Raw genomic sequence first — 144,179 nt, 5'->3', positions numbered from 1 at the left:
CGAGTCCCGGCGAGGTCATAGCTCATTTTTTTATCTCTCCTGCTTTAAAAAAATACCTAATGTCTTTATAGTGGCGCCTGAACTAAAAGGTGGTGAATGATGATTCTTCACTACCAGGATTTGGCGATGGGGGTGCCAAAAACCTCAGTCGCCCTTTAAAAGGAGGAATATATAAGGTATTTCTCCCGCTTTCTTAGCAAGCCTTCGCGATGTAGTGGTCAGCACGCTGGACGCGAAGTCCGTGGTTCGAGTCCCGGCGAAGGCATTGCTCCTTTTTCACATAACTCCTGCATTAAAGAAAAAAAATAAAAAAAAAAAACCTAATGACTCTACAATCTTCAACTCATTTACCGCAATTTCATTTATACGATCAGCACAAACTGATGGCTGTATGCAAAACAGGGATGATGCAGTCTTTTCTAAACTTCAAAATTGAGATTTTAAATGGAAATTGATATAGTCAAGTAAAGGTATTGCTAAAATAGTTTTATAATAATTAAACACAGAATCACAATGAGCATTATATCGATAGATTTGCTTTCGAATGATGCGTGGAAGGTAATTAAAAATTGAAAAATTTTACCACTTATCAAAACTTTCAGTTTCGATAGGTACATTTAAATACATAATAGCACACACTGCATGCAATTTTGAATGTATTAAAAATTTATTTTATCGTTATAATTATATCTATTATTATAATAGTTATAATTACATAATAGTCAGGATTTTCAAATGGGGGGAGGGTATTGCATAATATTTTCCACAACAGAAATGCTTCCGGTAGAAAATGTACAACTGTTTGGAGAAAAGAAACCGAATTTTTTTGCACTTTTTTCTAATTTATGCTTTCTTTTTTCAGGGCGTCCCATATTGATTTGTATTAACTCAATAGACGTTAAAGCATTATTTCTAATAACACAAACACATACCGAAATTTGCAGGAAAAATATAGATTTTAGATCTGATGCGTTACTTTTCACTTTCTCATGAACAAATTGGCCGGATCCCTCATAGGTTATTCCCAAGGGCTTATTGGACCTCGTAAATAGTGATTCCCGCAATTTAGTAAAATGCCTCGGTTCTATTCGTCGACACGCCTAGCTTGTAGGAATCCTCACTGTGTAATTCTAAGTTGCTGTTGGAAAAGAAGAACCTTAAGAACTGATAAGCGAATAATCGCTTGAGTTCGTGTGACAGGAAACAACAAGATAGAACGGTAAAATAACCCTTTATTATTCCAACTAAAGAGTTTAACAAAACTCCGTCTTGGAGTAGTACAATAAAGCCGACACTTGGGCTTGAACTTAAGAGACTAAGAATTAAACTAAACTAATCTTAACTAAATAGATATAGCCGAAGCTATCAAGATTCGAACAGAGTTGGCCGTTAATAGACTGCGAAGCTATCAAGGGCCTAAAGTACGGCCGAGCGTGATAATAGCTTACGAGAGAATAGCCTAAAAAGGCGTACGCGTGCTATCCAGAATACCTGGTGTCTCTCTAAGACCGAAGAACTTCGCGGTTAAATACCGCTTTTCCTCATTATGTGTTCAGACGTGATTCTAAAACTACGTTCTGGCCGGAAGTGGTAAGTTGAAGTTAAGAATTGTAGGAAGTTTAACTCAAAATTTAACTGTTAATAAAATTAACATAATCCTTACAAGCTTTAAAACTGGGGGGGAAAAAAAAAGTTTTAAGAGTTTTGCAAAAATCGATGTTCTACACTATAGAATTTTAAAATGAATAACTACCGTTTTAAAATTTTAGGCCATGAATCTAATTATGTGATGTAAATGAACCATACTTTCGCATACTGTGATACTCTTTACTGTGATACTCTTTAATATTAATATTTAATTATTTATGTTATTTTTCTGTTTTGCATTATGATTAAAAAGTAAAATGGATTTGTTTTTGATAAATACAAGGTGTTTATAAAGTCCCGGACCCATTTTGATGTTTAATAACTCATAAAATAATAAAGATAGATTAAAATAAATAACATAAATGGTTAGATACACTCAAAAAGTTTCATGACCCTTGTCAATGAACTTCCACGTGTGCCCCCTTCGTCGCACGGAGAATATCAAGTCGATATTCAATTTCAGGCTAGAAACCGGCAAGCATGTCGGCATCCACAGAGGCTATTGCAGTTGTAATTCCGGCTTTTAGCAGTGGCGTAAATAAGGGTATGCAAGGAATGCCGTTGCATAGGAGCCTGTAGGGGGCCCTTAAATGTCCTGGTGAACTACATTTACATGTTTAAAGTTAAAAGTATCTTTTTCCCTTTCGCTTTTCATTTTTATTTTTAGAGTTTGTACTATTATAAATTCTTATTTTAATATAACAGAATTCGTCTTCTCTTAAGTTTTTAAGGGCTCTCTTCCTATATGGAGCAGTGACGCAGTTCCGTATAAGACGCAGAAAAGGGGTCCTTGGAAGCACATGAAACAGTTAAATTCAGTGTTTGCAAAAGTTAATATTCCATCATTCGACTATGAAATAGTAACGTCGTGACCTACCTCAGTTCAGGCATAGGAGCCAGCAGAAAATAGGAAAAGTTCCTTTGTATTTCTTAGTTTCTTACCGGAAAATTTTTAAAGGCGACCCCCTGAAGGAAAGGTTTCTCCCTTTGCAATCCCAATTCAACAGGGGGTGGAAGTGAAAATTAATTGTAACTATTTATTATAATGTAATTATTTTGTATATTAATTTATTTCTATATACTTTGTTATTATGATCGAATAATTAATAGACACATTTTCTAAGTATAAATAAAGAAGTAAATAAACAGGATTCTGGTACTTAATTTCGAATGACCTTTGCAAATTAGGGGAAATGTGGTATATTATGCAGTTCGAAATTTTCATAATATGTCATTTCGAAGCGTTTAATTTTGTTCATATATTGAATCTGTTACTAGCACTTCCATTAAACCCAAGTCCAAAAATCAGGACTAATATTAAGCTTGAAATTGAATTTATTAATGTGAATGATTTTTACAATTTAATATAACATGTACTGCGTTGGTTCACTATAAACGGCGTATCACTATTCGAATTGTTGCCACCAAATAATTTCACCCTGTACTATTTTTTAAAAAATTAAATAAGGAAGAATCTGCATAAATGTATGTATGTTTCTCGGTGTGCGGAAAAAATGTCACCCGGAAAAAAGGGAAACGGAAAGAATGTCCCTGGAAAATAAGGAACGGAAAAAACGTCACTCGGAAAATAAGGAACGGAAAAAAAGGAACTCTAAAATCTCGCCAAATAATGTCGCCGATTGGAGATGGGGAAACCTGCCAAACGGGCAGGGTTATAGCGGGCTCTCTTGAGAGAGGTTTTAAGGGTAAGACGTTGAGCTGGCTGCAGCTGAGCAAGGTCATTTCGATAGCAGGTTTTTCCAACTTGCCTGCGGGAAAATCGTATGTTCTCCCCCGTGGTTTGCTTCACCCGTTTCCTTAAAGAAACCGACCCACCTCACCCGGAAGGAAAGAATTCACGGGGAGCAAATGTTTCTCCTCTGTTAAATAATGATTGCTGGTCTTTAAACTAAATTTCATCCTTGCCTAACTGGAAGCTAACAGCTTGTTCACATTAAAGTGTTGATAAATGACGAATTTTCAGTAAAGACGGCACACGAAAGCTGCTAAACAGAACTATTGGCGTAGTATAGTTTGTTATTTTTTATTACGGTTTAATGAATCTAGCAATAATATTATATTATGCATTCCGTTATTATTTAATCTATCCGTAATATGAAATATAATTTTCTAAACACTAACGGTTTATCATCAGTTAATTTATAAAACGACAGATATTTTATAGTGTCATTTTTTTCCCCACTTTAACGGCTTATCATTAGGTGTAAGAGACTTTGATCCTGGAGGACCATTCTTTTCGTTTTGCGATTTTGCGTTGAATCGCTATAAACGGCGAATCACTTTTCAAACTGTTGCCACCAAATGTTAGAGTTCTGCATTATATTCGAAGAAATTAAATAATGAAAAATGTGCATAAATATATGCATATTTCTCGCATTGTGATAAAACAACGGTACATAGAGCCATCGAATTTTGAATGACGTAATCCTCCTGCGAATATGGGCATCTGGAAGCCCAAATTTAAAATTTGTTTCATTATCTATTTCATATTTTGTAAAACTTTAACGAATTTTTGATTAACAAACTCAACGATTTAAAAGCGAGGAATGGCAACACTATACGAAAAAAAAAAAAAAAAAATATCTCCAGCGCGCGGAACTGTGTATCGGAAATTCTTCTAAAGATATGCTTTTTTAAAATTCTTTTGCGACATTGCTATTTAAATGAATTTTATGGTTTAAGTGCAAAGAATATGATATTTAATAAATAAAGGTAGCACACAAAACGTTAAAAAAAAACGCCCTCTTTGGACGTAGTTTAAAACCTGAAACCTTTAAGATTTTTTGTTTGTTATTAAGTTTTCTTTCTTTTTTTTTTTTTTTTAAATATGACCGATGGTCCCTCAGCCGACTTCGACTTGACCAGAAGCAGTTGTCACTTTATTATGCAGTCACCTAATAGGTGGGCCACCTTTGCCTCCTATGAAGAGACGGACCATTAGAACTATGCATTCCCCTGGATTCGAACCCAAGCCGTTAGGTATCGAATTTGGCTCCCCTAACCACTACACCGTCTGAGCGGCATTTATCATTGGTTAGTTTATAGAATATTATATTCTATACTAATTAATATAGTTATTTTAAAATAATTAGCTAAACCGGTTTGGCTAGTTTCCCCCGCCCCTGCCAAATACTTACTTATTCGAGGAAATAACTTAATTATACGCTTTAACGGTAACATATATTTTACACTATATTTATTTTATATTAAAATTTTTCCTATATGTAAATAGATACGGCCATACACGCAATCGAATCGGCTTAATGTACTTTCATTTATAGAATAATGCACTTCCGAATGTGAACAGTGAACTTTCTTCTGGTGATTATCTTCCTATGATGATCAGTATTTCTGAGAACTTGGACATCGGTGCTGAGAGCTATTTCTCTAATTCGCAAAAGCCCAAAATCTTATGAATCTGTGGTCGTCTTAGAAAGGGTTTACTGTACTTTCTGTCTCTAACTGTGGCAATTTATTGGTATGAAAAAATTTCTTATAGTAGAATATAATTCATTCATGCAAGCCCTGTTATAAGAATAATTTAATAAAGAAGCAAAATTATCATTTTATTCAAAATTGCATTTTTCGAGCGAGGTAGTAAAGAGTTCTGACTTTCTTATCGGTTAAATGTTGCTATTTCTGACTTTTAACTTGCTAATCTAACATTTATTTATTTTTTTTTTAAGCCCAAAGGGGCCTTAGACCCAAAGGGCTATTAGTCTCAAAACGACATTTTGCGTGGTTTCACTTTCTGCGTTGATTCACTGTTCACATTTTCAAACTGTTGCTACAAAATATTATTGCCATGCATTATATTTAAAGAAACTAAATAATGAAGATTCTGCATGAATGCATGAATGTTTCCGCATTTTCAAAAAACAACAGTACCTAGAGCCATCCAATTTTGAATAACGCAGTACTCCAACCAAACATGTGCACTTGAAATTCCGAACTTGGAATTTGTTTTATTAGCTATTCCCAATTTTGCAACACATTAACGAATTTTTTAATTAACAAACTCATCGATTTAAAAGCGTGCAACGGGAACACTGTACGAAAAAAGAAATGTATCTCCAGCGCCCGAAACTGTGTATTGGAAATTCTTAAATTTTGCGCTTTTTAAATATTTTGTGATATTGTTGTGGAATTGAATTTTATGGTAAAGTGCGAAGAACATTATATTTAATAAATAAAGGTACCACAAAACGTTAAAAAAATCCTTTTGGGCGCAATATGAAATATGAAAGCTTTCAGATTTTCCTTTAAATAATGAAAAATCTGCATAAATGTATGTATATTTCTCGCATTGTGATAAAACAACGGTACATAGAGCCATCGAATTTTGAATGACGTAATCCTCCTACGAATATGGGCATGTGGAAGACCAAATTTGATATTTGGAATTTGATTTATTATCGATTTTATATTTTGCAAAACTTTAACGAATTTCTGAGTAACAAACTCAGCGATTTAAAAGGGAGCAATGGCAACACTCTACGGCTGGGAAAAACCTTTTTGTCTCCAGGGCGCGGAAGTGTGTATGGGGAATTCTAAAGATATGCTGCGGCATTGCTATTGAATTGAATTTTATGGTTTAAGTGCAAAGAACATGATATTTAATAAATAAAGGTAACACACAAAATGTTAAAAAAATACGCCCTTTGGACGTAATTGAAAATCTGAAAACTCAGATATTTTTTTTTTCCCCAGTGGCGTGGTAAAATGAATCATTAAAAACGAAGCTGAGCTTCTTAATTACATTTTGCAGCTTTAGAATGATACCGCTAATTTGATTATCCAGAACTCGAAATATTGAATAAGTTAGAGTTAAATAAAATTCAAAATTAATGCGAAAGAATTTGTTTTAGCAAATTTCGTGAGATAGAAGATTATGTTCTGCTGTTCTGTAATTTTTAATTAGGACCGTAAAAGAAATGCATCTTGACGAAGAGGTGAAAACTGTTGAAAACAGTCAATTTCCTATTTATGAGAAAACTTTATTATGACTTTGGGGATTAAAAAGTACATATAAATATTATAGTTCTCATTTTTCATGTTTAAATAATTAGTAAGAAATATGGATTCTAATGCAGCAATTGTAGTGTAATTCTAAATGAACTATTTATAACATTGTTATCAATGAAGCAACAATCGTATAATTAAAAAAATTAATGCAAAATTCTATTCTTATTGTTTTGAGCTCAAGTTCTATGTTTCAAGAGCTTTCAAGTCTGAATTAATTACTTTTCAGACTTAAAATTGCAGTATAACTTTTGTATTTAAAATTTTGTTAGCAGTTTCTTAGCAGTTCTAAAACAAATATCATGCAGAATTTTAGCAGTATCAGAAAAGGACTCAAAAAGAGCTGACAAGGAAACTTCCTATCTTTTGGCTTTTTTAATTGTTGAAGTGTATGGAGTCAAAATTAAAGCTACTAACAACCAGTTTTTAAGGTTGTTATTAATTAAAACATCTGCAATTTTTAATAAGCATCATGTTTATGAGGAAATGACATATTATCTGAATTATCGTTTCCTAGTCATTCCTAGTATCATCAGGGCCGGCGGCCGGCAGAATTGAGAGAACGCAAAATTTTTAGAACTTTGGAAAGAGCTGGGCGGCAGAATTTTGAAGTTGTAAAGCAGGCACCGTGCGGCAAAACGTCTAGCGCCGGCCTTGAGCATCATTCCAAGTCTTAGTAAATCAGCTTAGAATAATTAGAACTGATTTATAGGAATTTAGCAAAACTGCGCTACAGTAACATATCATTGATAAAAGTATATCCCAGGAGAAAATATTCTTATTATTATACTATAATGTTCCCTTAAAAAGAATGTAATATTTAGCAATCATACTTAGTATTGCCGATTTTTCAAAAAAAAAAAAAAAAAAAAAAAAAAACAATATTCACAAGGTTTTGCAAGCGAGTACACCATTCAATACTTTACAAATGAGTCGCACTTGATCAAACAAACCATAGGTTTATGCACAACCGTCCAGGAGTAATTTAGTCAGGTATTTTTAAAATGTTAATATGCAAAATATAGAATTAATACTAAATATGCATAAATCTTAGACTTCAGCCTTCTTGACGTGCTTTCGTGGTGTAGTGGTCTGCACGCTGGGCGCGTATTCCAGAGATCCGCAGTTCGATTCCCGGAGAGGAGGTTGCTCATTTTTCAAGTCTCCTGCTTCCATAAAATATCGAATGTCTCTGCAATCTAAGTGAAGAAATATTCGACATAACAGACATTTAACTTTTTCTTATAATATAAATTTTGCGTGGGAACAGTTTTACATTGAGCTGAAAATAAGTTTATGTATTCTGCAGTAAAAATTTACATTCATTCAATTAATTATTTATATGTACTGAAAATTGTTTTTTCATTTTATGTAAAATTTATCTGGCGAAATTGAATTTAGAAATTTCCTGCATTGGCTATAATTTTCTTCCTTCTGCAAAGAATATATACGTAAACGAGACATATTTTGTCGAATGCCGTAACAGCATTGCCGTATCCTTTTGTGTTAATATATTCAAAAATTTTAAATGCTATTACGTAAACTACAGCATTATATGTTACATGAAGGGGATTAAATTGAAAATCCAAATTCAAAATATTTACATGTCTTTTCACTCATATTTCTAACAATTTTATTTTCATAGAGAAAGTTACCAAACACTGATGATATAATAAAATTGACAGTCATTTGTGTTCTATATTCTTAAGCAGAATACATAATGCAGCTCATCAGCTCTCCAGCGGTCGCCAGGGCCATAGCTCATGGAGGTAGGAAAGGGAGGAGGGGCCATTCCGCGCTAGAAGTGAAGCACTGCTTTGAAGCTTGGGTCACCAGACAGGGTGTTTTTTGTTTACATTCAGAAGCTCGCTTGACAAGATTCTGATAGTATTTCGACATACGACAGTTCCATAGAAATCGAAAAAGGGACACTCTCGCATGAAAGAAACATTCATAGTGTAATGGATAATAGCAATTTGTATAGTTTACTGACATTTACGCAAAAATCACATCTTGGTTATTTTTCGATAACTAACAACAGCGATTTTGATTATGAATTTGTTTTATAAAATTCTAAGCTGTTGCACTACAAAAATATAGATTTTAAGAAAATTGCTAAAAGAGATCTGCCAAAATTTATTTTCTAGAAGATTTGAAAAGTTTGAAACTTGATGGCTAAATGTAAATATAAAATTATGTATGTTAAAATATTTGTAATTAGGCACACAGGTCAGATTAAGTTTTTATTAAATAGAGTAACCCATGCAAGGGCTATCTGCCTAAAGAGAGAGATGCCATCGTGGAGGAATTTTGAAGAAAAACTGACCTTTGAGTGGGTATTAAAAATAATACTTATAATTTTCATTCAAATTATATTCATATATATTATGTAAAACTTTCGGGTGTATGCTAAATTAATGTAAATTACTTTACACGAAAAATATAGTGAATGCACAGAAATTAAAGATTTGCACATGCCGGAAATGATAAATAGGAAATATGTATGGGTATTTATGTATGTGCTTGCAAAAAGCATGTATCTGCCTTTGACAAAATACTTAAATATTCATTAAATTCTTTATAAATGTATTTGAAATGAAGAATTTATTCACTTATAAACAACTGTGAAAGTACTGTGAAGAAATCTAATGATTAGATGTATCTAATTTATAATGTTTATAAATGTTATCTAAATATATAATAACCTTAATATTGAATTGTAAACATAAATTGAAATCTTGTTGACAAATGCGTTATAAAACTATTTAAGCAAGAATTGTTCGTATTGGAAAACGATCTGTTAAAAGGTATTGTAAAGCAAATGCTATGAGATGCGCACTTAAGAACGTAATAAAGAGTTTTGGAATATGTATTGTTGAAATGAAGGGTAAAAAAAAAAAAAATCTGATAAGTATAATTAAAAGAATTATTTCCTTTACATTTTATAATAACTCGGTTACAAGTTTTAAACAATACTTAAAAAAAAAAAAAAAAAAAAAAAAACTTATTTTATTCTCTTTCAGAAATGTTCAGAGAAAGTCAAATACTATTTAATACCTATTTAATTATTAGGAATTAGCGAAATACTTATTTAAAGTATTTCGTTAATTCCTAATAATTCTCTAATTTAAAATGAACCGAATAGAGCATTAATTATAAATTGACTTACATTTTTCGATTTAAAAGAAGCCAAAAAGTCATGTCATATTTAAGAAAGTATTTTAGGAAGAAGCTCTATAAATAGAAAAGAAATAATGCATAATTTTAATATTAATAATACAATAAACTTTGATCTTAATTTTTGTACCTTAACCGAATAAAATCGAATTACCTTAATTTTTTTTCCAAATGTAATTAACGAAAACTTGTGAAAATATTTCATTCAAATTAAACCATTTTGAGAAAACTGTCCTGTGAAAAGTATAGCTTTTAATTCCGTTCAGAATGAAATGTTGTTTAAAAATATGTTGTTTTCACATACTTAGGACTCTGAAGTGTTGTAGAAAAAGAAAATATATACATTTATATGTATATTTGCGACGTAATTACAAAATATTTACACCCGAACGCGTCAAATCCCATAGAACTCAATGGTAAATGACCCAATGTTTTGGTCACCACGTAGGGATCGCCGGTGCTTCAGAGCAGGGTACGGAGAAACTTGTTTAGGGCGACTCCATCTTACTTCCTACCTCCATGCCGTAGCTAGAAGGGGGCAAAGGGGGCATCTGTCCCCGGGCGCAGAATCCAAAGGGCGCCAAACTGATATGACGACATTGCAGAATTAATCTTCAGTTGTCCCTGGGCGCTGAAAACCCTAGCTACGACTCTGACAGTTCGCTTAACACTGACAGTTCGACAGGGGCTCAAATTCCAGCAAACAAGCTGGTTGCAAGATAATTTAGTTATTTCTTCCTGTGTAAGGTAAATACAATCAAGTTTCCCATTCTCATACTTCGTTAAGTCCTCCACGAAGGCATCCCTTCTCTTAGACAGACAGACCCGTGCTTCTCTTAGACCGTGCTTTGCCATGATTCAAATAACCACCAAAGAAGAAATGAGGAGAAAATGCAGTAGATACTAGCTATTCAAGGGATAGAACAATTATTAATAGATGTAGAAGAGCATTTTTGAAATCATTTCTTGAGTACCAATTCCAGGGAGTTCTAAATCACCGAGAGTTCTTAAATGTTAAATAACTTCAGTGCCTTTAATTGAGTCTGAAAATTGGATTGATGGAGTTAAATTTTTTGAATTTTAAAATTTGCAATTTGCTAGAAAAGACGAATTTTCTGCTCAAGTGCTTGCAACAATATTGAAAATTCAAAATTTGCAAATCTATGGGCGACGTACGTCATTAATTACATCAAATGCTTCTAATAATTCTTCTAATAACTATTTTAGAGTTTAACATAAAAACTCTAAAATTGCAGGGACTGTAAATAATCTAAAGATATTTAGAAATACAACAAGATTTAACAGTTGAGGAAAATTGAAAAATACACTAATTATCATAAAAGATGAACTGAAAATAATTATAATGTAAGAAAGAAAAATTTTCTCCTTTCTTTTTGTTCATTTTCACAATTTAAAAAAAAAATGATATAAATCTAAAATTTGGTTACTTAAGGAAATTGCTATAAATTAAGCATAAAACAAATCAGTGCGAGAATGGTTTTGCATACGAACTGCGACTGCAACACATTTCAACCAGTTTTAACCAGCTTCAGATGTTAAAATGTTCCAGAATTAAGACTTTCTTATTGTAAATGCACAAAGTTTAAATCTTGGCATAAAATTAAATAACTTGGGCATTTAAAGCCCGAATATTGGAAAATATCATATTTAAGAATTTTTTAATTTTTGCATTAGCATACGTACAAAATAATGATCAACAATTGATTCAAGGCTTTCGTACGAATACAATAATCCGAATGGAATGTAAAAGATTATTACTATTCTAATTTATATTGAAAGTTGTTACACGACCTTGAAAAATCACTGAATTATAGTAACTGAAATTATTAAATGCCACAAAAATGCAAATATAATGAGACTTTTCTAATGCGACCACTAACGGCGGCTTCAAGCGATTTTTAGGCCACTTATATAGATGGTTGCATTAGAGAGGCAAATGTATAAAAGCCTGTTTATTTATGTTGTAAGAAACACTTTTAGAGTTCGCCGTCATGAGATTCTCTGTACTTATACGTAAAACAGTTACAAATAATACGTCTTACTAAAACGATCTGACATATTTAGGCTTCTAAAATGATGTGAAAAATTTCAAAAAGGAAATCTAACAGAAAAAAATCCTGATTTGGTTAATTTAAAGCAGTTAACACAGTTTATGATAAATAAAACATTAATTAAAGCATCACAGGATTCAGTATGAGAAAAGATTAGCATAATCATCAAATCAGATTATTTAGGTTATGGCAAAGTACCATAAGATTATCTGCCGAAGTGAATATGGATGCCTTCATGGAGGACTGTTTATAGCGAGTAGTTGACAAAAATTATTTCATACGTCTGATAGAAACTGCCTCGTATTTATGTTACACATGGAGAAAAACACGAAAATTTCCTGGTAAGCAGCACATCCGCCATGGTTCAAACCATGGCGGATGTGCTGCTTACCAGGAAATTATCGTGGCGTGCCAGTCGAACTACCAATATTCAACTAATTTTACCTCTCGGCTGCTAGTGGTCAAAGGTCATTTAAGTTATTCTCTGAATTTCAAAGTTATATGTCTATGCTTTATTACACATTTATTCATGCTCAGATTTTTGGAAACAAGAGATAAATTAAAAACTGGAATTCTAGATAACCAAGTTAAATAACTAAATTTATTTAATTTTCCGTTTTGATACGTTTTACGTTATGAATACGAAAAGCTCCCACGTATGACTTATTTGGAGCTCAATTTGGAGAGTAGAAGGAATAAGCTTCTTTAATTTGGTTTGATTTACTTGACTATAACAAAGCGCACGAAAGGTATCTGCCTAAGAGAATGGTTGCCTTCGTGGAGGACTTCCTAAGGAAAACTAGCTCGTAACCACGTTATATCGGGGAAAAACCACGAAAAGCTGCTTTGCTAGGAATCGAACCCAGATCTAACAACCAGGGTATTCAGCAACTTAACCGCTCGGCCGCTTTTAAGTTTCCATAAGCTTTACACGTAATTGTAATTAATATAACTACTATAAGTAAAAATACTTTCTAAGATATCCATCAGCCATCCATCAGATTTCAGCCTATCAGCGGCCGAGCGGTAAAGACGCTGAACTCTGGTAGTTCGGTCCGAGATTCCAATACCGCGAATGGGCTGGCTGCATGGGCACTTTCGTGGTTTTCCCCATGTGTAGTATGTATACAAGCCAATTTCCCTTAGAAAGTTCACCACGAAGGCATCCCTCCCTTTAGGTAGATAGCCCTCGTGCGCTTTGCCATAATTGAATAATCCTAATCCATCCATGTTTCTAGTTGATTTTTGGTATTCTGTGAAGATCACCACCCTAGAAAGATGATATTCAGTGCAAGCGTTTGTTTATACCTATAGAAATGCCTGTCACTTTTGGAAGTGATCGTCTTAAGGAAATGGTTGTAATAACTTACTTACATCTTATTTATCGGTGGTTCTTATGTTCTATTGGCCAAACAAAGACACTTTCCTTTAACTAAATCTATTTAATGAAGAGAAGACTATGTACAAATATTATATACAGATTACAGAGTATCTAGTTTATGTCACTCTCAACCACTCTCATCAACCTCTCAACCCTCTCTGCCGAAACTCTTAATTAGCTAAACATACGGGCGGCGCAGCGCCCTCTATATCTTTTTTTCCTACATCACTCCCCACCTGTACTCTTTAACAAGAGTACACAAACTTACTTACATAACAATATCAACATTAATTAATAATGGATTAATACTAAATGGTATGACATATATAAATGAATAATATAAAAGAATAATCTATACTAGTATATATCAAAACCACAAATGAACATAATAATTAATAATATAATAAAACTCAATAATATCAAAAGTTCTAAATTAAATCTCGAAAGGATATAACATCTGGATCGATCTTCTGAATTGTCCTTTGGGCGTGCGAACAAGGCACGCTCGAACATGTCCATCTCTTCCTATAATCACGTTTTCAATTACACCCATGTCCCAAAGTAGTTTGGATTGTTTTGGTCCTTCTACCAACACAACGTCTCCAGTCTTAAGGTTCCGCTCAGTTTTAGGATTAGCAAGTTATGCGCATTTCTAAGATGGAGTAAATATTGCTCTTTCCACTTGATCCATGTTAATTTTAAGAGCTTAGATTGGTAAAGCTTCCTTCTGGTTAAAGTCTCTTTGTCGGATACCTTGTTAAAAATTTCCAAGAAATGCTCGGGAAAGTTAAATGTACCACGTCCTGGCAATAAAAACTGTAAAGGTGTGAGCGGGCGAGGTTCACCCAGCTCGTTGCTCTCGTATGTTAGAGGTCTATTATTTAGCACACACTCGAGTTCAGTTAATATTGTAGAGAGCTCTTCGAAAGTCAGTAATGCTCTCCCTAAGATTTTCTTCAGAGGTTCCTTGATGCTTCTCATCAAACGCTCCCAGAACCCTCCCCACCATGGGGAACGCTCAGGTATGAATTTCCATGTTACCTCTTTGGATGTCAAGAAATCACTCACACTTGGATCTGCTTTGATTCTTTTAAACCCTTTAATTATTTCACATGTGCTGCGGAAATTCTTGGCATTATCTGAATAAATCACTTTGCAGCTCCCTCTTCTTGCTAAAAAACGTCGTAATGAAAAAATGAAACTTTTTGCTGACATATCTGAAACCACTTCAATGTGTACAGCACGAGTGACGGCGCATGTAAATAAGGCTGTGTACACCTTTTTGTGGTTACCCGCCTTTTCTCTAATAGTAACTGCTCCCGTTAAGTCGATGCCTACAACTGTGAAAGGATTACTTTGGACTACACGATCTCTGGGTAACTGACCCGTTAACTGTTTGGCGGGCTTCACTGCAAACTTTTTACACACCAGGCAAGCGTTAATAACTTTCTTTACTACTTGTCTTCCTTTAGGTATCCAAAATTTATTCCTGACTTTGGACAATGTTGCCATGACTCCTGAATGGAATACTTTTATGTGTTCACTAAATATCACTAGTTCGGTGAACTTCGTTTTGGGCAGAATAATGGGATGTTTTTCGTCATCTATTAATTCTGATTGTTCCAAACGACCTCTGACACGCAAAATACCTCTACTGTCCAGATATGGTGCTAAACTGTAAAGCTTAGAATCTGGTGTTATTAGATTATTCCTCTCTAGTTGTTGAATATCCGAAAAGTAATTCGCTCTCTGTACTTGTTTTATCCAGTACTCCTCAGCTTCTTGGATCTCCAATACAGTAAGAGGACCATCTTCACAGGCACGTTTTCTTAGCTTGGCGACAAACCGCTTTACCCGAGCTGTAACTCTCAACAATTTTTCGAGACTGCTGAATTTGGTAATGTCTAACGCATTTTCTTCTTCTGGAATAGTCACCTGAACATAAGTGCTTAAACGTTCCAAATTTTGAGTATCAGTTTCTACTTTAAACTTCTGCTCAGGCCATTGATCTTCAGAATCTTTCAACCATGATGGACCATGCCACCAGTTATTATCTTTCACCAATGCATTTGCTGTTTCACCACGAGTTAATTTATCTGCTGGGTTTTCCGACCCTGGACAATATTTCCACTTATAAGGCGAGGTACAGTCTTGTATTTCTGCAACTCTATTTGACACGAACTGTTTCCACTCACGCGCTGACCCCTTTATCCACCACAAGCAAATTTCGGAGTCCGTCCACAGAACTAACCTACCTACCAAATCCTGAAATAGTATTTTCAATAAATATTTTCCTAACCTAGCTGCAACTACAGCCCCCATCAATTCCAACCTAGGGAGGGACAACTTTTTTAACGGAGCTATCCTACTCTTCGACATTATAAACGACGCACATACCTCTCCTCTCTCATTCTTATATCTAAAATATGCCACCGCTCCATATGCCACTACTGACGCATCACTGAAAATATGAATTTCAACCGACTGACCTTTACTTAGAACTTCTGTAAAGTAGTACCTCTCTATTTTCAACGCGTTTAATTCCTCAATTTCAGCGCACCACTTTATCCATTTGCACCGTAACTCCTTTGGCAACTCTGCATCCCACTCCAAACCTCTCTCCCATATTTCCTGCATCAGTCTCTTAACTCGCACCACAAATGGAGAAATAAATCCGACTGGGTCAAACACCTTAACTGCTGTGCTTAACACCGATCTTTTACTATTTCTCAACGATTCTAAACTACTCAACAATGATGTAACGTCTACTTTCAAACCATCCTCTTCTAAGTTCCACACCAAGCCTAACACTTTCAACTTACTATCTGTCTCAGACCTACTTTCTTCACACAACCCTTCCTGAACCCACAAGTCATACAGCTCTTTAGAATTAGTGTTTAGCTTTCTCAAATTAAAACTCGCGTCTCTCAAAATAGATACCGCCTCTGATGAAAGACTGAAAGCTGATTCTACACTTTCCCCTCCATAACACAAATCGTCTGCATACAGTGAGCTATTTAGCATCTTGACACAGTTTTTGTTTGTTTCCGCATATTTCTTTAAATGATGTTTGATCGTTGCACTCAATAAAAACGGTGAACAATTACATCCAAATAATACTCTGTTCATTTGCATAATTTTAAAGTCCTCACTGTCATTATCAGGATACCAGAGAAATTTTAAATATTGCCTATCTTCCCTTGCTATCCCAATCATCAAAAACGCCTTTTCTATGTCACCGCAGAATCCAATTTTAAATTTTCGAAAGGAAAGACTGATATCCAAAATATTCGGATTTAGGTTTGGGCCCTTTTCTAAGCAATCGTTTAACGATAGCTTTCCTCTTTCGCAACTGCTGCAATTAAATACCATTCGAACTTGAGTGCTTTTTTTATCTTTACGGACCACTGCTCGGAATGGCATAAAGTATCCCTCTCTCGTATCCTCACACTCTTGAATAATGTTGTTTTGTGTCTGAAATTTAATTATTTCCATAAACTGTTCCCTCACAAAGCTGTTACCTTTTAACTCTCGCTGCACCCTTTCGAACTGCCTTTTCGCTAAACCAAAATTATTTTCCAAATGCTCTGGACTCCTATTCCACAACAAGCGAGCCTCATACCTCCCGTCTACATATTTCAAATCCTCTTCAAATTGTTTAATTATTCGCTCATCGCCAGAACCCCTTTCCGACGCGCACTCAGAGATTCCTAGACTTTCAGTCTCCCAAAGCTGACGAATCTGATCCGATATTTTTAATTCCTCTTCCGAATCGATGTGTATAAACAAGCCGGTGGAGTCTGACCCTGAACTTAACTTCTTACTCTCTCCCCCCACTCTACCACTCAATGTCCAACCGAATATGCTTTCATGTAGTACTAAATAGTCTGTTAACCGATGTGTTTTCCCCGTTAAGATGCAGTTCAAGTAATCATTCCCAATTAAAATCTGTACCTCTGCCACTTCACTATCAAAGCTGTCAGATAAGTGAAATCCTTGTTGGCGAAGATTGTTTATAATTTCTGCAGATGGCCTGGGTAATGCATTGGAACATAAGGTTTTTACTTCGAGTGCTTCGATGATTAGAGTGAACCCTGTCTTATTTTTTAGAGAAAGTCTTTTTCTTTTAAATTCTCGCACTGGAGGATTCGAAGATGCAAATGTATGAATTCTTAATCTTTCTTTACCAATAGTTGGTAAACTTGCTTTTCTGGAAATAGACTGACAAACATAAGATCTTTCGGAAGCTGAATCGCATAACAACCTAACGTTAAATGTGGAATTATTTCCTACCAGTTGACCTCTCAATGTCTGATAATAAATCACGTCATTAGGAATTTGCTTGCTCAGTGTTTCGAGGAATAGTGAACTAACGTTTGTCTCTTTAACGTTTTAACGTTTGTCTTTTATCCATTAAAAATACTGCGCTCGCAGTATTTTTAATGGATTTATTTTCTTGCCCTTCTGCATCACACAGGCTCTCTAAATGCGACAAAGATTTGCAAATATTACATTTAACCCACTTTGCCTTACAAAATGGTTTTTTGTGACCCTTTTTTAAACAGCGCTTGCACTTAAATTGATCGTATAGTGCTTTGTGTTTCTCTGAAATACTTAAGTCGCAGTCTTTTGAGAGGTGAGATTTAAGACAAAAGTCGCACATATAATTTTCGACTGATGTATTAAGCGTCGCCGCTGATACCATTTTCTTTTTAATTGGAGCAACACTCTTACGATAGTTGTCGGTATTTCTTTCACTGGTTATCGAAAGTGTTTGTTGTTTAAGACCCAGAGTTAGTGACTTTTCGCGCGCTTCTACTTCTCTCTTTAGAAACAACAATAAATCTGACACTGTTGACTCTGTGTCGACCTTTTGCTCCCTACTAAACTGTAACACTAAATCTTGCGGTATACACTTATATAAAATAGGAAGTAATAGATTGCCATAAGAATTAAAATTAATATCTAATGTCTCTAAACTTCTTGTTTGAACTGTTATTTCATCATATAGTTTTCTTAAACTGGATACATCACTTGAACGGCGTACTGGCTCTAAAGCTTAGGAGAACGTTCATATGCGCGCTAACTAATATTTCTTTTTTCCCAAATCTGTCAGTTAAGATTTCGATGGCCTTTATATAGTTTTCTCCTATTAATGGCAATCCGCTTATAGCTTTTGCAGCTGAACCGGTGAGTAAAGATCTTAAATAGTTAAACTTCTCAACATCTTGAAGCGTATTGTTTTCGTGAATGGCAGCTTTATACTGAGCCCAAAATTCAGTAAATTTACATAAATCGCCGCTGAAAGTTTCTAAGGTAATGCGAGGCAATTTAGTATTATAATTAGTTTTGATTTCCGAAACTTGTGAAGTTGTTCCGGTTTTACCCACATTCTGAATATATCTATTGACTTTAGATTTACATCTAATGATGGATTCGCTGTATTCTAAACAATGTTCTACTTCTGTCTCTAATTCCTGAACAGTGCTTTGAGCATTAATAACTTCATCATATTTTAACAAGCTAGTTTCTCTCTCGATTAACACTGAAAGTGATTCCTGCAACACTTCTAGGTTCGGATTCTCGCTTTGCAATTCCTCATCTAATTTCCTTATTAATTTTGTTACACTGGTACGAACCGAACCTCTAATTTTTCTATTTCTCTCGACGGTTTCTTCAAAACTCATTATCAAAGATAAATTGCATGCAGATAAAATGAAATGACTCACCTTCCCGGCCGATGCACCAAAAACTTGATGTATGTAATAACTTACTTACATCTTCTTTATCGGTGGTTCTTATGTTCTATTGGCCAAACAAAGACACTTTCCTTTAACTAAATCTATTTAATGAAGAGAAGACTATGTACAAATATTATATACAGATTACAGAGTATCTAGTTTATGTCACTCTCAACCACTCTCATCAACCTCTCAACCCTCTCTGCCGAAACTCTTAATTAGCTAAACATACGGGCGGCGCAGCGCCCTCTATATCTTTTTTTTCTACAATGGTCGCCAATCGTTTATGAGCTACTAGATGGTCAGGCTCTGAGTAGGTTACGCATTGGTGCATTGTAAAATGCATTAAATCCTCTCTAATACGATCATCCGCGTTTCTAATTATTTTGGCCTTTGGTGAAAGTGGTCGTCTTAAAGAGATAATGCTCGGTACAAGTGTTAATTTCTACTCTGAGAAATTATTTTGGAAGAGGTCGCCATAAGAGGGTTCATTGCATATTAAATGTTTAAATCCAGATCGCGTGGTTATAGGATCCATTTTAATTAGATTTTAAAATTTTAGTCAAATAAAAAATCTGAAAGGTTTCAGATTTTAAATTACGTCCAAATGGGCCTTTTTTTTAACATTTTGTGTATTACCTTTATTTATTAAATATCATATTCTTCGCACTTAAACCATAAAATTCAGTTCAAGAGCAGTATCGCAAAATAATTTTAAATTGAGCACATTTTTAGAATTTCCGATTCACAGTCTCACGCGCTGGAGATAAAAATGTTTTTTCTGTACAACGTTGCCATGGCTCGCTTTGAAATTCTTGAGTTTGTTAATCAAAAATTCGTTGCAAAATATAAAATCGATAATAAAACAAATTCCAAATTTCAAATTTGGGCTTCCAGCAGTAGGATTACGTCATTCGAAACTCGATGGCTCTAGGTACCGTTGTTTTATCACAATATTTGGTGGCAACAGTTTGAAAAGTGAAACGGACATTCAGAGTGATTCGACGCAAAATCACAAAATGAAAACATTAGTCTCTCAGGGACTAATAATTTTGAAATAAACCTCTTAATTTTAATAACTGTGGTATTCTTGTTTTCAAACTTAAGTGCAAAATTAAACAATTGTTTCCTGTGCAGATGCGTTACTTTTAATTAAAATCAAATGAGAAAAAAAAATTATGCGAAAATTAATTAGGTAAAAAATTTAGTCCTGTTCTTATCGCAAACCGTAACTTGAAATTGCATCTACAACTGTTTCTTATACCAAAGCTCAGGATGAATTAGTTTTCTGTTGTGCGTCAATAAATGTTTCACTAAACCGCAGCTTAAGGCTATAACTACATGGGGTGCGAGGAGAGTAATTACTAAAGACCTGACAATTACCGACGCTGGACAACCCGCCTTCCCCCCTGGCTTCCATCGCGAAAGCTTTCTTCTCTAAACAACCCTCTATTTATAACCTTAGCGAAGAAACCATGGAGGTAGGCTCCATGGAAGAAACAAGCAGCCAACACATCTGCTTGCTTCTACTCGCACATGTTTCCTGTCATCCGAAGTTACGGTTGTTGAGATAAAACTTTTATCACCCAGCTTGGCGATCTTTCTAAACATGCCTTATATTTCTCATTGCAAACGAAGGGTGACATTTTTTCCTTTCCTTATTTTCCGGGGACATTCTTTCCGTTTCCCTTTTTTCCGGGTGACATTTTTTCCTACAACCATGTTTCTCGCACTATGACGAAACAACGTTACCTAGAATGTTTGAATGTATGGTTTTCACAATGTAAAAAACGACGGTGCAGTCGCACCAGAAAGCAGGGTATAGGGACGGGAAAATTTTTCTTTGAATGAATTCAAGGTCAAAGAAAATAGGGGCATGTTTTATGCGACAAAGCGAACTCCCTTTGCAATCCCAATTCAACGGGTTTTGTTGTGTTTCAACAAAGAACTCAAAGTTTCATTCTGGTTGCTTAAACATTAAGCGGCAAATATTCCAGTTAATTTTTTTTCCTTAAATTTATCGAAATTCATGACTTCTTCTTCACTTATGGGGAGAAGAAATGGAATCGATGAATATTTTTACTTGAAATAATGAGTAAATTAATATTTATCGTATTTTTCATATCAAAATTTACAAAATATTCTCACATTGCAGATAAAGTGCAGGTTAAGAATTCTTTAAAATTCCTAAACGAGAATTAAATCTGAAGGCATAGAACTCGTAAATTGATTTGCTTTAGGAAAGAGAATAGCTGTGGTGTTTCTTAGTCTCTAAATTACTCATCTACCAAAAATTCACACTAATCTGTAAAAGATAATTCTGAAGATATTAAATTTGTTTTGAAAGAAATATTTTAATATCCCTTCGTTCGAAAAAATATAATAAATTACAATTCATTTTAACAACGTGAGACATTTAAGCTTAGAATTCAGTAATGCGCAATAATTTGTATGTTATTTAAACGGAACTGAATTGAATTATTATATAATAATAAAGCACTCGAGGAATATTTGCCCAAGGGGAAGAACGCCTTCGTGGAGTACTTTCTAATCGTTATTTGAAATGAAAAAGTGTGTGTGTGTCTGATTGTAGCAAAGTCTCGAGGGCTATCTGCCTAAGGAATGGACTGCCTTCGTGGAGGACTTTCTAAGGTAAACTGGCTCGTATACACATTACACATGGGGAAAACCATGAAAACGCCATGCAGCCAGTCCGTTCGCGGGATTCGAACCTCGGACCGAACTACCAGTGTTCAGCGACTTTACCGCTCGGTCGCTAGTGGGCCGTTATTTGAAATGAAACTTTAAAATTTACACTTTTGCTTTTAATTTATTTTAATTTTTATTCTACTTTTACTTTGCACAGAGCATTCAGTACGTGAAATCATCAATAATAACATAATAATGATAATAAAATGACATCATACAACTAAAAGTATATACTACTTCGTAAATTTCGATAAATTAATTACTGAAAATATTAAGCATATCAATGGCAGCGTTGGACCTAATAGTTTTAAGTTGCATTTCAACATCTGGAAAGAACACGAATTACAATACAATGTTCACTACACAGACGAATGGAAAAGAATTCTCCCACTTTTACTGCAATATTTCAATAATTTTCGCAATTAAAAAAAAATTAGTTAAAACGTTTTAGTGGAAAATGATGCGATTTTCACTCATAAAATCTCTTTTCGCATTATTCTCTTTCATTTTGGCACCACTACGTAGCTTTTCTAAGACATAAATAGTTTCCGTTAATATATGTTCCCATACATTATATGTATTTTTCATATTTTTGTCATTAATAAAGATGTTTAAGATAAAAATGATACGGCTTAATTTATAAGCAATGTAAAAACTGGAAATCTGACGTAATTAATTTTGGAGCCAGAAATAGTTGTTTTAAGACGTAAATAAAAAATATAACAATAATCAAAAATATTTATGCTCCTAAAATATATCGTGATTTTTGTTTTCCTAACTGATTTTTGCTTTTTGATCCACCTGGGGTAAAAAAAAAAAATCTATATTCATTAAATGATGATTTTTGCATTTCTCTAAGAAGTGCGCAAAACTTGTTTCATACAACTTTATTTTTAGTAATTATGAAGAAACTTTATACTTGTTTCCTAAACAAGTATTTATTTATGCTAATTTTAGAATCTATGCGACAGAGTACTCATCTTCAAATACGTTAGTGTCAATAAGTTTAACTACAAATTATTAAACATTTCTGGAAACTTGAAATTTGGAAGGTTTAATTTTAAAATTTCCATTTCACATATTACACAGTCACCTTCAAAGCTCTTTGGATACAGGTCAATAAAATTTGTTTATTATTTCATATTAAACTTGTGAAAGAATTTCCTAAAATTATTCGAATATCCATAATTTTTACTGTTAAATATTTAATAATTATACATTAACTGAAATACATTTATAGTACAGAGGAAATGCTAAAAGAGATATTGCAGGTCATGTATTATGTGTCATTGGAATATGACAATAATAACAGTAGAATTTGACTGAAAAAAAAATGTTTCAGCTTTTTAGAAAGGAAAGTGGACATCTTTACAGTAAAATCTTAGATGAAAGTTTTACTGTGATTGATATTAAACCGAAAAATCGAATCTGAAATGTACGAGAATTTTTTCTACACGCTTTCGAAACACTTGGAAAAAAGAATAAAACATAACATTGTGCCAAATTGACTACTCAAAAAAATCATAAAACTTTTCATTATGCAAATTGACTTGAAAAAAAAAATGGTTTAAAGCCATCATATGCAAATCCGAAATTCAAAAGCAATTACAAATAAAGAGCAAAGCAAATGTACTTTAAACCAAATTGTCATTTAAACAACACTCAAAAATTGGGTGATCCCTGAAATAGTTCACATATTCTGAGCGTTTTGTCTAAGAGATGATGCAAACATATTTTTTTTTTTTTTTAAGTTCTTGATATGTAATTCTAATGTGTAATGTCTATGTGATTCTAATGTGTAATGTCTTCGAACTGCAAATTCATCGGCAAATCTGAACTCCAATAATTCAAAACATAAACAATTCGTTTAACTAACGAAATAAGTGTCTGAAATTATTGAAAACTTTTTTTATATTAATGCTTTTCGTGTTTTATTGCATACATTTAAAATATTTTTGAAACATTCTTATTTGAGAATTTAATTATACGGCTTAGAAACAATGAAAACTATACTGCAGCTTAAATTGTAATTGACAGGAAAGTAATGCAATACATTAATATTAAGATTATTATATAAAAGTTTTAATTGTCAATTTTTGTGCTTATGTATGTTTAAATATCTGAAATTCTCTTATCTTCGGTTTTTATAGCTGTAATACTGCCTAAAATACAAATTTTTCTTATGTCCTTTCATTCTTTTATTGCCCACCAACGGCCGAGCGGTAAAGACGCTGAACACTGGTAGTTCGGTCCGAGGTTCTAATCCTCGGACAAACGGGCTGGCTGCATGGGCGTTATCGTGGTTTTCCCCATATGTAAATGTATACGAGCCAGTTTCCCTTAAAAGGTTCTCCACGAAGGCATCCCTCTCCCTTTAGGCAGATAGCCCTCGTGCGCTTTGCCATAATTAAATAATCCAATCCATTCTTTTATCATTAAATTAAAGTGTTTATTTCTGTATACTCTTTGCATTATCTTTGATTTTTAAAATGATGCGAAAAACTAAACTAAAGCAATATTAAATTCGATAACAGGCATAAAAGTCAACAAAATATAAATTCCAAACTGCCCGAGATATGTTTTTGCTTGTATATGTGTGTATATTATGCAAATGTGTGTATTTGCATGTATATGTGTGTATTCAATATCTTCCTTTCTTTTGTCTTTCGTATCCTATCTTACTAATTTTCTTACTTTTCATTTGTTTCAATATAAGTTTTACGATTTGCTTATTATTTCTTTATATACCATTAGTTTTAAAATTAAAACATACCTTTACATTTTATTTGATTTGAATTATTCCTTGTTTTATTTGATTAATTTATAATCATTTTTCATTCACTGTTCTTGAGGGCTTACAGTAGGACCTTTAGTTCCTAAACTAAGCCCAGGTTTAATAAATATCAATGTGCAATAATTTTAACCTCTAAGGACTTGTATGCTTTTTCGGATTATCCCGGCAAAGATTAATCACACAGAAACTACATACATTACAGAAGCTAGTTAATCAGAAACTTATTGTAATGAATTTTTACATTAATCCTTCCAGATTTTAGTTCATCAAATTAATATAATAAAAACATTTAAAAATTAAAATGAGTTAAAAATTTAATATAGCATTAAATCAGAAAAAAATCTGAAAAAAGTTTCAGATTTTAAATTATGTTTAAAGGGAGCGTTTTTTTAACGTTTTGTGTGTTACCTTTATTTATTAAATATCATGTTTTTTACACTTAAACCATAAAATTTAGTTTAACAGTAATGTCGCAAAATAATTTTAAAATCAGCATATCTTTAGAATTTCCGATACACAGTTCCGCGCAATTTTTTTTCCTCGTAGAGTGTTGTCACTGCTCACTTTTAAATCGGTGAGTTTGTTAATCAAAAATTCGTTAAAGTTTTACACAATATGAAATAGATAATAAAACAAATTCCATATTTGGGCTTCCAGATGCCCATATTCGGGTGGAAAAGTACGGTATTCAAAATTGGATGGCTCTAGGTACCGTTGTTTTATCCCAATGCAAGAAATATAGATACGTTTATGCAGATCCTTCCTTATTTAATTTCATTAAATATAACACAGGGCGATAATATTGGGTGGCAACAATTTGAAAAGTGAATCGGATATTTATAGTGAGCCAACGCAAAATGCCAAAACGAAAATAATAGTCCGACAGAGCAAATTGCACCTTTTTTGGACTAAAAAATTAATTTATTTTGTTTAATTTTTATTCGTTAAATATTTATACTGGTTGAAATAATCTTTTTTACAAGCATATTACTCTCTCCTGATAGTATAATCAATAAATTTAAAAAATTTAAATTTGATCAATCTTAGCTGCATTTGCGCTAGATTTTTCACACTAAAAGTTCTAAATTTTTAGCCCAAAAAGGCTATTAATTTCGTTTTGGCATTTTGTGTTGGTTCACTATAAATATCGTTTCAGTTTTCAAATAGTTGCCACCAAATATTACAGCCCTGTGTTATATTTAAAGAAATTAAATAATGAAAAATCTACATAAACGTATCTATATTTCTCGCATTGGAATAAAGCAACGGTACCTAGAGCCATCCAATTTTGAATCATGTAATCTTCCACCAAATATGGGCATCTGGAAGCCCGAATTTGGAATTTGAAATTTGTTTTATTATCGATTCCCTATTTTATAACTCTTTAAACGTGTTTTGATTAAGAAACTCAACGATTTCAAAGCGAACAATGGAAATTTTGTACGGAAAAAAAAAAAAAAAAAAAAAAAAAATTATCGCTAGTGCGCGAGACTGTGTATCGGAAATTCTAAAGATATGCTCATGCGATATTGGTGTTGAATTTAATTTAATGATTTAAGCGGGAAGAGCATGGTATTTAATAAATAAAAGTAGCACACGAAACTTTAAAAAAAATGTCCCTTTGGGCGTAACGTAAAGCCTGAAAGCTTTCAGATTTTTTTGTAAATTTCGTATGAACTAATTTTGCCCCTCTAGCCGTTTACTTACAGTAAGTTTCTCACTGGCTTTACCCTTGTCTCGTTTCTGGCTTGATTATTAATTTCCTTTTCATTATTTATTTATTTCATGGATAACTTATATGGCGCTCCCTCCCCCGAATCACAGCACAGAAGCAGAATCTGTTTGGTTAATTAAGTGAAAATTTTTAAAGTTAATTGCTCTTATTTTTTTTATTTTTTTATTTTCATCTTATTCAGTGTTTTATTGTCAATGAAATAACGCTACAGAAAGAGCTATTTTTTTACAAATTTTGCAATATTTTTTAAAGGTTTAAACAAAAAGTAAATAAAAATTAATACAAATCATTGTTTACATTTTAATTTTTTTCATTTGGGGAGGAAATTTATTCTGTACTATTATAGCTTGTTAAAAATATTTATTCTAGTTTCTTATGGCATTCGGCGTCATCCTTGGCAGAAAAATATAAAATTTAAAATTTCTCGTCTCAGTTGCTATTTGGCATGATATACTCATTCATGTAAACCACGCGAGTAAATTCTGCAAAGTATAAAGACGAATTTGCAGTCAGCTGTCGGAGCTCTGCAGAAGGAGAAAACATATTTAGAAATTTGTAGAAGTGATAATAATAATTTAAATAATAATTTAATGTATCTCAGAAGAAATGTAAATGGCAAAAACGTTAGAAATCTACCCTTCCTTTAGCCAGTCCATCATACCCTAAGGCGACGTAGATTGTTTGGGTACGAGGCTTCATATGAAAACATACAAAAAGTGTTGGAAGAGGAATTTAAAGTAGAACTGTATTTCTACACGTTAAACATTGCTATTCGTTCTGTAGAAGAAAGATTTGAACTTACTCGGGAATACGGAGCATAACTACGGTACAGTTTCCTGTACGTAGGAACCCTCAAACATATTTCAGAGAACTTTTGAATAGACGCAAAGACTAGAAATTGAAACTCACAAATAAACATTCGAGTAATCTGAATGCTTCGGAACTTTGTGATGAACTGGAAGATCTGTCAAAATACATCGTTCCTGGAGCGGAGCCCCTTGTCAGTTTAGAATATGTATAAAATCTTGAATGTTTTCCAAATATACTGGAGTGGAACTTCGAATTTTGCTGTCCTTTCCTATAACAGTTGCAAGTGGAGAAATTAAAATACATAGAGAAATTAAATACTTTTTCGAAATTAAAATACATACAAACTTGTTTAAGATCTTCTATGACGGAGACTAGGCTGACAAATCTTGCTCTAATTTCTGTAGAGCAAGATACACCTAAAGAAATTGATCTTTCTGGCATGTTCGAGAGTTTTCGGAAATGAAGGCAAGGAGCTTTTATAAAATTATAGCTAATATTATAAAATAAAAGTTGTTACCCTGGTAAAAAAAAAAAAAAAAAAAAAAAAAAAAAAAAAAAAAATCATTCAAAAATAAATATTTACACATATTTTGGCGCAATTGAAAAATATGACTATTCTTCAGTCTTGTAGATTTCTTTACTTCTGACGAAGAGGGACCTAAACCTGCTTGCCCTAGAAATTGTTTACCTTAACATAAATCTACACCAAATTTGAGGTTATTGTGTTACTAATTTTGTTTCACTCGGCGTTTTTCTCTTCTATTTTCACAGAATATATTGTTTTCAATGTTTTATAATATAACCAGTTATTTAAGTTTGCTAAATTAAGCGAAAAATAACTTAGATTGGTGCAGATTTTATATAAAAATTCAAAACATATTTGTATGTAAAACCTCTTGGATTTTATATAAAAATCTCCGTAAAACTAAGCTTTCTTACTTTTCTTAATGCTATACTTTACGTGACATGTTCCTTTTTTTTATATAGACTTATTCAATTATTATCAGTATGTATCTCAGTGAAAGGAGAGAAAAGTCTGTCTCTCGCACGCACACAAAAAGTCTTAAATAACTGATTAAAATCATCTGATATCAAATACCCAGACTAAAGCAAATTTCACAGTTGATCAAGGGAAAATATTTTCCTTTTTATTCTTTCTTCATGTTACGTACCTTTCAACTGGTTCCCTAAGGATGTGCTTTTATTTTTTAACAAATAATCCAGATGTAATAAAATTCATCATAAAAACACTGGCTCGTGAAATCCTTGATTTTTTTTAACTTTTTAAAAATTTTAATTTTAATTTTTATTTTTAAGCACATTAAATTTATTGAGAGGGGGCCCAGGAAAAATTTTTGCATAGGGGTCCAAGTGTTCTAGTTACGCTACTGGCTTTTAGATCATCAATGTTCGACACTCTCCTCCTGTAAACGTTGCCCTTTACAAATCCCCAAAGGAAAAAGTCCAGCCGCGTTATATCAGATGATCTGGGTGGCCAAGGAATTGGAATATGTAATAAAATCTTGAATGTTTTCCAAATATACTGGAGTGGAACTTCGAATTTTGCTGTCCTTTCCTATAACAGTTGCAAGTGGAGAAATTAAAATACATAGAGAAATTAAATACTTTTTCGAAATTAAAATACATACAAACTTGGCTAGAAGAGAAACACGCTAATGTGACAATCAAAATCGTAAAAAACAACCTTATATGTATAATTCAATTTTCAAGTCGGTTTCTCCCCTATTAATAAAATTCACCCTTCGATTCTAAAAGATTGCGTTTCTGTCTTGAATTCTTGGGGAATTTATAGTATATCATGTCAGTGTGGTTTAAGATATATTGGCCAAACAAAAAGAGCGTTGAAGTTTCGTATCAAGGAACATGAATCTTATGTCAAAAAAGGCGAAATTAACAAGTCTTCAATAGCGTATCATAGCTGGACTTTTAACCATAATTTTGATTTTGGGTCTGCAAAAATCATCCAAAAGGCTTCTTCCATAGGCGAATTGGATTTTCTTGAGGCTTTTCACATTCACAAAGATTTAGAAAGTTTAGTTAATGATTTGAAGTCCAATCCAGTCCTTCCTAATGCCTTTAAAATTCTACTATCTTAATTCAATTATTTTTGCCGATAGATGGCGTTACCTCCTCGCGCTTGGTACTACCAGAGGGTATAAAAATCCGTTCAGTGGTTGCTTTCCATTATTTGAAGTTCAGATTTTGAGCGTAATGTGCATTTGCCCCTCGCTCCCTATTTTAACTTCGCTAATATTTCTTTATGCTTGATCAGACAGCCTGGCTCAGTAAAAGTAGGCGGCCAGTGCAACTCTGATTAAAATCTAGTTATAACCACGTGCAGTGCTGATAAGCACTACGTGTTTCTGTGACTCCTTCTCCTATTTTCTTCTTTCTATGTATTTCTTTCTCCTGATGAGGAGGGACCTTTAGCTGCCCTCGAAATCGATTGAGTGTTTCATTATACCTACGCTAAATATACGGTTGTTTTTTACGATTTTGACATACAAACTTGTTTAAGATCTTCTATGACGGAGACTAGGCTGACAAATCTTGCTCTAATTTCTGTAGAGCAAGATACACCTAAAGAAATTGATCTTTCTGGCATGTTCGAGAGTTTTCGGAAATGAAGGCAAGGAGCTTTTATAAAATTATAGCTAATATTATAAAATAAAAGTTGTTACCCTGGTAAAAAAAAAAAAAAAAAAAAAAAAAAAAAAAAAAATCATTCAAAAATAAATATTTACACATATTTTGGCGCAATTGAAAAATATGACTATTCTTCAGTCTTGTAGATTTCTTTACTTCTGACGAAGAGGGACCTAAACCTGCTTGCCCTAGAAATTGTTTACCTTAACATAAATCTACACCAAATTTGAGGTTATTGTGTTACTAATTTTGTTTCACTCGGCGTTTTTCTCTTCTATTTTCACAGAATATATTGTTTTCAATGTTTTATAATATAACCAGTTATTTAAGTTTGCTAAATTAAGCGAAAAATAACTTAGATTGGTGCAGATTTTATATAAAAATTCAAAACATATTTGTATGTAAAACCTCTTGGATTTTATATAAAAATCTCCGTAAAACTAAGCTTTCTTACTTTTCTTAATGCTATACTTTACGTGACATGTTCCTTTTTTTTATATAGACTTATTCAATTATTATCAGTATGTATCTCAGTGAAAGGAGAGAAAAGTCTGTCTCTCGCACGCACACAAAAAGTCTTAAATAACTGATTAAAATCATCTGATATCAAATACCCAGACTAAAGCAAATTTCACAGTTGATCAAGGGAAAATATTTTCCTTTTTATTCTTTCTTCATGTTACGTACCTTTCAACTGGTTCCCTAAGGATGTGCTTTTATTTTTTAACAAATAATCCAGATGTAATAAAATTCATCATAAAAACACTGGCTCGTGAAATCCTTGATTTTTTTAACTTTTTAAAAATTTTAATTTTAATTTTTATTTTTAAGCACATTAAATTTATTGAGAGGGGCCCCAGGAAAAATTTTTGCCTAGGGGTCCAAGTGTTCTAGTTACGCTACTGGCTTTTAGATCATCAATGTTCGACACTCTCCTCCTGTAAACGTTGCCCTTTACAAATCCCCAAAGGAAAAAGTCCAGCCGCGTTATATCAGATGATCTGGGTGGCCAAGGAATTGGACCTACTCGCCCAATCCATCTTCCTGTAAAATGTTCATTCAAAGAACTATGAATAGAGCCGTAGCTAGGGTTTTCAGCGCCCAGGGACAACTGAAGATTTTGCGCCCCTACTGCTTGCCAAGTATGAAAAACATTTAATTCTAAAATGTCGTAACATCAGTTTGGCGCTCCTTGGATTCTGAGCCCGGGGACAGATGCCCCGCTTGCCCCCCTCTAGCTACGCGCCTGACTACGAACGATGGTACCCCAATGAGGTGGTGCACCATCTTGTTGCAAAAAGAAATGTGGCTGAAGCTCTTCTTAGTTGTGGAAATACGAAGTTTCCAGCATGTCTAAGTATACGACTGATGAGACCGTCTTTTCTGTAAAAAAAAAAAAAAAAGAAAGGCCCAGTGACTTGGTCGTGCATTAGTCCACACCACAAATTAACCATGGAGGTAGGAAGTAAGATGGAGTCGCCCTAAACAAGTTTCTCCGTACCCTGCTCTGAAGCACCGGCGATCCCTACGTGGGGACCAAAACATTGAATCATTTACCATTGAGTTCTATGGGATTTGACGCGTTCGGGTGTAAATATTTTGTAATTACGTCGCAAATATACATATAAATGTATATATTTTCTTTTTCTACAACACTTCAGAGTCCTAAGTATGTGAAAACAACATATTTTTAAACAACATTTCATTCTGAACGGAATTAAATGCTATACTTTTCACAGGACAGTTTTCTCAGAATGGTTTAATTTGAATAAAATATTTTCACAAGTTTTCGTTAATTACATTAGAAAAAAAAATTAAGGTAATTCGATTTTATTCGGTTAAGGTACAAAAATTAAGATCAAAGTTTATTGTATTATTAATATTAAAATTATGCATTATTTCTTTTCTATTTATAGAGCTTCTTCCTAAAATACTTTCTTAAATATGACATGATTTTTTGGCTTCTTTTAAATCGAAAAATGTAAGTCAATTTATAATTAATGCTCTATTCGGTTCATTTTAAATTAGAGAATTATTAAGAATTAGCGAAATACTTTAAATAAGTATTTCGCTGATTCCTAATAATTAAATAGGTATTAAATAGTATTTGACTTTCTCTGAACATTTCTGAAAGGGAATAAAATAAGTTTTTTTTTTTTTTTTTTTAAGTATTATTTAAAACTTGTAACTGAGTTATTATTAAATGTAAAGGGAATAATTCTTTTAATTATACTTATCAGATTTTTTTTTACCCTTCATTTCAACAATACATATTCCAAAACTCTTTATTACGTTCTTAAGTGTGCATCTCATAGCATTTGCTTTACAATACCTTTTAACAGATTGCTTTCCAATACGAACAATTCTTGCTTAAATAGTTTTATAACGTATTTGTCAACAGGATTTCAATTTATGTTTACAATTCAATATTAAGGTTATTATATATTTAGATAACATTTATAATCATTATAAATTAGATATATTTAATCATTAGATTTCTTCACAGTACTTTCCCAGTTGTTTATAAGTGAATAAATTCTTCATTTCAAATACATTTATAAATAATTTAATGAATATTTAAGTATTTTGTCAAAAGCAGATACATGCTTTTTGCAAGCACATGCATAAATACCCATACATATTTCCTATTTATCATTTCCAGCATGTGCAAATCTTTAATTTCTGTGCATTCACTATATTTTTCGTGTAAAGTAATTTACACTAATTTAGCATACACCCGAAAGTTTTACATAAAAAATATATATGAATATAATTTGAATGAAAGTTATAAGTATTATTTTTAATACCCACTCAAAGGTCAGTTTTTCTTCAAAATTCCTCCACGATGGCATCTCTCTCTTTAGGCAGATAGCCCTTGCATGCGTTACTCTATTTAATAAAATCTTAATCTGACCTATGTGCCTAATTACAAATATTTTAACATACATAATTTTATATTTACATTTAGCCATCAAGTTTCAAACTTTTCAAGTCTTCTAGAAAATAAATTTTGGCAGATCTCTTTTAGCAATTTTCTTAAAATCTATATTTTTGTAGTGCAACAGCTTAGAATTTTATAAAACAAATTCATAATCAAAATCGCTGTTGTTAGTTATCGAAAAATAACCAAGATGTGATTTTTGCGTAAATGTCAGTAAACTATACAAATTGCTATTATCCATCACACTATGAATGTTTCTTTCATGCGAGAGTGTCCCTTTTTCGATTTCTATTTAACTGTCGTGTGTCGAAATACTATCAGAATCTTGTCAAGCGAGCTTCTGAATGTAAACAAAGAACACCCCGTCTGGTGACCCAAGCTTCAAAGCAGTGCTTCACTTCTAGCGCGGAATGGCCCCTCCTCCCTTTCCTACCTCCATGAAATTAACCTTTGGGGAATCCCTTTGTTCCTCACTGTATTCATGGGGTTTTTCAGATCCCCATATGCGCACATTATAGCGATTAACAATGCCAGAAAGATGAAAGGATGCTTCGTCGGAGAACATTATGCGCTTCAGAAATTTAGCATCATCTTCTATCCTCCTTAGCATATCTGTTGCAAAGGCCATCCTCCTAGGCCTATCGTCCGGTTCCAAAACTTGAACAATTTGAACTTTGCATGCATGCAATCTTAATTTTTTCTTAATAACCGTCGAAATTGGCATATCCAATTCTTTTGCCACTGATCTTACAGATCTTCTAGGATTGTGTAAAAATGTCTCTCTGACACGCTCAACATTAAAATCACTTGTGCAGGGTCGTCCGGATCGTTTCTTATCTGCGATACTTCCAGTTTCTAGAAAATTCTTTTTTCACCGCAAGATGCTGCTTTTGGATGGAAGATCTTTTTGGTAAATTCTTCTGCAATTTCTCTGTGTTTGCATTATGGATTTGGCTTTTTTGAACCACCATAAAATCTGTGGTGGTTCATAGAATAAATAAAATCTTTCTCTTGTGGTGTATGCATTCTCCTTAATATCCGGTCGAATAAAACATCACATACAAAAGTACTAGAACAAACACATCAAAAGTAAACATAACATTGCAATAGTTGCCAAAAACAAAAGAGAGAAAAATAAAATTAATAAGCAGACGATATTTAGACTGGAAAATGAAATTATCTGAAATTAACCACACGTGCAGACGATATTTACAAAAGTAAAGATATTCAAACCTAAAAAGGAAAATATATAATTTATTCCGTCAATAAATGACATAAGTTTGTTTATATCTTCATTATTTTATGAGTTATTAAACATCAAAATGGATCCGGGACTTTATAAACACCCTGTATGTTAGAACTATAGTGTAGAACATCGATTTTTGCAAAATAAAGCCCATGCCAATAAAATTATTTCCCTCGAAAAGGGATGTTGTTGATTCGTGGTTTCGCCTTGATGTATATGATCTTACAATTACATCAAATTTTATAATTATAATTAGTATTTCATATATGCTTGCTACTCTTTGTTGAAATCAGTACGGAAAAGCATACAAAGGTTATCTGTCTATGGGAAAGGATGCCATCCCATTTGTGCAGGACTTTCTAAGAGAAACAGGATTGTATTTACCTTATATCTACTGTACTGATTGTATTTACCTTATATCTACTGTACTGATTGTATTTACCTTATACTACCTGTTTCTAGGAGAAACAGGATTGTATATACCTTATACACAAGAAAAACAATAAAAGCTCGTTCAGCTCGTTCCCTGTTATTCTAACTTATGTCGAACTAGCACTGTTCGGCAATCTTATACGTTTTGCACACTAATGGGCTATGCACATTTTTCATTCTATTTCAATTCTCTTGTTTTATACTTCCTTTTAATCGGTAATTATCTGATTATTTGTTCCAAACGCAGCTGCACACAAAATAAATCTGAAAGCTTTCAAATTATTTTTATATATATATATATATATATATGTTGTAAGGATCTTAAGTTTTACTAACGTTTATTTTATTTTAAATCTTTACTATCATTTCTTATTTTCTACTTCCGGCCAGAATTATAAGCGTTAAAGTATTTATGCAAAGTTTGTCTGGCGAACGCCAAGTATTTAAGTTGTGGCTTTTTGCCAAGCGAGAGAGAGGAAGCAGTGAGTCGAAGCAGGCCGCTTACCTTAGAAGTTTTACTCAGTTGCTGGTTGCCTTCCAGGCCAGAGGTTTTAATCCTCTTGATAAATTTTAAACGTATTGTAGTGTTCACAGTTCTCTGTACTACATTCCGTCACTTCCTGTTAATATAAGGCCAATCTTCCACGTTTATTATTTTAAAGTTAAATTAGAGTTTAGTTCTATTTTTATATTTTTACGTTAGACCCCAAGTAGCGGGTCTGTGTATTCCGAAGTACGGAAGTATTGTAAATAGAGAAAAATAAAGGGTTTTGTATACCCTTCTTGTGTATCCTGTCTACTTCCCACAGTTTTGAACATAGCTTTAGTAAGCTCTCTGTTCCGAGTCAGGTCCTTGCATGTTCCCGAAGAAGGTAAGACGGAACATTGAACCTGATAATGTAATGATATTTTAAAATCAATTGATTAAATTAAATTCTAATAATATTGCTTAATAATGTGTTGGCGATTCTCTAGCTAAATTGCATCCCTGTTCCTAAATTTTGGCGAAATCCTTTCTTTAGTATAAAATATATTAACCTGTTGGCGCCCGCCAAATCGCCAAATTCATAAATCTGTCATATTACATAAAGTACTTAAGAACACTCCTCATGAGAAGATAGCGTCACCTCGTGATTTCAATTAATATCGCTGATTGGAGGAGCCTCGTGACGCACACATATGTATAAGTAGGGCTTCTGCGCAAGGTACGACAGAAACGCTTGTGAGATGAATGCTGAAATAAACCTACCACTTTATATTCGAAAATTTGTCTCATTCCTGTTGCCCCGGCTGCACAAAACAAATAATGTATGAGAAATTACATTTCATACATATATGTCATAATAAAAGCACAAGGAAAAGACGGAACACTGTAGATGCGTGATTAGACCCATACTGAAGAAGAATTTTGATTGCGTAGTATTTAAAGAACTTGGCAGTCGAAGCAGTTTTAATTCCATTTTTATTTCCAATTGATATTTGTGGCCACAATCACTTGGCACTCTAGCCGTGCCTTTCCACAGAAGATTTACATTTTTGATATTGTTGGGATAGAAAGCAAGCCAGCGAAATTACATCTTAGCAGAGTAGAGGGCAAAAGCTGAAGTGCGTAGTTATGAAAGATGGAAGTACGTGAAGAGAAAAGTTTTGGTTTACAAGGTCAGTTTCAATTCTTAATTATTACGTCATCAGAGTTGCGCGGGCCATAGAGTGATCTAGAAATGACGCAATGCAGAGAAGTTATTACGATTTTAGAATAGAGAGGACGAATTAATGTTTATAGTTATATTATAATTCTGATTCATATATTTGTATCTTACATATATATTTATGTTTTGTATGTTACCTTTATTTATTAAATGTCATGTTCTTCGCAACTTAAACCATAAAATTCAATTCAAGAGCAATACTCCAAATAAACTAAAAAGATCATATCTTTCGAATTTCCGATGCACAGTCTCTCGCGCTGGAGATAATTTCCCCCCATACAGTGTTGCCATTGCTCGCTTTGTTTGTTAATCGAAAATTCGTTAAAGTTTTACAAAACAGGAAATCGATAATAAAACAAATTCCAAATTTGGGCTTCCAGATGTTCATATTCGAGTGAAGGACTATGTTATTCAAAATATGATGCCTCCAGGTACCGTTGTTTTTTCACAATGCGGCAAACATGCATACATTAATTCAGATTCTTCATTATTTGATTTCTTTAAATATAATGCGGGGCTCTAATATTTGCTGACAACAGCTTGAAAGTGAAACGACGTTTATACTAAACAAACGCAAAATACCAAAACGAAATTAATAACCCTTCTGGGAAATTTGCCCCTTTGGGCTAATAATAAAATAAAATAAATTACTTGGCAGTGAATTGACCTATCTGCATATTTAACAGATACCCTAAATGTTGGAGACAGCGGCTGCAGACAGACGATTACATAACGGCTCGGCGTAGGTCAACAGAAGGAGCGCCGCATCTGATTGGACTATTTTTTATTATTCTTACTTTTTCTTTAACTGCGAACTAAGCGGGAAAATTCCCTTTTCACTCAGTTATATGTATGTACTAGTTAAAGTAATGTAACGTTTTCAGCTTGTGTGAAATATCCATATTAAATCTTTATATTAATAATCCCTGCTGTGATTATTTAATTTGTAACCTGCACGTTGTAGCCCTGTGAGTTGCAACATAGTAAATTTGGCGTCCGCTACTTTATATTTTTGATAAAATATGGATATAAAAGTTTTGAAAGCAAAACGAAAGTCGCTGAGAACAGCTTTTACGGTATGCTGCAACGATATAGCTCAGAAATCGAAAACAAAAGTATAGGAAGTGACGAAGTCAGTACGTTGTTTCGGCAGACTCAAGACAAATTCTCACGTTTGGAAACAACTCAAGAAGAAGTTTCGAATTTGTTGCTACGTGATGACGCCCTTCAAGATGAATATTCTGAAGATTTTTTGAAAGCAGAAGAGTACCGTGACAAGTTCTGCTTGATGTGTTCGCTGTTAGAAAATGCAAAGAAGGGAAATTCGGTTACGGAAGGAACAACAACCGAGCAAAAAAGGAAATTCCAGCTTCCGAAACTTGAATTGAGGAAATTTAGCGGAGAACCGAAAGACTTTCTTGCTTTTTGGTCCCAGTTTGAAAACATTCACAACGACCTCTCCATTGTCGATGAAGATAAATTTCAATATCTTTTACAATGTGTGGTAGCAGATTCTAAAGCGTCAAGACTCGTAACAAGTTTTCCGCCAACTAAAGAAAACTATTCAAAGGTGATCGCACAACTTAAAAAACGCTTCGGGAGAGATGAACTTTTGGTTCAGATTTATGTACGGGATCTACTTTCCATAGTAATGAAAAATGCTGCTAGTAGAAATAAAGTAGATTTAGCTGAACTTTATGATTTACTTGAGAGCAAGCTTATGGCACTGGACAGCTTCGGTAGAACTAAGGAAAAACCATTGTTGGAACCACTTGTTGAGTCCTGTTTACCAGAGACTGCTCTTCGTGCGTGAGAAAGAAGCCGCTCGATGGAAGATACTGCGTCACAGCAAGATACTGCGCGTTCGTTGGATAAACTTTTGTGCTTTCTTCGAAATGAAGTGCAAAGTGAGGAAATGATTAAGCTCGCTCGTACCGGGTTGGGAGCTTCACGTTCTGCACATTCGCGTCCCCATTGTGATGATCCGGGTTTTTCTACAGCTGATGCCTTGGTAAATGTTCAAGACAATCCAGGTAGGCGAAATTTACGTTGTATTTTTTTGTGAGAAATCCCACAATTCTGCCGAATGTTTTTCTGCTCGCAAAATGTCCTTAGACGATAAACGAAAACTTTTGGTGCAAAAGCGCGCCTGTTTTCGCTGCTTACGAGTTGGACATAGTTCACGGGCATGCAAAACTAAAGTAAAATGTTTAACATGTGATAGATTTCACTATACCATTATGTGCTCAAATGGCGAACCTGTAAAGCCAAATGAAACTGACAGTACTGTTATTTCAAGTAATGTGTTGTCTAATCAGTCAACTTGTTAATGAAAATGTGTATTTGCAAACACTTGTTTTAAAAATAGGTTTTGAGGGTAGACAACTTACAGTTCGTACGATTTTGGACAGTGGTTCTCAGAAATCTTATCTTTCAGAAAGGCTTATCGCGTTTTTGCAACTGCGTCCTAAATCGAAACAAACCATTATACACGATTTGTTTGGGGGGAGAGAGACAAGTCCTCATTCCCATTTAGTGTTTGATGTTAATTTAAGAAATTTTGAGGGCACTTATGACCATAACTTTGAAGTACTTTCTCAAAACAAAATATGTGAATGTGTTCCAAAAGTAGTTGATCCCAATACCCTAAAAGAATTAAAAGAAAGAAATATTACCTTTTCTGATTTGCAAGCTAAAGAATATGACATTGAATTGCTTTTAGGAGCAGATGCCATCGGGGACATTATTACTGGCATTTCTCTGAAACTAAACTCTGGTGTAACTGTAGTTGAGACTAAATTCGGATACACTGTGATTGGTAAAGTAAATAGCTTATCTAAAGAACCTACTTCAGCTGTTATTCCAGCATTACTACAAAATAATTTGTTCAATAATGTAGTTTCGTTGCATTATGGTAATCTTAGCGTAACCGAACTCTGGAATTTAGACTTTTAAAAGGCATCAAAGAATGTGTCACCGAATTAATGAGGAAAATCAGTTAGATGACTATAAGGTAGTTTTTAAGGAATGGGAAGACCTTAAAGTAATAGAAAAGGTTCCTGAAACTGAAATTGATAATATGAGTTATTATTTGCCCCACAGACCTGTTATAAAGCATACTAGCCAGACAATGAAGGTGAGGCCGGTGTTCGACGCTTCAGCCCGAGAGAGAAATCAACCGTCCCTAAATGACTGTTTAGATAATGGGCCGAACTTAATTGAACTCATACCTGATATAATTGACAGGTTTAGATTGTATTCTGTTGGTTTATCATCGGACATAGAAAAAGCATTTCTTCAGCTGAGTATTATCCCAGAACACAGAGATTATTTGAGGTTTTTTCTTCCAACTCTTGAAGAACCTATGATTTACAGACACTGCAGAGTGGTGTTCGGCATTTGTTCATCTCCGTTCCAACTCTCTGCAACGATAGAGTATCTCTTGGATAATTCCCCTGCTGAGTTTGACGATGTGACCCAAAAATTAAAGCATTCGTTTTATGTTGACAATTGTGTCACTGGAGTTCACGATATCAAACAGCAAGAAAATTTTATAGTTAAGGCTACAGAAGTAATGGCTCGGGGATGTTTTAACCTACGGGGTTGGGAAAGTAATGTTCCAGGTCATTGTATTTCCCGTAGTTCAGGTATAACTTCTCTTCTTGGAATCTTATGGGATTTGGATAACGATACATTAAAATGCAATCTTAATTATTCAATGGATAATGAGATAAGTAAACGTAATATTTTGGCTATGGTACATAAAATTTTTGATCTGCAGGGCTTTTTGAGTCCAACTACCTTGTTACCTAAGATACTATTACAGGAGGCTTGGACTATGAAATTAAAATGGAATGACCCCTTGCCAGAAAACATTCAGAAAACTTTTCAGAAGTGGCGAGATGAAATTAAATATCTTGAGAAAATTAGTATTCCACGATATGTAGAGATAAATGAGAATTCAGAGCTGCATCTATTCGTTGATGCATGTAAGAGCTCCTATGGTGTATGTGTTTACATTAGAGCTGTAACGCCCGTGGGAGTCAAAATTCGATTGATCAGAGCCAAATCCAGGGTAGCGCCGTTAAAATCTCTGACAATACCCCGGTTAGAATTGATGGCTTGTTGCATTGGCGCGAGACTGGTTCACTCAGTATACGCCGCCTTAGACTTGCCTGATTTGAAAATTATTGCATGGAGTGATTCTATGGTAGCACTTTGGTGGATTAAGAACCGTGGGGATTGGTCAGTTTTCGTTGCGAATAGGGTAAAAGAAATAAACAGTCTGATTCCTTCTCAGTGTTGGCGCCATGTTCCAGGTGATTTAAACCCGGCAATTATGCTTTCAAGAGGCTGGTGGGAGAGGTTAGTTCGTGTAGTAAAGGAACAGTTGAGAAGGACACTGGTAACGTGGTTCTTACGACCGAAGAGTTGTACACAGTATTGTGCGACTGCGAGTCAATAATTAACTCTAGACCTCTTACCTATGTGTCGGAAAATTCGGATGATTTAATCCCTCTTTCCCCAGCCATGTTTCTAATCGAGAATCGTAGTTTAGGTGTTCTTGATGTTGATTTGTGCGATTCGAAAGGTCTTCGAAAAAGGGCTAGACATCGCCAAAAACTACTTAATGATTTAAGGCATAGATTTAGAAAAGAATATTTAGGCCTTCTGGTCCAAAATAAGAAGGATCCATCGTCAGAGTTACGGTTGGGTGAGATATTTCTAATAGGAGATGTCATCAAAAAACGGATGCATTGGCCTTTAGCTAAGGTCATTCGACTAATTCCTGGGAAAGATGGCAAGGTGAGAACTGTAGAACTAAAGACTCAAGCTGGTACGCTGCTTCGTCCCATTCAGCGAGTCGTTCCATTGGAAGTGCAGTTAACGGACAAACCCACTGATCCTATAAACGATAACTCTTTTACTAATCCTATTTCTTCTATTTCTAGTGATGATCATTCAGATTTTAATGACTCTTCAAATGACTCTAGTAACATCCTGCAAGGTGCTAAAGTGTCAAGATTTGGACGTGTGATCAAGGTGCTTCAGAAATTGGATCTCTTCGACCAGGTACTGTATGTCTTTGAGCCAACCTGAAGTCGACTCAAAGAGGGGGAGAATGTTGGAGACGGCGGCTGCAGACAGACGATTACATAACGGCTCGGCGTAGGTCAACAGAAGGAGCGCCGCATCTGATTGGACTATTTTTTATTATTCTTACTTTTTCTTTAACTGCGAACTAAGCGGGAAAATTCCCTTTTCACTCAGTTATATGTATGCACTAGTTAAAGTAATGTAACGTTTTCAGCTTGTGTGAGATATCCATATTAAATCTTTATATTAATAATCCCTGCTGTGATTATTTAATTTGTAACCTGCACGTTGTAGCCCTGTGAGTTGCAACATAGTAAATTTGGCGTCCGCTACTTTATATTTTTGATAAAATATGGATATAAAAGTTTTGAAAGCAAAACGAAAGTCGCTGAGAACAGCTTTTACGGTATGCTGCAACGATATAGCTCAGAAATCGAAAACAAAAGTTTAGGAAGTGACGAAGTCAGTACGTTGTTTCGGCAGACTCAAGACAAATTCTCACGTTTGGAAACAACTCAAGAAGAAGTTTCGAATTTGTTGCTACGTGATGACGCCCTTCAAGATGAATATTCTGAAGATTTTTTGAAAGCAGAAGAGTACCGTGACAAGTTCTGCTTGATGTGTTCGCTGTTAGAAAATGCAAAGAAGGGAAATTCGGTTACGGAAGGAACAACAACCGAGCAAAAAAGGAAATTCCAGCTTCCGAAACTTGAATTGAGGAAATTTAGCGGAGAACCGAAAGACTTTCTTGCTTTTTGGTCCCAGTTTGAAAACATTCACAACGACCTCTCCATTGTCGATGAAGATAAATTTCAATATCTTTTACAATGTGTGGTAGCAGATTCTAAAGCGTCAAGACTCGTAACAAGTTTTCCGCCAACTAAAGAAAACTATTCAAAGGTGATCGCACAACTTAAAAAACGCTTCGGGAGAGATGAACTTTTGGTTCAGATTTATGTACGGGATCTACTTTCCATAGTAATGAAAAATGCTGCTAGTAGAAATAAAGTAGATTTAGCTGAACTTTATGATTTACTTGAGAGCAAGCTTATGGCACTGGACAGCTTCGGTAGAACTAAGGAAAAACCATTGTTGGAACCACTTGTTGAGTCCTGTTTACCAGAGACTGCTCTTCGTGCGTGAGAAAGAAGCCGCTCGATGGAAGATACTGCGTCACAGCAAGATACTGCGCGTTCGTTGGATAAACTTTTGTGCTTTCTTCGAAATGAAGTGCAAAGTGAGGAAATGATTAAGCTCGCTCGTACCGGGTTGGGAGCTTCACGTTCTGCACATTCGCGTCCCCATTGTGATGATCCGGGTTTTTCTACAGCTGATGCCTTGGTAAATGTTCAAGACAATCCAGGTAGGCGAAATTTACGTTGTATTTTTTTGTGAGAAATCCCACAATTCTGCCGAATGTTTTTCTGCTCGCAAAATGTCCTTAGACGATAAACGAAAACTTTTGGTGCAAAAGCGCGCCTGTTTTCGCTGCTTACGAGTTGGACATAGTTCACGGGCATGCAAAACTAAAGTAAAATGTTTAACATGTGATAGATTTCACTATACCATTATGTGCTCAAATGGCGAACCTGTAAAGCCAAATGAAACTGACAGTACTGTTATTTCAAGTAATGTGTTGTCTAATCAGTCAACTTGTTAATGAAAATGTGTATTTGCAAACACTTGTTTTAAAAATAGGTTTTGAGGGTAGACAACTTACAGTTCGTACGATTTTGGACAGTGGTTCTCAGAAATCTTATCTTTCAGAAAGGCTTATCGCGTTTTTGCAACTGCGTCCTAAATCGAAACAAACCATTATACACGGTTTGTTTGGGGGGAGAGAGACAAGTCCTCATTCCCATTTAGTGTTTGATGTTAATTTAAGAAATTTTGAGGGCACTTATGACCATAACTTTGAAGTACTTTCTCAAAACAAAATATGTGAATGTGTTCCAAAAGTAGTTGATCCCAATACCCTAAAAGAATTAAAAGAAAGAAATATTACCTTTTCTGATTTGCAAGCTAAAGAATATGACATTGAATTGCTTTTAGGAGCAGATGCCATCGGGGACATTATTACTGGCATTTCTCTGAAACTAAACTCTGGTGTAACTGTAGTTGAGACTAAATTCGGATACACTGTGATTGGTAAAGTAAATAGCTTATCTAAAGAACCTACTTCAGCTGTTATTCCAGCATTACTACAAAATAATTTGTTCAATAATGTAGTTTCGTTGCATTATGGTAATCTTAGCGTAACCGAACTCTGGAATTTAGACTTTTAAAAGGCATCAAAGAATGTGTCACCGAATTAATGAGGAAAATCAGTTAGATGACTATAAGGTAGTTTTTAAGGAATGGGAAGACCTTAAAGTAATAGAAAAGGTTCCTGAAACTGAAATTGATAATATGAGTTATTATTTGCCCCACAGACCTGTTATAAAGCATACTAGCCAGACAATGAAGGTGAGGCCGGTGTTCGACGCTTCAGCCCGAGAGAGAAATCAACCGTCCCTAAATGACTGTTTAGATAATGGGCCGAACTTAATTGAACTCATACCTGATATAATTGACAGGTTTAGATTGTATTCTGTTGGTTTATCATCGGACATAGAAAAAGCATTTCTTCAGCTGAGTATTATCCCAGAACACAGAGATTATTTGAGGTTTTTTCTTCCAACTCTTGAAGAACCTATGATTTACAGACACTGCAGAGTGGTGTTCGGCATTTGTTCATCTCCGTTCCAACTCTCTGCAACGATAGAGTATCTCTTGGATAATTCCCCTGCTGAGTTTGACGATGTGACCCAAAAATTAAAGCATTCGTTTTATGTTGACAATTGTGTCACTGGAGTTCACGATATCAAACAGCAAGAAAATTTTATAGTTAAGGCTACAGAAGTAATGGCTCGGGGATGTTTTAACCTACGGGGTTGGGAAAGTAATGTTCCACGTCATTGTATTTCCCGTAGTTCAGGTATAACTTCTCTTCTTGGAATCTTATGGGATTTGGATAACGATACATTAAAATGCAATCTTAATTATTCAATGGATAATGAGATAAGTAAACGTAATATTTTGGCTATGGTACATAAAATTTTTGATCTGCAGGGCTTTTTGAGTCCAACTACCTTGTTACCTAAGATACTATTACAGGAGGCTTGGACTATGAAATTAAAATGGAATGACCCCTTGCCAGAAAACATTCAGAAAACTTTTCAGAAGTGGCGAGATGAAATTAAATATCTTGAGAAAATTAGTATTCCACGATATGTAGAGATAAATGAGAATTCAGAGCTGCATCTATTCGTTGATGCATGTAAGAGCTCCTATGGTGTATGTGTTTACATTAGAGCTGTAACGCCCGTGGGAGTCAAAATTCGATTGATCAGAGCCAAATCCAGGGTAGCGCCGTTAAAATCTCTGACAATACCCCGGTTAGAATTGATGGCTTGTTGCATTGGCGCGAGACTGGTTCACTCAGTATACGCCGCCTTAGACTTGCCTGATTTGAAAATTATTGCATGGAGTGATTCTATGGTAGCACTTTGGTGGATTAAGAACCGTGGGGATTGGTCAGTTTTCGTTGCGAATAGGGTAAAAGAAATAAACAGTCTGATTCCTTCTCAGTGTTGGCGCCATGTTCCAGGTGATTTAAACCCGGCAATTATGCTTTCAAGAGGCTGGTGGGAGAGGTTAGTTCGTGTAGTAAAGGAACAGTTGAGAAGGACACTGGTAACGTGGTTCTTACGACCGAAGAGTTGTACACAGTATTGTGCGACTGCGAGTCAATAATTAACTCTAGACCTCTTACCTATGTGTCGGAAAATTCGGATGATTTAATCCCTCTTTCCCCAGCCATGTTTCTAATCGAGAATCGTAGTTTAGGTGTTCTTGATGTTGATTTGTGCGATTCGAAAGGTCTTCGAAAAAGGGCTAGACATCGCCAAAAACTACTTAATGATTTAAGGCATAGATTTAGAAAAGAATATTTAGGCCTTCTGGTCCAAAATAAGAAGGATCCATCGTCAGAGTTACGGTTGGGTGAGATATTTCTAATAGGAGATGTCATCAAAAAACGGATGCATTGGCCTTTAGCTAAGGTCATTCGACTAATTCCTGGGAAAGATGGCAAGGTGAGAACTGTAGAACTAAAGACTCAAGCTGGTACGCTGCTTCGTCCCATTCAGCGAGTCGTTCCATTGGAAGTGCAGTTAACGGACAAACCCACTGATCCTATAAACGATAACTCTTTTACTAATCCTATTTCTTCTATTTCTAGTGATGATCATTCAGATTTTAATGACTCTTCAAATGACTCTAGTAACATCCTGCAAGGTGCTAAAGTGTCAAGATTTGGACGTGTGATCAAGGTGCTTCAGAAATTGGATCTCTTCGACCAGGTACTGTATGTCTTTGAGCCAACCTGAAGTCGACTCAAAGAGGGGGAGAATGTTGGAGACGGCGGCTGCAGACAGACGATTACATAACGGCTCGGCGTAGGTCAACAGAAGGAGCGCCGCATCTGATTGGACTATTTTTTATTATTCTTACTTTTTCTTTAACTGCGAACTAAGCGGGAAAATTCCCTTTTCACTCAGTTATATGTATGCACTAGTTAAAGTAATGTAACGTTTTCAGCTTGTGTGAGATATCCATATTAAATCTTTATATTAATAATCCCTGCTGTGATTATTTAATTTGTAACCTGCACGTTGTAGCCCTGTGAGTTGCAACATAGTAAATTTGGCGTCCGCTACTTTATATTTTTGATAAAATATGGATATAAAAGTTTTGAAAGCAAAACGAAAGTCGCTGAGAACAGCTTTTACGGTATGCTGCAACGATATAGCTCAGAAATCGAAAACAAAAGTATAGGAAGTGACGAAGTCAGTACGTTGTTTCGGCAGACTCAAGACAAATTCTCACGTTTGGAAACAACTCAAGAAGAAGTTTCGAATTTGTTGCTACGTGATGACGCCCTTCAAGATGAATATTCTGAAGATTTTTTGAAAGCAGAAGAGTACCGTGACAAGTTCTGCTTGATGTGTTCGCTGTTAGAAAATGCAAAGAAGGGAAATTCGGTTACGGAAGGAACAACAACCGAGCAAAAAAGGAAATTCCAGCTTCCGAAACTTGAATTGAGGAAATTTAGCGGAGAACCGAAAGACTTTCTTGCTTTTTGGTCCCAGTTTGAAAACATTCACAACGACCTCTCCATTGTCGATGAAGATAAATTTCAATATCTTTTACAATGTGTGGTAGCAGATTCTAAAGCGTCAAGACTCGTAACAAGTTTTCCGCCAACTAAAGAAAACTATTCAAAGGTGATCGCACAACTTAAAAAACGCTTCGGGAGAGATGAACTTTTGGTTCAGATTTATGTACGGGATCTACTTTCCATAGTAATGAAAAATGCTGCTAGTAGAAATAAAGTAGATTTAGCTGAACTTTATGATTTACTTGAGAGCAAGCTTATGGCACTGGACAGCTTCGGTAGAACTAAGGAAAAACCATTGTTGGAACCACTTGTTGAGTCCTGTTTACCAGAGACTGCTCTTCGTGCGTGAGAAAGAAGCCGCTCGATGGAAGATACTGCGTCACAGCAAGATACTGCGCGTTCGTTGGATAAACTTTTGTGCTTTCTTCGAAATGAAGTGCAAAGTGAGGAAATGATTAAGCTCGCTCGTACCGGGTTGGGAGCTTCACGTTCTGCACATTCGCGTCCCCATTGTGATGATCCGGGTTTTTCTACAGCTGATGCCTTGGTAAATGTTCAAGACAATCCAGGTAGGCGAAATTTACGTTGTATTTTTTTGTGAGAAATCCCACAATTCTGCCGAATGTTTTTCTGCTCGCAAAATGTCCTTAGACGATAAACGAAAACTTTTGGTGCAAAAGCGCGCCTGTTTTCGCTGCTTACGAGTTGGACATAGTTCACGGGCATGCAAAACTAAAGTAAAATGTTTAACATGTGATAGATTTCACTATACCATTATGTGCTCAAATGGCGAACCTGTAAAGCCAAATGAAACTGACAGTACTGTTATTTCAAGTAATGTGTTGTCTAATCAGTCAACTTGTTAATGAAAATGTGTATTTGCAAACACTTGTTTTAAAAATAGGTTTTGAGGGTAGACAACTTACAGTTCGTACGATTTTGGACAGTGGTTCTCAGAAATCTTATCTTTCAGAAAGGCTTATCGCGTTTTTGCAACTGCGTCCTAAATCGAAACAAACCATTATACACGATTTGTTTGGGGGGAGAGAGACAAGTCCTCATTCCTATTTAGTGTTTGATGTTAATTTAAGAAATTTTGAGGGCACTTATGACCATAACTTTGAAGTACTTTCTCAAAACAAAATATGTGAATGTGTTCCAAAAGTAGTTGATCCCAATACCCTAAAAGAATTAAAAGAAAGAAATATTACCTTTTCTGATTTGCAAGCTAAAGAATATGACATTGAATTGCTTTTAGGAGCAGATGCCATCGGGGACATTATTACTGGCATTTCTCTGAAACTAAACTCTGGTGTAACTGTAGTTGAGACTAAATTCGGATACACTGTGATTGGTAAAGTAAATAGCTTATCTAAAGAACCTACTTCAGCTGTTATTCCAGCATTACTACAAAATAATTTGTTCAATAATGTAGTTTCGTTGCATTATGGTAATCTTAGCGTAACCGAACTCTGGAATTTAGACTTTTAAAAGGCATCAAAGAATGTGTCACCGAATTAATGAGGAAAATCAGTTAGATGACTATAAGGTAGTTTTTAAGGAATGGGAAGACCTTAAAGTAATAGAAAAGGTTCCTGAAACTGAAATTGATAATATGAGTTATTATTTGCCCCACAGACCTGTTATAAAGCATACTAGCCAGACAATGAAGGTGAGGCCGGTGTTCGACGCTTCAGCCCGAGAGAGAAATCAACCGTCCCTAAATGACTGTTTAGATAATGGGCCGAACTTAATTGAACTCATACCTGATATAATTGACAGGTTTAGATTGTATTCTGTTGGTTTATCATCGGACATAGAAAAAGCATTTCTTCAGCTGAGTATTATCCCAGAACACAGAGATTATTTGAGGTTTTTTCTTCCAACTCTTGAAGAACCTATGATTTACAGACACTGCAGAGTGGTGTTCGGCATTTGTTCATCTCCGTTCCAACTCTCTGCAACGATAGAGTATCTCTTGGATAATTCCCCTGCTGAGTTTGACGATGTGACCCAAAAATTAAAGCATTCGTTTTATGTTGACAATTGTGTCACTGGAGTTCACGATATCAAACAGCAAGAAAATTTTATAGTTAAGGCTACAGAAGTAATGGCTCGGGGATGTTTTAACCTACGGGGTTGGGAAAGTAATGTTCCAGGTCATTGTATTTCCCGTAGTTCAGGTATAACTTCTCTTCTTGGAATCTTATGGGATTTGGATAACGATACATTAAAATGCAATCTTAATTATTCAATGGATAATGAGATAAGTAAACGTAATATTTTGGCTATGGTACATAAAATTTTTGATCTGCAGGGCTTTTTGAGTCCAACTACCTTGTTACCTAAGATACTATTACAGGAGGCTTGGACTATGAAATTAAAATGGAATGACCCCTTGCCAGAAAACATTCAGAAAACTTTTCAGAAGTGGCGAGATGAAATTAAATTTCTTGAGAAAATTAGTATTCCACGATATGTAGAGATAAATGAGAATTCAGAGCTGCATCTATTCGTTGATGCATGTAAGAGCTCCTATGGTGTATGTGTTTACATTAGAGCTGTAACGCCCGTGGGAGTCAAAATTCGATTGATCAGAGCCAAATCCAGGGTAGCGCCGTTAAAATCTCTGACAATACCCCGGTTAGAATTGATGGCTTGTTGCATTGGCGCGAGACTGGTTCACTCAGTATACGCCGCCTTAGACTTGCCTGATTTGAAAATTATTGCATGGAGTGATTCTATGGTAGCACTTTGGTGGATTAAGAACCGTGGGGATTGGTCAGTTTTCGTTGCGAATAGGGTAAAAGAAATAAACAGTCTGATTCCTTCTCAGTGTTGGCGCCATGTTCCAGGTGATTTAAACCCGGCAATTATGCTTTCAAGAGGCTGGTGGGAGAGGTTAGTTCGTGTAGTAAAGGAACAGTTGAGAAGGACACTGGTAACGTGGTTCTTACGACCGAAGAGTTGTACACAGTATTGTGCGACTGCGAGTCAATAATTAACTCTAGACCTCTTACCTATGTGTCGGAAAATTCGGATGATTTAATCCCTCTTTCCCCAGCCATGTTTCTAATCGAGAATCGTAGTTTAGGTGTTCTTGATGTTGATTTGTGCGATTCGAAAGGTCTTCGAAAAAGGGCTAGACATCGCCAAAAACTACTTAATGATTTAAGGCATAGATTTAGAAAAGAATATTTAGGCCTTCTGGTCCAAAATAAGAAGGATCCATCGTCAGAGTTACGGTTGGGTGAGATATTTCTAATAGGAGATGTCATCAAAAAACGGATGCATTGGCCTTTAGCTAAGGTCATTCGACTAATTCCTGGGAAAGATGGCAAGGTGAGAACTGTAGAACTAAAGACTCAAGCTGGTACGCTGCTTCGTCCCATTCAGCGAGTCGTTCCATTGGAAGTGCAGTTAACGGACAAACCCACTGATCCTATAAACGATAACTCTTTTACTAATCCTATTTCTTCTATTTCTAGTGATGATCATTCAGATTTTAATGACTCTTCAAATGACTCTAGTAACATCCTGCAAGGTGCTAAAGTGTCAAGATTTGGACGTGTGATCAAGGTGCTTCAGAAATTGGATCTCTTCGACCAGGTACTGTATGTCTTTGAGCCAACCTGAAGTCGACTCAAAGAGGGGGAGAATGTTGGAGACGGCGGCTGCAGACAGACGATTACATAACGGCTCGGCGTAGGTCAACAGAAGGAGCGCCGCATCTGATTGGACTATTTTTTATTATTCTTACTTTTTCTTTAACTGCGAACTAAGCGGGAAAATTCCCTTTTCACTCAGTTATATGTATGCACTAGTTAAAGTAATGTAACGTTTTCAGCTTGTGTGAGATATCCATATTAAATCTTTATATTAATAATCCCTGCTGTGATTATTTAATTTGTAACCTGCACGTTGTAGCCCTGTGAGTTGCAACATAGTAAATTTGGCGTCCGCTACTTTATATTTTTGATAAAATATGGATATAAAAGTTTTGAAAGCAAAACGAAAGTCGCTGAGAACAGCTTTTACGGTATGCTGCAACGATATAGCTCAGAAATCGAAAACAAAAGTATAGGAAGTGACGAAGTCAGTACGTTGTTTCGGCAGACTCAAGACAAATTCTCACGTTTGGAAACAACTCAAGAAGAAGTTTCGAATTTGTTGCTACGTGATGACGCCCTTCAAGATGAATATTCTGAAGATTTTTTGAAAGCAGAAGAGTACCGTGACAAGTTCTGCTTGATGTGTTCGCTGTTAGAAAATGCAAAGAAGGGAAATTCGGTTACGGAAGGAACAACAACCGAGCAAAAAAGGAAATTCCAGCTTCCGAAACTTGAATTGAGGAAATTTAGCGGAGAACCGAAAGACTTTCTTGCTTTTTGGTCCCAGTTTGAAAACATTCACAACGACCTCTCCATTGTCGATGAAGATAAATTTCAATATCTTTTACAATGTGTGGTAGCAGATTCTAAAGCGTCAAGACTCGTAACAAGTTTTCCGCCAACTAAAGAAAACTATTCAAAGGTGATCGCACAACTTAAAAAACGCTTCGGGAGAGATGAACTTTTGGTTCAGATTTATGTACGGGATCTACTTTCCATAGTAATGAAAAATGCTGCTAGTAGAAATAAAGTAGATTTAGCTGAACTTTATGATTTACTTGAGAGCAAGCTTATGGCACTGGACAGCTTCGGTAGAACTAAGGAAAAACCATTGTTGGAACCACTTGTTGAGTCCTGTTTACCAGAGACTGCTCTTCGTGCGTGAGAAAGAAGCCGCTCGATGGAAGATACTGCGTCACAGCAAGATACTGCGCGTTCGTTGGATAAACTTTTGTGCTTTCTTCGAAATGAAGTGCAAAGTGAGGAAATGATTAAGCTCGCTCGTACCGGGTTGGGAGCTTCACGTTCTGCACATTCGCGTCCCCATTGTGATGATCCGGGTTTTTCTACAGCTGATGCCTTGGTAAATGTTCAAGACAATCCAGGTAGGCGAAATTTACGTTGTATTTTTTTGTGAGAAATCCCACAATTCTGCCGAATGTTTTTCTGCTCGCAAAATGTCCTTAGACGATAAACGAAAACTTTTGGTGCAAAAGCGCGCCTGTTTTCGCTGCTTACGAGTTGGACATAGTTCACGGGCATGCAAAACTAAAGTAAAATGTTTAACATGTGATAGATTTCACTATACCATTATGTGCTCAAATGGCGAACCTGTAAAGCCAAATGAAACTGACAGTACTGTTATTTCAAGTAATGTGTTGTCTAATCAGTCAACTTGTTAATGAAAATGTGTATTTGCAAACACTTGTTTTAAAAATAGGTTTTGAGGGTAGACAACTTACAGTTCGTACGATTTTGGACAGTGGTTCTCAGAAATCTTATCTTTCAGAAAGGCTTATCGCGTTTTTGCAACTGCGTCCTAAATCGAAACAAACCATTATACACGGTTTGTTTGGGGGGAGAGAGACAAGTCCTCATTCCCATTTAGTGTTTGATGTTAATTTAAGAAATTTTGAGGGCACTTATGACCATAACTTTGAAGTACTTTCTCAAAACAAAATATGTGAATGTGTTCCAAAAGTAGTTGATCCCAATACCCTAAAAGAATTAAAAGAAAGAAATATTACCTTTTCTGATTTGCAAGCTAAAGAATATGACATTGAATTGCTTTTAGGAGCAGATGCCATCGGGGACATTATTACTGGCATTTCTCTGAAACTAAACTCTGGTGTAACTGTAGTTGAGACTAAATTCGGATACACTGTGATTGGTAAAGTAAATAGCTTATCTAAAGAACCTACTTCAGCTGTTATTCCAGCATTACTACAAAATAATTTGTTCAATAATGTAGTTTCGTTGCATTATGGTAATCTTAGCGTAACCGAACTCTGGAATTTAGACTTTTAAAAGGCATCAAAGAATGTGTCACCGAATTAATGAGGAAAATCAGTTAGATGACTATAAGGTAGTTTTTAAGGAATGGGAAGACCTTAAAGTAATAGAAAAGGTTCCTGAAACTGAAATTGATAATATGAGTTATTATTTGCCCCACAGACCTGTTATAAAGCATACTAGCCAGACAATGAAGGTGAGGCCGGTGTTCGACGCTTCAGCCCGAGAGAGAAATCAACCGTCCCTAAATGACTGTTTAGATAATGGGCCGAACTTAATTGAACTCATACCTGATATAATTGACAGGTTTAGATTGTATTCTGTTGGTTTATCATCGGACATAGAAAAAGCATTTCTTCAGCTGAGTATTATCCCAGAACACAGAGATTATTTGAGGTTTTTTCTTCCAACTCTTGAAGAACCTATGATTTACAGACACTGCAGAGTGGTGTTCGGCATTTGTTCATCTCCGTTCCAACTCTCTGCAACGATAGAGTATCTCTTGGATAATTCCCCTGCTGAGTTTGACGATGTGACCCAAAAATTAAAGCATTCGTTTTATGTTGACAATTGTGTCACTGGAGTTCACGATATCAAACAGCAAGAAAATTTTATAGTTAAGGCTACAGAAGTAATGGCTCGGGGATGTTTTAACCTACGGGGTTGGGAAAGTAATGTTCCAGGTCATTGTATTTCCCGTAGTTCAGGTATAACTTCTCTTCTTGGAATCTTATGGGATTTGGATAACGATACATTAAAATGCAATCTTAATTATTCAATGGATAATGAGATAAGTAAACGTAATATTTTGGCTATGGTACATAAAATTTTTGATCTGCAGGGCTTTTTGAGTCCAACTACCTTGTTACCTAAGATACTATTACAGGAGGCTTGGACTATGAAATTAAAATGGAATGACCCCTTGCCAGAAAACATTCAGAAAACTTTTCAGAAGTGGCGAGATGAAATTAAATTTCTTGAGAAAATTAGTATTCCACGATATGTAGAGATAAATGAGAATTCAGAGCTGCATCTATTCGTTGATGCATGTAAGAGCTCCTATGGTGTATGTGTTTACATTAGAGCTGTAACGCCCGTGGGAGTCAAAATTCGATTGATCAGAGCCAAATCCAGGGTAGCGCCGTTAAAATCTCTGACAATACCCCGGTTAGAATTGATGGCTTGTTGCATTGGCGCGAGACTGGTTCACTCAGTATACGCCGCCTTAGACTTGCCTGATTTGAAAATTATTGCATGGAGTGATTCTATGGTAGCACTTTGGTGGATTAAGAACCGTGGGGATTGGTCAGTTTTCGTTGCGAATAGGGTAAAAGAAATAAACAGTCTGATTCCTTCTCAGTGTTGGCGCCATGTTCCAGGTGATTTAAACCCGGCAATTATGCTTTCAAGAGGCTGGTGGGAGAGGTTAGTTCGTGTAGTAAAGGAACAGTTGAGAAGGACACTGGTAACGTGGTTCTTACGACCGAAGAGTTGTACACAGTATTGTGCGACTGCGAGTCAATAATTAACTCTAGACCTCTTACCTATGTGTCGGAAAATTCGGATGATTTAATCCCTCTTTCCCCAGCCATGTTTCTAATCGAGAATCGTAGTTTAGGTGTTCTTGATGTTGATTTGTGCGATTCGAAAGGTCTTCGAAAAAGGGCTAGACATCGCCAAAAACTACTTAATGATTTAAGGCATAGATTTAGAAAAGAATATTTAGGCCTTCTGGTCCAAAATAAGAAGGATCTATCGTCAGAGTTACGGTTGGGTGAGATATTTCTAATAGGAGATGTCATCAAAAAACGGATGCATTGGCCTTTAGCTAAGGTCATTCGACTAATTCCTGGGAAAGATGGCAAGGTGAGAACTGTAGAACTAAAGACTCAAGCTGGTACGCTGCTTCGTCCCATTCAGCGAGTCGTTCCATTGGAAGTGCAGTTAACGGACAAACCCACTGATCCTATAAACGATAACTCTTTTACTAATCCTATTTCTTCTATTTCTAGTGATGATCATTCAGATTTTAATGACTCTTCAAATGACTCTAGTAACATCCTGCAAGGTGCTAAAGTGTCAAGATTTGGACGTGTGATCAAGGTGCTTCAGAAATTGGATCTCTTCGACCAGGTACTGTATGTCTTTGAGCCAACCTGAAGTCGACTCAAAGAGGGGGAGAATGTTGGAGACGGCGGCTGCAGACAGACGATTACATAACGGCTCGGCGTAGGTCAACAGAAGGAGCGCCGCATCTGATTGGACTATATTTTATTATTCTTATTTTTTCTTTAACTGCGAACTAAGCGGGAAAATTCCCTTTTCACTCAGTTATATGTATGCACTAGTTAAAGTAATGTAACGTTTTCAGCTTGTGTGAGATATCCATATTAAATCTTTATATTAATAATCCCTGCTGTGATTATTTAATTTGTAACCTGCACGTTGTAGCCCTGTGAGTTGCAACACTATTAAATCATTTTAAATAACAATAATTTAAATTGCTAGATGACTGATAAAATAAAATTCATTGCCCTGAATTCAACGAAGTTGACATGCTCTCTACATTATTCCAAAAAAAAGTTTAATATTTATGCTATACTTATTGACTTAACTAAATTTCGAAATTAATGTAAAAAACAATCACTCGAAATAATTTTACTATCTTTCCTTCCCTGTTTTGTGCAATATTTAGATATTATTATATTATATTTAGATAATAAGTAGCAAATCTCAAAATGAAATACTCCAACTTACTTTTTTTTTTGTTTTTGTTTTTGTAAATACTTATTTTCTTTTGATTCGAAACGAAAAGGCTTTTGGTTCTTTAGTGACATAAGCTTAATAGCTAGCGGGAGAGTGGGACCGGATACGGAGGGCTATTTCTTTCAAAACTGTAAAAGAGCAAAAGCTTTATGACTTGAAAGTGTCACCTAACCTTCGAAGCATTTTCCCGCCACTTGTTTGGTGAGGAATGTTGACTTTTCCAGATCTTACTCTTCTAATTTGAAAATCAGAGACTTTCCGTTCATTCTTTGTTAACCACATAAATGTTTTTGGAAAGCTGGAAAGAAATATTTCAAAAGTTTAAGTCTTATCTATTGAAAATTAATTAGTACTTTTTTTTTAAGTATAGGTAGTGATGATGCGGGAGAGTGCTCGGGCGCCCAGGGCACCCCCGTGGCTACGCGCCTGTATACAGAATGGAAGCTCGCTAGTATGTACCTGATTTTATGGAATACTTCTAGGCATTTTAATAGCTTTATGTTTGTTTTTCTGAACATGCATGACCACTTTTCGGACAACTTATACATGAACTTAACCAGAGGTTTAATCTTGATGATAATGTTTCATTAATTTAAAGAACTTTTGCATGAGCATTAGCAAATTTGCTAATTGTGGAATTGAATTTAAATTTCACTTTAAATGTTACAGCAATTTTTGAATGATATTTTATGTTTCATTAAGTTTAAATTCCCGATGCGAAGGATAATACAATTTTTATTAAATAAACACGGAAAAAAATTGAAATGAAATTCGTAAAACCAAAATTTATAGAACTCAGCACTTTTAGAGTATAGATCTTATTGTTGTTTCATTTTCTGTTTTAACGTGGTTTATTTATTCATATAAAGGCAACGCCTTACCCTGCGTATAGCAAGAGAAAAGGGATTTCAGAGCAAACTTTTTCTTTGCTAGTATGAAAAAGCACATAATTGCTTAAGCACTGTATATAAATTCTTAAACTGAAAACTTATATATCGAGCTTACCTACAGAACAAGTTTCAGGCACAAAGTATTTGTGGGGGTATAGCTCAGTGGTAGAGCATTCGACTGCAGATCGAGAGGTCCCCGGTTCAAACCCGGGTGCCCCCTGTAAATTTGTTTTTTCGTACTGAAATGGGGAGATTCTACGGTAATTCACAACTCACTGCGTGATTAAAATAGTTTTTAAATAAACTGTTAAGGTAAAGGCGTTTTCTGCTTGACACGTTTGAAGTAAATTATTTCATTATATAATAATTTCATTTTCAATATAGAATTTCATTTCTGACATTTAAAATTAAATTTTTTTAAAAAATAATTCTGTAAAATTCTAAAATTTGAATATTATTTCACATAGAAACTGTTGAAATTTAACATAACAATAATCCATATAATTCTAATTTAATTGAAGTTTTTCATCATCTTAAGATAAAACTAAACAACGAAAAACAACCCAGGTTGAAAGTAATAATGGTTAGATAAATAAAAAAATGATGATTAACTTTGTTCTGTTAGAATTATTATTATTATTTTTTAAATTCATACTTTTAATATGCTCATGTGTTTATGCAGTTTGTGAATTCAATCGCAGTACTTCTGACACCTGTAGATCTTTTCCGCCTAATACATGCAATCATTTTTTAAATCAGAGCCGTACTTAATAGGATCGTGGTATCTTTACCTGCAGGTAATTTTCTCAGAAATTTGTAAAATATTTGCCCAGATATTCCTGCTTCTTGGATTGTACCTATACGTTAAGATAGCAACGTAAAAAATGTAATTAACTCATAAAATAGAACACGACATTTATTTCTAGTTTCAACTTTTCTACTAGATGGCACCACCGACAAGAATGCGAAAATTACGTGGCCATTTTATTCGAATCCCGCTGCCATAAATTTCTTACTCGGAACTTCACATACTAAGGTATTAATTACGTTTGGAATCGATACCCATTAGTAAGTTATAAGTTTATTTGGAAGCACTTGCACAGAAAACCCGGTAAATGTAAACATTGCCAACTTTGGCGATAATAGTTCAAACCTGGTAACCTAGCTAATTCATCCTATTCGCTTATGCGAAGGTTGTCGTTGTTCGCATTTGGAAATTTATATTATTCTTCTCTTATTTATTATTTTTTTTTCTGAATTTTTTAACAACGAATAGAAATATTTTCGCATAATTAAAGATGTTTTCGTCGAAAGATGCCGGTTCTCGGCTCGTCAGTTCGGTATCAAAGGAAGAAAATATGGCGGGAGGGGTGAATGCTAATTTGTAACATGGCTGTTCACGTTATGTTCTTAATTATTAACAGCTGTAAGCACGCAGAACCATGAGGTTTCCAACCCCTATAATAATTTTAAAATGTATAAAGTTCTAGTTTTATTAACAATGCTTTTGAAGAAAATTTGATTACTGTTGAATGTTATTTGTATTGTGAAATATATTATGAAAAAGGATAGGTATTTGTTTCAACGTAAAATGCTTTAAGCTATATGCAAGAAACTTGAAAAAAAAAAAAAAAAAAAAAAAAAAAAAATTACTGAAAACTATTTAAAATGGATGTATTAAAGGTCATAAAATTTGAATATTATTTCACATAGAAACTGTTGAAATTTAACATAACAATAATCCATATAATTCTAATTTAATTGAAGTTTTTCATCATCTTAAGATAAAACTAAACAATGAAAAACAACCCAGGTTGAAAGTAATAATGGTTAGATAAATAAAAAAATGATGATTAACTTTGTTCTTCCATACATTAATTAATTTATTACTTGGGCATGGCTCTTACCGAAATACATCAATCAACAGGCAAAGTACTTAATAATGAAAAAAGACATTTCTAATATAACTATTAGTATTCTAGGTATATGAATTAGAGAAAATAGAAATTGTAGTAAGCTCGCCTAAAGACCTCCATCTAGACCAAATTAGTCATACAGTATTGTACTAACTACCTTGCTTGTTGAATTAGAGAAAATACATATAAGTATAATGTAAACCTAAGTATAACATTACTAATTGTTATTTTTAAATGAATTTTTACTTCCCGTTATGTTTAATACATTGTTTTCTGTGCTAACTTGAATTTAATACAAATTTATTTTCGTATATCACGTTTAACGTGTTAGTTTTACATCTAACATACTTATTATCTGTGAATTTTTACTACCATTGCCTGCTAACTTGAATTTACATACACTAAAAACGACGTTTACAAAACATCACGCTTAGGGTTCGGCTCATCCTGGATGAGCCGTGAGCTTGGTGAGTAAAAATGCAACGCCGCCAACGGGTTCTCTGCAGATGAAAACCCGTTTATTTTATTAAAAAATGAATGAAAACGTAGGCTTTATTTTCTTCCATACAAGTTTTGTCCTGATGTCTGTTCAAGAATTTAAGAGCCTGGGTTCTAAGATCTGATATAGAGCAAACTTTTTTTTTTTTTTTTAATATTGGCAGTCACGGAGTACGAAGTGGCGCCTTTTCCGCTGAAATGGTCCACTTTTTTCCGCTTAAATTATAGAGAATATTACTGCAGTGTGGGATATAGTTTATGTTCAGTCTTAATGTATGGTATTACAATTGTATTGTGTCGCTCAACAGTCATCAAAAACAAAAGTTTAAAAAATTCAAGTCTGTTTAACTCATATGATCCAAAAGTGACCCAAAGGGTCTGCTCTGACCTGCAAGGGCTGTTGTTGTTTACACCAGTCTCACCTATCTCATAATGGTCAGCACAAGCCAGTGAGATTCATCGTGCCAAGCAGTCAAATGCGCCTGTTGTTGGCAAGAGCCTTGAGCATCATATAGGTGACAACCCAACTTTAGCTCAGTTCCGCTCTCAGCTTCGAGACAGCTCCCCGGGGAGGGACAGGTCCGAGGGTCTTTAGCCTCTCTTTCCGTACCACCAACTTCTCGAGAGGACTTTCGGCTCGCTGCATATTTAGGGTGCCTCCTTGCCGCACAGACACTATAAATTTACAAACATCGATGCCTTTCCCAGGCCCTTCGGTGTCACACTTAGAGTGAACGCCAGAACTTTAAATCTTAATGTAATTCACTGCATCATTCGTAGACACCAGAGAGGAATACTCTCAGAGATGGGCCTTTTTCAAGGTTATTGTGCCTCCTCTACTGGAGGAGACCCAATAGGGGCTCAACCTCCCTGGTCAACGCCGGGCGACAATTGTGCACATAGCCAAAGTAAGTCAGAAACCAGATTTAACTGATTTGCTTACTAAATTTAGTAAAGTTAGTTTGCAGTAACAAGGTAACAATCTACATTAAGTAAAAATCACATCCACTGCAGCTTTTCTTGCCAGAATTAACCTAATGAAGTCAAACATTGGATGATGGGAGTTTTCGCAGTTTCCCAGTGTGTCATAGACAAGCTGACAGAATAGAGACGTTTCAGCCTACGTTCAAACACTTAAATGCCCTTCACACACACTTTTAAAACCAAGTCTGAGGATGTTTTGTCTATGGAAACACTACATTAATCCATACGGTGACACAGAAAAATTGGATGTCACGTTACAAGAAAAACTTATTCCAATAAGCAACAAAGAACTTAAGGTGCAGTTTAAAATGGGATATAAGCAATATTGCTTCAGAGAGACATACTATCTGTTGCTTATATTGCATTATGGACTATTGCAAGAAAATTTTTGACAGATTTTCCATCATGAACAGGGGTTTCAGAGCACCTACCAATCTTCTTAAAAATAATAAAAGAAACAGATTAGAAATCACTGGCTGAGAGATTTAAGGTTAAGCCTGACTGATTTGAAGCCAAATTTTATAAAATTGCTAATAAATCATCAGGTTCATCACTCCCATTAAAAGCATTGATTTTTCGTGGACTTATGTGAAAAATATTCCTAGATTTGCATTTTGTGAAATTTTAATTAATAAAGGTACATGAATGAAAACTTCATGTATATGTTTTTTATTTAAAAATTTTTCACTCTTCAGTAAACCTTATCAAAGTGAGTTGCCCCGTGTCAGCTGAATCGGTTCCTTGAATCAAAGATCTACATAAAGACAACTCTTCTGCTAGGCTCATAGTTTTCATGTGCCCTGCAATTAATCAAAACCCAATCTTCGTCAAAGGTAGATAGCACGATCAAAAATATATTTTAATTAAAATTCTGAATCAGATATGCATTAGTCTTCTAAATTATTATGGTATTAATTCTTTATTCCAGAAATAAATTTAATAAAAATTTGTCTGTTCAGGCTATGTTAAATAATATCTAAGCGTACGTCACCACAACGTTCTTGCTAGCTCACGTAAAAATATTTTTTTAGCTAATATTTAAAAGCAATATAATAAATTCAAATCATAATTCGCAAGTTATGTCATGAACACCGCTGTAGCAATATATAGCCTTAAAACTGAAATTATTTAGCTGTATCCTGAGGCGTAGCTAAGGTTTTAAGCGCCCGGGGACACCTAAGGATTTTGCGCCCCTTTCTGAGTTCCAAGAATGGAAAACATTTCATCCTGAAATGTGTATCATCAATTTGGCGCCCCTTGGATGCTGCGCCCAGGGACGGATGTCCCCCCTTGCTACGCCACTGGCTGTATCAGGAATTATTCTGAACTGAACTGAATTAAAAAGATAAAAGACTGTTTGTTGACAAATGTCTGCCTACTATATCAACATAAGCAAATTTATTAAAAATAAAAATAAAAATTTAAAAAAATGCAGTGAAATACTGAAACATCTAAAAATTCTGCTGAATTACAAAAAAAAAAAGGGTTATTATTAATAAATATTGCCGTATATCACTTTTCTTTTTTTTATCGTTTCTTCGATTAATATAAATGTTGAAAAATAGATGGCGGCACAACTCCATTTAGGCTGTTAGTAAATTTTCATTTTGGGGAACATTTAATTTTTCTACATTAACCCTCTGAGAGTTATGTCCGGCTTTATATGGTCATGAGATTTTTTGTCATTTTTTATATATTAGCTAATTTATGATATTTTGCTTTCTTACTTTCTTTAATAATATAAATATCATCTTAATAAATGTAAGTTTATGACAATACAGCCTAAATATACAACTTTAGCTAATAAAGTGTCTTTGAATGAGGTTTTCATGACAGATCCAAAAACCCATGCCGCTCAGAGGGTTAAATTGGTTATTTTTTTACTTCTGGAAATGAAAAACAAGCTTGTACCTGTGCTATACACGTGGAAAACACCCATGCAATCAGACTATTTGCCGTTATTTGAACCCGGTCCAATTACCAGTGTTCAATTGATAGCAGATATCCCACTGGCACAGCACGACCGTCGTTGGGCTTATCTGCTATCATGTATTGTGGTTTAAATTCGAAAATGGATTGTTCAAGATGTCGGCAAATATTGAAAGCATTTTAATATGGGAAACCATCTCGAAATTTCAATGGAAGTCAGAAACATTCGTGAATTTTTTTTTTAATGTTCCAAAATTACGAAAAATCTCTTCAAATTTGCGATGTAATGAAGTAAAGTCTTGAGGGAGAAGTCAAAATAACAAGTAGTTACTTTGTTGGTATTTTGTCTGCTTTGCCAGCTCTTTGATTGTAAATTATCAAATGGTAAAGCAGATGCAAAGTCTTTACCTAAGTAAATACATAAAAGCAATTTACATGTTATGCACTTGTTTTTATGAAGTTTCATCCCAAAATTAGTTTCTTAAATAAAAGAAAATGAATCTATAATTTTTACACTAATTGGGCAGAATCGTATTTTTTCATTACATGTACAGTCAAAAGTTGTTAATTCGGACACCCATAATCTGGAATGATCTATAATCCGGACCTCAAAGCTACAAACTTTCTGCGCATGGTGTCGCGTTGAAGCATGCGCATAGGCGTTTACGCATGCCCGTAAGATCTTTACGGCTGCGCATAATACGTTTACGAATGCGCGTTTAATGTATAACGGGCGGTATAAGCTAAAATTATCTATTTCAGTTAATGTTGTAGATTGTGTTGTTCCTTAATCTTCGAATTGGATCCAGCTTATTATTTTTTGCAGACTGTTAGAGCAGTTTTATAAAGGTAAGCTTGAACTTTCGATTATCTCAAATAGAATTTCCGATGCTGGAGCTCCCAAAGGATCTACAAAGTGAAAGTATGTTTCGATGTCCATCAAACAAAAAGTGGAATTCCTGCAAAAAATGGATAAAGGCATATCCTTTGTTTCTCTAACCATTTCGAAATCTGTTTATCACTTTCACGCTGCACGGCGGGGGGAACGACGCGGCGCGCAATGAATTGGAAGTTGATCTGGCATCACTATACTTATCTTCAAGGCAGATATTTTTATTTTATTTGGCTTATAATTCCTTACTAAATGTAGTATTTCATCTCGATGTACTCCGTCTTTGATATGATTTAAATCAAATTCCTCGTCATTATAATTCGTTTCCGATATTGAAGAAAGTGACACGGAGGTTATTGAAAACAAAAAAATTTCGAATGACAAATTAGTCGGTATTCTCGACACAGCAATTATAGGACTTGAACAGCGGAACTTTATAACTGAACAAGAAATTATGTCTGTTTATAGAATTAAATTAGTGTTATTATCACATAAAACGAAGCAACTTACAATGAAAGAAATGTTTAATAAAGTAAACAATTATTAAGGTTTTTTTTTTGTAAATTTTGATACCCTTTAGATCATAATTGCTCTTTATTTCATAAATTACGGTTTCATATTTTTAATTTTATAATTTCTGCATGCCATCTTACCAGATTTAAACTTATGGTCTATAATCCGGAAAAATCGATAATCCAGAATCGCCGAAGTTCCGACAAGTCCGGATTAACGACTTTTGACTGTATTTGTTTTTTGAGCGACAATAGTTGCAGTACTGAAAAAAAAACAATGTTAACGTCATGAATTCATGCCACTTCTAATACGAAATATTCATTTAAATCTTAAGAAAGAGGACAATAAATCAGCTAAAGCCTGTGTGTCCCACACTCGGTTTTCACTAAATTTATAGTAAAACCTAAAAAAAGACCATTATCATTAATCCAAAGGGCTATTTGCCCAGGACTATTAATTTCGTTTTAGCATTTTGCGTTGAAATGTCGGTCCTTTTTCAAACTGTTGCCACCAAAAATTAGAGCCTGTATTATATTTATTTACAGAAATTAAATAATGAAGAATATGCATAAATGCATGTATGTTTCTCGCATTGTGATAAAACAACAGTACCTAGTACCATCCAATTTTGAATAATGTACTTTTCCACCCAATTATGGGGATCTGGAAGCCCAAATTTGGAATTTGTTTTATTATTTATTTCATATTTTGTAAAACTTTAAAGAATTTTCAATTAACAAAACTCAAAGATTTTAAAGCGGGCAATGGCAACGTTGGACAGAAAAAGAAAATTTTTATCTTCAGCGCCCGAGACTGTATATCGAGAATTCTAAAGATATGCTCATTTTAAAATTATTTTGCGATATTGCTCTTGAAGTGAATGTTACGGTTAAAGTGCAAAGAACATGATATTTAATAAATAAAGATAACACACAAAATGTTAAAAAAAACGCCCCTTTGGGCATAATTTATTCATAAATTCATTGCACTTCCTGGAGAATAAGCCTTTGACAGATGGGTGGGGATTTTTCTGCCATCTTAGCTTTCATCAAAATGCTTGTTCCCCCCCAAAAAAAGACAGCTATACATTCAGGAGTTGGAAGTGATTTTCAAAGCTTTTTACTGTTAAAATAAATTTTCAAAATCCAAGGAATTTTCTGCTGAAATTGTGGTTTCCCAATTACATAAAAGAATTACATACCAGAGCCCTCTCATGTAAAGGCTCTGGTGCACTGAAGCTACAGTTAAAATATATCTAAAAAACTGAGAAATATCGGAGGCAGGATGAGGCACAATTTAAGCTCTAATCTCATCTCTTAAAATGAAGTTTTGACAAGCTTCATACAGATTTACATCATGCTAAAACATCAATAAATTTTATAACTTTCTTGATTTATACATTAAATCTAAACTAAAAAATACATAAAGAAAATAAAATAAGAGTAACAAAAAATGAACACTAAATGCAAAATCTGTGCATAATACACTGGTTATCATAAATTAAGGAAAAATCACGATTACTAAAATAGTTACATGTAGAATTTTATGAAACTTACCTACAATATACAACACATAGTAAGGTATCAAATAACATAAAAAGAAATTACCAGACAATTATGGTAGTATAAAAATTAGCACACGTATAAAATGATCAAATCTAAGATGTCAGTTTGCTATAGTAAAAGTACCTTCAATATGGAATATAATCGCCTCTAGAAGCAATGCAGCACATTCAGCGATGTGTGATGCTTTCAATTATGCAGTCTATCAGTTCCATAGGAAGCGAGAGCCACTGCTCTTGCAAAGCAGTTGCAAATGCGGCAAGGGTCTAAGAGGGCGGATTGAGAACAGCTAGACGTCTCCCTAAAGCATCTCAAACGTGCTCGATAGGATTCAAGGCCTGGGATCGAACTGGCCACTCCATGCGCATAACTGTTTCCTGTTGAAGATAATCATATACGATGCGATCCCTGTGTGGTCTTGCATTGTCGTCCTGTAACAGGAAAGCATCACCTATTGCCCCGGCATATGGGCGCACATAAGCATCAAGGATGTCATCTCTATAAACATGAGCATTCACGGTTTCCCTTGGAAAAACATGGAGGTCTGTGCGTTCACTCAAAGAGATGCCACCCCAAACACAGACACTGCCTCTTCCGTATGTATCTCTCAATGATGATAACGGGTTCCAAGTTCTCTCCATATCAAATAACGCCTACTATCACGTTCTAGACTAAACCTGGACTCATCCGTAAAGAGAATAGCCCTCCACTGCTCAGGCGTCCAGTGGACATGTTGTCGCGCCCATTGCAAATGGTCCCTCCTATGGTGTGACTTGAGCGGCACGCAAATGGTTGTTCGCCTCACATACAAACCACCTTTGTGAAGCCTTCTATGAACAGTTGACGTTGACACCAACCTTCCGTTGGCTGCAGCAAGGGAGGATCTAAGAAGAGTCAAAGTTGCTGTTCTATTCCTGAGTGCACATAATGTCAAATATCGGTCATCGGCGCTCGTCGTAGCAGTTGGCCGTCCTTGGCTGAACCTCGTAGGTGCCGAATCTGTGATTTGAAATTGCCTCCAAAGTGTTACGAACCACAGAAGGACTCCCATTTAGCCATCTGGCCACTTCTGTTTGACTTTGTCCTGCCTCTAGTCTCCCAATGGCTTTCTATAGTAGTTCTGCAGGCAAATGATGCCTGGAGATCATTGTTACGAATAGGCTATCTCAGATTTCTGATATCACTATCACAGTGAAATGTGTGGGCTTGCTCTCAAACATGGACTTTTATGCTCCTCGCAGATGCCGTATTCCAAGTACAGCGGAGACAGGCTAATTTGCATATTGGAGTTTTATTCAGCTAATCTTACTTGGCAACATATTCAAATTTTACATGGTTTGGCTTATTTTTGAGGGAGTTATTGCTATTTTTGTGATTTTTCCTTACTTTATGATAACTAGTATAGTAATATTAACTGTAATATTTTTTTAAAAAAATCAACTTTTAAAACAGAATAAGAAAGAAATATGTATATAAACTTGTACATGCCGGACCAGACTGAAAGCTCACCACATGAGTGGATAGTAACAATTAAAAAGGCATTATTCAGGTTACACTAACACCTTACAGAAGGTTTTGACAAATAAATGTAAAAATCATGCATATTAAAAAAAAATCTTTATCAATTCCATACTTTGTAGCATTAGAAAAATGTTTCATAAATTAAAGCTGCAAATGCTCATAAAAATTACTCATTAGATATATCATAAATAGAATGTTTTTTATTCAATGATATACTTATTAAAAAAGTAAAATATATATATATGTGCAAGATAAAAATTCTAACTAAAATTAGCAATAGCTCCTTAACTCTTCATTTTAATTTGAATATTTCCCCTTTTTGTTCTAAAAATATTAACTGCATATAATAAACCTGTGTCAACTACATCATTTCAAAATTAATAGCCTCCATTATATGACTTTTTATGTAATGCTAAGTAAAAGAACTATTTAAAAAATAAAAAAATATATATATCCTATTACTCTAACATTTACAGATACATGGATGATGATATTGCAATCAACAACTTCAATAAAATAGAAAATGATCACATTTATCCCTAATGTTTGAAACTCAATAAAACTAACTTTCAACAGGGAGACCTAGATTAATTAATTACCTGGATTTGTAAATGATCAATCTAAAGATATTAAAATTTAAGACAAAAGAGATTTCATCTACTGGCATCCAAATATCTCCTAAAAGAGTAATACTACTTAATATCATACATACTCAACTAATTAGAATGAAAAATATTTGCAACAATGTCAAATACTTACAAGAAGAAATCACTAACTTGGACAAAATTCTCTTAGAGAATAAAACACCTTTATTAAAAATTTCTATATCTTTAAAGAAAGCTGGTATTAACTAGTTTTTTAAAATTTCTCATCTAAATTGAAATGATAATTATTACTTAAACCTTAATCGAAGATAATAGTTGGATGATAACAACAGAAAATTTAATGTAAATATGTACAAAGATCTTGTTTCTTTCCCTTTTAATTATTATTCATACTATCTTTCTGCTATTTTGAAAATTTAAATAAACTGACAAATTTTGCCATTACTAAAAAAATGGGGTTTCTAGTACTGTACCCCGATTACGTGAAGACTTATATAACCTGAATATTTCCTTTTCCCTCAACTTTAAGTCAGTTTTGTTTTAGCATTTTGAGATTTTACAGAGGACAGCATCTTTTAGAAAGTTTCTTCTGCCGTCATGTTGGAGTTGACATTCACTCTCATTATTGGTAATAATTTTAACAGACTGCACCCTACGTTTTGCACCCCAACACACAAAGTTTAACAGGATAGGACATTTTGAACACATGTTTAAATACTTTATTATGCTACTGAGCATTTTGAACCTAATTGCATACTTTTACTAAGAAGTAAAAACTTTTGCTTCACCCTCTGGAGAAGCAAAAATTAAATAAATTCAACTTTATTTTGCAAGGAACAGTGGAAAAAATAGGTCGTCTATAGAATTCACTAAGTTTACTTTTTGTTTCAAATATGTTTTCAATTTTTAGCTGTTTAAGGCTCAGATTAGATTTTATATTATTAATAGAAAAAATGTCTTCTGAAAAGTTTTTCATTTTCTTGGTATTAAAAGCTTAGGATCGCATAATCGGGGACCAACCAGTTTTTCAGTGTTGTTTAAATGACAATCTGATTAAAAGTATACTTGTTTCGCTCTTTAATTTGTAATTGCTTTTGAATGTCGGATTTACATATGTTATTTGACCAAATTGTGAGGGTTTCTTTTTTTGGGGGGGGGGGCGGTCAATTTACACAATCTAAAGTTTTATTGTTTTTTTGAGTAGTCAGTTTGGCATAATGTAATATTTTATCCATTTTTCCAAGCGTTTTGAATGCTTGTAGAGAAAACTCTGGATACACATGAGATTTGATTTTTCGGTTTAAAATGAAAGTTTAATTGAATCTTTTTTGAGTTTTTGATCTCAAATGAACCAGAAGAACAAAACGTATTCGAAACATATTAATCGACCTTTATGAAACTTAATTCATTTTTCCCTGATGAGTTCTGGATTGGAGTTTCAGTAAAAAGAGATTAATTTTTATATTTTTATAATTTTATATATATTTTCTTTTTTTGTTTTTTGAGTTTGTTCTACTGATGAATTCTTATTTTAATTTTTGATATGTTTAGATACAGTGTTAAACCTTTTATCCACGGTTGCAATTGCTAATACTGTTGAAGAATTGCCTTTCTTTGATTCCAATTTAATTTTAACTTCAGATGCTTTAAGTTTAATTTATGCACATACACACACATATATATATTCAAGATGAAAATATGTAAATTAAAATTCTAACTTAAATTAGCAAGAGCCCCTTAACTCTTCATTTGAATTTGGATATTAGCTTTTTTTGATCTAAAAATATTAATTGCATATAATAAACCTCTCTAAACTACATCATTTCAAAAGCAACAGCCTCCATTATATGACTTTTATGTAACACTAGTGACGTAAATGGTTTTGCAAATTAAAACTAACTAGCCAATAATAATTTTAGAATTATTAATTGGCCAATCATATGATATCAAAATTAAAACTAATTCCTTCTGAGATAAGATTTTGTTTTGAACACATTGCACTTCCTTTCTACTTTTTATTTCAGGCAGTGGCAACATACTGTTTTTAAATTATCCGAAAATTGTTCATAAAAATTTATTAAATTTACATAAAATATAAAATCAATTAAAAAAATAAAATTCGAGTTTTAAGGTGCTGGACTACACATATTCAAAATCTGGTGGCTCTAAGTACCATCTTTCCACAAAGTATCAAACCTGCATAAATGTTTTTCATTTTTTAGTATTACTTATTATACTAGCTATAAAATTTTTGCATTTTATCAATTCACATCATGTATTTGATCAGTCCTTGAAATTACTTTCCAGGAAATCTATTTTGTGCTCACCTTGGTACAAAATATCAAGCTGAAATTAAGAAACTGCAGAATATAGATACCTCGTGTCACAAATTTCAAAGCAGACTAGTTTATTTTTCTAAGAAAGAAAATTTAACTAAAATTTTACATAATGATGAAAAAAGGAAAGTTCTTGACAATCCAAAGGCTAAATTATAAGAGGTACAAGTCTGAAATTGGCAAGTGGAATAGTATTAAAAGTGGAGGTAAATTACTCATGAAAACGTTATTTTAATTCTTATTAATATGAGTTACATTTATCTATTATTTGGATAAAAAGACAAAAATCTCCATAAATCTGCCAAATTAATAAATATTTTGTACTGATAATATGTAACAGCAATCAACACATTCATTCTTTTGTCTGAATGGTCCTTCGTGTAGTAATAATTTTATAACCAATATGACAAAAGATTTCATTCAAAGTTAATGATAGCTTCATTCAGATTTTTTTTTTTTCCCAGAAAATTGATTGACACATATAATACAATGAAAAAAATCCCTGATATTTGAGGATTCGATTAAGACATATACATTTTCTTATTATTTTCATCAAATTAATTAGTTAAAAAGCAAATTTAAAAAAATAATTAAATCTGAAATGGTTTAGATTGTAACAGTAGTCCAAAAGGGCTCCAGCCTTTAAAGTTAAATATGGTTTATCAATAAAGATTATCATATAGAGATGGTCTGAGTGGAACAGCAAAACATTTTATATAGGATACTATGGTTTGGTTTATTTGATTTATGGCAAACCACATGAGAGCTATCTGACCAGGGGGAAGGATGCCTTTGTGAAGGACTTTCTAAGAGAAGTTGACTCATATACACATTAAACATGGGGGGGGGGGACTATGCAATATGCAAATGCACACGCAGCCAGCCCATTCATCAGGACTCAAACAACCAGTGTTCAGCAACTTACATTTAGGCTAACATGGGAATGTTTTTAATCAGATATATTATGAATTCGATGCACTTTAATTTAAATCAATCACATTAAAAAGTAAAAAAATAATATTCTTAAGAACTGCATACATTGCTTTAAAATAGTTCAGTTTGTTAATAAATAACAGATTAAATTTGAAAAATATCTTACATTTTTCCAAACAGCAACAGACTCAAATGAAAAGTTAAACACAAAATCATGTTTTGGCACTTAACAGCCCAACTAGGGACCCACTGTAATCAATTTCATGAAAATATCTCATTATGTTCAGCTTTCTGACAAATGAAAATTCACATGATGAAACAGTTTGATATTATACATTTAAAAATTATTTAATACTTTATAAAGAAAACTATTTCACTTACCATTTAATCAAATTAATGGCAAAGCAGACTCTAAGAGCAGCACTCGGACCATTTTTTTTATGGGCAAAGAGCCATACAATATTAACAAGCCGATGCAGCATGACTTAGTATAAGTTGCATATATTTTATTAACTGACTTTAAAGGCACCAAGTAATTATTTTACTCATTAATCACATATTTTGTAAAAGAGTACACCAATAAATTAGTGTAGAATTTTAAAAACTCCAAAAATGTATTTTATTACAAATATTTATATGTGCAACAGAAATTCACATACACATTAAATTCACACACATCACATAATTCACACAATTCACACATTTATTAAAACTATATACAAATGTCTTAACGAAAGTATTTTATTTTGTTAGTCATCAGTGGTAATGCCATATTTTTTCTTGACTTTCTCCAATTCCTCTGCTTTCTTATCTGTATCCACCTTTTTAAATGCCTATAAAGGAAAATATTTTGATTACTATTCTAGACAAAAATGCATCTTATTTTTCTAGCATTAAACAGAAACATCTACACATAAACATTTTTATTTAGTTTAACATTATTACTACTTTTTTAGAAAATACAATCAACTCCAAATTCACCAGGATAATAACAACGACTTCCCTGGGCTATTTATTCACAGTTAACTCAAAATCATTGTTAATGGGAGACAATGCAAAAGATACAGAAAATAAGTATAACCCACATTATAATCAACAGAAATAGAAGTATACTATTAATAATTTATTTGCATATTGAAGAAGTTTAATTTGGAGTATAATATGCTGACAGTTTTGTTTCGTGCTGATGACTTACAACAGTAACTTTTCCATCAATCTAATTTATCAATAAGTGTATGTCTTCTATGGAAAAAGAGGAATGTAAAAAAATAGATGGCACTGTATACAACTTAACCCCTTAATTGCCACGGAAAACATACAAGATTCATTTCCCAGTGCCACGGTTTTTCACACAGGCGCGCATAGTTATGTGATGTATTGGGAGGGGGGGAAATAAGTGTAAGTTTTACTTACTAAAAACTGTTTACTTCCACTAAATAAAAAATAAATGCACAAAATTTAATGTTTTGGGTAAAAGTATAATAAAAAGATGTAAGTATAATAAAAATGACGTTTTCATAATAAAAAAGATCCCTAAAATGGAGTTTTGATTCATTTATTTTTAAACCAGTAAAGTGTAATATCAGGTTTCGGTGTTATACCGTATGAAATCAGTATGCGTAAAAAAACATATATTTCTTCTGAACTGGTTGAATGCCATGACTTTGTTCTTGATTTTTTGTTTGCGTGGTGTTGGTTCATATACTCGTCTACAAAAAGGTTAGTTTCAGTAACAATATGAAGCACGAGCAGTTCATCAAAAAGATAAATGGGTTTGAAACATCCGTTATATCTTTCTTTATTCCTGGAACCTACTACAAAAAGTAAACGAAAACGGAGGACACAGAATAAACAAAAATATGTTTTACTCAAACAACACCAGCCAATACTGCGCAGTCATTACTTTTACCGCTTTAGACACATCCCTCTCTCCAATTTCTCCCCACACTTCTCTGAAATAGCATCCTCCTTCGCATACTTTGTCAAGGTCATTGTGGTGTTGCATTCCAAAGCTTTGTGAATAATTTTATAGGTAGCAATGCAAAGCAAATGATAGTATTCTGGGGCAGTTAATGCATTGGCTGAGCAAGGCATATATATATGCACGCCCGTGGCAGTTAAGGGGTTAATAGCTGCACAGAATAAAAATTTCCCTCTGCAAGAAATTCTTAACTAATATTAATTGACATTTGTATGCTGTGTGGCAGACAGGGAATGTAATCATGAATCAAACTCTGATGATGATTTTTAGTAATATTCATTTCTGTTCCTCGGGGCATTTTTTATTTTAAAAAACTAATCTTTTGACTAACTACTAAAAAATAGTGCCTAGGTCAGATTCATTTTTTTTAAATAAATTCCACAAACCTATCATCAAAATACAAAACTGATATCATACTAAAATTTGAAATAAAATCAGTCAGTCAAATGACAGCACCTGTTGTTTGCTTACGCGACAAACTCTTACGCTATCAGCGTATCACGGACTCTAAAGAGACTACTAAATTCTAAAGTATTCATTTATTTAATAAAACATCACTCAGGTATATAACATACAATTCATCTTCAAAAGGCCTAACCAACTACAGAAACATATTTTCCTAATTCTATGAATTGCCCTGCTGCCACTCTCATGAAACCAAACTAACAACAATTATTAGTGGCCAAAATTTAAAAGTAATACATACTGTAAAACTACAAGTATAATTTAAGTAAAAAATTAGAGGAAAGTAAGTACAAAATACAAACTACATTGTTTTGAAATCCAACATCCTCCCACATTAAGTTGTTGGGAAACAACTTAACCTATTAGAAATATTAAAGAAAAACTTAAATGGAAAAACATAAAAGAACTGAATTAAAGTCCAAACATTTATAAAGTCTAGTCTTTGGATAGTCTTGACTTCTCTTCCACTCCTGGTTTTTACAGATTTAATATCTTGGCTGTTTTCCACTGAATACCCTTCAACTCTAGCTTGTTCAAATTTTTCATTTTTTAGATCTTTGAACCAATTACATGAAAGTTCTAAAGGAAAAATTCTTTGTACGGGACGTAAAAGTTGTCCATTTGTAGTTTTCAATCGTACCAGTCTAATGGCATTGTCTCTTCCAGGTAACAATTCAGTAACAACGGCTAATGGCCACTCAGTACATTTAACATTATCAATTCCAACAAGAACTACGTCTCCAAGTTTGATATTTTGCTCATGCTTCTTCGGGTCATGTCTTTGAATCAAAAGCTCTAGGTATTCAGATCTGAATCTTTTTCGTATATCCGTGATTAGTTGTTGACGATATTTTAATCTCTTGTTGAGGGAATGCTGATCAATCTTATCCAAATCAGGAACGCCCGACTTTCGGAAATCTTGCAAAAATGAGTTAGGAAATAAAGGAACAAGTTTAGACTCCTTTTCTGAAACATAGGTAAGTGGATGAATGTTAATAACAAATTCCGCATCACACAATACCATTGTCATTTCTTCAAAAGACAGCAGAGATTTCCCCAAAACTCTTCTAAGAATTTGTTTCATCATGCCAACTAATTGCTCCCAAAAACCGCCCCACCAAGAGGCAGTTGGGGGATTGAAAAACCATTGAATTTTCTTAGTGGTGGTGTATTGAGGAACGACATTCCAATCAACGAGTTCCAAACAATTTGATGCTCCAATGAAGTTGCTTCCGTTGTCACAATAAACTAAAGAAGGACGACCTCTGTGGGCTATAAACCGACGAAAACTCTGAAGAAAAGCTTCTTTGGTGGTCGTGTGCTTAATGCATGATATAATTAAAGAAAATAAGAGTAGACAATCTCCTATAACAAAAGAATATATTAAATAATAAATTACAATTTAAATTACATTGCAGAGATCAACGCAGAGCTCAGAACACAGTTCATGCTACCTTCGCGTACAGTTGTTTTGCGAGAAGTCTGAGTGAGTAATGACGTCGCTTTGCTGCTCCGATTAAGAACTGGATTTTACACGTGGCGCCATCTCATGAGTAGAAGTTGAAGTATCTGTCGGAACGCCACAGTACTCCCCCCCAAGTACCATCGATACGTTATAAGTACTTTGGGTTAAATTTAACCTTTCTTCCAGATGTGGTAGTTTTAGGTTGCTCTTCAACAGGATGTAAGCTTTCTTCCGGGAGTGATGTTGATGAGAAAGTTGTTGGATCTTGCATTAGAAATGCTGGTTTGAGACAATCGATTCCAATCACTGATTGTTTGCCATTGCAGATGATGGTGAAATGTTTCGGTGTTCGTTTGACAACTTTGAATGGACCATCATATGAAGGTGTTAAAGTTGGCTTAATCGCATCGTTGCGCACGAATACGTGCGAAGATGTCTCAAGCGCAGGATGTACAAAATAGCTCGGCTGGTTATGCGAAGATGCTGGGGTTAGCGAGATATTGGTCATGGTCTCACGTAAACGTTGAAGGAATGTTGGAAGGTCGATAACTTGAGTAGATTCTGGGTGAAAGAATTCACCTGGCAGACGGAGGGTTGCACCATATAACAGTTCAGCACAAGTGCACAAGTGCTACCAATGTCTTCTTTGAATGCTGTGCGAAGACCAAGCAAGACTAGGGGTAAGGCTTCTGTCCAGTGTGTGCTACTGTGGCACTTCAGACCTTGTTTGAGAGATCGGTGAAAGCGTTCCACCATCCCATTTCAAGATGGATGGTATGGTGTTGTGCGAATATGGCGAATGCCAAGAAGAGAGGTGAGGGATGCGAACAAGTGACATTGAAATTGTCGGCCTTGGTCAGTAGTGATGGTGGTAGGCATGCCAAATCTTGAAAGCCACTGGGAGATGAATGCTCGAGCTACAGTTTCAGCGGATATATTTTCAATAGGAATGGCTTCAGGCCATCTTGTGTACCGATCAATACAAGTGAGGAGGTAAGTGTAACCATTTGAAGGAGGCAATGGGCCAACCAAGTCTAAGTGCACATGATCAAAGCGTCTTGCTGGAAGGTTAAATTGTTGAATGGGGCTGTGAGTGTGACAGGATACTTTACACCGTTGACATCTAATACATGAACGAGTCCATTCTGTGATGTCTTGATTCATTGCTGGCCAGACAAATCTGTCTGCGATCAGCTTTTTGGTGGCACGGATTCCAGGATGTGCCAAATTGTGCAAGGCATTAAACACTTCACGTCTAAAATTGACAGGAATATAGGGACGTATTCTATTGTTCTCTATGTCACAATAAATTTTAAGCGTTGGATCAATGTGCAGCGGTTGTAACTGAAGGGAGGTTTCTGGATTTGAGATTAGGTTCTTGAGTTCCTCATCATGCAATTGAGCTTTTGCAATTTCAGAGAAATCTGGGGTAGTGAGGTTGATATTGTTTACCCGAGACAAGGCATCAGCGACACAATTATCAGTACCAGAGACATATCTGATATCTGTACTAAACTGGGCGATGAAATCCAGATGTCGAAGCTGACGAGGAGAACATGAGTCAGAGTTTTTCCTAAAAGCGAAGGTTAATGGTCGATGATCGGTGAAAATGATGAAGTCGTGTCCTTCCAAGTTGTGCCGGAAGTATTTAACAGCACAGTACACAGCAAGTAGCTCCCTGTCATATGTGCTGTATTTCCTTTCTGCAGTAGTAAGTTTTCTGGAGAAGAATGCCATTGGGGAAAGTCCTTTAGTGGTATGGGCTTGAAGCACTGCTCCTATGGCCGTGTCAGATGCATCTACCATTATAGAGAGCTGATCACTAGGTGAGTGATAAGAAAGTGTGGCTGCATTTGCCAGATCGTGTTTGCATTGCACAAATGCTGCAGATGCAGATTCAGTCCAAGGGACAGCTCGTTGATCGTTTTTTTTTTTTTTTTTTTTTGCTATTCTTCAGAAACTCATGTAGGCAGGCTTGTGTTTTTGCAGCATTTGGCAGAAAGCGTCGGTAGAAATTTAACATTGCTAGAAAACGCTTCAGTTCAGAGATGGTTTTGGGCTGAGGTAGGTCGTTAATTGCTTTGACTCTTTCCGGTATAGGTTTGACTCCATTCTGGGTGATAAGACATACAAGAAAGGAAACTGAGGGTTGACCAAGTACACATTTGGATGGATTTAGTTTTAATCCATGATCTTTAAGGCGAGTGAAAATCTGACGCAGATGTTGAAAATGTTCTTCCGCATCTGTAGATGCAACCAGGATATCATCAAAATATGGGATGCAGAAATCGAGGCCAGACAGTACTTGGTGTATGAAACGCTGAAATGTTTGGCCAGCATTGCGAAGGCCAAATGGCATATACGAGGGCCATCCAGGAAGTAGATTACGTTTCCGTCTGTGTCCGCTAGGGGCGGGGCTAGCGCGGCCATCTTGGGGTCAGAGCGTTGCGCAGCTCAGTCTGCATCTAGCCGTGCTAGTGAGAGGTTCGTGCTGTGCTCCGTTCAGATACTGTGACGGTTTGAAATGTCTGCGTTAATTGAAAATCCCGCGAGCTGCGAGGTGCGCTCAGTAATAAGGTTTCTGACTGCAAAAAACTGTAAACCGATAGAAATCTATCGGCAGCTTCGTGAAGTGTATGGGGACAACATTATCACTGAAGGTGGAGTGCGTCAGTGGGTCATAAGATTTCAAAATGGCCGAACCAATGTTCACGACGAAGATCGAAGTGGGAGACCCAGCATAGTGACCGCCGAACTTCTCGAAAAAGTCGATGCTAAAGTCCGTGAAAATCGAAATTTCACAATAACGGAACTTTCTTTGAGTGTTCCACAAATTTCGCGAAGTTTGTTGCACGAAATCATCAGCGAAAAGCTTGGTTACCACAAGTTTTGTGCAAGATGGATTCCAAAAATCTTGACAGAGGACTACAAAAATCAGCGAATGGCTGCAGCGTTGAACTTTTTGGACGCTTACCATAAGGATGGTGACTCTTTACTCGATCGCATCGTTACTGGTGACGAAACATGGGTGAAACATGTGAACTGTGAAACGAAATTGCAATCAATGCAGTGGGGGCACACAAGTTCTCCCCAAAAACCCAAGAAATGCATGCAAACAATGTCGGCAAGGAAGATGATGGCGACTGTTTTTTGGGACAGAAAAGGTGTAATTTTGGTGGACTTCCTGGAAAGAGGCACTACAATAAACTCTCAAAGGTATTGCCAAACTCTCCAAAAACTCAGAAGAGCAATTCAAAACAAGCGCAGAGGAATGTTGAGCTCTAAGATCTTGTTGATTCACGACAACGCCCGGCCCCACACGGCAAATGTCACTCGTAAAGTTCTTGAATCTTTTAAGTGGGAGTTGTTTCCTCATCCGCCGTACAGTCCCGACCTGGCACCGAGCGACTTCCACCTATTCCCAGCAATGAAGAAGTGGCTGGCTATGCAGCGTTTTGATGACAACGCACAGCTGCAAGAAGAGGTAACGAAGTGGTTGAAGGCGCAGGCGGCCGAATTTTTCGACGAAGGAATTTCCAAGCTCGTACATCGCTACGATAAATGCCTTAATTTGTATGGTGACTATGTAGAAAAGTAGTATTTGAGTGTGGCTTTCATCTGTATATAATAAAATTTGTTTCCTATACTTTGTTTATTTTTTTATTCCAAAACGTAATCTACTTTCTGGATAGCCCTCGTATAAGTACTCAAAGATACCAAATGGTGTAGTCACTGCAGTCTTGGGCACATCTTCAGCATGCACTGGGATCTGATGATATGCTCTGGCAAGATCGAGGGTAGAAAATATGTTTGTTCCATGAAAAAGATGGGTACAGTCTTGGATATGTGGGACTGGATATCTGTCAGGGACTGTGACGGCATTAAGTCGACGATAATCTCCACAAGGCCGCCAGTCACCATTAGACTTTTTAACCATGTGAAGTGGACTGGCCCATGGACTTTTAGATGGGCGAATGGTTCCCTGTGCTAGCATGAATTCAAATTCTTTGCGAGCAGCTTTTAGCATCTCTGGAGAAAGACGACGAGGCTTGGAAAATACAGGCGGGCCATGTGTTTCAATGTGATGATACACTTCTGGCTGATGAGTATGCTGCCCTGATTTGGATGGGTTTAAAATGTCAGGGAATTCTGCTAATAACTGATGAAACCGTGTGCTGCCCGATACAACACTTATGTTGGTAGGTATGTTCGATATGTGAGAAGCTTGGCCCTGTGATGTCAGCTGAGTTGTAGCATCAATTAAGCAATTATTCTTGACATCCACTAGAAGGTGGAAATGTATCAAGAAGTCGACACCAATAATTGCTTGAGTTACATCCACAATAATAAAAGGCCAGTTGAAAGTCCGGCGCAAGTTTAAATCAAGTGTCAATAGTTTGGTGCCGTGGGTTGCAATTTGGGTACCATTGGCTGCATACAGTACAAGTTTATTAAGTTGGTGAGCATTTGTTTTAGTTCTCGGGAGCACTGATATGTCAGCTCCAGTATCTACTAGAAAACATAATTGAGTTGAACGATCAGCCAGTACTATTCTGTCGATGTGGCGGACATTCTGTTGGCCAGCAGAAGACCGCCCATTTAGTTTCCCGCTTGTTCAAAAGTGCATGGAGGGGCACACTTGCGAGCTTGAGAGCCAAAATTCATATGATAAAAACATATGCCACTTGTGGGTTCTTTGTACTGCGTTCGAGTATTGTGACGAGATTGACTCCTGCTTCGGGCACGAAATTTATTACGTGAGCCCTGATTTGATCGATTGTATCTCCGTGAAGCATGAAGACTTGTAGAGAGTTCAGATACTTTTTTGGTCAATTCAGCCACTTGTTGTTCGAGGGATGAACTGGAAGGTGCAGCATTAGCAGCACTGACATAAGCTGGAGTAACAAGTTCATTAATTTTGTCAGCCATTGCTGCTAAACGGGTTAGATCTTCATTGGAAGCAGCAAGAATTATTTGTATGTTATTAGGAAGACGCGAAAGCCATAGTGACTTCAACAAGTCGTCACTAAAATGGCTTCCTGCCAGATCACGCATTCGTGACAGCAAGTATGAAGGTCGCTGATCTCCAAGTTCAAGTCCTTGTAGTAAAGTACGTATTTTTGAAGATTCACTTTCTGAATAGATTTCAATGAGCCGCTGTTTCAGTTTGGAGTATTTATCACAATCAGGTGGTTTGAGAATTAAGTCATGCACTGAATTCAGAATATCAGACTCAATTGCTGCAACTACATGGTTGAATTTTGTAGAATCCTCACTAATGCGAGAGATAGAAAATTGTGCTTCGATCTGAGCGAACCACAATGAAGGATTATTTTTCCAGAAAGGCGGTGGCTTCACCGCAACGCGTGTGATTTGTGGCTCTCGTGGAATATCGTCGGGCATACTGATAGATAATTTTCATATTAAACACTTAACAGCACAAATATTGTAGCATGAGGATACACTATTGATATTTTACCATGATAACAATAAATATTTTAACCATGCAGAAAAAATTTACGTAACGATACACACACAAATAAGACAGGGTCGGCAATTACACACACAAATAATATTTTACCGAAATGCATTTGAAAAGAAACCCTTATTTGAGAAAAAAAATGATGCGTTCATTTTGTATTGCGCACGCACAATATCACCACTTCACACTGCTAAGGCACTTTCGAAGGAAAAAGGAAATCACTCCTGTAGCACATGGGAAAAAAATTCACTACTTTCGAACACTGAGGGAAGAATTTTGCCGTAGCACGTTGCAGAAAAATTACTGATGTAGCACATTTAGCGAAAATCACTATTGTATCACATTTGTCACAAAAGTTGAATGATCGAAGAATTATTGCACGACTGGCGAAGTCAGCGGAACGGAACAGATCACATTGATGATTTGCTGAAGCTCCTTGTGATGATATGCACGACTTTGAAAAAAACACAAGCAATATACATCAATACTTCTAGAAATAATTGAAGGGGTACGTTGTAGCATACGTTTAATGTCCATATTCGTTGTTATTTTTAGTCAGTTCTTCAGAATGCCTTGGATACACGTGGCTTAGGGTCGTTGAAAATCCATTGTCAGTAGCGTGCTCAGTCAAAAGGTCACCACTTTTGGTGGTCGTGTGCTTAATGCATGATATAATTAAAGAAAATAAGAGTAGACAATCTCCTATAACAAAAGAATATATTAAGTACTAAATTACAACTTAAATTACATTGCAGAGATCAACGCAGAGCTCGGAACACAGTTCATGCTACCTTCGCGTACAGTTGTTTTGCGAGAAGTCTGAGTGAGTAATGACGTCGCTTTGCTGCTCCGATTAAGAACTGGATTTTACATGTGGCGCCATGTCATGAGTAGAAGTTGAAGTATCTGTTGGAACGCCACACTTCTGTAGACAGTGAGGAACTGAGTTCAAAATGCACAGCTCTATACACAGCACACGTATATAGGCAAATCCAAGCCTTTTCTTCTCCTTTTAAATACACAGGTCCAGCCATATCAATTCCAATAATTTCAAAAATAGATGCATCTCTTACGTGATTTTCTGGTAATGCAGATATTGGTGCTGTTAAATTTCTCTTTGCGTATCTTAAACAAGTAACACATTCGGATAAAAGAAATCTAATGACTTTTTTCGCGTTTAAAATCCAATAATGTTCTCTTAGAATACTCAACAATACAGTCAAAAGTCGTTAATTCGGACACCCATAATTTGGAATGATCTATAATCCGGACATCAAAACTAAAAACTTTCTGCGCATGCGTTCACACGTGTGAGGCGTTCACACGTGCGCGTAAGACCTTTTACGACTGCGCATATGAGTGTGCGCAAGTGCAGAATACGTTTTAGCGTGCGCATTTTATGTATAATGGACGTATAAGCTAAAATTATCTATTTCAGTTAATGTTGATGATTGCGTTGTTCCTTAATTTTCGAATTGCATCCGGCTCATTATTTTTTGCAGACTGTAAGAGCAATTTTATAAAGGTAAGCTTAAACTTTCGATTATATCAAATAGAATTTCCGATATATATTTGTTAATATGTAAAGGATCTAAAGCGAAAGTATGTTTTGAAATCCGAAATCTGTTTATCAATTTCACGCTGCTCGGTGGCGGGCGCGTAATGAATTGGAAGTTGATTTGTCAGCACTATCCTTATCTTCAGCGCAGATGTTTTTATTTTATTTGGCTTATAATTCCTTACCAAATGTAGTATTTCATCTCGATATGCTCCGTCTTTGATATGATTTAAAACAAGTTCCTCGTCATTATAATTCGCTTCCGAATAGCGAAGAAACGTGACAGAGGTTATTGAAAACAAAAAAATTTCGATTGACAAATTAGTCGGTGTTCTTGACACAGCAATTATAGGACTTGAACGGCGGAACTTTGTAACTGAACAAGAAATTATGTCTGTTTAATAGAATTAAAGAGAAAGTATTATCACATGAAACGAAGCAAAACTTAAACAACTTACATTGAAAGAAATGTTTAATAAAGTAAACAAATAAATATTAAGCTTTTTCTTTTTGCAAATTTTGATACCCTTTAGATCATAATTGTTCTTTATTTCATAAATTACGGTTTCATATTTTTAATTTTAGAATTTCTGCATGCCATCTTACGAGATTTAAACTGATGATCTATAATCCGGAAAAATCGATAATCCGGAATCGCCGAAGTCCCGACGAGTCTAACGACTTTTGACTGTATTTGAGAACCAGCATGAGAGTTCTTCTGGTGTTCTGTTATAATCAACCTTTTGACAGCCTGATGTTCTCCCGGTAAAACAAAAGGATGTTTAAAGTTTTCTGTATCCTTCTGAAATGTAATTTTTGTTCGCAGTCTAAATTCCTTCTTCGTCCTTATATGTTGCCAAAGATTATAATTTTCCTTTCTTTAAATAATCAGAAAAGTATTCATTTTGTATTAATATTTCTAATAGGTTGTTTCCCAACAACTTAAGGTGGGAGGATGTTGGATTTCAAATCAATGTAGTTTGTATTTTGTACTTACTTTAATTTTTTTTTCCCCCTCCCCTAAACTAAAATATTGAAGGATTTTGTAAAAGCAGCTCTGTGAATCTTCAAGTTTAATAGCTTCTTTAGCTTCCATTTTTATACTTTAGAATTCCAAACTAACGTCTCTTATGCCCCACCGAGGGTACCATTAAAATGTTCGCTTATGCGTCAAACTATTACGCTACCAGCGTATCACGGACTCTAAAGAGACTACTATATTCTAAAGTATTCATTTATTTAATAAAACATCACTCAGGTATATAACATACAATTCATCTTCAATAAGCCTAACTAATTACAGAAACATATTTTCATAATTCTATGAATTGCCCTGCCGCCACTGTCATGAAACCAAACTAACAACAATTATTAGTGGCCAAAAAGTAAAAGTAATAAGTATAATTTAAGTAAAAAATTAAAGGAAAGTAAGAACAAAATACAAACTACATTGTTTTGAAATCCAACACCTGTCACATATATTTTTATAGTTTATATGGTAGTAGCAAATTACCTGTTATTTTTTCTTGAAACATATAGTTCTAGTTATAAAAACCACCTCATTGTCTGCTTACATCCATGTGCACTCGTATTTTTTACTTAATATAGGCTAGTTAATTTATTTGCTTTCAAAAATGTTTTCTAGTTTAAAAAGCCTGAATAAATGCCACAATACTTTCTAGCAATATTTATAGTTTGGTAACATTTTAAATTCTTAAATGTTATTCCTCATATATTGCTTATTTGAAACACGGTTAACATCCACATTGCACTGTTTATTTAATTCACCTCATTTCTTTTCTTCCACTTCTCTTGCAGAATGTGTCTCATTGGATGAGGCTACGAATACGAACCAGTTTTCATTTGAAAGATTTTCAGCAGATACCAGAAAGGCTACCTTAACTAATTAATTAACTAACCAATAAGTGACATGCTGTTGAAATTATGCCACTGTGTATAGATCCAAGTGAATAATAGCTAATGTAAACAAACAAGACATGATCTCGGAGATCATGTGATTTGTGTATAGCTAACATAAATAAAAAAGGTCATTCTTCTCTTGTGGAATGCATCTCACTGGAAGAGGCTTCAATGAATTCCCTTATGTAAATTGAATACGAACCAGTTTTCACTAGAAAGGTTTTTGACACATAAACCACATGTGCTTGAATTTAGTTAGTTAACTAACTAACCAATGAGTACCACGCTGTTGAAATTATGCCACTGCGTATATCCATGTGAATAAATACTTTACATGGTGAGCAAAAAGATCATTCCCTCATTACAAAAATTGTACAAAAAATATCAAAAGCTAGAAATATGAAATTTTTATTACTACAAAGTCCTGTTATTATAATTTAGAAAATGGCATCAATAAAATGCCTAAGCACACTTTGTAGCGTCATGAAACTAACTGGTCATCAACAGTAGTTTAGAAGTTTATATGGATGCAATCATCCAGATGTTAAGAGCATCAGGAATTGATATGGAAATTTCTAAAAAACTTGTACCACTGCTGATCTTCCAAGAAGTTACAAGTTAGAGGTCTACTGTGGATGATGTATGATAATGTCAGTAAATAAGTCAACAAGGACTTTATACTTGTTACACCAGCTAATGATATCGATACTCTGAAAGCCAGAATAGCAGATGTATACTCCCCCCCAAAAAAATGACAGTTCTATATCTAGCATTTTACTGGACCGATTGTCAAAATTTAACTTGCGTTTTCAAGTCTTGAAAGTACGACGTAGGATATATATTAGATTTATATATAGCAATGTTCTAACATAGGTATTATGACACAAAATTGGACTTTTTCTGAAATAACATACCAATGTTTTTCCATATTTCAATTTTACGACTCAAATTATGCCAAACTGCCAAGTCTTGTAAAACTCGCAGGAGTAGTATTTAAAAAATTAGCTCTCAAAATTTTAGCTCATTAATGTTAATTGAATTTGGTATATATTTATTAATCTCTCTTTTTTTATTAAACTTATTTGATTCTTCCTTTCACATTTCGAAATTTATGTTTATTCCAAATAAAAATCGTCCATTTTTTATGATTTATTTTTAATATTTGTATTTTTAAATAATTTTTTAGAAAACATTCTTGAATTATAAGCTATACAACTTTTACCATCATCTTAAAGTAGCTGTATTTTTAAGCATACCTGCAAAAATTAGAGTTTTTTATTCAAAATTTTCTAAGATATACGTGAATTTATATATTGGCCTAAAAAATTATGCCTAAGAACCAAGTTTCGTAAAAATCGCACAAGCAGTTTTTAAAAAACTAGCTCTCAAAATTTTAGCTCCTCCATGTTAATTGAATTTGGCACAAATTTATCAACATCTCTTTTTTATTAAACTTATTTTATTCTTCCTTTTACATTTTGAAATTTATGTTCATTCTAAATAAAATTCACGCATTTTACATGATTTATTTTTATAAATTTTTGAAAAACAAATTAAATTATAACCTATAAAATTTTTACCATAATCTTAAAGTAGATGTATTTATAAGCATACCTGCAAAAAATTAGAGTTTTTTATTCAAAATTTCCTAAGATATACATGAATTTACATTTTAGCGAGTTTTAAAGTTTAGCATATTCGTTATAAGCGATAGTAATGCCAAATATGATTTATGCACTTTGTTAAAATTATTTTGAAAGTATGAATAATAACCTTTTTTCCACTTCTGTACAATGAGAAAAAAAAAAAAAGAAAAGGAAAATAGGTTGCTATAAATTAAGAAGTTCGCCAAGTGACTTGGTGCAAACTGAAGAAAATGTGCCAAGATTAATTTTTAAATTTCTCCATAAATTTCTCACCAAAAATTACAAAAATTAATATCTACATATAAATTGAGTCGTAGAATCAAAATATGGAAAAGAATAATGCTATGTATAAATCTAATATATATCCTAAGTCGCACTTTTGAGACATACAGAACACCAGTTAAATTTTGACAATTGGCCCAGTAGAATGGGAGATATAGAACTATCCCATTTTGTGCAATGTGTACCTGTATTAAGGAGTTAAGCAGTAAACATTCAAAGAGCATATGACAAGAACTGAAACTTTGACTCAACTTCTCCAAGCTACAAAGCGGACATACGCTGAAATTAGGTACTGTTTTAAAACATGATTAATTACTGCAGTTCGCATTTCCAAAAAAACCATGCGTATCTAATTATAATAGCTTTAATGCAATAAATTTTCATAATCAGAAAAAGAGTTTTTGCTTATCGTATATATTCACTGAGACAACTTATATGCAAGGTTACATACGACTATAATCTTCAATGCTTATATGAGTACAATTAAATAATTCTCTAGTCATGTTCATTAAAAAATTTATTCTCCGATGGTACCTATTTTTTAGCACTTTATAGTAGATAAAAACTGAAATATCTTAAGGTATGCCAGTAAGTATATTTTTCACACTTATGATGGAAAAAAAAAAAATATGTACAACATGAAAATTGTAACAATATTATAAATTTAAAAACGATATTTTTTTTCATTTTAAATAAAAATATAAAATTGTATTACCTTGTTGGACTGGTAGTATAATACAACCAGGTAGCGATTACAAACATTGAATCCAGACAAATGATCACAAGCATTCTTTGCATCAAATATATCTTCATAGACAACAAATGCTGTGCCTCTAGTTTCTGGTGTATTGCCTCTGCAAATAACAAACTTTTGTAATTAAAAGAATACGAGAAACACAAATTTTATGAATGAAATTCCTAAAAAAATTTTTTTGGCGTATTTCAATTTTCAATATGTTTTCTATTTCTCTTTATAACATGTACATATGAAATAAAACTAGCACTATTTTTTTTTTACATACATTTACTCAGCTTTATCGAACATTACAGTGAAATTCATAATTCATTCTGTACCTTTCTGCAGAACCAAACCTTACATTTTAGCTTTTGGAAAATGAAGCAGTTACATTTGAATGGTGGAAATCCCCTACTGAAAAAAAGAATGTATAGGGAAGGAAGGACATCAATGAAACGCTAAGCACAGCATAGAGCTTCATGAGCATAAGTTTAACAATGTTTCCTATTTTTTTAATTGTATGCAATAAATTGAGAAATCAGTTAATGGTTAAAAGGACAGCAAAACTATTTCTTTATTTTGTTTTGTTTAAAGCACTGAATCTAAATAGCTGTAATGTAGATATAATGTGATTATCTGTTTTGAGAAAAATATATAGATTGCAGATTATAAGTATCATTCCTGCAGTTGTATTTATTCTGATTGTTTATTTTCACTCCTATTACAAATATAATTACAATAATGTTTTTCATCATTGTTCTTGCTTGTTAGAATGTACAAGTGGATTCGGTATTATCACATTATCCAAGCAACCCTAATTAGAATCACTGGGCAGAGTATTATGGTGCCAAAGAAGGCAACTCTGAATTTTATGAAAATGTATTTATTTGGTAACCCACTAACTTGCATGTACATTATACAACTGCGTAATGCCACCATCTATCTGGGTGATAAGGGAAATGTGAGTGGTTTTGAAACTCGAGGGTCATGTTTATGGTTTCCATTTGTTGTAATTAATGCATGGAATTTATTTTATCGTAAGAATTGTAATGCCATTAGAGAATTTAGCTGCTAATGAAAAAGAAAGTGCTACATTTTCCCCAGGAGTAGAGAATGCAGGGATGTGCATTCCACAAAGCTAATTTGTGCAATTCTCGTTTTTTTTTCCCCACCCTTTTCTTAAAAAAAAAAATCAAAACAGGCTGTACATGGAGAGCAATGTGAGTCTGCTCTGCCATGCTGAGGGTTCTGCAATTCTCTGATGGTATTTTAAGTTAAAATATTATTATGCATATGGACAGAACACACACACACACACACACACACACACACACACACACACACACACAAAAAAAGTTTTAATATGGAAACTCATTTCAGTTTGGATTAATTTATTGCTGATTTATGTAATTTTGAGTATTGATGTTTGTTTTCAGCAATTTTTAGTGCTTCATAATGGATAATGGATGCCTCTAGCATCCATTATTATCACTTTCAATTCATTGCTGTTTTATGTAATTTTAAGGATGACAGCATTTTTTAAAATGGCTACTGTTTTTTTTAGATGTTAGGTTGGTGAAAAATTAGTCACCAACAACTGCCAACTTTGCAGCAGAGTTGAAAGGATAATGCAGTATTGGGGATCCAAATATGACTCGTGTTGTTGCTATTACAAACTTCTATCCGTACACAACCTGTGTGTCTTTCGATCAGTACAGCCACTATCCCAATCTTACACTGAAATCGCGACAGTGAGCTAACAACAGCTGCCTTGGACAATGGAACAATGGATTGTGATCATATTTCATGTTCAAGAAAACGTCCAGTAATCTGAAACATGGCAAACTCCAGCTGAATATGGGAAAGAGTATCTTCCTAGCACCCAAGCGAATAAATAATTAAAGATTTTATTGAGGGATGAGAGTGGGTGAAGATAAACACAGGTTGTGTGAATGTGATTATTTGTGAGAAGAGATGCATGACTATCAAAAAGCTTGGGTCAGTGCTTTCAACAGTGTAGAAACTATTATGAAAAAAGCATTTGAACTATGGCAAAGCTAGGTGGATTCTATGCACATAGATAAATGAGATCCACGATATGCTCATGCAAACTGCCAATTCTCTCTTACAGTAGTTTGTAGATGAAGGAGATGCATTTTAGAAGTCCACAGTGACTGTTTATGAAATGTGGGTCCCCTTTCAATCTTGAGTTGCAAGCTTAAATCTGATTTCGATCATTCGCATGCAGTTTATGGATAATGGTGGCATCACCATCAGCATTTGATTTCCGAATGAAAAATTATCATTAAAGTGCTTTCAGAATGTTAGCAAAAATGTATCAACTCTTGAGGGAAATATGATGAGCGGTGACATTTTCAACACATTTCATTCACAATAAAAGTTTCGGTAAAAGAAAATGTCTTGTCATAATGTAATATATAATATCTTGTATATGTAAAAGAAATTATATTTCAAACTATTTAATTATTTCCTATGCTACTAACTAATAATATAATATTACATACAATTTATAATATCTCTAATCATTATATTAATTCATATATTAAAACAAATATTACTTTTTTAGTACAGTCAAAAGTCGTTAATTCGGACACCCATAATCCAGAATGATCCATAATCCGGACCTCAAAGCTAAAAACTTTCTGCGCGTACGTGTAAGACCTTTTACGACTGCGCATATGCCTGTGAGCAAGTGAAGAAAACGTTTTCGTGTGCGCGTTTTATGTATAATGGACAGTATAAGCTAAAATTATCTAATTATCTATTTCAGTTAATGTTGATGATTGCGTTGTTCCTTAATCTTCGAATTGAATCTGGCTTATTATTTTTTGCAGACTGTAAGAGCAATTTTATAAAAGTAAACTTGAACTTTTGATTATGTCAATTTCCGATTCTGGAGCTCCCAAAGGATCGTACAAAATGAAAGTATGTTTCGATGTCCATCAAACAAAAAGTGGAATTGCTGCAAAAAATGGATAAAGACATGAAGAAGGTGACAGAGAGGTTAGTGAAAACGAAAAAATTTCGATTGAAAAGTTAGTCGGTATTCTCGGCACAGCAATTAACGGGACTTGAACAGTGGAACTTTGTAACTGAACAAGAAATTATGTCTGTTTATAGAATTAAAGAGAAAGTATTATCACATAAAACGAAGCAACTTAAACAACTTACATTGAAAGAAATGTTTAATAAAATAAACAAATAAATATTAAGCTTTTTTTTTTTTTTTTTTTTTTTGTAAATTTTGATACCTTTTAGATTATAATTGTTCTTTATTTCATAAATTACGGTTTCATATTTTTAATTTTAGAATTTCTGCATGCATCTTACGAGCTTTAAACTGATGATCTATAATCCGGAAAAATCGATAATCCGGAATCGCCCGAAGAGTCCGGCTTAACGACTTTTGACTGTATCATCTAATTAGAGGTTTAATAACTTTGAAAATTTCAGTTCATGGCAACTATTTAACTCTTTGAGCGTTATGACCAGCTTCATCCGGTCATCAGAAGTTTTGCTACTTGGCATATATTAGCTTATAATTAAAGACATTTTGCTTTTTTACTTTCTTTAATAATGAAAATATCATCTTAATGAATGTAAGTTTGTGAAAATACAGACTAAAGTAAGTAATTATACAAACACAACTGATAAATGCTGTTTAAATACCGATCTTCATGACGGATCTAAAATCCTGTGCCACTCAGAAGGTAGAAAAAAATTTTTTTTAAATTGATACACTTATTAAAATATTCATTTAATTTATGTCTTATTATAAATATGCATATATTTTAAACAGTAAACATGAAAGGCATATACACGCATAAGTTTTTAAAAATATAACTACTTTCAGTACTTTTTTTAAAGTTACTACACAGAATTTTAGTGGTCGACAATATATGAAATGATGTTAAATTAAGAGAAGGAGGCTTAAAAAAAATGTGATAAATTAAAAAATAATAGAATAGCTTCCGTTACTAATTTATGTCTTAAAAATCTATTTAGTTCATAATGAATTTATTGTATTAAACTATTGAATTTATTGTTTTTATCAAACACTAGTAAAAATTAAGAAATGATACACACACACATTTAAAATAAAATATATGTAAATCTCAAAATTGTAATTTAATATAGCAATAGCCTCTTAATTCCTTATTTTTAATTTGGGGATTTCTTTTATGTATTTTAAAAACAGTAATAACTTTTCTGGACTGCGTTACTTCAAGAACAATCTATATCATATAGATTTACATACACATATATACGCTGATTTTTGGCATAACAATGATGACGTAGTTAATTTGGAAACTTAAAATCTCGAGAACTGAAACCTTAATTTTAAATAAGCAACCTACACCAAAACCTTCCCGTGGTGAGCCTCCATTATGGATAACTGCACATTTTTGCTTTTACCTCTGTTGCCGTTAGGATGCTATTGTGCTGCTTTCCTATTGCAACATTTTGAAAAATTTAAATGTTCTTGAATAGGCTCTATTAGAGTGCTAAATAAGTTGTGGCTGCAAATGTCAATGAAATAAAAGTTGAATACTTAATTTTACTCGGCTGACAAGTTCCCCCTTCAATATGGATCTAGGTTCTATACCATCAACATTTGCTACGTCTTTTTCATACATACAAGATAAAAAATATGTAAATCAACTTTATAATTTAATTTAGTAATAGCCTCTTAATTTCTCATTTTTAATTTAGGTATTTGCTCTCTATTCTGAAACTAATACAGTCAAAAGTCGTTAATTTGGACACCCATAATCCGGACCTCAAAGCTAAAAACTTTCTGCGCATGCGCCGCGTTGACACATGCACATTGGCGTTTACGTGTGCGCGTAAGATCTTTACGCGCACGCGTATATGCGTGTGCGCAAGTGCAGAATACGTTTTCGCGTGCGCGTTTAACGTATAACGAACGGTATATGCTAAAATTATACAATTATCTATTTCAGTTAATGTTGATGCTTGCGTTATTCCTTAATCTTCGAATTGGATGCAGCTTATTATTTTTTGCAGACTGTAAGAGCAATTTTATAAAAGTAAACTTGAACTTTCGATTATGTCAATTTCCGATTCTGGAGCTCCCAAAGGATCTACAAAACGAAAGTATGTCTCGATGTCCGTCAAACAAAAAGTGGAATTGCTGCAAAAAATGGATAAAGACATGAAGAAGGTGACAGAGAGGTTAGTGAAAACGATGAAATTTCGATTGACAAGTTAGTCGGCACAGCAATTACGGGACTTGAACAGCGGAGCTTTTTAACTGAACAAGAAATTATGTCTGTTTATAGAATTAAAGAGAAAGTATTATCACATAAAACGAAACAACTTACATTGAAAGAAATGTTTAATAAAGTAAACAAATAAATATTAAGCTTCTTTTTTTTTTTGTAAATTTTGACACCCTTTAGATCATAATTGTTCTTTATTTCCTAAAATACGGTTTCATATTTTTAATTTTAGAATTTGTGCATGCCATCTTACGAGATTTAAACTGATGATCTATAATCCGGAAAAATCGATAATCCGGAATCGCCGAAGTCCCGATTAACGACTTTTGACTGTAATAACTTTTCTGGACTGCACGCACCACTTCTAGATTAATTTATGTTACGTGGCTTGCATAATGCTGATGATGTAGCTAATTCGGAACCTAACTCAAAACTTTCAGAACTGAAACCTTTCTAACCTAAACCCAAATCTTATCTTGGTGATCTTCCATATTGCATAACTCTGCACTTTAGCTTCTATGACTGTGCTGCTTGGAAGCCTTTTTCGCTGTGCTTTCTTGCTATCACAACAATACTAAAAATGTAAAGGCTCTTGAATAGCATGATTAGAGTGCCAATGACCACAAATGTCAACTGACATATAAATGAATATTTAATAATACTTGGCTGCCAAGTTTGCTGTTCATTATGGATTCAGATAAAAAATATGTAAATCAGCTTTATAATTTAATTTAGTAAGCCTCTTAATTCCTCATTTTTAATTTAGGCAATTCCTCTCTATTCTAAAACTAATAATAACTTTTCTGGACTGCACTATTTCTAGATTAATCTATGTCACATCTCTTGCTAGAACCTAACTAAAAATTTTGAGAACTGAAACCTTTCTAACCTAAACCAAAACCTTCTCTAGGTGATCTTCCACACTGGATAATTGTGCATATGTTGAAATTCTTGCTTTTCCCCTCCGATGGAGTCAATTTTTCTTTTATTATTTATCTTGTCTGTCACTGACTAAATCACGTGACCGGCAGCAGAGAAAAAGGGGAAAACCCTTTTTAGTTCGGTTTTGCGTGTGATGCTTGATGCTGTTCTTGGCTCAGGGTTCGTACACATTTCTGCACATGAAAATTAAGTACTTTTAAGGGCCATTAATGAAAAAAATTAAGGACCTATGAGCAAATGGGAACTGAATAAATTCAATTAAAAATATTATCTATGCCTGAATTTCACTTTTGTGATACCATCCTAAAAATAAAATAGATCCATAAGCAGGATGCATTATTATTAAACATAATTAACATAATTTTAACATAATTATTAATAAGTTTGAGAATAAAATAAACTTTATGCAATTTATCAAGTAGCATTAAATATTTTACACTTACAACAGATGGACATATTTGAAAGAAGATAAGTGACATTTACGTTTTACTCACAGTTAGCTTTATGTTGATTTTTTTAAATGTCTCATTTTGTCACGTACTTGGTCAGTCTAGAGGTTGAGTAAATGGCAAGTAGATTTTATGTCAAACGGCATAGGTTAAAACGAGAATTAAGATCATAATCAGCATGATTCAGAACAAAACACTGAATGTTGTTACTGCTGCTGCTTGTCTAGAGAGAGACCTGCTCATTAGAACAAACTTGAAAGGCCTGATGTAGGCAGGTGTCCTGATGCAAGTTCGCAAATGTTGAAAGTTAGTCGGGCTCAGTTTGATGCAGTTAGTGTCGTAGCTTCGTGTAGAGTTTCAGGGGTTGTAACCCAGTTAATATACTTTAAGGTTCCAATAAGCCATTAAAGCACCAGAGGTGATAAATTGTTTTGTGTTATTTTAAGTCTCACTAGATGCAAAGAATAAGTTTTACTTGAATTTTTACGTTTTTGTGTTTTATCATGTGACCACAGTGAGTATTAATGAAAGGCAATAACTCGCTCTAATACGTAGAGATAATTTTTAAGGGTAAGCATATGTTATAAATAATTAAACTAGTAATTAGATAACCTTAGTCATTATGGATTTACATGGCCACAATTAAATTTTATTTTTTAACAATATTTGTTAAAAAGGCCTATTAAAATCAAAATCTAATCAAATTTCACAGTTTAAAATGCATGTAATTTTTTACATTGATTCTTAAACGATATTAGGATAATTACACATTAAAAGCTACAAAACATTTATGTTTTGTAACAACAACACTCAACAAAATATTTATCCATTATTTTAATTTGAAGCCTTCCCAAACATTTTGGCTAGTTTATATCGATTTCCTTCTCTTTAAGCATCTTTTCTAACAATTAGAGATTTGTCTCAAAATGCAAACCAATGCTCTCGCTAGTTTCTGCATCAACCTAACTGCTTTATCTCCTAACTTGTCAACCTCTCCACAATGTACCTATGAGGGTTTACTTGATCTGGTAAAAGTTAAATAGTCGAAAACCCTCAACTGATGTGAAGCAAACTATCACTGTGTCTGAAAATAACTAAAATATCAGACACAGGTTTAAATAAGCCTCTTATATAAAAAGAACATAGAATACAAAGGCATGTTCTGATGCTAACAAAATCATTTGCAGCTCACGATGACGTAATTAAACAAGAACCGTCAAATTCAAAATAAAAGCGTGCACTACTAATCAAGATTATATAATTTAATTTTAATTTCATCTGGCTCAGTAACTCTATCATATGAGGAAATAGAAATGGGAAATTATAGTAAAGGCTGAAATCGTAAACAATTGGGTAATTTACATAATAATAACTGCACATTTTCTTTGAAGAATAATTTTCTTTGTCTTTATTATTTTCTTTCTTCAACACGTTTCCTTTTCATTTTAGAATTTTTGGATTTAATTACTAAAGATTTTCGTTATTCTAAAAAACATGAAATGCATTTAGAATGTATAGAAAATAACTAATTTTATTTCTTTAGTAATATGAACATTCAGAAGAAATATATATGGTAAAGGTCGGTTACAGAGCCATTGTGGCAGAATTTTTAGAATTTAGTGACACACCGAACAAAATCTAGAAATGGCACAACTTTTAGAATTTAGAGCAGGCGTTGGAAGCAGAATTTAGGCTCCACAGAGATTGCATCAGGTGGGAAAATGCCTAGTGCCAGCTCTGTGTATGATGCATTAAAGCATATTAGACGAATCTTTTAAATTGTAAGTTTTCAATTTCTTTAATAAAAAAATCCCCTTCTATAATTTGCCTGCCCATGTGACAAGATTAGAAGCATTTTTATTACTTTCCATGCTTGTGTCTAGTGAAAAGTAGAGAAAATAAAGGGAAGATAAACATGTTAAGAAAATGATTCTAGTATCAGGAGTAAAACATTCAAATATTATGTTTTCATTGTTCTTCCAGACGCTCTCCAAAAAGTAAGAAATTCATCGCAAACTTTCTCTAAAATACATCCATTACGTGTTGATACCATGGAGACATTTTTCATTTTGTCACATATTTCTCGAATCTTCTAGAATCATGGGTCTATATATCTTACCTTCAAATCCTTCTAAACTTTCCAAGCTACAAGGGCTAAAATACTAAAGAAAAATGATTCCTACCAATTCAGTAACAGCAAAAAGGCAGAAATATTTTGGAAAAAAAAGGAGGGAAAAAATGTGAAATTAATTTTATAGAGAAAACTGATACATATTCTGAGAATTTTGAATATTCCGAGACAATTACATGGGAAAAAGTTTTACTACGAAAAAATGAAAAAAGATATTTTTAACTAATCACATAGCTAATTTTGCTTTTGCTAAGAGCCATTTCATAAATTGTGCTTTATAGCATTATACCTTCTTTATTTTCAGAGTCAAAATATTGTATAATAAGTTGCCAAAATGAAATTTTATAATATGATGGCAAAAATTAAAAATGTTTTATTTTAATGTTATTTTTTAAATATAATTTCAATATATTACCACTATTTTAATGAAATTTATCAATGTTAGGATGTTTAAAAAAAAAAATTGTCCAAAAATTCTCAGATCTTGGAATTAAAAATTTTCTATAGAAACTGATCTTAAAATCGCCAAAATGTTGATAAGTTGCCAAATTTAGAACCGTTTAATAAAAGAATTCACATCTCCAAAAGCGAAAAGTTGTTTAAGAACTCTTTATTAAAGAAAATGAATTTCAAAATGCTTATATCTCACTTCTTGCTTAGAAACTCGAGTATCCCATCATTTATATTAGAAATAGAAACGAATTATAACCCATAAACCCATTCAAAAGATAACCATATATGCCAGTGAATCGCCGAAAATATTCCTCCAAAATGCTAATTCACACTCAAAATGGCAACTGTTAAAAAGAGACAGAAATTTATGATGATTAAAATTAAGGACATTCTGCTGATTTCGGCCAAAATTAAGGACTTTTAAGGACTCTTAAGTACCGTACGAACCCTGTTGGCTACATGGCGGTAGTCAACAATTATAATATTTGTTCTTGATAAAATTAATCTTGGCCCTATGATGGGGAAACTTATATTATATGTAAATTTCGTGTTAGAATAATGTAAATAATTTCTTCATTAAATTTTACTGTTTTTCAACTGGAACTTTTCAATCTTGAATCCTTTACGTCAAAATGGATATATTGACTCGTATACATTCGTATATGCTCGATTTATATGATACACTCGTGTATGCTCGATTAAATTGATGCTTTCCCAACTCGTGAATAAAATAGAATTGTGAAACGTGATCACAACTTTCAATTTACAGCACACTTTAACTTCTACAACTGTTCTGCTTGGATGCTTTTTTTGCTGTACTTTCTTCCTATCGCAACACCACCAAAAATGTAAATGTTCTTGAATAGCACAATTAGTGTACATTGGCAACAATGTCAAATGAAATAAAAATAAATATTTAATATCATTCGGCTACCAAGTCTGCTGTTTATTATGGATTCACCATCTTAGCATTCTATGCAATCAGAACTCTTTCTCTTTAATATGGATCTATGTTCTAAGCTAGCTCACCACCACCATAGCTATGTCTCTTTTTTCTTTTTTATTGCATATACATTAAGGGAATTTCCTCTTAAGGGAATCAAAATTAAAAAAACAAAAAGCTGAATATTTATTTGTTTGCTTTAAAAATTTTTTTTAATGCAAGTAGTTTGTCTATTTTTTTGTGCTAATACTTTTTAATTCTATAAATAGGCATACATAGTTTCTTGTATAGTTGCACAGTCCTGTAATTACCGTCTTGAGAATTCTCAGTAAATTGTCAATCAAACTGTTTTTGTTCTCAACAACTGCTCTGTCACTTTTTTCATTATTGGTTAGCAATATTTTCTGCACTTAGAACCATACTACAGATTTCATCATCCGTTAATCAATAGATGACTGGAGCACTGCCATCACAATGAAAAACTTGTTATATTACCTTCATTTAGTAACACTTCCCTGCATTTCTCCAAAAATTCCGTTAACTGGAAAATTTTGCTTTTTGTTGCGATATCTGACCATCTTCAAATCAGCAGCAATCGTCATAAAACTCAGCTACTGTCTACTATACATTATCGGTGATGCATCATAAGAATGGTGACTAAAGACATATTCTGCTAAATTTTGCCATGCTTCTATTGTGTGCTGACAAAGTTAGCCTAAATTACATTAGTTTAGTTATTTATTGCATTTATGCCGATTTCCCGCATACACTTAGTCCCAAATAAACAAATTCCCAGATATACTTAAGGTTTATTCAGGGCCAGTGTAGACATTTTGCAGTCCGGTGCAGTCTCTGAGGGTCCAAAATTCTGTTGCCAAGCACCTCCCTAAATTCCAAAATTTTTGCATTCCAGTGCCTTCCCTAAATTGTCATCCCTTAATTTTGTTACTTCTCTAAATTCTAAAAATTCTGTCCCCCCCCCCAAATCCTGCTGTACCAACTCTGGCACCAGTTTCAGATTTATCTGAAACTGGTGCCAAACTGGTTTCTGTAATAAAAAATCAGTTATTAAGGCAAAATAACACACCGAATAAAAATTAGTTTAGAAACCAACCAACAAAAATAAGTGTTATATTTACAAACCGAACCATCATCCTCAGCTGCCAAAGTGCAAATGAACAAGGTAAGATATAGTGCCAAGATAAAATAAGAAAGGCTGGACAAAAGTATCACTTTATCTTACCTCGTTCATTTGTACTTTGGCAGCTGAGGTTGATAGTTCGGTAAAACCATCGACCCAGTCCTGTGAAAATTTGCAAATATAACACTGATTTTTGTTGTTTGAATTCTAAATTAAATAAATTATTCTGAATTCAAACAGTACTAAATGTAAACTTTTGGCACTACAGGGCTGATGAGTATCATTTACAAAATTAATGTTTCACATATGGAAAAAAATTTCTGTTAAATTTCTCCTCGTCAACACACACTTCATTCAGCAATGGTGTTAGGTGAAGCATATAATCATTACCAGGGCTGTGGAGTTGGAGTCGCTAAAAACAGGTCGACTCCAACTTGTTTTTGTTGGACAGTTTGAATATGAAATGAAATTAAAATGAATTGAAAAAAATTGATGACAAGCCGAGTTATTATTTTTTTTATGAACAGTATACGTTAATAAATAGTTATTTTCTATTTTATTGATATATTAATAAATAAATATAAGGGAGGAGGATGGATGTGATATTTGCCATTGGTGATTAAACTGATTCAGTTAGTTACAAATCTCACTGGTAAACTTAGGTAAGCAGCAATAGCAATAAGAACTCCTAAAATTGATGCCATTCTTAGGAAGCGAGCAGGAAAAGGAGCAATTATTGATCAAGCAACACAATAAGGAAGTACATATTTGATGATAAAGATGTTTTTAGAATTAAGAACTTTTTTAGAAGATGTAGATAACCCTACTGTTTCACTAACAGAAGGCCTGTGGAATGATCTTGAAGAATTGGAAACTCTTCTTTTTATACTGTAATATAGCCACAAAAAAGCTGCAATCTGAAGAATTGACAGGAGGCAAGAATGGAAGAATGGGATGTTTGTTCTTTCTGAAATGGAGGGTCTATTGCAGAAGAAATAATTTCTTCAATAAAGAAAAGAGAAACTACGTTGCTAGACAATGAGATCTTGCTGGGTTTAATATATGGAGATCCGAGACACCGAATTTTCTTGGATGATGAACAAATCCAAAAGGCAAAGAAAGTCATCTATGAACTTTCATTAAGAATGAAATTATTCTTAGAACAATTGGAGGACTCGAATCAGGACAGTCAAACTGCAGACATTGCAATTGAGTCTCTATCATCCTCTTCCAGCGATGAATTAGATTTTGAGAAATATTTTTGGATAATATTGAAAAGGCCAAGGCAAAGAGAATGAAAATAAAGAAACAAGAGCTTTTAGATATAAAAATGAAAAAATACAAACAAGATTTCTACACGGCCTTTGAAGAGATAGAGAAATATGACTGCGCTTGGAAGACATCTACCTCTTTCAATACTTATAAAAACCTATCCTGAAAAGTTAAAAGAAGTAAGCCCTAACAGTAACAGCTCTTCCGCCTACTTAAGTTAGTGTGGAAAGACTCCTCTCAGCTCTGAAATTTATCAAATCAGATCTATGGCCCTCCAACAAAGAAAATCTTGCTGAAGCTAATAAGCTGTAACTCATGTGTATATGTTAATACAGTCAAAAGTCGTTAATCCGGACTTGTCGGGACTTCGGCGATTCTGGATTATAGATAATCAGTTTAAATCTGGTAAGATGGCATGCAGAAATTACAAAATTAAAAATATGAAACCATAATTTATGAAATAAAGAACAATTATGATCTAAAGGGTATCAAAATTTACAAAAAGAAAAAGCTTAATATTTATTTGTTTACTTTATAAACATTTCTTTCAATGTAAGTTGTTTCGTTTCATGTGATAATACTTTCTCTTTAATTCTATTAAACAGACATAATTTCTTGTTTAGTTACAAAGTTCCGTTGTTCAAGTCCTATAATTGCTGTGTTGAGAATACCGACTAATTTGTCAATTGAAATGTTTTCATTTTCAATAACCTCTGGGTCACTTTCTTCAACTATCGGAAGCGAATTATAATGACAAGGAACTTGATTTAAATCATATCAAAGACTGAGTACATCGAGATGAAATACTACACTTAGTAAGGAATTATAAGCCAAATAAAATAAAAACATCTGCCCTGAAGATAAGGATAGTGCTGACAGATCAACTTAAAATCTGTGGCGTGAAATTGATAAAAAGATTTCGGATTTCAAAACATACTTTCGCTTTGTAGAAACAAATTACATATTAGTAAATATATATCGGAAATTCTGTTTGACATAATCGAAAGTTCAAGCTTACTTTTATGAAATTGCTCTAACAGTCTGCAAAAAATAATAATCCGGATCCAATTTGAAGATTAAGGAACAACGCAATCTGCAACATTAACTGAATTAGATAATTTTAGCTTAGCTTATACCTCCGTTACACATTAAACGCGCATGCGCACAAACATATTCGCAGCCGTAAGGGTCTTACGCGCACTCTTAAACGTGACGCATGCGCAGAAAGCTTGTAGCTTTGAGGTCCGGATTATAGATCATTCCAGAGTATGGGTGTCCAAATTAACGACTTTTGACTGTATATATATGAGGGAGTCAGAGTTAATAAAATTCCAGGAGTTGGAGTCGGTTATTTTCCCTACCAACTCCACAGCCCTGATCATTACCAAGGGTAATATTAACAAAAAAGGTTAGCATGCTCTTTGGTACTACTTAAACACTGATATTTAAAATAAAAAATTGTTTAAATATTGCAGTATGTGTCATTTCAGTTAGACTAGATTGAAGGGTGCTTCTTGGATTATCGCCAAGTTGTTGTTTCATTTATGCTAATCTGAGAAGTTGAATGTTATTGAAACCCTATTATGACATAATTGGTTGCACGATTGCGGTGAATTTGAATGATAGGACGAATTTTGGATAAGAAGTACGTTGTTATTTTGTTAACATGGTAAAATGGCTGAATGTTGTTAAGATTAATTTGAAGTTTCTGTACAATTTGAAATTAAAGGGGAAAAAAAGCATTAATTGACTGGTGTGTAAATGAAGATTCACTTAGTTGTCATTATAAGTGTCCTGTTTGTAGGAAGGAAATGCAAATGGTCGAAACATCGGATGATACCTGCACTACAGAGGATACTTTTTATTTTTATTTTTGTGAATTTATGTGGCGAAGCCAGTTTACAGATTCTAGTTCAGATAATTTTAGGAAGTTTTTGGATGCTGTTAAGGAATTTTGTTTGACTGAAGACAGGAAAATTGGAAAATTAGTAAATAAGGTAAGTGGATATTTCCTTTGTGTAGTGCTAAAATGAATTTCCTTTTTTATGTTATTTCATTGTTTGATTTAAAATGTAGTTTATTGAGATTATATATTTTTTGTTGGCTGCTCCTTTGACTTCTTAAGTGAATATAGATCAATGTGTACACGGGCAAAATCAAGGGAGTGCGCAATGCCTAGTTTGAGCAATTTTTTTTTTTTTTTAAGTTTTTTAAGTTGCACTGATTTTTTGCACAAAATCACTGCTACACAAAGCCAAAATAACAAATCAAAGAATTGCACAAACTCAGTGTCCACGTACCACTAATTGCCAAGGGGCACCCGTAAATATATTTTTCCCATCATTTCTCTAGTATGTTGATAATCACAGGGTAATGAAAGCAAAAAACAATAATAAATGATTTGCAAGATTGGTATAAGAGTTATATGATACATTGCAAATGCACAAATGTGAAGCATACATAAATAATAATAAAAAGGCTGCTGGTGATCCAGAGGTTTAGATTTTGGACTTGCTTGTAAATATTTTATGAACTACACAGTTTGTTTATGAATTAGTGCAACCACTTTGTAGAAGTTGCCAAAATTTTCAGAATATCCAAAACTCTAGCAGCCATAACCATAACAATTCTTTGGTTTTAATAATTTCACTGTTTTTATATGTGTTCTATTTGTTGTAGTTCTGATAGATTTATACATAAATCATGGTAGTTTTTATCTTACATTCAATTTTAAAATACATATTTGTGGGATTTGCCTGTAATGGAATACACTATAGTAAAACATCTGCCACAAAATTGATAAATAGTACAATAGTTTAAAACTAAAGTGACAGTTTTAAAATTTCCAAACTGAACACAATAGTTGGGTCACTAATATATAGATATTGAAACACATAGTAAATCGATTTTTATTTTGTTCGTAAAACTTTGGAAGCACTTCCACAAAGAAGTTGGTAAACACAAACACCATTATCATTTGCGATAATAGCTGAAACCTGGTAACCCAATGGATTCACTTATTTGGGAATTGCAACCATTACTCTTTTGTTGTGTTTGCTAAAAAATCACTCTCGTTGTTTGCCTTAGCATATGTAATTTATTGTTCTCTTATTTACTATTATTTTATCTGATTTCTGCACTATACTTCATGAATTTTTTAACAATGCATAGATAGAAATATTTTCAGGTATTTAAGAAAGTTGTTGACGACATATGCATGCTTGCAAATGTCTTCATCAAACACATGTTCACAGTAAATAACATATAAGTGGAGATTCTGATGCTGCTGCAGAAGAACAAGACAAAGGGAATAACTATTACGACTGAGGGAAATGGCGGGCATTTTATTCTTAGGCAGGCATGGGTATTATGTGCATTAGACTCATAATGATTACACAAATTTTGTTAATACCACAACTGGAGCACATATCCAGTCAAATCGAACAGATTGCCTCTAAATTAAAAATAAAAACAAAAAAAAAAAAAAAAAAAAGAAAGAAAGAGGGGTCTCTAAAAGGAAAATCTACCGATCATATACTCGAATATTTAATTTGACATGAAGTTCAATGTAACAGCAAGATCCATTCTATGAAATTTTAAATACAATTAAAGATTATATCCTTTTAGGCTGCGTTCAGATGGGGGCATGAAAGGCATAAGTGGTTAAAGCCGAGCTCCCTTGCCAAGGGAACCAGTCTGTGCTACGTCACAAAATCTGGTTCAGAGCTCGTGGCATAAGGCTCCATGTTTTTAACTGTACGGCGAGTTTGGGATAAAACATTGACTAATCAAAGCAAAGCTAAAATAAAGCGACTTTCTGAAGACGATTTCGCTGTTACATCGAAGGCAACTTTTTTTTTTTTTAATATGAAGCACATCGTATCTGAATGAAATAATGAGTTGATCTCGCAAGAAATCTATGATGATGACATGCATTTTTTAATGAGTTTGCACAATAAATTGAAAAATATGGAAGAAACTCCTAAAGCGAAAGTTAAGCTCAGGATCATGCACGCTGTGATCCTGTAGATAATTGATCCCATCCATTATTTTTCATTTAATTATGAAAATTCTTTAAAAAAATGCATGCTTGCAAAAATTTTGTTCTTTCTGTGTAAATTATTATTATTACTTTCTTTCTGTTTATTATTTTTGTATAAATTATTATTAACATTTTCTTCCTGTTAATTATTTTTGTATTTAAGAATAAATTTATTGAAAAAGCTAGAAATATTGCATTGCTATTTGCTTCAAATGCTATTTTCTTTCCAAACAAACTTCATGGATTAATTTTACTAAAACATCAATATCAAGAATCTTTTTTTTTTTGACAGTAAAAATATTACTTAAAAAAAAAAATATTTTCACTAATTTAAGATGTGTGGTGTGGTGTATTTAATTATGGCAAAGCACACTAGGGCTATCTGCCTAAGGGGAGGGATGCCTTCGTGGAGGACTTTCTAAGGGAAACTGGCTCGTATACACGTTACACATGAGGAAAACCACGAAAACACCCATGCAGCCGTCCGATGCTGGAGCTCCCAAAGGATCTAGAAAATGAAAGTATGTTTCGATGTCCATCAAACAAAAAACGAATTGCTACAAAAAATGGATAAAGGCATATCCTTTGTTTATCTAATCGTTCCAAAATCTGTTTATCAATTTCACGCTGCTCTGCGCGGGGGGGGGGGGGACGTCGCGGCACGCAATGAACTGAAAGTTGATCTGTCAGCACTATCGTTATCTTCAGAGCAGATGTTTTTATTTTAGTCGGTTTACAATTCCTTACTAAATGTAGTATTTAATCTCGATGTACTCCGTCTTTGATATGATTTAAATCAAATTCCTCGTCATTATAAATATCACGAATACAAATCAAATAGTTTTCTGGTTGCAATTTCTAATTTCGGCTATGCGTAAGGTATGCTTTATGCATGCGCGCGTTGAAAGAAATGTTTAATAAAGTAAACAAATAAATATTAAGCTTCTTTTTTTGTAAATTTTGATACCCTTTAGATCTCATTATTTTATAAATTACGGTTTCATATTTTTAATTTTATAATTTCTGCATGCCATCTTACCAGATTTAAACTGATGATCTATAATCCGGAAAAATCGATAATCTGGAATCGCCAAAGTCCCGACGAGTCCGGATTAAAGACTTTTGACTGTACTGCCAAAAGGAGCATCGTCCTCGAAAAGGTCCTAGCTTTTCGTCAAAAGTCATGTATTCCCCTACATGATATAATTTCTGACAATTCTCAACAAAATTTTCAAACAAATCTCTTATTGGAGCTAATTTATCACTCTTTCTTCTGTCATCCCGTGTTCCGACATTCGAATCATAAGGCACGAAGAATGAAAAGAAAATACATAGTTCATTTGTTTTAAGAAAAATATTCAATCTTGTTCCATCAGTCGCTCATAATTCTCTAGCATTTACACGGGAGAATTTGTGCAATACCTATGAACGAGTCCTAAAAAAGCAAGAAACTCTTCTTTCTCCAGAGGTTTTGCATCTCTTTTAAAATTTCCAGAAATATTTTTTGCATAAATATTAGAGCATCTCACAATCATTGTGTCATCAATATTAGCTTCCATGCATTGATGGGTGAAGCCACATCTTTAGATATATGTGTATTGCCAGGCAATTTTTTTATGATACTATGGGACTCTTTGAATTTGAATGTGTTCTTTCTTCCATTTAGTTGTTTTATCTTTTCCTACAAAATAGTCAGTTTGATCACAAGGAATGTCTTCTGTAGAGTCGCACTCTTTTTCTGATTCAGACTGATGATCACTAAATATTTTGCAATAATTCACAAAATAGCAGATGATCTTCTTAATAAAACCTAAATTTTATTTTTAGTTTAGGGAGATAGATAATTTGAATAAAATTCTTTAGTGGCAAAATTTTCATACAACTACTAGCTGGTAAAACTTCAGAATTCTCATTTTAAACAATTTCTTACGTTGCTGAGCAATGGTTACATCATACAAATGTGGCATTGCCACTTCAATAATAAATATATATTTATTTGTTAAATAACAAAGTATTACAATCTCTTCATTATCTGAATCTTGTAAGAAAGTCCACCTCTGAAAAGATGTTTGGAAACTTATAAGTAATGATGTTCGCAAATTGATCTTAAAATGGACCTAATTCAATGCTATATACATTAGTGCAACTTAGAATATCCAAAGTGAGAATGGAAAAAGCAATATCCTCATTTCCATTTATAAAATAACCAATGCTATTGACAAATTAATATGTACCCTAGGATAATTCCAGTTCCAGGATATCATTGCAATTATTTCTTGTTATAACAGATGTGGGAAAAACCCTGATAAAATTAAGCATGACATCATTTTCTTCTGAATGATGCAGCCATACGTATGAAAAAGGCAGATGAAAGACTTCTCAAAATGTTGCATCTGAAATGAGTCATAAATGCTTTGCGTGAAAAATTCATGAATTGTTGCCAGACGTTAACAAACCTATTTTTATTCTAAGAAAGATATTTTTAAATCTCTGTTATAGTGAGTCTTTGGAGAGACTGCAGCTGATATATTAGTTTTTGACAAAGTGGGTAACATGGTCAAGTGAGATTGTTGTTATGCCAAGCAGTAATAACTTTAGGGGGCATGACAGTGTGACAGCGCAAGATACTGAATACTGAAGATTCAAACTTGGGTCAAACTACCGGTATTCAGCAGTTGTATAGCTCAACTGCTTGTGATCTTGAACAAAAGTATGAATATCTTGTTAGTGAAACCCATGACGTAAGAAAATCAGGAAAATTTAAAGTTTTCAAGATTAAAACATGGTCGATTTTGTTATGAATCCCATGATTCTAACATGTTTTAAATACACTCCTGCTACACGGATAGAGGCGGAATGATCACTGTCCTGCTTACAACAGATACATCATGTCAATGTAGAATCTGAAGGAAAGTTAAGGTTATTCGAATATGGCAAAGAATACCGGCTATGGACTTGAAGAAAGATGCCGTTTTGAACAACTTTCTCAGGGAAACTGGCTTGTATTTGCATTACATATGAGTAAAACTAGAAAAATCAACCATGCAGCCAGCCCTTTAACCATGATATGAAACCAGATCAAACTACCAGTATTCAATATCACTTGTAGGAAAAATCTGAAAAATGCTTGCAATATCATGTAATCAGAAATTAACTATTTGTTGCATAAGCAGGATTACTTTTGCAAGTTTCGAGGTAGAGAATACTTTTTTTTTTTTTTTTTTTTCTTTTTCTTTATATAGGTATTTGGCTATGGTATTCATTACATATATTCTCTGTCATTCATACAGAATACTAATATTTTTAGTAAAAAAGGTCTTTTTCATTAAGTGCTTTGCTTGTCAATATTCTCAAACTATGTTTAATAATTAGTGCTACTGTACATTTAACAGATTAATGGATTCATTACTAAATAATACATTTAAAATATTCATTTTACACAAGCAATTTTTCAAAGTTATTTTTTGAATTTACTTGCTGATAGCTAAAATATTTTATTTTGAAACAACTGTCTTTTTCATAATAAATGTGACAATGCCAAGTATCTTCAATAATATTCAAATCCTTTAAAATAGCATTGTAAATAAAATTAGAATAAACATTATGCACCTTGTTATCTTTCAAGATTCATTCAAACTTTCATTAATTACTCAAAGCAGTGGTTTACTAACTTTGATGACCCTAGGAATAAAAGTATTTTGTCATCTCAACCAATTTTTTTTTTTTTTTTTCTAATCATCTATTGTATATAAACACCTAGCATCCTCTGAAAAGTAATTTTTAAAAATGCATTAAAAATACATCGGTTGATCTTTGGATTATGGTAACTCGGCGATTTTTTGGCGACCAACTCTGCTACAGCAACCCTCTATTTTTTTTTTCGCCGCCATTTTGTCTTCACGAAGTAAAGACATGTTTCTTTTCTTTTTATTTACTCAACACTTTTTCCAACAATCTACTAGCCGAATTACACTTATGCTAGAAATTTTATGTAACAAAACTGCTTAATCATGACAAATATTAACTGCAAAATTGGGAAAAAGTGCACAATCGCAAACTCCTTGAGCGTTTTTCAGAATAGCACACACACATAAACCATTTACATGTCAACTTATTTTTACTTACTTTACTACAAAATTGCACAAAAATGGCATTGCGCACTCTTCACTATATCCATGTACACTGCTTTTTTCTCATAAATTAGAAAAATTTCACGAAAATGCATGAAAATTTTGTGAATCTTTCAATCCGGTAAAAAGAACATATATGAAATTACCTGATCGCGAAAAAGTATATACCCTTTCCAAGGATGAACATTTCCACGTATAAAATAAATAAAATATACAAAAAGTTTTACCTCTAAATTATCTATTATATTATAAACGTCAGCAACGAATTTATACCGCAAATATTAAAAATGGTTACAAATACTTAAGTGTCAAATATTTTAAATATATCCATGCACGTTTACTTCAATTGAAAGGTATACCAAATTGCTTTAAAGATTCAGAAAATTTTCATGCATTTTCGTGAAATTTTTCTAATTTATGAGAAAAAAACAGTGTACATGGATATAGTGAAGAGTGTGCATATGCCATTTTTGTGCAATTCTGGGATGTTTTTTTAAGTGAAAATAAGTCGATGTGTACATGGTTTAGTGATATTTTAATTAAATGATAGTTATTTTGTGAATTTTATGCTGTAGGAATTTGGCATGCGTTTCAGTTGAAGTAAACGTGTATAGAAATAATTTAAATATTTGACACTAAGTATTTGTAACTATTTTTAATGTTTGCGTATAAATTCGTTGGTGACGTTTATAATATAAAAGATAATTTAGAGGTAAAAGCTTTTGGATATTTTATTTATTTTATACGTGGAAATGTTCATCCTTGGAAAGGGTATATACTTTTTCGCGATCAGGTAATTTCATATATGTGCTTTTTACTGAGTTTAAAGATTAAGAAAATTTTCCTGCGTTTTCGTGCAAATTTTTGTAATTCATGAGAAAATAGCATTTCCACATATTTTATTACAACTGTCTATGTTTAATACATGCTCTTCTGCTAACTTAATTTAACTGTATCATGTTAAACAAGCAAAATTTAACTTGTATTTACTTAATATGTTTAAACCTCTGCTTGCATAATTTTTTTTATCAAAATAGTTTCAAAAATTGCATATTTTTTATTACATATTTCAAATCTACATATATTTTAAAGTTAAAATATGCAAAAATTTTCTAAAAGATTTTTTTCAATATACAATTTGATCAAAAAAAATGTTGTTGGAAAATTGAAACTGAAGAATAATCATATAAAAGTATAAATTTGAAAATTAACCTTGAAAATTAACCTTGGAAAATTGAAACTGAAGAATAATCATATAAAAGCATAAATTTGAAAATTAACCTTGGTTAAATAATAATTTATTTTATGAAATGCAAAGATAAAACATATATACTAATGAAAATATGCAAAATACTTACAAAACATATACAGTCAAAAGTCGTTAATTCGGACACCCATAATCCGGACTTCAAAGCTAAAAACTTTCTGCGCATGTGCCAACGCGTGCGCGTAAGACATTGACTACTGCGCATATGCGTGTGCGCAAGTGCAGAATATGTTTTCGCCTGCGCGTTTAATGTATAACGGACGGTGTAAGCTAAAATTATCTAATTATCTATTTCAGTTAATGTTAATGATTGCGTTGTTCCTTAATCTTCAAATTGGATCCCGCTTGTTATTTTTTGCAGGCTGTAGGAGCAATTTTATAAAAGTAAACTTGAACTTTCGATTATGTCAAATAGAATTTTCGATGCTGGAACTTCCAAAGGACCTACAAAACGAAAGTATGTTTCGATGTCCAACAAACAAAAAGTGGAATTGCTGCAAAAAATGGATAAAGACATGAAGAATGTGACAGAGAGGTAAGTGAAAACGAAAAAATTTTGATTGAGAAGTTAGTCGGCATTCTCGGCACAGTAATTAGCGGGACTTGAGCAGCGGAACTTTGTAACTGAACAAGAAATTATGTCTGTTTAAAGAATTAAAGAGAAAGTATTATCACATAAAACGAAGCAACTTAAACAACTTACATTGAAAGAAATATTTAATAAAATAAACAAATAAATATTAAGCTTTTTTTTTTTTTTTTTTTGTAAATTTTGATACCTTTTAGATCATAATTGGGTTGATCTTTGGATTATGGTAACTTGGCGAAAATTTGGCGACTAACTCTGCTACAGCAACCCTCTATTTTTTTTTCGCCGATATTTTGTCTTCACGAAGTAAAGACATGTTTCTTTTCTTTTTATTTACTGAACACTTTTTCCAACAATCTACTAGCCGAATTACACTTATGCTAGAAATTTTATGTAACAAAACTGCTTAATCATGACAAATATTAACTGCAAAATTGGGAAAAAGTGCACAATCGTAAACTCCTTGCACGTTTTTCAGAATATCACATACACATAAACCATTTACACGTCGACTTATTTTTACTTAAAAAAACATCCCAGAATTGCACAAAAATGGCATTGCACACACTCTTAACTTTATCCATCTACACTGCTATTTTCTGATAAATTACAAAAATTTGCACGAAAATGCAAAAAAATTCAGTGAATCTTTAAACTCGGTAAAAAGCACATATATGAAATTACCTGATCGCGAAAAAGTATATACCCTTTCCAAGGACGAACATTTCCACGTATAAAATAAATAAAATATCCAAAAACTTTTGCCTCTAAATTATCTATTATATTATAAACGTCACCAACGAATTCATACCGCAAACATTACAAATGTTTACAAATACTTAGTGTTAAATATTTAAATTATTTCCATACACGTTCACTTCAACTGAAACGTATACCAAATTCCTACAAACATAAAATTCACAAAATAACTATCATTTAATTAAAATATCACTAAACCATGTACACATCGACTTATTTTTACTTAAAAAAAATCCCAGAATTGCACAAAAATGGCATTGCGCACACTCCTCACTATATCCATGTACACTGCTTTTTTCTCATAAATTAGAAAAATTTCACGAAAATGCATAACAATTTTCTGAATCTTTAAACCCGGTAAAAAGAACTTATATGAAATTACCTGATCGCGAAAAAGTATCTACCCTTTCCAAATATGAAGATTTCCCCGTATAAAATAAATAAAATATCCAAAAACTTCTACCTCTACATTATCTATTATATTACAAACGTCACTAACTAATTCATACCGCAAACATCACAAATGGTTACAAATACTTAGTGTCAAATATTTAAATTATTTCCATGCACGTTTACGCAAATTACTTTACTTCCACCTTACATTTAGAACAATGCATAAAAATAATATCCTCAAATAATTAAAAAAACTAACTTACCTAATCTTCTTCAGAATCTTGATTACCTGTCCAATAAACTTTTCTTATTTCTGTTTCAGGATCTTTAAAATCATACTTATAGTTCACAGCAAGGTACCAGGTAAAATAAATAACTTAATAAAACATCTTTACTTCTATCTCGCACAAGCTTAAAGAAACACTTATTACTTCCCCTTTCAATCCCACTAAATACCCATTTCGAATTCACTTTAGTTAGGGCCATGGGATCCAAAAATTAACCAACACTGTTTCACACAACACAGAATAAAGCCAAATACAAAATTTCCAGATTTTTTCCCGATTTTCCCCCTTTTCCGATTAAAGAACCGTAATTCGTCCATTAATATCACATGACATATCCCATGATCTCTCATTTCCCTCACACAAAATAATGCGTAATCGGAACTGAGTACTGCTCACATTATTACCAAAGTCCCAGGTAGTAACCTTTATCGCCTCCAAAATGTCGCCAAACTACCAGTTACCATATTCTAAAGATCAGCCATGTTTTATTTCAAAACTTAACCATATTTCATTAAAACCATTCATGTTGGCAAGCATGGTGACAAAAAAGGCAGTATTGCCAACAGGTTCTTTGCGGAAGAAACCTAAAATTTTTTATTCATGAATACACATGGAACAATTAAGTTTCTAAGTAATCAAAAAGGGCACACATTAGAATACATCTGCTAGGACATACTTTCTCAATTAAAATATTTGGGAAAAGTGCAGAATCGCCCACTGCTTGGCGCGTTTTTAAGAATTGCACATACTCGGCATCCATGTACACATCGACCTATTTTCACTTAAAAAAACAGTAAAATCCTAGTATACGGTGCAGCCTTGGTGCGATTTTTGAAAATTATCGCCAACACCAAAAATGACCCAAAGAACGTCTATGTATATACTATACACTATATATTATCACTACATACATATTATATACTATGTATAACTATATATATTCTTTGAATGACCTGTTTACTACTCATCCTATATGTTTCGTTTTTACTGCTCATCATAAAGTCGCCAAAAGAAGCCAAATCCCGTATGCACCGGGTACTAGGATTAAACCAAAAAAACATCCCAGAATCGCACAAAAACGGCATTGTGCACTTTCTTGACTTTATCCATGTACACATCGACCTATTTTCACTTAAAAAGTCAAAGAAAATTGACAAAAATCCAATTCTTACTCTTGTAAAAACGCCAAACAAATAAGTGGGCGATTCTGCACTTTAGCCAGAAATGACATTTCTTTTTATAAAAACATTCCCTCGCACCAAACAAAAACAAAAAAAGGGGGGAACTATGACTAAACTAACTATTTAGCCCAAATGTGCTGAAGTATTTTCAGAACAATACAAGCAACATTAAAAATTAGATTCATTACGTACACTCTAATCTGCCTTATAGCTCCATATTTTCCAAATATATCGTACATTTCTTCAGCCGTTATTTTATATGGAAGATTTCTAACATACAATATACGATTGACTTCGGGAGGGAGACGAACCTGCAAAATATATATTTTATAATAATCATTTACTTAATAAAGTCATTCCTTTACTCACATAATATAGTAAAAGCATAGAAAAAAACTTACGTTAGTTTTCCTTTGCATAGCCATGTTTGCAAAATAATTTTGCGTCTTTTCAGGAATGAAGCGTTACAAAAAGGAGTGAAAATACATAATATGAGTTTAGTTGTTTAAAACAGGCTGTGTCTACCCATACGACGTCGGACGGTTAGCTCAAACATGGTAAAAATGCTAAAAGCCCGACTAGTTGCGCAGAGACACTTTCGTGATTTCTGCGCTTACCGACCAGTCGTGGAGAGTTGTTTGTTTACGTTTGTGTTGATTATTGGAAGGGTGAATTGGTGTTCTGCGTAGTGCTAGAATGATAAGAAAAAGTTATTTTTCATTTCGTTTAATGACCAATTACTGTCATTCTGTGATAGATATCTAAAACTTTATACAAAATAAAGAACTGTAAATATATCTGAATATTATTATTGTTTTAAATTGCTAATAATTGACCATTTTATACAGATACGGAGTTTACACAAATAATCAGTTTCTTGAAATTATAATCAAGAGATTTAGATAAATCATGCATGCAAGCAGTAAAATCACATTCTTATGAACCCTCAGGGGGCTCACTTTTGTGAGTACGGGTGTGGCAATCCCGAGGTACACTAGCCCTTCAGGGGATCATCTTCTTGGTGAGACGGGTGTCACGATCCTGGAGCCCCAGTGATCTTTCCTCTTTTCCGTCTCCTCTCCTCTTGGCTGGAACTTTTCCCCTTCCCTTCTCCCTTGTGGTTTCTCTCTACGGAGTTTGGGGCTCGTGACGAGAGACTGGAACAGACCTTGTCTCTAGTTCTCGAGTGGCGAGAAAACTGCCCACGTGTTTGCCGTGCGTGGAGACCCGTGTCGCTGGAAAGGAGGGTCCTGATAGTTGAGGGGCGAGGTACTGTCCCCAACACACTGCTTTGGCCTCTGCTTCAGCTAAACGGGAGGCACCTTAGTCGTCCTCACGGGTGTCAATCGGCTGGTCACTAGTCCTTGTGTCAGTGGCTTGGGGTCAAGCTCTCGGGAGTACCTGCTTTCGGGAAAGCCGACTGTGGGGCTTCAGTTTGCGTATAGGTCCGGCTAGCCCTAACACAGGAATCTGTGTTCCCTTGTTGGGCTCCGTGGTGGGCGGGGCCATCGGACCCGAATCTTTCTTCTCTTCAATATGGCTTCTTCACACATATATTTAATTAAAGATTTCGAGGTCACTCCAGTTACTCAAGTCACTCCAGTCTCTCAACCTTGTTCTAAAACGTCTACTACTAAACCAGTCACTCAACCCAGTTCTGAACCATCTACTAATAAACCAATCATTCAACCTAGTTCTGAAACGTCTACTACTAAACCAGTCACTCAACCTAGTTCTGAAAATTCTGCAAAAAAATTACGGACAGATGCAAATAAAAAAAAATCATCACAATAGTCCCCGTTTCCTATTCATCTCTAGTCCTTCTGGCGAAATGCATAAGATGTCTCCTTTCGTAATAAATAAATACATCCAGTCTTGTATTGGTGAGCCGAGAAACATAAAGAGTCTCCGCTCCGGAGACTTGCTTATTGATACAAACTCAGCCACCCAGTCTGCTTCTTTACTTCAGATTACTAAACTTGCGCAAGCGAATGTCACTGTAACAGCACATAAGACACTGAATTATTGTCGTGGCGTAATATCGGAATTCGACCTTCTGTACGTTCCTGAAGAAGAGATCGCTTCCGAGCTATCCGACCAAAATGTCTGCGGTGCTAGGCGGATCAAGATGCGTAAGGAAGGTAAGTTGATCGATACGAAACACGTGATCCTTACCTTTAACACGCCTGATCTGCCTAAGAATATTAAGGCCGGATATCTAAATATTCCTGTAAGACCTTATATTCCAAACCCTATGCGATGTTTCCAATGCCAGCGTTTCGGCCATTCTAAGACGTCTTGTCGTGGCAGCCTCACATGCGCCCGATGCTCACAGATTGGCCACGATTCTGAAAATTGTACCGCTGCGCCTTCGTGTATAAATTGCAAGGGTCAGCACCCAGCATTTTCACGCCTCTGCCCAAAATGGAAATCCGAAAAAGAAGTACAGACTCTTAAAGTTACCAGGAACATCTCGTATGCTGAAGCCAGAAAACTAGTTCAAAGCACACAGCTCCAATCAAACAAATCTTATGCCAGTGCAGTTAAAACAACACGTAGCATTGCCACCCAAACATCAATAAGCACGCAGACTGAAGCAAATAAAACCCAACCAACCACATCCACCAAGAAAACGGAAAATGCAACTCATTTAATACAAAAAAAAAAGAAACAGTCATTCAAAGTAAACCTAAAACTGAAAGTCACAAAAGAATTAATAAAAGTAGAAGTCCTAGCAATAGCTCTCTTGACGATATGATTTCTGAATCTGCGGATTCAGACGGTATGGAAGTAGAAGAGGGTCTAGAAGTTCCCAGGCATCTACTTCCACGGAAAACCAAACAAGAGCACAGAAAGAACAAAAACCAGTCATAATGGCCACCCTCGTCTCATGGAACTGTCGCGGTTTCCACCGAAATTTGCTCGACATCAAAGCCATAATTAATGCTTATCATCCTGTATGCTTCGCAATACAGGAAACAAATCTAAAACCAGAACAACAGGCAAAACTTCGGAGGTTTCCTTCGTCAGGAAAGATAACCTTGCAGGTGAGCGTGCCAGTGGAGGTGTAGGTCTCCTCACCTCACTGAATTATCCCTCAAATGTGCTTTCTTTGACGACATCCCTCCAAGTTGTCGCTATTCAAACAAATTTTGATATTGTTGTTACAGTCGTTTCTCTGTATTTGCCTCCAAATGAGCATATTGATCAGCAATATTTAAATGGTCTTTTAGAGCAGCTGCCTGAGCCTTTCATCATAATAGGTGATTTTAACGGCCATAGTCCGCTCTGGGGTAGTAAAGATACAAATTGCCGAGGAAGACAAATTGAGCAGATGATCGAAGATCATAGCCTTTGTCTCCTAAATAATGGGCAGGATACGTACTTCCATGAGCCTTCAAAGACATTCCACGCTCTCGACCTTGCCATCTGTTCACCATCTCTGTTGCCATTTTGCACTTTTAGTGTCGGAAATGACCTGTACAACAGCGATCATTATCCCATTTTTGTATCTCTTGCACGAAGAGGAGCAAACCCCATGTCGAGACTCCCTCGGTTTATACTGGACAGGACAGACTGGGAACTCTTCTCTTCCTCCGCAGAGTTCACAGAGGAAATGGTAGAAGATGTGCATATCGATGACGCTGTGGAAGCTGTTACTAATACTATTATTCAGGCAGCTATGCTTTCGATTCCTAGAACATCATGAAAAATGCTTAAATATACGAAACCATGGTGGAATCGCAACTGTCATGAAGCACTGAAAAAACAGAAAAAAGCATGGGTTATTTTTCGTAGATATCCTACCCTGCGAAACCTCATAGCCTTTAAAAGAGCCAAAGCAAATGCACGAAAAGTAAGAAGGCAGAGCCAGAGGGATTACTGGATTTCATATGTGTCGTCAATAACATCCTCTACGCCGAGTAAGCGGGTTTGGGAAAGAGTTCGAAAAGCATGCGGCATATATATGAAGACCACTCACTTTCCTTTTTGGAAAAAGATGGCCGAGTGATTAGCTCCATAGAAGAAATTGCTAATACTATTGGTGAGACATTTGCTGCCGTTTCTTCCAGCGGAAATTACTGACCTGCATTTCTTTCTATCAAGCAACGCTCTGAGAAAAATCCTATCGCTTTCAACTCTTCCAAATTTGAGCCTTATAATAGAGATTTTACTGTGCTAGAGTTAAAGAGAGCTTTGTTACAGACACATAGGTCGTCTCCGGGTCTCGATGGCGTGAATTACGATATGCTAAAGCATCTGTCCTATAAGTCACTGAATGCCCTTCTCACGCTTTACAATAGAGTGTGGAAGGAGCATACTTTTCCCAGTGCATGGAAAAGAGCTGTTGTAATTCCTATTGCCAAGCCAGGGAAAGATCCAAGGAATCCCTCCAACTATCGGCCAATTGCCCTTACGAGTTGCCTATGCAAGCTGTTTGAAAAAATGGTAAACAGCCGCCTAGTCTACTTCTTGGAAAAGAATAATATTATATCGCCTTATCAAAGTGGTTTTCGAAAGGGGAGGACTACCGTAGATAATATGCTCCTCTTAGAGACATCCATTCGAAAAGCTTTTGTAAGAAGAAGTCACCTAGTCTCGGTATTCTTTGATATTGAGAAAGCTTATGATAAGGCATGGAGATACGGTATACTTCGGGATCTTCACGAGAGTGGCTTGCGCGGCAACCTACCAATTTTCATTCAGAATTTCTTGAATACTAGGACTTTTCAAGTAAGGATTGGCTCTGTTTTTTCAGATATTTTTGAACAGGAAGAGGGTGTGCCTCAAGGCTGTGTGCTTAGTGTAACTCTGTTCAGCCTAAAAATAAATTCTGTATTAAAAGAACTTCCTCCCACCATTTCAGGATCTTTATATGTTGATGATCTACAAATTAGCTGTCGGGGTGCGGATATGAGACATGTAGAGAGGCAGCTCCAGATCGCTTTGAACAGGATCCAGGAATGGGCAAAAAGACAAGGATTTACGTTTTCAAAACAGAAGACTGTGTGCGTGCATTTTTGTAAAAAGAGAGGTCTGCATCCTGAGCCTGAATTATACCTCAATGGGTCTGTAATTCCAGTTGCATCGGAAGTAAAATTTTTAGGGGTGATGTTCGACCGAAAATTGACTTTCCTTCCTCATGTCTTAAACTTGAGAAAAAAGTGTACCAAAGTTTTAAATATTCTAAAAGCCTTGGCGAACACCTCCTGGGGTGCAGAGCGTTGCTCCATGCTTCGCATTTACAGAGCTCTAATTCGCTCTAGACTGGACTATGGCTCAGTTGTTTACGGATTCGCCCGGTCATCAGTATTGTTAAAAATGGATCCTGTTCATCATCAAGCTCTACGGATCTGTTCAGGGTGAGTGAGTGATTGTGGCGCAAAACCAGAGATGATTATGACGCGCCAAACAAAAGATGAGATGATTACAATTGATGACATTAAAATTCAATAAATAAAAACAAGTAGATAAATGTAACAAATCCAGAGGATGAAGTCATATAAACACAAGTTAAAAGCACATATTAAAATTCAAGAGACAGTCTTCAAAACAAATTACATTTGGTAATAAAAGCCAATATCTTTTAAATAATAAAATAAATTAGAATTGACCTCTCTTCCGATTAAACGGTCTGGAGGTAAGTCACAGCTATTAAAATATTTCTGGCGAAGACTATTAAAACATGGACACTCAATTAAAATATGACGAACAGATAAACAAACATTACAGTTAAAACAAACAGGCTCATTTTCAGCTTTTAAAAGGTAGTTATGTGTCACTCTAGTGTGACCAATTCTGAGGCGAGTCAAAAGAACTTCCTCCTTACGATTTTTGGTTAATTCCCAGTGCTCAATTCTAGGTTTTACATGTCTTAATTTATTTTGAAGCTGAACATCCCAAAGTTGTTGCCATTTTTTTCGGATCTTTTGTTTCACAACACAACAAATGTCTGCAAAAGGGATGAGACGACTGGACAGTTCAACAGCACATTTTGCTGTGATATCTGCCAGCTCATTCCCTTTCATTCCCACATGCCCGGGAACCCAGCAGTACAGGATATCATACCCACGATTCATTAAGTTTATATGTATTTTGAGAATATCCACTATTACTGGATTTTGAGTATTAGGAAAAGCTTCTATTGATTTAAGAGCACTAAATCTGTATAAATTATAAACTTTTTGTAGCAGAGCCTTGAGATGTATAAAAGACTATAATATATCGCAGTTAATTCGGATGTTAAGACAGAGAAAGCATTGTGCAAGCGTCTGCCCTCCATGTGGTCTTTAATTACATATGCCATCCCCACATGATCTTTTGACTTGGACCCATCTGTATAAACTGGAAGATAACTGCTATATTTGTTCCTGTGCTCAGCGAAGAGTTGTCTGTAAATAATCTCGTTAGTGCTTGCCTTCACATGATACTTAAAAACATCAAGAAGCTGAATCCGTGCATTTTCCCAAGGTGGGATTTCAAAATTCTGTACTGCTTGGGGGTGCATATCAGAGAGGGAAAGTTTCTCAATGACAGGGCGAACTCTTAAAAGAAATGTAGGAACACAAGATGGACGTGTTTCAAATAACGCGTTACTCACATCATCAAGTAAGCACAGCTTATTGGGATGTTCAGGTTGGGATAGTATATTAAAATATTGCAAAAGGGACAATTGTTCACGCCTCAGATAAAGTGATGGTTCATTACAGTCAACATACAGGCTCTGGACAGGAGAAGTCCTGAAGGCTCCTGAACATATCCTCAAACCTTGATGATGAACAGGATCCAGTTTTAACAATACTGATGACAGGGCGGATCCGTAAACAACTGAGCCATAGTCCAGTCTAGAGCGAATTAGAGTTCTGTAAATGCGAAGCATGGAGCAACGCTCTGCACCCCAGGAGGTGTTCGCCAACACTTTTAACATATTTAGTGTTTTGAGACACTTCTTTCTCAGGTTTAAAACATGAGAAAGGAAAGTCAATTTCTGGTCGAACGTTACTCTTAAAAATTTTACTTCGGGCGCAACTGGAATAATTGTACCATTTAGATATAACTCAGGTTCAGGATGGAGACCTCGCTTCCTACAAAAGTGCACGCACACAGTTTTCTGTTTCAAAAAAGTAAATCCCTGTTTGTCTGACCATTCTTGGATCTTATTCAGAGCCATCTGCAATTGCCTCTCTATGTATCTCATGTCTGCTCCTCGACAGCTAATCTGTAAATCATCTACATATAGTGATCCTAAGATGGTGTGAGGAAGTTCTTTTAATACAGAATTTATTTTTAAACTGAACAGCGTTACACTAAGCACACAGCCTTGAGGCACACCCTCTTCCTGTTGAAAAACATCCGAAAAAACAGAGCCAATCCTTACTTGAAAAGTTCTAGCGTTCAAGAAATTCTGTATGAAAATTGGTAGGTTGCCGCGCAAGCCACTCTCGTGAAGATCCCGGAGTATACCGTATCTCCATGCCTTATCATAAGCTTTCTCAATGTCGAAGAATATCGAGACAAGGTGACTTCTTCTGACAAAGGCTTTTCGAATAGATGTCTCTAATAGAAGCATATTGTCTACGGTCGTTCTCCCCTGTCGAAAACCGCTCTGATAAGGCGATATAATATTATTCTTTTCCAAGAAGTAGACTAGGCGGCTGTTTACCATCTTTTCAAACAGTTTGCAAATACAACTGGTAAGGGCAATTGGCCGATAGTTCGAGGGATTCCTCGGGTCTTTCTCTGGCTTCGCAATAGGAATGACAACAGCTCTCCTCCATGCACTGGGAAATGTACGCTCCTTCCACACTCTATTGTAAAGTGTGAGAAGGGCACTCAGTGACTTATAGGACAGATGCTTTAGCATTTCATAATACACGCCATCCAGACCCGGACAAGACCTATGTGTCTGCAACAAAGCTCTCTTTAATTCAACCATAGTAAAGTCTCTATTGTACGGCTCAAAGTTGGAAGAGTTGAAAGCGATGGGATTTTTCTCAGAGCGTTGCTTGATAGAAAGAAATGCAGGTGAGTAATTTCGGCTGGAAGAAACGGCAGCAAATGTCTCACCAATTGTATTTGCAATTTCTTCTATGGAGCTAATCACTCGGCCATCTTTTTCCAGAAAGGAAAGTGAGTGGTCTTTATACATTCCGCATGCTTTTCGAACTCTTTCCCAAACCCGCTTACTAGGCGTAGTGGATGTTATTGAGGACACATATGAAATCCAGGAATCCCTCTGGCTCTGCCTTCTTACTTTCCGTGCATTTGCTTTGGATCTTTTAAAAGCTATGAGGTTTCGCAGAGTAGGATATCTACGAAAAATACCCCATGCTTTTTTCTGTTTTTTCAGTGCTTCATGACAGTCGCGATTCCACCATGGTTTTGAATATTTTAGTAGTTTTCCTGATGTTCTAGGAATGGAGAGCATAGCTGCCTGAATAATAGTATTAGTAACAGCTTCAACAGCGTCATCGATATGCGCATCTTCTACCATTTCATCTGTGAGCTCTGCAATGGAAGACAAGAGTTCCCAGTCCGCCCTGTCCAGTATGAATCGAGGGGATCTCGACATGGGGTTTGCTCCTCTTCGTGCAAGAGACACAAAAATAGGATAATGATCGCTGTTGTACAGGTCATTTCCGACACTAAAAGTGCAAAATGGCAACAGAGATGGTGAACAGATGGCAAGGTCGAGAGCGTGGAATGTCCTTGAAGGCTCATGGAAGTATGTATCTTGCCCATTATTTAGGAGACAAAGGCTGTGATCTTCGATCATCTGCTCAATTTGTCTTCCTCGGCAATTTGTATCTTTGCTACCCCAGAGTGGACTATGGCCGTTAAAATCTCCTATTATAATAAAATGCTCAGGCAGCTGCTCTATTAGATTATTTAAATCTTGCTGATAAATGTGCTCATTTGGAGGCAAATACAAAGAAACAAATGAAACAACAATATCAAAATTTATTTGAGTAGCGACAACTTGGAGGGATGTCGTCAAAGGAAGTACATTTGAGGGATAATCCAGTGAGGAGAGGAGACCTACTCCTCCACTGGCACGCTCACCTGCAAGGTTATCCTTCCTGACGAAAGAAAACCTCCGAAGTTTTGCATGGTGTTCTGGTTTCAGATTTGTTTCCTGTATTGCTAAGCACACAGGATGGTACGCATTTATTATAGATTTGATGTCAAGCAAATTTCGGTTGAAACCGCGACAGTTCCATGACACGAGGGTGGCCATTATGAATGGTTTTTGTTTTTCCTGTGCTGTTCTTTTGTTTTTCGTGGAAGTAGATGCCTGGGAAATTCCAGACCCTCTTCCACTTCCATAAAGTCTGAATCCGCAGATTCAGAAATCATGTCATCAAGAGAGCTATTGCTGCGACTTCTATTTTTATTTGATATTTTTTGTGTGGCAGTTTTCGGCTTACTTTGAATAATTGTTTCTTTCTTTTGTACTATATGAGTTGCATTTTCTTTTTTCTTGTTGGATGTAGACGGTTGGGTTTTATTTGGTAGGGTCTGTGTGCCTATTGATGTTTGGGTGGCAACTGTACGATATGATTTAACAGCACTGGCGTATGATGAATTTGGTCGAAGCTGTGTGCTCTGGACTAATCTTCTGGCTTCGGCGTAAGAGATGTTCCTAGTAACTTTTGTAGTCTGGATTTCTTTTTCCGATTTCCATTTTGGGCACAAGCGAGAAAATGCTGGGTGGTCACCCTTGCAATTTATACACAAAGGCGCAGCGGTACAATTATCAGAATCGTGGCCAATCTGTGAGCATCGGGCGCATGTGAGGCTGCCACGACAAGACGTCTTAGAATGGCCGAAACGCTGGCATTGGAAACATCGCATAGGGTTTGGAATATAAGGTCTTACAGGAATATTTAGATATCCGGCCTTAATATTCTTAGGCAGATCAGGCGTGTTAAAGGTAAGGATCACGTGTTTCGTATCGATCAACTTACCTTCCTTCCTTACGCATCTTGATCCGCCTTAAACCGCAGACATTTTGGTCGGATAGCTCGGAAGCGATCTCTTCTTCAGAAACATACAGAAGGTCGAATTCTGAGATTACACCACGACAATAGTTCAGTGACTTATGGGGTGTTACAGTGACATTCGCTTGCCCAAGTTTAGTAATCTGAAGTAAAGAAGCAGACTGGGTAGCTGAGTTTGTATCAATAAGCAAGTCTCCGGAGCGGAGACGCTTTATGTTTCTCGGCTCACCAATACAAGACTGGATGTATTTATTTATTACGAAAGGAGACATCTTATGCATTTCGCCAGAAGGACTAGAGATGAATAGGAAACGGGGACTATCGTGATGATTTTTTTTTATTTGCATCTGTCCGTAATTTTTTTGCAGAATTTTCAGAACTAGGTTGAGTGACTGGTTTAGTAGTAGACGTTTCAGAACTAGGTTGAATGATTGGTTTATTAGTAGATGGTTCAGAACTGGGTTGAGTGACTGGTTTAGTAGTAGACGTTTTAGAACAAGGTTGAGAGACTAAGGTGACTTGAGTAACTGGAGTGACCTCGAAATCTTTAATTAAATATATGTGTGAAGAAGCCATATTGAAGAGAAGAAAGATTCGGGTCCGACGGCCCCGCCCACCACGGAGCCCAACAAGGGAACACAGATTCCTGTGTTAGGGCTAGCCGGACCTATACGCAAACTGAAGCCCCACAGTCGGCTTTCCCGAAAGCAGGTACTCCCGAGAGCTTGACCCCAAGCCACTGACACAAGGACTAGTGACCAGCCGATTGACACCCGTGAGGACGACTAAGGTGCCTCCCGTTTAGCTGAAGCAGAGGCCAAAGTAGTGTGTTGGGGACAGTACCTCGCCCCTCAACTACCAGGACCCTCCTTTCCAGAGACACGGGTCTCCACGCACGGCAAACACGGGGGCAGTTTTCTCGCCACTCGAAGACTAGAGACAAGGGCTGTTCCAGTCTCTCGTGACGAGCCCCAAACTCCGTAGAGAGAAACCACGAGGGAGAAGAGAAGGGAAAAAGTTCCAGCAAAGAGGAGAGGAGACGGAAAAGAGGACAGATCACTGGGGCTCCAGGATCGTGACACCAGTCTCACCAAGAAGATGATCCCCTGAAGGGCTAGGGTACCTCGGGATTGCCACACCCGTACTCACAAAAGTGAGCCCCCTGAGGGACGGATCTGTTCAGGAGCTTTCAGGACTTCTCCTGTCCAGAGCCTGTTTGTTGACTGTAATGAACCATCACTTTATCTGAGGCGTGAACAATTGTCCTTTCTGCAATATTTTAATATTCTATCCCAACCTGAACATCCCAATAAGCTGTGCTTACTTGATGATGTGTGTAACGCTTTATTTGAAACAAGTCCATCTTGTGTTCCTACATTTCTTTTAAGAGTTCGCCCTGTTATTGAGGAACTTTCCCTCTCTGATATGCACCCCCAAGCAGTACAGAATTTTGAAATCCCACCTTGGGAAAATGCACAGATTCAGCTTCTTGATGTTTTTAAGTATCATGTGAAGGCAAGCACTAACGATATTATTTACAGACAACTCTTCGCTGAGCACAGGAACAAATATAGCAGTTATCTTCCAGTTTATACAGATGGGTCCAAGTCAAAAGATCATGTGGGGATGGCATTTGTAATTAAAGACCACATGGAGGGCAGACGCTTGCACAATGCTTTCTCTGTCTTAACATCCGAACTAACTGCGATATATTATAGTCTTTTATACATCTCAAGGCTCTGCTACAAAAAGTTTATAATTTATACAGATTCGTATAGTGCTCTTAAATCAATAGAAGCTTTTCCTAATACTCAAAATCCAGTAATAGTGGATATTCTCAAAATACATATAAACTTAATAAATCGTGGATATGAAATCGTGTACTGCTGTGTTCCCGGGCATGTGGGAATAAAAGGGAATGAGCTGGCAGATATCACAGCAAAATGTGCTGTTGAACTGTCCAGTCGTCTCATCCCTTTTGCAGACATCGGTTGTGTTGTGAAACAAAAGTTCCGAAAAAAATGGCAGCAACTTTGGGTTGTGCAGCTTCAAAATAAATTAAGACATGTAAAACCTAGAATTGAGCACTGGGAATTAACCAAAAATCGTAAGGAGGAAGTTCTTTTGACTCGCCTCAGAATTGGTCACACAAGAGTGACACATAGCTACCTTTTAAAAGCTGAAAATGAGTCTGTTTGTTTTAACTGTAATGTTTGTCTATCTGTCCGTCATATTTTAATTGAGTGTCCATATTTTAATAATCTTTGTCAGAAGTATTTTAATAGCTGTGACTTACCTCTCGACCGTTTAATCGGAAGGGAGGTGAATTGTAATTTATTTTATTATTTAAAAGAGATTGGCTTTTATTACCAAATGTAATTTGTTTTGAAGACTGTGTCTTGAATTTTAATATGTGCTTTTAACTTGTGTTTATATGACTTTATCCTCTGGATTTGATACATTTATCTACTTGTTTTTATTGATTGAATTTTAATGTCATCAATTGTAATCATCCCATCTTGTGTTTGGCGCGTCATAATCATCTCTGGTTTTTGCGCCATAATCACTCACTCACTCACTCACATTCTTATGAAACAGAATTGAAAAATCATCTTAAAACCTTGTGTAACTTTTCTATGATGCGTAGCTAAATATTTGTATAAAGTTGCATACAGAAGCATTATATACATAAAGAGAGTGTGTTCAGGGGATTTATTCAGAAATGTATGTACATATGCTTGTATGTATAGATTTATGTGTTTATGTATGTATATGTGTGTACATACGTTTGTGTGTGTGTATGCACACACCTATACGCACATACATACATTTTTGAATGTGGTCTCGACGAAAGTCTTGGTGAAAAAGAAATGTAAACAAACCACCCAGCTCTCTAAAAAGTATAGTTAGAGAGTTTGGACAATTATGTACAGAAAACGCCAAATGTGTACGGGAAAGTTTACTTTGCTGTGATTGGTTGGAGGGTTATCATTTTTATGCCAAACTGGGCACTGGCGCCAAATACGCATAAAAGTTAGCATAAAAAATAAAAGGTTGCCATACTCTTGTTATTCAATTCCTAATGTAAAAAAAGTTTAGACATCACTGCATGAGTTATTACTGAAGCTGTCATGTATTGATTGTTTAGATCATTCCGGATTTTGGACTTTATTACTATTCAGCAGTACTTTGAAAAAATAATGCAGTCTATTCAACTGGACATTTTAAAATCTTCCTACATTTTTTAAAGGAAATATATATTTTTTAAATTTGTTATTTAAATCTATATGTATGGTAAATATTTGTATTTTCAACAGTAATTTCTATAAATGAAATCTGATCTGCATATTAAAAAAATTAATTTTTAAGTGCACTTATTTATGAAGTTGTATGACATAACCAATTCAGGGGGGAAATACATTTTAAACATTTTTTAACAACTCTGCATTATTAAAAATATTAAATATCATTAGAATGCTGAATCACTAAAACAGTGAATTTAAACTGTGATTATTTGGAAATTAATAATATATTCTTAATTAAGCCCATTTCATCTTCAGCATTTCCAATTTTATTAATATGTTATGTTTTCCGAAGTGAAAAATCACAACGTTTTTGCTTTCCTTGTTGAGAAAAAGTTGAGAAGTGATCAATGTCAAATTGCTAATACGGCGAAAAATCCCCCTTCTCTACTTATTGGCGCCACGCCAGGAGAGATAAGACCTTTGAACCCAGAGTCACGTGATCGCACATCTGGTCGAACGAAGTCTCTCCCTTTTTTTTCTGCCGCGCCTACTTGCCGAAAAGAATCCAGAAGAGAATGTCCGAGAACCGGGGGAATGAGTCATAACTCGCAATAAGGAAAGAACAAAAAATAAGTTTTTTTTCCCTTTTCACGCATTATCACTGCCTTTGGAGAAAGAAGGGAAAAGTTTTCACTACACACACTGACCTTGCGTTTTCTGCTTTCAAAGCAAACAAAATTACCCAGATCAAAATAAATAATTCATTATTATTCCTACTTCCTTTTGAACGATGATCCCGGAATTTCCGGGTATCGAAGTTCAAAATCCCCGGAATTCCGGGGTTTCCCCGGAGCACAAACACCCCTGGTATTTGGACCTCGGACCGAACTACCAGTGTTCAGCGATTTTATCACACGGTCACTGGTTTGATCGATTTAAACAGGGTATAAATTTGAATATGTATTGGAATTTCCTTTCACTGCATATGTTAAAATATATATATATATATATGTGTGTGTGTGTGTGTGTCTGCAAGATAATATGTTTTATTATTTAACCTATAGTTATTTAATTTTTTTTTTTATTTTTCTTCCTATTACTTTTGTTAAACGTTTGTTATATTTTTACTCACTGCTTATTGGGCCCACCAGCGGCCGAATCCCGCGAACGGGCTGGCTGCATGGGTGTTTTCGTGGTTTTCCCCATGTGTAACGTGTATACGACCCAGTTTCCCTTAGAAAGTCCTCCACGAAGGCATCCCTCCCCTTAGGCAGATAGCCCTCGAGGCTTTGCTGTAATTAAATAACCTAACCTAACCTAACACTGCTTATTGGTATCTACGATAGATAGTATATTTGTAGCTTTATGATTTAACCTATAGTTATTTAATTTTTTTTATTATTTTTCTTCCTATTACTTTTGTTAAAAGTTTGTTATATTTTTACTCACTCCTTATTGGTATCTACGATACATAGTATATTTGTAGCTACGTGATAGGCATAATTCCTGAATAAATAAAATTATTGATATAATCATGGGTTGCTAAAAATTAAAAGTTTTTTGATTCAAATTCATTAGGAATATTAAACACGCGTACGCGGTGCTATATTTCAATGATTTGACCTATGACGTTGTTGCATAACCTTTTCAGACAAAATAATGTATTTTAATCATAAAATTCCTGTTAACAAATAGTTTACAAACATGTAACCTTTTAGAAAATTTTCCATTTTGCAAAAGATCATACGTAAAATTATGTTTACGTTTCTTCACATACCTGAAGTTTTGAAAAGGCCATTTCTTTCTGCGTTGAAAATATCCATTAACGTTCCCCATTTCTTTTTTCCATACTCTTTACTCCAGCAGCGTATTTTTTCGAAAAATTTCACCATTTACTCGAACTCGATTTTTTTTTCTATCGCCATCCTCAGTAAAAAACACGTGCGAAACAGCCCCTTTGACAATAAACTACCCCTTCCCCTGAGCCTGGAGCAATGTAGAGGTGAGATAGACCGTGGCCTTCGAGATTAGATGGCCTTTTCAGCTGCAGAATCACGTGATTTGACGTCACGTAAGGCGTCTGAACTTTTACCCTTCGCACTGCATTGTGTGGACACTGCAAGCGAAGTCTTCTTATTACGTTGATTGCGTGCTGTGTTTTTTTTATTATTCGTGTCTTTTTTATTGCTAAATTTGAGTTAATGTTGTTAAGGATATTTTCGTTTTTAAATTGAGATTACTAGTTAACTTATTTGTTAACAAGAATAACGATCGACGTCTATGTAGAGCTGTCTTCATCATGCCTGCACGATGTTACGTTCCAGCATGCAAATCCAATTACGATGGCACCGATGAATATGTATCAGTATTCAAATTTCCAAAAGATACAGTAAAACGAGATTTATGGATCAAAAAAATTCCAAGGAAAAATTTTATTCCAAGTGATCGCAGCGTTGTGTGTGAAAAACATTTTCGAAAAGATAATATTATTCGCTATGATTATTTACCAACAAACGAAGGTACTTTTATTCAGATGTGTAGAGGGCATCCTAAATTAAATAGCGATGCTTACCCATGCATTTTTTCTGGCTGTCCTAAATATTTATCTGAAAGTCCAACACCTCAGAGGATGAGCAGGGAGGAAAAAAGAGCTAAGATGGAGAAGCATATTTTTAATGAATTTTTTAGAAAGGACAAAATAGCATCATTTGAGGATTTTTCTTCTATGTTACCGAATAAATTAAATATTTCAGATACTTCAAATATTATTTTACACAAATCTGTTGATGGCATTTATATTTTATTGCTCAGTTTTCATCCACATCCTAAAATCGAGAAAAGTATCTTTGTATCACTTCATATGAATATAGCAGTTTATATAGGAGATGAAGTTATTGGAATGGAAGTATTTAAAAATATATTAAATGAGAATAATAAACTTACTTTATGGAGTGAATCTGAAAGCATTTATAATTATGCCAAAGGAATGGTAGTTAAAGACATTAAAAAATCGAACTATGACTTATCAGTATATAACTGGGAAGCACATATTGAAGAAAAATCACCTGAGAATTTTACTTACGGAACAGAACATTTTATTTTAGAACAAATGATGATGTGCAATAAAAGTAAAATGGCTAGGAGGTATAGTAGTGACATTTTGGTTTTTGCATACTCATTATATATCAAATCAGCTGCTTGTTATCGTTGCCTTTATGACAGTCAACTAATCTGCCTTCCATCCATTTATCATCTCCGAAAACTCCTTGGCCTGTTAAAGCTTGATATATCGACAAGTAGTGAAGCTAATAGCAGATGTGTAAAAGGTAAAGCTAAAAAACTACTGGAACATGAAAAACTGGTGAATCTATTGATTGATGAAGTTCATGTGAAAAAAAAGGTGACATATAAAGGAAAAGCATTAATTGGTTTTGCTGAAAATTTTGAAGGTGTTGAAGCAACGTCTGTTCAATCCTTCATGATTTCTTCCTTATTATCAGATTACAAAGACATCATTGCATTAGTACCAGTGAGTAAAATGACTGCAATAGATCTTCATAGCTTGATTTTAAAAGTTCTGCAGTTATTAGAAGATGCAGGTTTTAATGTTTTGTGCATTATATCAGATAATAACCGAATAAATCGCAATATGTTTCAGAAACTTAGCAAAGGATTCGCATCTGGGCATATAAAAAATCCAGTCAATGAATCAAAGGATTTATTTCTCCTTTTTGATTCTGTGCATTTGTTAAAGTCGATCAGAAATAATTGGATAAACCAAACTGATGATGAGAAAACTTTTGTGTGCCCCGACTTTAATGATTTTTACAAGACAGTTTCTCCTAAATTTTCATTCTTGAGGAAAATGTTTAGCATTGAAAAAGAATCCATTATAAGATACGCGCATCGATTAAATTTTAAAACATTATACCCCTCAAACTTCGATCGTCAAAATGTTCAACTTGCTCTGAACATTTTTCATGAAAGTACTTCTGCAGCTTTACAGATGTGTGCCAGTCAGTATTCTTCTTTTCTTAACTGGGACGATACAGGATCATTTTTAAAACTAATAAAGAAATGGTGGGACATAATGAACGTAAATCATCCGAAGAAAGGATTTAGACTCCGAAATCACAACTGTGAACCATTTCTATCAGTAAATGACGAAAGATTAACTTTCATGGAAACATTCTCGAACTGGTTGAAAGAATGGAAAAAGCTGAATCAAAAATCCAGATGTGGTAGCTTAAGTGAAAAAACTTTCTTTGCTTTAACTCACACAACATCCACAATGGTTCTCATAATTAAACATCTTTTGTTGAGAGGCACAAAATATACACTTACAGCCAAATTTCAGACAGATAATCTAGAATCTAGGTTTTCTTCATATCGGCAAATGTCGGGAGGATCTTATCTTGTATCTGTACAAGAAATTCTTCAATTCGAGAGAAAATTGCGAATAAAATCGATTCTTCATTTACTTTCCAACAGATATGGAAAAATTCAGTTAAAAATGTTGATATCTGATGTCTGTGCAGTACAACCTCTTGAAGAAATTAACTGTTCTCCATTTATAGAAATATTAAATGATATTGATATTGATTCAGTGAATAATGCTGAAGCTGAAGTCCTAACATATGTGTCTGGCTACTGCGTGTTTAAACTGAAAATTGACTGTTTTTCGTGCAAGTCGTTATTTTTTACTGATAAGAGTTTGATTTGCGATAATGAAAATCATGAAATGCACGCAGATAGCAATGAAGTGATGTACAGAAACTATTTAAGCCTTATTAACCGAGGTGGTTTAAAACTTCCAGCTTCAAATATTGTATTTGTTGTGACAGTGTGTTTCTTAATATTTCAGAAACTTTTATCTCCTGATTACGAAATTTTATTTCTAAATTCTAAACAAAAACAACATTCTTTACTGGTCAAACTTACCGAGATATATGTACAAAACATTAACATGTTTGATGTTCATGAAACTTGTTTAATGTGTGGAATACCTTTTTCTAGCAGATTAAAAAAAATAATGAGCACTATTTCAAATATTTGTTTAAACAATTATACTAAAGTTCTTCAAAATAATATGTATACAAAAATCGATGAAAGGAAACTTAAAAAAGTCAAGAATACGTGATGAAAAGATATGAGTGGTATGTAAATGACATTGTATTATATTTTTAAAATAGTGTACTAAATATGATGCAATTCAAATATATTTTCAATAATGTATCTTTTACATTTAAATTTATTAATCTTTTTGCTGTTTCCTTATTATTAGATAATACTTCATAATTTTCAAAATAAATTATCAATTGCGATTAATTATTGCTTCAGTATACTAGTACAACTTGCACGGTCTTTGCTAATTAGACAGAAATGATGGTTTGTTCTATGTATAGTTGTTTTGAGGTTTTCGTTGGCAAATTTATTGATTTTACGCTTTTGTGAAACATTATATGGATGGCTTTTATTTGTAAATATATTATTTACTATGCATCTACATATAAGTAACAATGTAAATATTATTAAATGATGTAAATATTATTATAATTATTGCTATAGATAACATATAAATATGTGAAAATTATTCGTTATCTATAATGTTGCAGCAAAATTGTAATTTATTTAATTTACAAAGTTTTGAGATTTAAATTTTTTCTGTGGCTTTTGATCTGCTGTTCATTTTATTAGACAGTATTTTAAATGAATAAAAAATACATTTGCATAATGTTTGGAAGCTCTGAAATATTTATAGTTTTAAGGAAAAATAATTTTTTATGTCTTTTAATTTGCTAAATTATATTTACTTTTGTTAGTGAATTATTTATATTTCTAAATCTTTTCATTCCTTTCATTCCTCTCCTTCTCAAACTGTAAAGACATTTTTATGTTAATAAATAACAGCCTTTTTATTTACTTATTTCAAAACCTTCTTTTTTGAGTGTATCCTAACAAATTATTACAATACAGTGTAAAAAAAATGCACAAAATAACCTAAAACATGGCATAGAAAATTTCGTGAATATTTCTTAAAAAACAATATTTATTAAGTTATTAATCTTAACTGCAAATGAATATACGACCTTTTATATACGTTTTCCCGTCAAGTCTCTGAAAATTTAATTATTATGCATTATTAAAAAATAAACACTCTAAACATCGAACGAAACGCTCGCATTCAAATCTGAAGCAAAGAAAGTCACGGAAAGATCGGACGCCTTTCGTGACGTCACTCGCAGCTAACCAGGCCGTGTTATCTCGAAGGCCACGGATAAGGCTACTATAAAGGGGAGCTGAATCATCATCCATTTTGAAGCTAACTTGTTGGTATTCGCTATTGGATTAGCACTGATTTCTTGACATATTTGTGGATCGATTTCGACCTAATTTTCAGAAAAATGGGTGGTTGTGCTGCACCAAATTGTGCGAATCAGTCTAAAAATAACTTTAGGATGTTTCGTTTCCCTAGAAATGAAGAAAGACGAAGAAAATGGATAGTTAATTCTCGTCGAGATCAATAGATCCCGGGCCCAGGAACGTATCTTTGTGAGGTAAGTTCAGCTTCGTATTTTTCCATAGAATGTTAGAAAAATTACTCTTCTTGGTACTTTAAAATATTTATTTTCATTTAACTGTCACTTATTGACTCTAGTAGCTCTAGCCACGGATAGACTGGTTGCTATGCAATAAACGTCACTTCCGCACGGAATTCCACTTCACTTCCGCCGACGGAATTTGAAGGGGCTAAGTCTCCTATATTTTGGAGGAGCCTTAGAAGGGGCCAGACTCGCTTTCCCTTCTGCTGTCGAGTGGAAAGAGAATCCCGACTGGTTTTCCGATATCGATCTCGACCGGTGTCCCGACTAGATCTCATAGAGCATCGTTGACAGGCGGCTGTTCTCGCTGTGACGGCGATTGATCTCAGCTAGATTACGACGGTTATCAACATCAAGGCTTCTAATGGTATTATTTCTTATTTCAATTGTTCTGATGAGTTGATCTATTCGTTGAGCCAGCTGATTGACTTGCTGAGTCAGTTGAGTGTTCTGCTGTTGAAGTTGCTGAACAGGTTATATTCTAACCTCCTTGTAACGGACTTCGTCGCCGATAGTTTATTGTTGCCACTCGGAAAAATGAGCACGGAAATTAACGTTTCCGCAATTTTTAATTAATATCTCAACCGATTACGTACGAACCGAAGTCGTACGAAGATGTCGAACGAAGTCTCAGCCGAAGTCGTACGAAGATGAGAATGGTATCGATGGATTCGGAGAATTTTTTGGAATCCGAGGATACGCGTCTCGAATTTCAACTCGGCGCCGTTCCATAGATATGCGAGAAAAAAGAATTTGGCAAGTAGCCAAATCCCTCTAATAGGGAAAATCCCAAGAAAGAAAGTAGAAAATGTAGGGAAAATTAGTTTTTAATTAATATCTCGGCTAATTAAAGTCCCAAGAAGACGCGAATGGTCAAAATGGCGTGCCACGGACCTGCGGAATCCAACGGTATGCTCCGCTAAGGCTGAGAGCCAGCCGTTTCGGAGGAGATTATGTTACTTCACCCCATATATATATATATATGCGGCTTAAGTGTCTGTTTGTCTCCGATACTTCATTGGTTGCTTGCGTAATTGTACTAGCCAATGGGGTGAAGTTGCCACGGCACAGTGTTGCCGTTTCAATTGAGACGTAGAGAATTTCCTGTAAAACTTGCCTTTGCTATGACCATCAATAAGTCTCAGGGCCAAACGCTTAAGCGCGTTGGCATTTCTTTACCAGAGCCTGCATTTGGACACGGTCAACTTTATGTTGCCTGTTCAAGAATTCGTGAAAGACCGGACGTAAAATTGAAAGTATTTGATGGTCCTCTGCAAGCCGAGCTTAAAAATGATGGAAAGATCTACACAAGAAATGTTGTGTACAAAGAGATCTTTACATGTGAATTAACATTTCATTATTTAAATCATTTTTAGTGATTGAGCTAGCGGTGGGCTCTTAAGAAATGTACTGCCAGTGAGCACGGAAATAATCTACTTTAAGCAATTAAGCAAATAGAAGGGGGAAACCTCGTGGGGCAGTAAGCCATGGAGGTAGGAAGTAAGATGGAGTCGCCCTAAACAGGTTTCTCCCGTACCCTGCTCTGAAGCACCGGCGATCCCTACGTGGTGACCAAAACATTGGGTCATTTACCATTGAGTTCTATGGGATTTGACGCGTTCGGATGGAAATATTTTGTAATTACGTCGTAAATATACATATAAATGTATATATTTTCTTTTTCTACAACACTTCAGAGTCCTAAGTATATGGAAACAACATATCTTTAAACAACATTTCATTCTGAATGGAATTAAATGCTATACTTTTCACAGAACAGTTTTCTCAGAATGATTTAATTTGAATGAAATATTTTCACAAGTTTTCGTTAATTACATTAGAAAAAAAAATTAAGGTAATTCGATTTTATTCGGTTAAAATACAAAAATTAAGACTAAAGTTTATTGTATTATTAATATTAAAATTATGCATTATTTCTTTTCTATTTATAGAGCTTCTTCCTAAAATACTTTCTTAAATATGACATGATTTTTTGGCTTCTGAAGCATCTTTTAAATCGAAAAATGGAAGTCAATTTATAATTAATGTTCTATTCGGTTCATTTTAAATTAGAGAATTATTAGGAATACTTATTTAAAGTATTTCGCTAATTCCTAATAATTAAATAGGTATTAAATAGTACTTGACTTTCTCTGAACATTTCTGAAAGGGAATAAAATAAGCTTTTCATTTCAACAATACATATTCCCAAAACTCTTTATTACGTTCTTAAGTGCGCATCTCATAGCATTTGCTTTACAATACCTTTTAACAGATTGCTTTCCAATACGAACAATTCTTGCTTAAATAGGTTTATAACGTATTTGTCAACAGGATTTCAATTTATGTTTACAATTCAATATTAAGGTTATTATATATTTAGATAACATTTATAATCATTATAAATTAGATACATTTAATAATTAGATTTCTTCACAGTACTTTCCCAGTTGTTTATAAGTGAATAAATTCTTCATTTCAAAAGCATTTATAAATAATTTAATGAATATTTAAGTATTTTGTCAAAGGCAGATACATGTTTTTTGCAAGCACATGCATAAATACCCATACATATTTCCTATTTTTCATTTCCGGCATGTGCAAATCTTTAATTTCTGTGCATTCACTATATTTTTCATGTAAAGTAATTTACACTAATTTAGCATACACCCGAAAGTTTTACATAAAAAATATATATGAATATAATTTGAATGAAAATTATAAGTATTATTTTTAATACCCACTCAAAGGTCAGTTTTTCTTCAAATTTCTTTCACGATGTCATCTCTCTCTTTAGGCAGATAGCCCTTGCATGCGTTACTCTATTTAATCTGACCTATGTGCCTAATTACAAATATTTTAACGTACATAATTTTATATTTATAAAACGTGTAAGCCCAAAGTGATTATTTTTCAGATATATAAAATTAAAACGATGGGTTTAAAATGAGCAGCAGTAAAGCCTCTTCTCTAAAAAATTTTAAAAGGTACATGTTACAATAATATATGGATGTGAAAAAAATTTGTTTTATTTAAAACATTTTGACGTTTGGAAAATAAAATAAAAGTAGCGAATACTCTATCAAGGGTATCGAAAGACGTATACAATTTTAAATGTACCGTAAGGTATTTTTCATTCTTTAAGCATAACATTTTTCTTAAAATCTATATTTTTGTAGTGCAACAGCTTGGAATTTTATAAAACAAATTCATAATCAAAATCGCTGTTGTTAGTTATCGAAAAATAACCAAGATGTGATTTTTGCGTAAATGTCAGTAAACTATACAAATTGCTATCATCCATCACACTATGAATGTTTCTTTCATGCGAGAGTGTCCCTTTTTCGATTTCTATGGAACTGTCGTGTGTCGAAATACTATCAGAATCTCGTCAAGTGAGCTTCTGAATGTAAACAAAGAACACCCCATCTGGTGACCCAAGCCTCAAAGCAGTGCTTCACTTTTAGCGCGGGTTGGCCCCTCCTCCCTTTCCTACCTCCATGCAGTAAGCAAAGGGGCGTCCTCACCCCCTGCCCTGGGTAATTCAGTTTAAATTAGCAGACACCTTTGCACAAATCATTTTAATTACAATTTATAATATCTAGAACAGCGGTCATTTCGTATGACCGCCGAGCTTTCTAGTTTTATTCATATACACATAGAATATACAGTAACATAAAGTAACAAGGACCAATATAGTAAGAGCCCGTAGCACCATATAGGTGATGGTATGATTTTGCCCAGTTCCACCCCGATTTTGAGAGACAATAACCTGGGGGGATGGGTCCAAGGGTCTCTCACCCCTCTTCCCCTACCACTAAACCACACGAAAAGACTTTCATCTTGCCATTTATTTAAACATTGATGTTAACTCTATAGCAGAAAAGCTGCTAAAGCATAAAATATTACTCTGCCCCATTCTAATGACCATCAATTCGTATATTACTGGTGACTACTGCATTGATGGACACTAATGTTCTTCAGCTTAATTTATTTTTAATAACCTATTTAAATTTATTGTAGTGCCCTACAAAGATATCTTAAGTGATAATAACCTGCGTGTCATCGTTGACCAACTGTGTTGAGTACCAATTTCCTTCAGTTTAATTTTGTTTTAGCAACTTGTCTAAATTAACTACCCTTAACTGATGAATGGTTTGTGGGTTGACCACCGACTATCGAGCTCTAGGCAACAAATATATTTCGGTTTAAGTTTATCCATCTATCAAATGTTAACCTGTACCTTACAAATGTGGCATGTAGGCTAATCTTCACTAATCATCAGCCAGTAGGTCACTTAAGAGTAAATTTTTGACAGGCACCTTAATTTTATTTTTAAAATCTTCACAAATTTACTTTTGCATATATTTTTCTAAATATGCCCTGACATTAGAGACTTAAGGTTTGCTTCTATAAACCATCAACACGCATCAGTTATCAGTGCACTTTTAATTAAAAAATTATCAAAATTTATTACGAAGCCCATATCAGTTATAACAGCCCCATCTCACTTGTATAGTAACATTTGCCCTATATTTCAGTTTAATTTTATTAGCTTACATAATTCAGTTAATTTCAGTGACTTTCAGTTTAATTTTATTAGCTTACATAATTCACCACCTCACACTTAAGACCTAATCGCCAGGGACAATCCACCTTTTTAATTAATGATGAAAGTTAATTTTTAATTATCCATTTAAACGTGCTGGGTTGCTTTATATAATCTACACTTTGTTAGTCTGTGATGATCCATACCCTTGATGGTCACCTTCCTATTAGTTTTTTAAAGAATAATCAAGATAAATGATATTTTTTAAAATGTCCAAATGAACATTTGCTAAATTTTAAGTAATGAAAGATACTTTGGTATTAAAACAATCACTGGTATAGAAACTTTAGTTTTTATTTTAATGAGTATTTTGGAAATTTCAATTCATGGTAATAATTTCCTGCAAATAAAATCAGATTGTTACCTCTTGTATACATAAATTATTTGTTAAACTGTTAATTTTATATTCTTTGTTGAAATCAAAAGTTTTTAGAAAAGATTTCTGTTTAACTGTTTAATGTCACCAAGATGAATTTTTCTCTGAAACAGAAAAACTTCTACATCATTCACACCTATAGAATTTCTTTTTTCTTTCTGAAATCTTTATAGTTGATGTAAATAATCCAATCTCCAAAACAAAAAACTGCAAGTGTAACATAAACTATAGTTTAATAAATTATTTTTATTGTTTTGTTGAGTTCAATATTCATATCTACATCAATCTATCTATCAAATGGTCAATAATGTTATTTATTTTGATTGAGTTTTTATAATACCTTGATCACAGTATACTTTATTATGAAAAGACTTACTTTAAAATGAAAAATATCTGTTCCCAAAAATTTAGTAGTATACTTAACTATTACTGATGTCTGGTAGTATAAATCATAATAGTGTATACAGTACAAAGTCTTTAATCCGGACCTCAAAGCTACAAACTTTCTGCGCATGCGTAAACGCTTGCGCATAATACATTTACGCATTCGCGTTTAATGTATAATGGACGGTATAAGCTAGGCTAAAATTATCTCATTATCTATTTCAGTTAATGTTGCATATTGCGCTGTTCCTTAAACTTCTAATTGGATCTGGCTTATTATTTTTTGCAGACTGTTAGAGCAATTTTATAAAAAGTAAGCTTGAACTTTCGATTATGTTAAAAAGAGTTTCTGATTCTGGAGCTGCCAAAGGATCTACAAAGCGAAAGCATTTTTCGATGTCCATCAAACAAAAAGAGGAATTGCTGCAAAAAATGGATAAAGGCATATCCATCTCAAAATTATGCGAGGAGTATGACATTGGAAAGTCAAAAGTATATGATATACCGCTTCCGATAGTGAAGAAAGTGACAGACAGAACGAAACGAAAAAATCTCGATTGACAAGTCAGTCGGTATTCTCGACACAGCAATTACAGGACTTGAACAGTGGAACTTTGTAACTGAACAAGAGTCTGTTTATAGAATTAAAGAGAAAGTATTAGCAGAAAAAATGAAGCAACTTAAACAGCTTACATTGAAAGAAATATTTAATAAAGTACAGAAATAAATATTAAGCTTTTTTTTTTTTTTTTTTCATAAATTTTGATACCCTTTAGATCACAATTGCTCTTTATTTCATAAATTACGGTTTCATATTTTTAATTTTATAATTTCTACATGCCATCTTACCAAATTTAAATTGGTGATCTATAATCTGGAAAAATCCTTAATCTGGAATCGTCGAAGTCCCGTCGAGTCCAGATTAAAGACTTTGTACTGTATAATGCTTAATATTTTTTTGTAACACTGTAAAAAGCATAATAATATTCAATAGTTGAAGATCGAAAATTTGTGAATGCCTGAAATTTGCCATCTGGCTCAAATGTCAACAGTTCAATTCACCCAAGTGTTGTGACAACTACATAAGTTATGATCTAAAAACAAGCAAAATGTAGCACATGACATCACAAATTAAGGAAATGTTGTTCATGAAAGATATTACCTACTGTTAAATTTATACGAAGTGAAGGGACTGAGTGCACTATCTGAATTTACATTAAAATTAGGCTTCATTTTGGGATATAGTGATTGTTGGGCAACATTTAAACATTACTGGTGACAAATTTCTGAATTCAGAATTGAAGCAAGCTATCATATTTTGTTGATTACTGTTTTTATAACTCTAACCAAATAAATATTTTGACAAAAGTTACCAACTTACACCTCTAACTGAAGATTAATTAAAATTTTTTTTCAGCTGAGCAAGATAGCGAGCGGTATTGGGAATTATTACTGAGTTTACTGCTACTTTAGTACTCAGAGCAAAAAATGGTACTTTTTCATCATTTCAGAATGACAAGTTAAAAATGAACTCACAATTTTTCTTTCAGTCACTTTAAAACAAACAAACAAGCAAACAAACAAAAAAAAAAAAAAAAAAAAAAAAAAAATAATAATAATAATAATAAATAAAAAAAAAAATAAAAAAATAAAAAAATAAAACGACAAAACTGGGTAAGCTTAGTAATGATTGCATTAAAAAAAAAAACAATTCAAATCTAAATAATCCTAAATAGTAATAACGATAGTTTTAAAAATAACCTCCTATAAAATAGATAGTTAGAAAATTATTTTTATTTGCTTTTGATCTTCAATATTTTAATGAAACATTATAACATATTTAATACACATTTCTTTATAAAAATAAGAAAAAATAATTTTCTATGTATTTTTAAATAAAAATATCAAACAGATATAAATTGCTTTTATCAAATTTTTATTTTAGGTCTAAACTTAATGATTTTTCATTTATGATATGAAATCCACAAAACTCAATAAGTCTGTACAACCCAAACTTCATGGATTCTTGATTTTCTGTACTATAAATATTTCACTAAAATGTGTAACTACATAAAAGAACATAATGTCCAAACTGCATAGTTACTGTTTAAATTGTGCATTTAGTCTTATTAGCAAGTGAATACAATATAAAATTGACAAAAGCAATAGCCTCACACTTCGCACACTCATCATTTGTCAGTAATCGAAGCAGTACTCCATTGGTGCGTTCCACATTCCAGGTTTGTTATCCAAGTATCCGCCCTTATAGAAAGCATATTTAATAAAGTTCTTAAAACGAGAAGCACTGAACTGATATAGGGAAAAGGACTGCAGGACCAAAAAACTATCACGATGCCAATATGCTCCTAGACAATGCATGAACATACCAGAAATAGAGACGTCATTACGGAATATGTCCATCTATACACATTTTAATGATACTTTGTGGGTCCTATAGCTCCTAAACATTTGTCCCTCTGCCCCTAAGACTTCACAGGTTTATCTACAGAAAATATATGGGTTTCTGGCAAACCGATATCAAAGGAGAGAAAGTTTACTTGTCAGAGTATTTTATCTCATTTTCAAGTTACTGACTGTTTTGAAGAACCAGAAACTAATTAAGACAACAATAACACGCCGAATAAATACTAATTCAGAAGTCAAACAACAAAAATCAGCGTTAATTTACAAAACTTTCACAGGACTAGTTTCGATGGTTTTACCGAACCATCATCTTCAGCTGCAAAACCGCAAATGATTCATTTGCGGTTTTGCAGCTGAAGATGATGGTTCGGTAAAACCATCGAAACTAGTCCTGTGAAAGTTTTGTAAATTAACGCTGATTTTTGTTGTTTGACTTCTGAATTAACCAGAAACTAAGCAACAACAACCTCTCATGTGACAAATTTAACCTTTATAAAATAGTTTTAAATAATACACATTTCTACTTAGAAAATACTCTGCAGCAATAAGGCTACTCCATCAGGAATCTTTTAAGTTCATGACTCATGTGGTTGCATTTTGCGAGTTTTGTTATTTTACGAGATTGTATAGTGCTGCTGTTTTCTTTGCTTTGCTTTATACAGATTTTTTTTTGTAAATAAGATAAAAAATATTTTTAATTAAAAGCTCCTTAATACAATGGCAAATAAGAAACATGTTCATGATTTTTACTGCTTGCAATGCTGAAAAACGTAAAGACAGTGCATTGACGGCAATGCAAAGAGAAATTTACAAAAGACGGAAGGAGGTGCCATTCCTCGGTTTCTAACAAAATCATATGGAAATAAAGAAACTTTACAGCAATAGTGATTCTTACACTGGAAATCTTTGCGATTGCAATTGGCAAACCTCGATGCTGTCTTGTACAAGTGGTTCCGGCAGCGGCAGAGTGACAATGTACCAATTTTTAAGGCCACTCCTGAGAGAAAAGGGAAAACGGAATCATGCTGATTCAAATATAGAGGGCTCATGCAATTTCAGCAGTGGCTGGCTGATCCAATTTAAGCAGAGACTTAATATAACAGAAGTGGGCCAGCCCAATCCACCTAACCAGCAAAGACATGGCATACATTATCTGAAAGCCTATGGAGAAAAACTTTCAGTGGATAAAGATGCTGCAGAGCAATTTAATTATTGATCTATAATCCAGAAAAACCCCTAATCTGGAATCGTCGAAGTCCCGACGAGTTCTGATTAAAGACTTTGTACTGTATAATGTTTCATGCTTGCACAAATGACAAAAAACGCAGCAGATCTACCTTTTTGTCATTATCTGTGTGACTTTTGAAAATAAACTGTCCCCAGAAACATGACAGACAAGCTATCGAGACAACAGGGTTGTGACATTGACAACTGATGAGTGCACTGTCATAAAATGGCATCAGTGGTTACTTTTTCATGCTCTGTAATGAAAATGCTTTATAAGAACATACATAAGAACTTGCTTTTCATACTGCTTTCATCTCTATAGACTGAATCTGGAATTAGTGCATCAATATATTGTACACCTTGCACAGAAGAAAATGGGGAGCAGTTCTATATCTTCCATTCTACTGGACCGATTATCAAAATTTAACTTGCATTTTCCATGTCTTGGATTGCATTGTTGGAAGTGCAACTTAGGATATATATTAGATTTATATATAGCATTTTTCTAGGTATTTTGACACATAATCAGACGTTTTCTGAAATAACATACCATTTTTCCCCCATATTTTGATTCTATGATTCAAATTATACCCAAAAATTGCACGAGTAGTTTTTAAAAAATTAAATCTCAAAATTTTAGCTCCTCCATGTTAATTGAATTTGGTATTTATTAATACCTTTTTTATTAAACATTTGACTCTTCCTTTCATATTTCAAAATTAAATTTTAAAATTTACATTTTCAAATAATTTTCAGAAATTTTTCAAAAACAAATTTCAATCATAACCTATAAAATGTTAGCCATCATCTTAAAGTAGATGTATTTCTAAGCCTACCTGCAAAAAAATTAATCCAAAATTCCTAAGATGTATGTGAATTTACATATTAGCGTGTTTTGAAATTTGGCATATTTGTTATAAGCAGTATTGTGTGTGTCTGTGATTATGGCAAAGCCTCGAGGGCTGGGTGGAGAGGCCTTCGTGACCTTCCCTCGAGGGGAGATATGCCTTTGTGGAGAACTTTCTAAGGGAAACTGGCTCGTATACACGTTACACATGGGGAAAACCACGAAAACGCCCATGCAGCCAGCCCGTTCGCAGGATTCGAACCTCGCACTGAACTACCAGTGTTCAGCGACTTTACTGTTCAGTGTTATAAGCAGTAATAACGCCAAATGTGGTTTATGCGCTTTGTTAAAATTATTTGAAAGTATGAACAATGACTTTTTTTTCGCTCATTTACAATTTAAAAATGGAAAGGAAAATAGGTAGCTATAAATTAAGAAGTTTGCCAAGTGAATTACTCTTGGCACAAACTGAAAAAAAAATGTGCCAAGATAACTGTTTAAATTTCTCCATAAATTACAAAATTTAATATCTTGGCATAATTTGAGTTGTAAAATCAAAATATGGGAAAAAATGGTATGTTATTTCAGGGAAAGTGTGATTTTGTGTCAAAATACCTATGTTAGAACAAAATTTTCTAAATCAGTCCAGTAGAATGGAAGATATAGAACTGCCTAATTTTTTTTTTTTTTTTTTTTTTTTTTTTTGTGCAAGGCGTTCTTCACATTATACAATAAGAACACTTTCATGAACATAAAATTAAGTTTTAATGCATAAAATGTTAAAGAACTAGCCTGGCCCCTGTAATACATTGATGAAACACCACTGATCTGCAGATATATTTCTTAAACCTGAATACTTTTCATATAAAATCTACACGAAACTTTGATCGATGGAAAAGCATTCCAGTGTTACAGAGAAATATCAAAACTACTGAATAATATACATTCTTTGCCTATAAAAATGCTTAATTTCAGATGCCATTCTACAGGGTGGGCCAAATAAGACCTACCAATGTTAGCAGAATCGGTTGATCTTTGGATTATGGTAACTTGGCAATTTTTTGGCGAAAATTTGGCGACCAACTCTGCTACAGCAACCCTCTATTTTTTTTTCGCTGCCATTTTGTCTTCACGAAGTAAAGACATGTTTCTTTTCTTTTTATTTACTGAACACTTTTTCCAACAATCTACTAGCCGAATTACACTTATGCTAGAAATTTTATGTAACAAAACTGCTTAATCATGACAAATATTAACTGCAAAATTGGGAAAAGTGCACAATCGCAAACTCCTTGAGCGTTTTTCAGAATAGCACCTACACATAAACCATTTACACATCAACCTATTTTTACTTTAAAAAACATCCCAGAATTGCACAAAAATGGCATTGCACACACTCTTAACTTTATCCATTTACACTGCTATTTTCTCATAAATTACAAAACTTTGCACGAAAATGCAAAAACATTCTGTGAATCTTTAAACTCGGTAAAAAGCACATATATGAAATTACCTGATCGCGAAAAAGTATATACCCTTTCCAGGGATGAACATTTCCACGTATAAAATATCCAAAAACTTTTACCTCTAAATTATCTATTATATTATAAACGTCACCAACGAATTCATACCGCAAACATTACGAATGGTTACAAATACTTAGTGTCAAATATTTAAATTATTTCCATGCACGTTTACTTCAACTGAAATGTTTACCAAATTCCTACAAACATAAAATTCACAAAATAACTATCATTTAATTAAAATATCACTAAACCATGTACATGTCGACTTATTTTTACTTAAAAAACCATCCCAGAAGTGCACAAAAATGGCATTGCGCACACTCTTCATTATATCCATGTACACTGCTTTTTTTCTCATAAATTAGAAAAATTTCACGAAAATGCATGAAAATTTTGTGAATCTTTAAATCCGGTAAAAAAAACATATATGAAATTACCTGATCGCGAAAAAGTATATACCCTTTCCAAAGATGAACATTTCCCCGTATAAAATAAATAAAATATCCAAAAACTTTTACCTCTAAATTATCTATTATATTATAAACGTCACCAACGAATTCATACCACGAACATTACAAATGGTTACAAATACTTAGTGCCAAATATTTAAATTATTTCCATGCACGTTTACTTCCACTGAAACGTATACCAAATTCCTACAAACATATAATTCACAAAATAACTATCATTTAATTAAAATATAATTAAATTCAAAAACACTACTTAAAATATAAATAAGCACATACATTAAATTAATAAAAATTAGCTTACAATCCTAATTACTTTAAACTAAATAATTGCTAATAACAATTTTCCAATAATACCATATTACTTTATTTCTCCTTACATTTAGAACAATGCATAAAAATAATATCCTCAAATAATTAAAAATACTAACTTACCTAATCTTCTTCAGAATCTTGATTACGTGGCCGATAAACTTTTCTTATTTCCTCCACTAAATAAAAAGCAAGCGTATGTACGCCTGTTTCAGGATCTTTAAAATCATACTTAGTTCACAGCAAGGTACCAGGTAAAATAAATAACTTAATAAAACATCTTTACTTCTATCTCGCACAACCTTAAAAAAACACTTATTACTACCCCTTTCAATCCCACAAAATACCCATTTCGAATTCACTTTAGTTAGGGCCATGGGATCCAAAAAGTAACCAACACTGTTTCACACAACACAGAATAAAGCTTAATACAAAATTTCCAGATTTCCCCCCCTTTTCCGATTAAAGAACTGTAATTCGTCCATTAATGTCACATGACATGATCTCATGATCTCTCATTTCCCTCACACAAAATAATGCGTAATCGGAACTGAGTACTTCTCACATTATTACCAAAGTCCTAGGTAGTAACCTTTATCGCCTCCAAACTACCAGTTACCATATTCCTAAGATCAGCTGCAGAATCCTTTTTGTAAGGGGATATTTAAAAATGTAAATAAACCAGAGACTATTAGACAGCTGAAGCAGAATATTCGAGATGAAATACTGAGCCTCTAACCAGAAACATTACATGGTGTAATGGAAAATGTGTTAAAAAGACCCAATCTCTCGAGAAAAATGGTGGATATTTGTCTGATGTCATATTTCATACATAATTCCCATAAAATATATTTAGTGTATAAAATATTTTTCAAAATAAATGATTATTACAAGAGTTATCCGTGTTTAACAATAGAGGTCTTATTTGGCCTACCCTGTATAATATATAAAAGTACAGGGTGATTCTTTTAGAACTGACCTATTTCACTGAGCTATAGTTTTGCTAAAAAGTATTCAGTTTTAATGCAGTTTGTGGCAAAAGATTCAGGAAGGAATAAAATTTAGTGATTTGCCCTGTTTTCTGATGTGCAATGCAGAAAAAAAAAAAAAGAAGTAAGAAATAACAAAAACCACAATATTCTGCGAAATTTCATACAAGAGGGACTGCATACTGTTTAAGTCAGAACAGTTTGACGTTTTGCCACGTGCCATACATCAAAACAAAGTATGGATTTGATCAGGAGTTTCTTTGGGGCACCACATTATTTCCAAAGGTTTGTGGCCTCCACAGTCCACCAGATTTCTTATGAGGTTTTCTGAAGGGTCGTGTCTATGACGATAAACCATGGACACTGGACGAATTAAAGGCCAACATTTCTAGGGAAATTGCAAACATCAACTGCTGACACCAGGGGCGTAGCTAGAGGGGGGCATCTGTCCCCGGGCGCAGAATCCAAGGGGCGCCAAACTGATGTTACGACATTTTAGAATTAAATGTTTTCCATCCCTGGCAAGCAGTAGGGGGCGCGAAATCTTCAGTTGTCCCTGGGCGCTGAAAACCCTAGCTACGACTCTGGCCGACACACTGCAGAGCAGTCAACATGGAGCAGTAAGTTCGGTCATGGCTACACCAGGAAGTTGGTTATTTTCAACACCTACAGTAATGTAAGTGATTATAAACCTTTACTAGTCATGTTTGGTATCCGACATG

At 34.4% G+C, this 144,179-nt stretch overlaps 1 protein-coding gene, 1 long non-coding RNA gene and 1 other non-coding gene across 3 annotated transcripts; 2 read left to right on the top strand and 1 right to left on the bottom strand.

Annotated features, from left to right (window-relative positions):
- The first annotated feature begins 56,129 nt into the window (after nucleotides 1-56,129).
- Nucleotides 56,130-56,201, top strand: TRNAC-GCA (transfer RNA cysteine (anticodon GCA)). Its single transcript has one exon. It is a non-coding gene; the product is annotated as a tRNA-Cys (tRNA).
- Nucleotides 56,202-56,958: 757 nt separating this feature from the next.
- Nucleotides 56,959-82,683, top strand: LOC118180015 (uncharacterized). The gene is made up of 3 exons (XR_004756566.2): nucleotides 56,959-57,017; nucleotides 81,207-81,430; nucleotides 82,440-82,683. It is a non-coding gene; the product is annotated as an uncharacterized LOC118180015 (long non-coding RNA).
- On the bottom strand, nucleotides 70,356-111,005 carry Sf3b6 (splicing factor 3b subunit 6). Its single transcript, XM_035349169.2, has 4 exons — nucleotides 110,850-111,005; nucleotides 110,641-110,759; nucleotides 85,185-85,323; nucleotides 70,356-70,503 (listed from the first exon to the last, which is right to left on the bottom strand). The coding sequence occupies exons 1-4, from the start codon at nucleotides 110,871-110,873 to the stop codon at nucleotides 70,420-70,422; spliced, it is 366 nt and encodes a 121-aa protein (XP_035205060.1). The 5' UTR covers nucleotides 110,874-111,005; the 3' UTR covers nucleotides 70,356-70,419.
- Nucleotides 111,006-144,179: the final 33,174 nt, after the last annotated feature.

Source organism: Stegodyphus dumicola, chromosome 8, assembly GCF_044657685.1.
Source record: "Stegodyphus dumicola isolate Sdum_Otavi_A_Nest chromosome 8, ASM4465768v1".
Lineage (NCBI taxonomy): Eukaryota > Metazoa > Arthropoda > Arachnida > Araneae > Eresidae > Stegodyphus > Stegodyphus dumicola.
The sequence above is the reverse complement of the archived record's forward strand: the minus strand, read 5'-3'. Positions and strand labels throughout refer to the sequence as shown.

What these genes read in the sequence shown, in the direction of transcription:
- Sf3b6 (XM_035349169.2), bottom strand. Translation starts at nt 110,873, where the DNA reads ATGGCTATGCAAAGGAAAACTAAC. An exon ending in CTATGCAAAGGAAAACTAAC is followed by an intron (nt 110,760 to 110,849) that starts GTAAGTTTTTTT and finishes TATATTTTGCAG; the next exon opens with GTTCGTCTCCCTCCCGAAGT. An exon ending in TATACTACCAGTCCAACAAG is followed by an intron (nt 70,504 to 85,184) that starts GTAATACAATTT and finishes TTTCCTTTATAG; the next exon opens with GCATTTAAAAAGGTGGATAC.